The sequence below is a fragment of the Eretmochelys imbricata genome, chromosome 2 (genome assembly GCF_965152235.1).
Source record: "Eretmochelys imbricata isolate rEreImb1 chromosome 2, rEreImb1.hap1, whole genome shotgun sequence".
Classification (NCBI taxonomy): Eukaryota; Metazoa; Chordata; order Testudines; family Cheloniidae; genus Eretmochelys; species Eretmochelys imbricata.
The window spans coordinates 242,038,313-242,158,805 of record NC_135573.1 but is presented as its reverse complement, the minus strand read 5'-3'; the positions used below and the strand labels follow the sequence as shown (position 1 = coordinate 242,158,805).

Genomic DNA, 120,493 nt, shown 5'->3' with positions numbered 1-120,493 from the left:
ACTTTGTGGGGCACGGATGGGGAGTGCGTAGATAAACAGGTAAGGGAAAAGTGCAACCAAACACGTAATAGGATATCCAAGAGGAGCCAGAATAGGGGCTGCAACCTGTGCACTCCAGGTACACATGCGCCACGGTCTCCCTCATGCCGCAAAAGGGGCAGGTGTCTGAGAGGGGAGAGAACCGTGCCAAGTTCACACCCGTGCTCACAGCTCCATGAAGGATCCACCAGCTGACATCCCTGGTGGGCCTCGGGACCAGGGTGGAATATAGGCTGGCCCACCGGAGCTTCTCACCCTCCAGAGTTGGCAAGAGGTCCCAGGCCACTTCATGTCAGGGCGGGACGCGAGGGTGAGGATGTGAAGAGTGTGGAGCATGAGCATGTACAGGTGTTTTCTTGGCGCGGTCTGGAACTGAAGTTGTGCAGCCAGCTTGCGGTAAAGGGGTGGGATGGCCTGGCAGGTCCACAGGGCAGGGGCCCGATGAAAAGTTCCAGAGGGGCTGGGGTGGAGGGTGGGTGGGGCATGCCCTCTCGCAGGACCCAGTCGAGGAAGACCCAAGCAGTGGGTGGTAAAGTGGCCCTCACCTCCTGAAGTACGCGCCGGGAAGTGTGAGGCCTGGAAAGCCCCATGCGCTGAGCGAGTGTCAGGCGATCCAGCCAGTCTCCCCGGTCGTAGTCCAGGAGGTCTCCGACTCTGGTGACTTCTTCCAGGACCAACCTCTGGCGCACTGAGGGGGACTCTGCCACCTGCAGATGGAGCTGAGGGTTGTGTAGCAGGGGCTCCGTGAGGAGGTCCACCCCCTCAGCAGCTGCCACGGACCTGGTGGCCGAAACCAGTTGCCAGGTCTGGAGGAGGTCCTAGTAGAAGACCGGCAGCCTGGAGAGGTCTCGCAGAAGAACCCTCAGATGGAGATAAAGGAGCTGCTGGTTGTATCGGAGCCCTCGGAGGCAGTGCAGGAAGGCGTGCACCAGTAAGCTCCACGCCGGACTACCTGCACCCTAAAGGAGCCTCTGCAGGGCCTGGAGGCAGAAGACGTGGACCTGAGTGCGCAGGCACTTCAGGCTCTGTCCTCCCTCCTCCAGGGGCAGGTGGAAGACCCCTGCAGAGACCCAGTGCTGTCCTGGCCAGAAGAACTCCAGAACCGACTTCCGGAGGTTGGCCAGGAAATGCGGGGCTGGGACCAGGGTGTTGAGCTGGTACCAGAGCATGGACAGGACTAGCTGATTGAACACCAATGCCCTCCCTCAAAGGGTGAGGCACCGGAGTAGTCCTGCCCATCTCCGGTGCCACTCTACCACCCTGCCCTCTAAACCTTGCCAGTTCTCCGGTTGAATCCAGTCCCTAGGCTAGTGCCCTAACCACTGGACTGTCCTTCATCAATATAGCTTGAGAGAGGAACTGAGAGGGGCAGGATGAATGCCCTGGGATATGGATCCAGGGCTGCAACATGTATTTTCCTAAAGTTTGGGTTCAGATTCTTATAAAAAACATCTATAGGAAGCCCAGATTATCTTGTGTGGATAATTGCAGGGGACTTTGTCCTTGCACCAAGAATACCAAGTCCTCTACACACCTTAGTAAGATCAGTTAGTGAAATCTTTAATGAATTTCATGAGGAAATCATCCAGCTTTTGAGAGTAGCTATGATCTAGGAGCTACGGCTACTAAGGTTTTATCGTGTGAGCCTCAGACGGGTAGGTCTAGGAGGCCAAGCGAAGGAAGTCCCAAGAGACTGGCATTATTTGTGGCAGACAAACATATACAGCAATTTAAAAACCAAGAGTATCTTCATTAAGTTACGACAGGTGCTGAGCACATTATAAGAACCAGGGGCGGCTCTACAAATTTTGCCGCCCCAAGCAGCCGGCACCGTGTTGCAGCAGAGCTGCAGCCGAATTGCTACCATGCCCGGAAAAGCAGCAGAGCTGCCACCGACTTGCCACCGCGGGACACGGCCGGCCGCCCCATTCTGAATGCCACCCCAAGCACCTGCTTGGAAAGCTGGTGCCTGGAGCCGGCCCTGATAAGAACCTATATAGAACAGAATAAACTAGTAAGGGATGATCAGGATTAATTAAACTTGAACTTGGTTGATCTTTCTGGCTGCCCAACATATGATGGGAAAAGGTAGAAAAAAGTAACCTTGGAAATCCAACCAGGGGACTGATGAGAGCATCTGGTCTCCAGGCCTGTGAGTGCAAATGCTGGGGACAGAATTTATCTTTTTGGGACTGGGTTGCACTGGTTTGCAAACAGGTCTGTTTGTAAAAAGAACCACCTTGACGCAATATGATCAAAACTTTCTGGACTAGCCCTCATTCTACTTAATCCAGCTCAGGACAGCTGAGACAGTGGGCCAAGGATTTATGTGACACTAAGGGACAGACCCAAGTGTTCCAAGTACAGAAGAACTTGTCTGACCTCTCTGTTTAGACCAGGGATCGGCACCACCAGACTTCCCACCAGACTGGCCTAAGCCCTCAATATGGGTTGCTGGAAGATCTGCCAACAGTTTGTCTTGCAGATATATGTTGAGGTGATCACTGCACCCCACAGGGGAAGGCAAGCTTGAGCCAGTAGAGCTTCACTTTCTTGTAGAGAATCCCCCTTTGTTGCAGCCTCTATGGCTGGTGTTGCGGAAGAATTTCCTGGCTCTTGTGAATCACAAAGGGTAACAGGATTGGCAGTCTGGGTAGGACTAAAGTTGCAGTTGCAACTGACACAAAGCTTCCTTGAGCATCTCTTAATAATGGATGATTTGATGAGTCCAAAAGGCCTTTTTCCCAAGGCTTACCAAAGAGCTCCATACCATCAAATGGCAACTGAACTACATTGCTCTCAAAGTGGGGTCTGTATCTAGAGCCTGGAGCCACAATTTTCTTTGATGTTTCAAGGAAGCGATCTGGTGAGGTAACAGACGGTATCACATAGAAGAACTCATGTCAGGTTGAATCTAGTTTCTTTCTAGTCCCCTCTTTAGGTCCCCAGAGATCTCTTTTTCTGAGAGTAGAAGAGGAAGTGGTGGCAAAACAATGGAGGTTGGTTTTAAGGGGTTTAATCTTTTGGTCAAGAAGTCCTTTGGTGAAAGTCCACCTCATTGACTATGATCAAAACCTTTTCTGTGTGAACCTGACCCTAAGATGAAGGAAGGCCAAGTCAATCTTTGGGACAGGAGAGAACTTGGTGGCTTTATTCCACTGGATTTGGTAGTAGAGACTTCACTGATCACTCTCTTTTTGTCAGAGTTGGGTTACTTCAAGTCATCAATGCTCTCAACATGATCTGCTTTTCCTTTGCTGCATTCTGAATGAGCCCTAGGGAACTGGATTGCTGATTGAGCTATCTTGAGAAAGGAATGGATTAATTCAACCAAGAGATGGCAAACAGAAGACCCGATTTCTCTCTTTCAAGGTGCTCAGAGTGGGATGAATGTTCCTCTTCTCTGATGAGCACAGGGCAAATCCTTGTAATCAGATATGCCAAACCCATGAAAAAATGCAGAAATTGGGCTTGTTTTTGGCTTAATTGGCTTGTGAGTTGCTTATTGGCTAGTTTTTGGCTTCTTGCTTAATTGCCTGATAGCTTCTTCTTCTTCTTTTTTTTTTTTTTGGATCGGCTCCTGGCAGGCAGGTGCAAGGGGAGGCAAGCAGGGGCTGTCACGGGTGCATAGTGGGCCCACCACAGTCCCAGTATGCACACACACTAGTCACATAGTGTATTGGGGTTCTTAGAGATTGACTTATTTTGGCTTTGTTTTGAAATGGGATTAGCTTGGGATTAGCTTACTGTGAAAGTCGGGGGTGCTTATTTACCCCATGAAAGTTGGGAACTATGCTTGTAATTTGTAGGGGAATATGCAGAAAAGAGGCCACTTTGGGAAACTGGGAAAGGGAAATGGTATTTACAGTCCTTTCATTGAGAGGATACGAACAGACAGTTTGATCAGATCTCACAACACATCATCATCAGTGAGCCCAACTCTAAAGGCATTTGATACTTAATTTTCAGAGCAGAAGAAAAACTAAGGTGGGTTTTTTCAAGTCAATGGATCGTGCACTCATAACTCCCTAATGGACTTCTGAAAATCCAAGCCTTACTTATTACAGAAGATGCTTGTATAGCCCAAGAAGCAGACCTTCATTCCGCAGATCTCTGCACTGTGCACATCAGGAAGTGCAATGCTGCTGCACTCCCACAGCAAGAGTGAGCAGAAGCTATTCATCAGTGGAAATGAGGTTAAGCATTAAGCTTGTGCAATGACCAGAAGCAAACTTCAAGCCCCTTGTATGCTCTCTCCATTACACTCACAAAGGCAGAGTAAAAAAATGAAACAGAGGTAGGTGAAGAATGGTCTTAACTGAATCCTCTTTGGCTGTATTCCGGTGACAAGAGAGGAATAACTTTGTAGCTGCACAATAATGCTCTTAAGTGTATTCTTGCAATCCCCTCTATTCCTTGTCCTCATCATCATTTTATACATTGTGCTACACTCAATATTTGTCCTGTGCAAGATCAAGACTGGAATAAAAAAATGTTTGAACAGTATGTCTCACAGACAGTGAGAATTCTTTTCAGGCTACTGCATAGCCCCAAGCAAAAAACCAAGTTCAATGTCTCACTTTGGAGACTTAAGTTAAAAGTGTCCTCTTACACCTTTATATTTACTTCTTATCTATATGTGTGGGCACCGTGCATTTCCCATGCCTCTGGAGGCTGCTAGACTGCAACACTCCTCATGGGAAAGCACCCTTTCATCCATGCCCTTTTGCCTGAGAATCCCCAGCAAGGAATTCTTCAGACATACCTCATTCCATCCTTTTTCTTAGAGATTGAAAGGATGTTACTTACCTTACAGCAACTGTGGTTCTTGGAGATGTTGTACTCAGTGTGGATCCCACTGAAGATGCACATGAGCCTCATCAGTGTGAGACTGGACATTTTTGCATAGTGGTGTCCATTGGGGCTGTGCACGTGCTCTTTGCCTCCTCATACTCCTGTGCGAGGGCATAAAGCATGGGGGGTTGCTCTGAGCCTTCCTCTGTTCCTTTGCAGTTCGAAGCCTCTGATAGTTGAGGACTCCAAAAAACAAGGATGGAGGGAGTGTCGTGGGAGCCACTCTGACTACTGCATCTAAAAAAAACAGTGACTGTAAGTTCTTTCTTTGAGCTTCTGTCCATGTGGGTGTCTGGCAAGCAGCTTCTCCTCAGGATGGTGGGAGTTGGGAGCATCATTTGAATGAGCCAAACAATGAGCCAAACAATTATAAAGTGGACTTTGAGATAACTGAATGACAGTCTCACCTGTTTCAGGAGCAGCGTACACCAGAATTTTTGGTATCAGTTCCCTAACTGGATTCAAACATTTGGAACTGCTCATATGAAAGATCTTTTCCACTTCGAGAAGTAAATCTTCCTGGTGGAGGATTTTCTAATTTGCATGAAAATCTTTTGAACCTGTATGGAGCAGTTTCTCTCTGTACTGCTCAAGCAGCCAATATCCAAGCCATCAGTCATAACGACTATGGGTATAGGTGCAAGATCTAATTGTGGTTCTGGGATATTGTATCTGGCAGGCCAGGTCTGACATCCAAAACTGGCTTGCTCAGTAAAGGGCTATCAGGATGACCGTAGCCTTGTTCCGATGTTAGATAGCATCCTGGGGATCAGGGGAATTGGTGATGGAATATGAGGTCTATGGTAGACTCCTTCAGTGACTGCTTGTGGTTGGTCACTGCATGCCTGCTTACAAAGTCTTCCAGGCTGTTGTTGACCCCTAGAAAGCAGGCTAATCTGTGTTGATGAAACCACATCCATAGTCTAATGGCCTCCTGGCAAAGAGGGGATGATCGGGTGCTCTCCTGTTTGTTTATATAGTGCATCACTGTGCTGTCTGTCAGGATTTCATATGTAATCTTAGGTCATCCTGAGGTCATGTTCCTTATGCATCTGCAGGAGGTTCAGGTAGGCACCCCAAATGCACCCCTGAAACATCTACGATAGGTGTCATAGTTGGGGAGGAAACAAAAGGACGCCTTTTGGTATATTCAATGGGTCTATCCAACAAGTTAGCTCTCATAAGACTTGGGACGGGACTGTGACCTTTTTGTCTAAGTGATGTCTTGACAGGGTGTGCATGGACCTCCGCCATAGCTGTAAGGGCCGATGATGAAGTCTGGCAAGCGGCACCATATACGTGCATGGTAACATGTGACCTAACAGCCCCAGACACAGATACACCATAATTGAATTTGACTTCAGGTCATTGACTAGTAATGGAAGAGAATCTGTCTTCTGGCTGATATGGAGTCAGTCATAGCTCCTATGAACTCTATCATCTGTGATGGGGCAATGGCAATTTCTGTAGGTCATAAGGAGTCCTAATTGGGACAACAGGAAAAGTATGTTGTCATAAAAATAAAGGGAAGGGTAAACACTGTTAAATCCCTCCTGGCCAGAGGAAAAACCCTTTCACCTGTAAAGGGTTAAGAAACTAAAATAACCTCACTGGCACCTGACCAAAATGACCAATGAGGAGACAAGATACTTTCAAAGCTGAAGCGGGGGGGAAACAAAGGGTTCTCTCTGTCTGTGGGTTGCTTTTGCCGGGACCACAGCAGGAATGCATGTCAGAACTGTAAAAAGTCAGTAAGCAATCTAGTTAGATATGTGTTAGATTCTGTTTTGTTTAAATGGCTGATAAAATAAGTTGTGCTGAATGGAATGTATATTCCTGTTTTTGTGTCTTTTTGTAACTTAAGGTTTTGCTGAGAGGGATTCTCTATGTTTTGAATCTGATTACCCTGTAAGGTATTTACCATCCTGATTTTACAGAGGTGATTCTTTTACTTTTTCTTGAATTAAAATTCTTCTTTTAAGAACCTGGTTGCTTTTTATTGTTCTTAAGATCCAAGGGTTTGGGTTTGTGTTCACCTATGCAAATTGGTGAGGATTTTTAGCAAGCCTTCCCCAAGAAGGGGGGTGCAGGGCTTGGGGGGATTTTGGGGGGAAAGACGTTTCCAAGTGGGCTCTTTCCCTGTTATTTTTGTTAGACGCTTGGTGATGGCAGCAATAAGGTCCAGGGACAAAAGGTAAAATAGTTTGTACCTTGGGGAAGTTTTAACCTAAGCTGGTAAAAAAAAGCTTAGGGAGTTTTTCATGCAGGTCCCCACATCTGTACCCTAGAGTTCAGAGTGGGGAAGGAACCTTGACATGGTGGCAGAGCGGTGGGATTAACTTGAAATAATTTTTGAGATCAATTTGAGATTTTTTGAATGAGAAGCACAGATTTTAAAGAAGGACTTTTTTTTCCTTTGGGCTGTTGGAAAGCAGGTTTTAAGCTGAAAGCAGTTAGACTTTTTTTTGTCTCTGCCTGGGGGCCAGAGCAGAGACAAAGGGAATTGTCTTTTGTGAGCTGGAGTTTTCTCTACCTAAAGACAGGGTAGTTAACCTCCTGCAGGGAAATTCACAAGTCCTCACAGACGTGAAGAGGTGGGTTGTGTTTTCTTTACCTAAGAGCAACTAGAGGGTTTTTCTGTCTATTTGCCTGGAAACAAAGGTGATAGGTTTTTTTTTTAAATGATTTTTCAGTAGGCTGACATTCACTATCAGAGAACATAGGTATCCGGTTACAGCACAAACTGGTTTTTTTTTTGGTTTGTTTGTTTTATTTCTAACTCTCGGGTGTAAAGTTAGTTAAAAACAGAGAGGCAAACATGACAGAGCCCAAGGCAGAAACAGCCAAAGAGGCTGCCCACAGGAGAGAACTGGAGGCAGTGAGCGAGACAGAAAAAAAACAAGAGGCTGCCCACAGGAGAGCTATGGAGGCAAGGGGAAAAGAAATGGAGGAGAAGGAAAAAGAGAGGAAGCATGAACTGGAGTTGGAGAAGGTAAGGACTGAGCGGAATCTACTGGATAACCCTACCCGTCCTTCCCCAACAATCCACAAATGGGAGTGACTATGTCCACAGTATGATGAATCCAGTGATATTGCTGAATATTTTCTCACCTTTGAGAGACTGTGCACTCTCCATAAAATTCCTGAAGCTCACAAGATGACCACACTGGTTGCAAAATTAACTGGAAAACCACTAGACATATTCAATAAGATGCCTATTGATGAGGCTTCTGACTATAATAAGTTCAAGGATTTGGTTTTAAAGCAATTTCAAATTACATCTGAAATGTACAGAGTAAAATTTTGAACCCTTAAAAGAGGGCCTGGACTAAGTAATGTGGCTTATCTAAACCAGATGAAGGATCTGTTAGATAAATGGGTCCAAGGAAGGGGTGTCACTAGCTTTGACAGAATGTGTGATTTGATAGCTCAGGAGCAATTCCTGAATATGTCCACGGAAGAAATAAAACAGTGTTTATGGGATAAGGAAATGGATTCAACAGAAAGTCTTGCTTCTTATGCTGATCGATACGAGCAGTCCCAGACCACCAGAGAGGCGGGGCAAGCCGGAACAAAATGGGTGGAGAGAGGATAGAGGAACGACCCTGGTTGCAGTTGGAGTGGATACCAGAAGGGACACCCTCAGACCACACCCTACTACCGGGGGCAGTCCAAGGCCCCAACTACACACCAAGGAATATTCCAGTCACCTTATCGTCCTGCCACACTGTTCTCCAGCAACCCACCTTGCCCCAGTGACCCGTCAGCTGGAAGATGTTTTAAATGTAACGAGCCGGGGCATGTGAAGGCCAACTGCCCCAAGAACCCCAACAGATTACACCAGAATCACACCAAAAGGTCCTCAGGCCCAGATACCTCCCACATACCCTCAGAGCGGAGGGAAACTGTAAGTGTGGACGGGAAGAAGGTCACCGCGTGGAGTGACACCAGAGCACAAGTGTCAGCTATCCATGCTTCCTTAGTGGACCCAAATTTAATCGACCCAGAGATCCAAGTCACAATTCAACCCTTCAAGTCCAACTCTTTCAATTTGACTACAGCCAAGTTGCCTGTCCAGTAAAAGGGCTGGTCAGGAACGTGAACTTTTGCAGTATAAGATGATTATCCCATCCCCATGCTGTTGGGGGAAGACTTGGCCAATCATGTGAAGCTAGCCAAGAGGGTGGGAATGGTCACCCGCAGCCAGGCTAAGCAAGCCATCACACCTAGCTCTGTTCCGGAAACTTCTACCAGGACCTGGTCAGAGGCGATGGACCTGGACCCCATGCCAACGTCTGCAACAGCAGTAGTGGATCCAGGCCCAGAGACCTAGACAGAGCCAGTCCCAGAACCGGAACAGGCAGCAGCCGATAACCCTACACAAAAGGCTTAGCCAGAGCCTGAAACCCAACATAGTGCACCAGCGGAGAGCGGTTCACAGTCAACAGAAACAGCCCCATCCCCTACATCGCTTCCAGAGGGACTAAGCCTAGGTCCACAATCCAATGAGGAACTGATGTCTGCACCATCAAGGGAACAGTTCCAGACCGAACAGGAAGCAGATGAAAGCCTCCAGAGAACTTGGACGGCAGCACGGAGCAACCCGCTGCCTCTCAGCTCTTCTAATCGATCCAGGTTTGTTGTAGAAAGAGGACTTTTATACGAGGAAACTCTTTCTGGTGGACACCAGGAAGACTGGCGGACACCAGGAAGACTGGCATCCTCAGAGACAGTTGGTAGTTCAAACTAAGTACCGGGTCAAGCTCTTGAGCTTAGCCCACGATCATCCTAGTGGCCGTGCTGGGGTGAACAGGACCAAAGACCGTTTGGGGAGGTCATTCCAATGGGAGGAAATGGGCAAGGATGTTTCTACCTATGTCCGGTCTTGTGAGGTATGCCAAAGAGTGGGAAAACCCCAAGACCAGGTCAAAGCCCCTCTCCAGCCACTCCCCATCATTAAGATTCCATTTCAGTGAATAGCTGTGGATATTCTGGGTCCTTTTCCGAAAAAGACACCCAGAGGAAAGCAGTACATACTGATTTTCATGGATTTTGCCACCCGATGGCCGGAAGCAGTAGCTCTAAGCAACACCAGGGCTAAAAGTGTGTGCCAGGCACTAGCAGACATTTTTGCCAGGGTAGGTTGGCCCTCCAACATCCTCACCAATGCAGAAACTAATTTCCTGGAAGGAACTATGGAAAGCTTTTGGGAAGCTCATGGGGTGAATCACTTGGTTGCCACCCCTTACCATCATCAAACAAATGGCCTGGTGAAAAAATTTAATGGGACTTTAGGGACCACAATACGTAAATTCGTAAATGAGCACTCCAATGATTGGAACCCTGTGTTGCAGCACTTGCTGTTTGCCTACAGAGCTGTACCACATCCCAGTTTAGGGTTTTCACCATTTGAACTTGTATATGGCAGCAAGGTTAAGGGGCCTGTAGGGAGGCAGGGTGGCTTCCCTCCGAACCAGAGGGTAAAGAGCCACCCTCTCAGCCTGAGTGGGCGGGGCCAGACTAAGCTTACTCCAATACGCAGAAGGGGAGGGGTGGAACAGGAAATACAAAGGGCGGAGCCCTTTGCCCAGTGAGAGCAGCACCAGGGAGGGAGACAGACACAGGTGGCTGGCTGTTCCCTCCAGACCCTGCTGCTGACCCAGGGGAGGCCCTGGGCCAGGAGAAACCTGACCTGGAGGAAGGACTGAGGCGACCAGGACTGCCAGCTGCCGAGTACCTAGAGGACCTGGAGGGCCAGGCTGTAACCCGGGCCAGTGTGAGCCTGACACAGAGGGGGAGCTGGAGCTGCCAGCAGCTGAATACCCGGACCAGCTGGAGGGACCAGAGAGGCCCGCTTGAGAGACTAGGTAGAAAGTAGCCCAGGGACAGAACTGCACAGTGTGGTTGGTGTATTTGGTCAGCGGGGTGCAGACGATTCCCCACTGACCCAGCAGTGGGACCCACTCCTCCCGCCACTGTCAGGGCCCTGGGCTGGAATGCAGTGGAGTTGGGTGGGCCTGCGTTCCCCTACCCAAGCCAACCTGCCTTGGGTAGCAGATTCCCGAACGCTGCAGACTCGGGCCGGCGCTCCCCGGTGTGAGGGGCGTGCCGCAGGCTCTGGCCAGCACACCTTCTCTGCTAATTCCCCAGTGACCGAAAGGTGTTACTAAGGCCTGCCAGTGGGACAGTAGCTCTCTATCGCCCCCTAGAGGCTCGGTGGACTGATTGAAACCTGTCACAGGGCCATTACAGTTGGTGAAGCAGCAATGGGAGGGGTTTACACCTTCTCCAGGAATTAACATTCTCGACTTTGTAACCAACCTACAAAACACCCTCCGAACCTCTTTAGCCCTTGCTAAAGAAAACCTAAAGGATGCTCAAAAAGAGCCAAAAGCCTGGTATGATAAACATGCCAGAGAGAATTCCTTCGAAGTAGGGGACCAGGTCATAGTCTTAAAGGTGCTCCAGGCCCATAAAATGGAAGCGTCGTGGGAAGGGCCATTCACGGTCCAGGAGCACCTGGGAGCTGTTAGTTGTCTCATAGCATTCCCCACCTCCAACCGAAAGCCTAAGGTGTATCATATTAATTCTCTAAAGCCCTTTATTCCAGAGAATTAAAGGTTTGTCAGTTTACAACCCAGGGAGGAGATAACTCTGAGTGGCCTGAAGGTGTCTACTACGAAGGGAAAAGTGCTGGTGGCGTGGAAGAGATGAACCTCTCCATGACCCTTGGGCGTATGCAGCGATAGCAGGTCAAGGAGCTGTGCACTAGCTACGCACAGACATTCTCAGCCAACCCAGGACTGACTGAACGGGCATACCACTCCATTGACACAGGTAATGCTCACCCAATTAAAGTCCAACCTTACCGGGTGTCTCCTCAAGCGAAAACTGCTATAAAATGGAAAATCCAGGATATGCTACAGATGGGTATAATCCGCCCCTCTGGCAGTGCATGGGCATCTCCAGTGATTCTAGTTCCCAAACCAGATGGGGAGATACATTTCTGCGTGGACTACCATAAGCTAAATGCTGTAACTTGCCCAGACAACTATCCAATGCCACGCACAGATGAACTATTAAAGGAACTGGGACGGGCCCAGTTCATCTCTACCTTGGACTTAACCAAGGGGTACTGGCAGGTACTGCTAAATGAATCTGCCAAGGAAAGGTCAGCCTTCACCACATGTCGGGCTGTATGAATTTAATGTACTCCCTTTCGGGCTGCGGAATGCACCCGCCACCTTCCAAAAACTTGTCGATGGTCTCCTAGCAGGATTAGGAGAATATGCAGTCGCCTACCTTGATGATGTGGCCATATTTTCGGATTCCTGGGCAGAACACCTGGAACATTTACAAAAAGTCTTCGAGCGCATAAGGGAGGCAGGACTAACTGTTAAGGCTAAAAAGTGTCAAATAGGCCTCAACAGAGTTACTTACCTTGGACACCAGGTGGTTCAAGGAACTATCAACCCCCTACAGGCCAAAGTGGATGCTATCCAAAAGTGGCCTGTCCCAAAGTCAAAGAAACAGGTCCAATCCTTCTTAGGCTAGGCTGGATGTTACAGGTGATTTGTACTGCAATACAGCCAAATCACTGCCCCACTGACAGACCTAACCAAAAAGAAACAGCCAAATGATGTTCAGTGGACCGAAGAGTGTCAGAAGGCCTTTAACCAGCTTAAAGTGACACTCATGTCTGACCCTGTACTAAGGGCCCCAGACTTTAACAAACCGTTCCTAGTAACCACAGATGTGTCCGAGCGTGGTGTGGGAGCAGTTTTAATGCAGGAAGGACTGAATTCTTGATGGTCAGTCAGTAAAAAAGAATGTTACGCCATTGTCTACACTCTGGAAAAGCTACGCCCATATGTTTGGAGACGGCGTTTCCACCTGCAAACCGACCATCCTGCGCTACAGTGGCTTCATACCGCCATGGAAAATAACAAAAAACTTATTCGGTGGAGTTTAGCTCCCCAAGATTTTGATTTTGACATCCAACACATCTCAGGAGCTTCTAACAAAGTGGCTGATGCACTCTCCCATGAAAGTTTCCCAAAATCAACTGGTTAAAATCGTCCTTGAAATGTAAAAAATATTGTTAGTCTTTATATACTTGGTAGTATATTTAAAGGTGCATGTGTCTTATTAACTATGTTTTCTCCTAAAGCTCCAGGAAGAAATCACAGCCAGCATTTCACCCTATCTGTGATTTGGGGGGCGTGTCATAAATATAAAGGGAAGGGTAAACACCTTTAAATCTCTCCTGACCAGAGGAAAAACCCTTTCACCTGTAAAGGGTTAAGAAGATAAGATAACCTCACTGGCACCTGACCAAAATGACCAATGAGGAGACAAGATACTTTCAAAGCTGGAGAGGGGGGGAAACAAAGGGTTCTCTCTGTCTGTGGGTTGCTTTTGCTGGGACCAGAGCAGGCATGCAGGTCAGAACTCCTGTAAAGAGTTAATAAGCAATCTAGTTAGATATGCGTTAAATTCTGTTTTGTTTAAATGGCTAATAAAATAAGTTGTGCTGAATGGAAAGTATATTCCTGTTTTTGTATCTTTTTGTAACTTAAGGTTTTGTCTAGAGGAATTCTCTCTGTTTTGAATCTGATTACTCTGTAAGGTATTTACCATCCTGATTTTACAGAGGTGATTCTTTTACTTTTTCTTTAATTAAAATTCTTCTTTTAAGAACCTGATTGCTTTTTCATTGTTCTTAAGATCCAAGGGTTTGGGTCTGTGTTCACCTATGCAAATTGGTGAGGATTTTTAGCAAGCCTTCCCCAAGAAAGGGGGTGTAGGGCTTGGGGGGATTTTGGGGGGAAAGACGTTTCCAAGTGGGCTCTTTCCCTGTTATTTTTGTTAGACGGTTGGTGGTGGCAGCAATAAGGTCCAGGGACAAAAGGTAAAATAGTTTGCACCTTGGGGAAGTTTTAACCTAAGCTGGTAAAAAAAAGCTTAGGGGGTTTTTCATGCAGGTCCCCACATCTGTATCATAAAGTTCAGAGTGGGGAAGGAACCTTAACATATGTAATCCAAGGATCTCACTTGCCTGCTGGGACCTGTCTCTGATCAGCCAATCATTCAGGTACAAGCAGATACAGATGCTCTGTCTCCTTAAGTACACTGCAATTAGTGCCAAGCATTCTGTGAATACTCTTGGTGCACTGGAGAATCCAAAAGGCAGAAGTCTGTATTGGTAATGGTTTGGCCCCACTGTCAATCTTAGGTACTTCCTGTGGGCCAGGTGGATTTGGATATGGAAATACATCTCCTGCAAGTTGAGAGCCATCAACCAATTTTTAACTTGGAGAGAGAGGATGATAGAGGCAAGATTTACCATCCTGAACATGAGACAGAGTATTTGTTGAGTCTTCTCAGGTCTAGAATAGGACAAAGACACCCTTTCTTCAAAATCAGGGTACTAGATTGGGACTAGAAGCCTCTCCTCCTGAACTTTTCTGTTACCTCCTCTACAGCTCCCAGATGAAGCAAGGAGGCCACTTCTAATTACAGTAGGCTCTCATGAAAAGAGTCCCTGAAGGAGGACGGGCAGGGGGGATAGGTGGAGAGTAAAGAGTGAAAATGGATGGGTTAGCCACAGGTGATGATCCCTAACACCCATCTGTTTGATGTAAGGGCAGATCATGCCCAGAAAAATTGGGTGAGGCAGATTCCAAAGGTAAAGCTCATTTGATTGGATCTGATGTGGCTCCCAACTGCGCTGTCAAATTTTCTGTTGTGTGCCAGGGGTAGGTGTGTTGCCAAGGAGGAAGGTCAGTGTCCCCTAATGTACCTTAGTTTCTTCTTGGCCTGATATTCAGGATACTTGTGCTGGTCGGCTGGTGTCTGTGGCCTCGACTGGGCCTATGGGTGCTACAGCTTGTGGTCCAGTGTTGGGATGCAAATCCCTGGGGGTCGTAAAGTGACCTTTGAGTCTTCTAATGAGTGCAGAGCACTATCTGCTTGCTCTCTAAAGAGCTCCATGCCCTCAAAAAGGGCAGTTCCTCAGTTGTGTTCTGTACCTCCTGTGACACTGTGCCACATTCTCTTCATAGAGATATTATGATTATGACATACTTATGATATATTTTGTGCAAGATAAGGCATGTGAGATGTCATTGGAAAGATTATGATTTACTGAATATTATTATCCTATTTGTATGCATGTATCTTTTTTGTATCTGAAGTTATGAATATTGATTTGTATTTGAAATGTGTTTACACTTGGGGAACCCACTACGCAAAAGGCTCTCAGCCTAGATGGCTGGATGGGAAGGGCCCATTCAAGTTAAGGACCATTAGAGAAAACAATAGATCTTAGAAGAAGCTTATCTCTCACCTGGGAAGTTTTCCTGAGAACGCTACACACAGCCTCCAAGGCTGCTGTGACACTACAAGGACATTTGACCAGGTCACATGGTGCTGGACTCCATCTTGGGATGTCAGTATTTTTCCACTGATTGGCATGGGAACCAAACTTTGAAACTGAGGCCTGGTCTATAGTACACGGTTATTTCGGAATTAGCCGAGTTACTTCGAAATAAAACTGATTCCGTCCACACGACCAAACCAGTTTTTTCGATTTAAAGGGCTCTTTAATCCGATTTCTGTACTCCATCTTGGCAAGTGGAGTAGCGCTAAAATTGAGATCGCAGTTCTGGGTTACAGGTACTGTGGACGGAATTCGACAATATTGACCTCTGGGAGCTATCCCAGAATGTCCAGGTCACAAGGGATCAACACTCTGAACTCCGATGCACTAGCCAGGTAGGCAGTAAAAGCCCCGGGAACTTTTGAATTTCCTGTTTGGTCATCATCAGCACAGGTGACCCATCAGCACAGTCCACCATCACAAGAGATCCACGCAGTCCTGGATTCGCAGACAAGCTCCAGCATGGTCCGAATGGGAGGTACTGGGTCTCATTCCATGTTGGGGAGATGCATCTTTTATGGCAGAACTATGTTCCAAAAAAAGAAACGTAAATACGTACACTAAAGTCTCCAGGGCCATGATGGAAAGAGGCTATTCCAGGGACACAGAGCAGCGTGTACAAAAATCAAGGAGCTCAAGCATACCAAAAAGCCACAGCCCCATGCTTCTACTGTGAGCTGCATGCAATTATAGGGGGTGACGCCAACACTACCCCATCATTGTCCGTGGACCGTAGCACGGAGCAAGGAGGATGAGTTTTTGGAGGACAAAGAGGAGGATGAGGAGAGTGCACAGGCGGCAAGTGGGGAATCTGTTTCCCCCCCTAGCCAGGAACTATTCTTAACGCTAGAGCCAATAGCCTCCCCCCACTCCCAACGCGGGCTCCCAGACCATGACTCTGGAGAAGTCACTTCTGGTGAGTGAGAGCTTGATTGGAGCCATGAGGTGGGGGGAAACCCAGCCACGCTGGGCTGTTCATGTTTAGTTTAAAGGGCTCATCCCTGCTCAGGGCCTCATCAGAGTCACGTGGTGGGTGTGGCAGGGGGGAGGGTGTTGTGTGAAGCGATCATCCCAGAGAGCCCGCAGGCCCTCCTTTTATATGGAAAACCCACCAGGCATTGCTTGCTATGGGAAAGAGGGCCCGGCTGTTTGAAAGCATTGAAAAGAACGTGGAAGAAGCAGAACCCCGCATGCCCCTAGGGCTTACCATGGCTGCCTGTAAGCTGTATTCTGTTGCCCGGCTGCATGTCGTGGCTTACTCACACCAAAGTAGCAGGCACTTCAGTATAAGAGGCAAAATGAGATCTTGTACAGAAAGAACATGTGCTGTGTACTATGAATTGCCTGTTTCACTGAGAAAGAGTGTCCCCTCTGTTCTCTAAAATGTATCTTTTAAAATACTACCCTCCCTTTTTCTCCTCCCGCAGCAGGTGCAAATGTTTCAAAGCGGCCCCTATCTACTCCGTCCCAGAGGCTGGTCCAGATTAGAAGGCGGTGTGATAGACCCAAGCCAGTTGGGTAGAGCAGAGTAGCCCTATTGGGATCTGGGAAGTGAGCGGGCAAGCCCACCCACTCCTAAAGGATTCCCCCCCAGCCTAAGAGGGGGATCCACAGGACCTGGACACCAAATGATTATGGAGGACAACTAATGAAATAACAGGGACAGGAGTGTGGTCAAAGGGTCAAGCGAAGGGAACCGGACGGGGACACCGAGCAGAGAACCCTGGACAGCGCCCACTGCTCCACAAAGGTGTCAAGGAAGTCAGTGGACGCCACCCAGAGGAACTCTGCCCTGAGGCATGAACGGACAGAGGATCGGAAATAGGCCCCACAGTCACAGGAGACTCCATCGGCCAATCTCCTCACTTACAGCAGAGTAGCCCTATTGGGATCCAGGAAGTGGGTGGGCGAAGCCCGCCCACTGCTAAAGGATTCCCCCCAGCCTAAGGGGGGGATCCACAGGACCTGGGAAACCAAATAATTACAGGGGACAACTAATGAACAACAGGGACGGGAGTGCGGTCAAAGCGTCAAACGAAGGGAACCGGACGGGAACACCGAGCAGAGAACCCCGGACAGTACCCACTGCTCCTCAAAGGAGTCAAGGGAGTCAGCGGACGCCGCCCAGAGGAACTTTGCCCGGAGGCGTGAACGGACAGAGGATCAGAAATAGACCCCGCAGTCGCAGGAGACGCCATCGGCCAACCTCCTCACCCTGGTTTTATAGATGGCCACTTTAGCCAGGGCCAGGAGGAGGTTGACCAGGAGGTCCCACGACCTAGTGGGGCCATGGACAGGGAGTGCGTAGATAAGGAGGTGAGGAGAAAAGTGCAACCAAAACCTTAACAAAATATTCGTGAGGAGCCGAAATAGGGGCTGCAACCTGGCACACTCCAGGTAGACGTACACCAGGGTTTCCCTCACACCGCAAAAGGGGCAGGTGTTCGGGATTGGGGTGAACCACGCCAAGTACACGCCCCTGCTCACGGCCCCGTGAAGGAGCCGCCAACTGATATCCCTGGCGGGCCTCGGAACTAAGATGGAATAGAGGCTGGCCCACCGGGGCTCCTCACCCTCTAGAGGTGTCAGGAGGTCCCGCCACTTTGTGTCAGGGCGGGACGCGAGGATGAGGACATGAAGGGTGTGGAGCACGAGCATGTAGAGATGTTGTTTTGGCGTGGTCTGGAACCGGACTGGCTGCAGCTCGCGTAGCCGGCTCACGGTGAACGGGCGGGGGGCTCGGTCGGGTCCACGGGGCAGGGGCCTGATGAAAAGGTCCGGAGGGCCTGGGGTAGAGGGTGGGCGGGACGCGCCCTCTCACAGGACCCGGTTGAGGTAAACCCGAGCAGCGGGCGGCAAAGCGGCCCTCACCTCCTGAAGTACACGCAGGGGAGTGCGAGGTCTGGATAGCCCCATGCGCTCAGTGAGCATCAGGGGATCCAGCCAGTCTCCCCGGTCGTAGTCCAGGAGATCTCCGACTCTGGTGACTTCTGCCAGGACCAACCTCTGGTGCACCGAGGGGGACTCCGCCACCTGCACACGGAGCTGGGGGTTGTGTAGCAGGGGCTCTGCGAGGAGATCTTCCCCCACGGAGGCCGCCATGGACCTGGTTGCTGTGAACAGTTTCCAGGTCCGGAGAAGGTCCTGGTAGAAGACCGGCAGCCCGGAGAGGTCTCGCGGAAGACCCCTCGGATGGAGATAAAGGAGCTGCCGGTCATATCAGAGCCCTCAGAGGCGGCACAGGAAGGCGTGCGCCAATATGCTCCATGCCGGACTACCTGCACCATAAAGGAGCCTCTGCAGGGCCTGGAGGTGGAAGACATGGACCTGAGTACAGAGACACTTCAGGCCCCGCCTTCCCTCCTCCAGGGGTAGATGGAGAACCCCTGCAGAGACCCAGTGCAGTCCTGACCAGAAGAACTCCAGAATCGACTTCTGGAGGTTGGCCAGGAAATCCAAGGCCGGAACCAGGGTGTTGAGCCGGTACCAGAGCATGGACAGGACTAGTTGATTGAGCATAGACACTGGAGTAGTCCTGTCCATCTCCGGAGCCGCTCTACCACCCTGCCCTCTAAACCGTGCCAGTTCTCCGGCGGAGACAGATGTGTGGCAGAAAAGTAAACGCCGAGATAGAGCAGCGGACCCGCGCTCCACCGGATGGCTTGAAGCGCGGGTGGGAGGAAGCTCGCCTGCCGCCAGTCCCCTACCACCAAGCCAGAGCTCTTGACCCAGTTGACCCCGGGCGGAAGAGGCTGCCGAGTACACAGCCTGGCAAGCCTCCACCCGCGCCAAGTCGCCCGGGTCCTGGACCACGAGGAGTACATTGTCGGCGTATGCCGACAGGACCAGCTGCAGCTCCGGCTCCTGTAGCGCCAACCCTGTCAACCTCCTGCGGAGGAGACAGAGGAAGAGCTCGATCACTAGAGCATACAGCTGGCCCAAGAGGGGGCACCCCTGCCGTACTCCTCACCCGAAGCTGAAGGGTTCGGTCAGGGTCCAGTTGAGCCTGAGCAGACACTGTGCGGAGGGGTACAGCACCTGGAGAAAATCCACAAACTGGGGTCCCAAGCCAAACGCTCACAGAGTGCCCAGGAGATACCCGTGATCCACCCTGTCGAACGCCTTCTCCTGATCCAGGGACAGGAGGGCGAACGACAGACCGTCCCTACACCCGATTTCCAAATGGTCCCGGACCAGATATAGGTTGTCAAAGATGGTGCAGCCCGGGACAGTGTAGGTCTGGTCTGGGTGGATCACGTCCGCCAGCACGGACCCTAGCCGCAGCGAGATGGCTTTCGCTACGACCTTGTAGTCAGTGCTGAGGAGCGAGACGGGACGCCAATTTCATAAATCACGGAGGTCCCCCTTCTTTGGCAATAAGGTGAGCACGGCTCGCCTGCACGAAAGAGGGAGGACCCCGCTCTGCAAAGACTCGGCCCAGACAGTAACTAAGTGTGGGCCGAGGACGTCCCAGAATGCGCAGTAGAACTCCATGGTCAGCCCGTCCATGCCCGGAGATTTATTGGTGGGCATGCGGCGGAGGGCTTCCGAGAACTCGGCCAAAGTGAGAGCAGCTCTAGCCGGTCTCGGTCGCCCGCGCTGACCGTCGGGAGTTCGTCCCAGAGTACTCTGCAAGCATTAGGATCGGTTGGATCCGGGGAGAAAAGGCCGGCATAGAAGGCCCTGGGCCTCCCGCACATCTCCACCGGATCCGTGAGGGGGGTGCCGTCCTCTGCGAGGAGGTAGGTGACGTGCTTCTTGGCCCCCCTCTTTTTCTCCAGGGCGTAGAAGAAGCGGGAGCCGCGATCCATCTCCCGAAGGAGGCGGATGCGGGATCAAACAAAAGCACCCCGGGCCCGATGGTCCTCGAGGGCACGGAGCTCCTCCCGCTTCTCCCGGCACGCCCTGCAGAGGGATGGATCCTCGGGGCTGGCGGCCAGATGCCTCTCCAGCTCTAAGACCTCCCGTTCCAACTGCCCTATCGCCGCATCCCTCCGTCGGCTGGCACCCCGGGTGTAGTCACGGCAGAAGAGCCGGGTGCGCACCTTCCCTAGGTCCCACCATCGCCGCGCTGAGGGAAAGGCACGCTGCTGCCCTCGCCAGGCCAACCAGAACTCCCAGAAGGACGCCATGAAGCCCACGTCCTACAATAAGCTGTTATTAAAATGCCAGTAGGCCGGCCCCGGCCTCTAGATACCGTCATGGTGGCCAGGTGATGATCGGAGAATGGGGCTGGCCGGATGCTGGAGGAGTGGGCCTGTGAAAGATGTAAACGTGATAAATAGATGCGGTCCAACCAGGAGTAGCACGACCGACGGGCCTCCACCCGGACAAAGGTGAACGTTGAGACGTCGTCCAGGTGGTGGTCGCGCCAGACGTCCACCAGGGAGTGATGGTCGACTATCTCCCGGAGGACGTCCGCGGCGGGCGGACACTGCTCAGTCCCCGAGCGGTCCCACTCCTCGAGGGTCGTATTAAAGTCCCCGCCCAGGACCAGGCACTCGTGAGGATCCAAAGTGCCGAGGAAGGCGGACGCCTGCTGAAAGAAACGTAGCCGCTCCGGGCCCAATGTCGGGGCATAGACGTTGACAAGATTGACCACGAGCCCCTCCAAACGGACCCGGAGGTGCAGCATGCGGCCCGGCACAGCCTCGGCGACCCCCAGCACCTCGGGCCGTAGGTCGGGGGAGAACAGGGTCGCCACTCCAGCCGTACGAACTGTGAGATGGCTAAAGTAGACCCTGTCCCCCCATTCCAGCCGCCAACTAGCTTCGGCGGCCGGATCCGTATGGGTCTCCTGCAGGAAAATCACAGAGTACCCCCCCTCCCGAAGGAAGGAGAGCACCTGGCACCTGCGGAGACCCATCCTACAGCCCCGGCTGTTTAACGTGATGATGGTAAGAGGTGCCATGAGGAGGGCTGGGGGGATCCTCACCGGCAGGGACGTTCGCGGTTCCCAACGGGCCGCACAACAATCCGTGACCTACCCCTTAGGTGAGTAACAAGTCACGGAAGCCGTGGACCCGCTGGTAGGCTGTGGCGGCCTGCTTCCCGGTCCTGTTACCCTCCCCCATAAGGGCCCTCGCGGCCCGGAGGATGAGATGGAAATCCCCCCATCGCTGCAGGGTGAGCTGCACCTTATTACGGGAGCCCCGGACGTCCTCAAGGAACTCCCCCAGCTCCTCCCGCAGTGTATGGGGGTCCGGGGCCACTAGCCCCGAGCTGTCCTCCAGAGGGACTACTGACACAGCCCCGTGGCCCACCGAAATGGGCAGGCAAGGGGCAGACCCCCGACGTGACGCGCGATGGGCTCGCGCCACTCAGCCCCCCTCAAACCCTGGCTCGATTGGGGGCGGCGGAAGGAAGGTAGGAGCCCCTAGTGAATCGGGACTGGGGAATACAGAAGCCGCTCCCTAGGGGCTATCCTCTAGGAGCGAGGAGATGACGGCCCCAGGGGCGGCAATGATAGCACGGGAGGTGGGGGGGGCAGGAGCGGGGTTGACATCAGGGGCAGGGCAGGGATCCAGAGTAAGGGCAAGGCAGGGGTTGGGTGCAGAGCCAGGGAGAGAGGCAAAGGTAGGATCCTGGGCCCCAGGAGCCAAGCCGTTGGAAAATGGCCCCTCTCGATCAAGCTCTGGGAGGTGGGGGTGGGGCAGGGGGCCCTCCATGATGCTGGGCTCTGGCACCATGGCCAGCATAGTAGTCACAGCACCGTCGGTGGGGTCCCCACCTGGGAAGGAGGTCAGTCGCCCCATGCCCTCGAGTGACAACCCGTGGGGCTTGGGTCCCAGTCGCAGCGCACCAGCAGTCGCCTCGGTGGGCTCAGCAGCCAACAGCAGGGTGCCACCCACGGCCGGGTAGATGGAGGGGCCCGGGGAACCCTCGGAGGTGGGAGCAGAAACAGCTGTTAGGGGAAGGGGACATGGGGAAGGCGGGGACGGGGTGAGGTCGCTCAGATCAAGGCCCGCTAGCAGAGGGTCGTCCTCCCCCTGGGTGACTGGGGTCAGACCCAGGGCCTCGATCTCCTCGTATATGGAGGGGAGCTCTCCTTCCGCCACCCCGGAGGTCTCCCCACTAGTGCCCGGAGTGACACTCGCCCCGAGGCTCACGGGGGTTGTGGATGGTAATGGGGCAGATGGGGCTCCATCGGGGTCCTTGGAGGGAAGGGACTCTAAGGGAGGGACGGTACTGCCCTCCCGTGCTGCCACGTTTTCCCCAGCCGGCACCAGGGGATGGTATGCGTCTGCGGGCAAGGCAGAGGGCTCGGCATCGGCGTCCCCCTTCTGGTCTTCTGGGGGGCTTCCGCATGAGTGGAAAGGAGTGGAGCTCGAGCCTTCCGCTTGCCCCGCTTCCCCTGGACTAGGGCCCAGCCCTCCATGGCATCATCGGGGGGCCGGCTAACAGGGGTCGGGTCAGGGGGCAAGGACGATGGCTCAGGGACCGTAGGAGGCAGCGGTGGGGCGGAATAAGGGAGGGAAGATTCCCCCTGGGGCGGGCCCTCTCCCACGCTTGGCGGTATCCCTGCCGCAGCCTCCTCTAGGGGCCCCGCCAAATTGTAGTCTAGCGGCTCAAGGGGGACGAACAAGGTGGGAAAGTGGCCCCGGCCGCTATAGCTGGTAGCGGAGGCGGCGGGCAAGAGAGATGACGTAACGGTAGGCGGGGGGGCTGCCGCCACCTGGGCGTACGTCCTGGGGGCCGGGGGAGGGACACCCGCAGAGCTGGTGAAAGGAGCAGCGGGGTGGGAGGCCGCGGCCGGTGGCGGGGCCACAGCAGTGAGGGCAGTCCCTGCCGTGGAGGGCCTGGAGTTTTTGGCAGGGCCCTTTCCCTTCTTCCTACCCTGGCCTTTCCCGCCAGCTGGGGGGGCTGCCCCAGAATCTAAGGTGGGGAGGGACGTGGCAGCAACGGAGGTCACCCCGGTGACATTTCTCAAAGTCACTACCCTTGATAGCAGCTGGTCAATGATTGCGTTGGCTACTTGCAGCACGGCAGCCCCCACAGTAGATTTGCCAACTCCAAACTGATTCCTGACTGACTGGTAGCTGTCGGGCGTTGCAAGCTTCCACAGGGCTATGGCCGCTCGCTTCTCAACTGTGAGGGCTGCTCTCATTTTGGTGTCTTTGTGCTTCATGGCAGGGGACAACAAGTCACAAAGTTCCATGAAAGTGGCTGTACGCATACAAAACTTTTGCAGCCACTGGAAATCATCCCATACCTGCAACACTATGCAGTCCCACCAGTCTGTGCTTGTTTGCTGGGCCCAGAATCGGTGTTCCATGGCATGAACCTGGCCCACACCACCATGCTCTCCCAATTGCCGCATGCCGTGCTTCTCAGAATGTCTGTGTCCACGTCCTCATCACTGTCATAATCTCGCTGTCGTCACTTCCTTGCCTGGTTTTGCAGGTACTGCATATACTGCTGAATAATGCGCAAGGTATTTACAATGGTCAAAACTGCAGTGGAGATCTGAGCGGGCTCCATGGCTATGTTGCCTGCATGGGTAATCCTGGAAAAAGGGCATGAAACGTAGGAGAGCAGAGTGGCAGCAGAAGAGGTGCTGTTCGGTTCACGGTAGCTGAAAAAAGGCGGTAAATGGTTGTTTTCTGTAGCTTTCATGGAGGTGGGAGCCCAGGACAGACAACATGGAGAAGCTCGGAAGCGCTGCAATAGCGGGAGAGCAGAGTTGGTGGTGGAAGCTGTGCTGCTCGGTTCACGATGGCCGAGCAGAGTTGGCAGTGGAAGCGTTCGATGAGGAAGAGTAGATAGTAGAGATTACATGGGAAGATGAGAGGAAATGAGAGGTGGATTCGTAGTAGCAGGAGAGCAGCGGTGCACCGTCTGCTGAAAGCAGTATGGCGTCTGCACACCAAAAAGGCACGAAACGATTGTCTGCCATAGCTTTCGCGAAGGGAGGAGCGACTCATGACACACACCCAGAAACACCCGCGAGAATGTTTTTGCCCCATCATGCACTGGGAGCTTAACCCAGAATTCCAATGGGCAGCTGCAGGAACTGTGGGATAGCTACCCACAGTGCACCACTCCGACATTCGATGATAGCCTTAGTACTGTGGACGCACTCTGCCAAATTCACGTGCTTTAGGGGGGACACAGAGACTGAATGCATAAAATAGCTTCTGAAAATCTGAATAATTTCAAAATAATTTCATACTGTAGACATACCCAAAGAGTTCTCACCACATGCAAAAGCTATATAAGACAGGTGAGTGACATCATCTGGGTTCTTCACTGACTCCCCACCCAAGAAGGCTCCTGGAAACACCTGAGGAACACAGAGTGAACTGGGGGAAGTGCTGGACTGAGACTAAAGGGATTTTTAGCCTGTGAATGAAACACCTGGGCATTCCAAGCTGTAAGCAAATGCAACTTGCCCCTTAAGAATCTGCAGCCTGCTTGTATCATCACTTAGGGTGAGACTTTGCTATTCATTTCCAAACTATATAGTATATTAAGCTCAGTTTGCAATTTTTTTATTTGCTACGTAATCTGCTTTGATCTGTTTGCTATCCCTTATAATCACTTAAAATTTATCTTTTATAGTTAGTACATTTATTTTTACTTTGTCTAAAACCAGTGTGTGGGAATCAGAACTCAGGTTGGAAAGTTGTCACATATTCCTCTCCACATTGAGGAAGGAGGTGAATTTCATGATCTTACACTGTACAGTTCCCTGTGCAGGAAAAGCTGGTATAATTTGGGTTTACACTCCAGAGAAGGTGTATGCCTGAGTAGCTGTGAAGTTCCCTAGCTGGAGCCTTCCTAGGCAGGGGCTGGTCATAGTGTTTGCATGTAACTGCAGCTGGGTGTGTCCCTAGTTGTATGTGTGCTGGTGAAAGCGCAGGCTGGAGCCTGGTGTGGGCTGGGCAGCTTGTCACAGCAGTACTGTATAAAGGGAGCCCAGACTGGTGGGTCAGGAGGCTCAGTGGTACCCCAGTTCCAGGTGTCACCCTGGGGGGGAACCTGTCACACCTCCTTTGGGATACCTGATGCTTGGAGACACGGTGCTTTGCACATCATCACTGTGGTGACCACAGACCTCACCACTATGTCAGAGGTATCCATTACAGCTTGCAGTGCCATCTTGGCTACTAGTTGACCTTCCTTTATTGTGTCTCTTAGCTCCTTTCTGCTATCTTGCAGGAGCTTTGCAAGGAGGGGTTTCACCCTTGGATAATAAGGCCTGTCAGTTGGCCACATGCAGCTGCTGGGAGGCACAGGAGTATGACTTTCTCCCAGACACATCAAGTACTTTTAGGTCTTTGTCTTTTGGGATACGTTTGCTCAAATTTGATTTCCTGTACCACCAATGTGGCTAAGGAGCCTGGAGTGCAGTGGGAACAGAAGTTCTCAAAACCCAATGGAGGTAATTGGTATCTGTTCTCAACCCATTTCACAGTAGGTGTTTCCATGGGAGATGTCAGCCACAGATCCTTGGCTGGGTCCAGTAATCCCCTTATAAGGAGAGTGATCCTGGCTGGACCAAAAGCTGACAGGATGTTGAATAGCTTATGGGATTTTTCTGATATCTGCCATCTCTATCTCCAGAGTTTTGGCAATCTGCTCAAGGAATTCCTAGAATGACTGCAAAAATGGACAAGGCTTGAAGCCTGTAGGTTTCAAGTCTGCCATATTAAGGAGACCTGTGCAGGGCGAGGATCAATATAAGGAGTGTGTCAATACAGGAGAGTCTGTATAGGGAGGTCTAGCTGTTGGTACTCAGACTCAAGATGGGTCAATATGATCACAGGCATCAAAGATGAAGGTAATCAAAGATGTCTTCAAGAACTTCAGAAGGTTTGCATAAGATTTAGTCAAAGATAAGAACTAGCAGGTCTGAAATTGTCCAGGTTCTGTCTCACTGCTGGGGGGTGTAGGGGGGAAGAGGGAACTGAGGGAGGGTCATAGTTGTTCTTGCCCTTTATACATTCACACAGGAGCACAGTGCACATGCATGGCCTACTCAAAAATTTCCAGACACATGCATACCTATAATTGACACCTATTTGAAGACTTTTTTTTTCATGTCACCAAAACAGGCTGCATGAAACTCCCAGACAGTAATCTAAAGCTACATGGGCTGCAGTAATATAAAATGTATTAAGAATAGGAAGAGAGAGTCAGATTAAAACAAAATGGCATTCATAACATAAATTAATAGTCTTACCCTCTTCAAAAACTATTTCAAATAGGTCCATTCCATGTCATTACAGAGAATAACAAATCTTTTCCTTTCCTCAGGAATGTCCATCTTGTCCCTTGACTCTCTTTCTATTCTATTCACTCTACTCTTTGGCCAGGGAGCATGTTAGAGAATCTGCCTTTTATCTTAGGTGTCTCATATCATTCCTTCCTTTTTGCTTTGTCCTTCTGGGATGCCTCAGTTGTACCTTGATCAGTCCCCCTGTAACCTCCTCCACAAATATATTTACATAAATGTAATCATGGAGAAGTATATGACAGTCTCTTATGAAATGTTCATTATATGTGTCCTGAATCCATTCAGGATTCGATTTGCTGTTTTGAATAGTCAGTTTGTGGTTCCTGTTTTTTCTTTATCACCTCGACAACCCAGATTCCTTCTGTGGGAGCATATACATATAGTTCTCTCCAGTCCCATCCTTGCATCTTATTTCCAAATAAGCATTTCCCTTCTCCAACAGTCATAGGATCTTTGTTCTCTCTTAGCAACCATATATTTGCATGTGAATTGTCCTAGTCAGAGGTGTTAATCTGAAACTGGCTCATTCTGTCTTTAAAAATACAGGGCTAATATTTTTGTAATTCTCAATTAACATTAATTCTGTGTTATACCAATCCAAATTACAGGACGTTTCTCCATTTTTCTAATCTCTTTCAGTTAGAAGAACCAGTCTTTTTGCCAAGTGGATTTTTCCTGAAGGTATAAAAATATGATACCTTTCATTGCTGCAGATAAGTAAATAAATAATCTCTAAACGAGAGTTTTTCAGAAGGATAACTACCTATCAGAAAATCCTTTAGGTTTAGCTTCCATTGTTTACCGAAAAATTTTCCCTGTGGAAGAATGAATTTTTAATTACAGAACATATAATAAATGCGTCTTCTAGAACCTTGAACAAAGGAGGGCCCATAGTACAAGCTGTACCGACTTGGAACAGACATGGAATCCATTTGTTCCAGTTTCCAACAGTAGCCAACACCAGATGCTTCAAAGACTGGCATAACCACACAATGCAATTAATTTTGCAATACTATACAGTGAAGGGAGGGAGCTCTTCCAGACCCAGCAGGTGATCAGTTTATGCTTTGTGCACAACCTTTATAATTTTATGCTAACCATCTTAATTGCAGATGTTATGAAAGCACAATAAAATATATTGTCATAGAAAAAGAAAGTGAACTTAAAGTTATTCTTCAGGAATCCTACTACTTTAGTCATTGCCTACATAGTCTGTTATGAGCTCAAAGGCTTGCCCCAGGTCAGCAGGGAGGACTGTACACATTAAGACTGAAGCATGTTGTTGAGTATGGCTCTTCTGAGAACAAGGTCCACTGGAAAGGACATGGAATCAAGAGCTAATTGACCTGTAGCTCATGACTACACTAGAACACAGAATTTGTTTAAGACGGGGGGATGGAATTTAGGAATATAAAAATTTCAGTCCTTCTACTGAGAAGAAACTAGGTATTTGCATTTCAGGGACTTTGAAGTATCAGTTTTGCAGATCCCATTCATGATTTATGTTTTCCATTATAGTAGTGTACACTGGGAAGATACAGTGGAATGGAAATTTCTTCTCCCAAAAACACAACCTTGTAGTTACTCAATACTGGCTTCTAAACCCAAAGAAATCAGGGCCCTGAGAATTAAGGCCTCTGATGTATCTGCCTGGGATATCCCATTCTCTGAAGTCTAGCTGATCAGGTTGCATAAATACTTAATCCAAAGTTTTGGAGCAGAGGGAAACAAACCCATAGTTGGGACCCTCCTTCCAGAGGGTGTTGTGGTATCCTCTCGCACTGAGGATATCTCTCCGGGGAGGAAACTCCAGTTATTAGGAAGAGACAGATAATAGTTATGGGGGATTCAATCATTAGAAACATAGATAGCTGGGTTTGTGATGACCAGGAGACCTGCATGGTGACTTGCCTGTCTGGTGCAAAGGTTGCGGATCTCTTGAGACATCTAGATAGACTTATATGTAGTGCTTGGGAGGAATCGGTGGTTGTGGTACGAATAGGTATCAATGACATAGGGAAGGATAGGAACTCTTTGCCAGAGGATGTTGTGAAGGCCAAGACTATAACAGGGTTCAAAAAAGAACTAGATACATTCATGGAGGATAGGTCCATCAATGGCTATTAGCCAGGATGGGCAGGGATGGTGTCCCTACCTCTGTTTGCCAGAAGCTGGGAATGGGCAACAGGGGATGGATCACTTGATGATTACCTATTCTGTTCATTCCCTCTTGAACACCTGCATTGGCTACTGTCAGAAGACAGGACACTGGGCTAGATGGACCTTTGGTCTGACCCAGTATGGCCATTCTTATGTTCTCCCTACTTTCAGTCCTTGCATGAAATCCTGAGCCCCCTGAAGTCAATGGGAGTTTTGTCATTTACTTGAATGGGGGGGGTGGGGCAGTTTTACTCACAACTTGGATCTGACACTGAACAATTAGATCACTCCCACAACAGTCTCCATTTTATAAAATAGTCATGTAAACATGTAATAATTTAAGCATTATTTTCCACCAAGGCACAATGGAAAGTTGAGTTTACCAGAAATTTCAACCAATTTGGAGTGGATTTATTTTAAAAAACATTCAGCTCTCACTTAAAGGCCATTGTGGAACACCATAAGCCAGCAGAGAGCTAGTGTTGGTTTGAGAGCCTCCCTGACCAAGAAAAAAAAAAAGAATCTTCAGTCCCTTTTGCCATCTCATAGAAAAACCAAAAAGGATTCCACATCTCAGCCCCCATTATAATGAACAGCTTGGTCCTGTTCAGAACACTGATCTGTTAGCATTCAGGATGCAAAGTCAATTCTGATACATAATACACTAATACATCAGATATTTTGTATAATGCCTGAAGTATAAGTAACAAGGAGCCATCTAACAGATATTTGGAACTTCATCCAGGTGTTTAAAATATTTGTATTATAATATTGAAGAGCTTGCTCAAGTTATATAAAGTTTATACTAAAACCTTCTCCAAGGTATTTTTCATATCTCACCATCAGATTAAAAACAGTTTAAACGTGCCAGATGTTTAAATGAACAACAAATGCTACAAAGGGTAAACAACATGGTTCTATTAAAAACTGTCTTCAACCATGGCACTCAGTGACAGCAATACAATATTTTCTTGGCAAAGCAACTAAGAAAAATAGGCCATAAATTAATTTATAGTCTAGTATTCTAATACATTTGTGTTATCATAACATACTTTATATAAACTCTTTCCTGAGATACTTTGGGTAGTTTAATTTTGTTGTATTACTGGATGCATTATCTTTGATGATTCGCTTTAAAACACCTGTACAATATTTTTGTGTGTAGGACACTATCAATAACACATAAAAAGTAGTAAATGCAAATATAGGGCAATGGAACAGCTCTTATAAATGTTGCACTTTTAACCATCTTACACACACCTGAACATTTGTCTCCTTTGAAAAAAAAAATGAAGTTACATCTAAGAATCTACAAAATGCAAAAAAGTATTTCAGGAATGTTAGGGGTTAGAGAATAAGATAAATGACACAAAGAAAAAGTCGTAATTCTTATTGGCTAGGTGTTGTCTTCAAAAGCAACTGGACATGTTGTAATCAGTTCACAGCATAATAAATATTTCTACTAATCTGTTTTGGAAGAACAAATGTCTTTTAGGGTTTCAAGCTCCTCTATAAGTTTCTTGTTCTGAACTTCTAGCACTGCAACACGACTCTCCAGACATTTTATATATTCTTTCTTCCGACGTCGACATTCTTTAGCAGCTTCCCTGCAAAAAGCAGAAGTAAAGAGTGCAAACAAAAACGCCATTTGCAGCTATTAGAAAATGCAGATTGAAGAAAGCTCAGTATAGTATGGAGACCATGACAGCATTCCAAATTTTGGAACAATTTCCCAAATCAGTCTGAAAACACTAAGCAAAACTGGGTTCACAAGGGTCACAAGTGTCCCTTCCTCAAATTCACATGGCAATCTGTAGAATTGCTTCATCTCATGACTTGATTAAAGTTCATAGTAAACAAGGTCCAAGTCAAAGACAGTTATTCTGCTTTATGGCAATAAAGATCTTTGAGGGCCTTGAGTTCCTCAATCAGTGTCTTGTTTTGGTTTTCAAGCACAGCCACACGATTTTCAAGACATTTGACATACTCCTTCTTCTTTCTGCGACATTCTCGAGCAGCTTCCCTAGAACCAACACAAGGCAAATAACTACAGGAACAGCCACAACACGGCAAAGACTGGATAAGTGAAATTACCTGAAATCCCTACAATTCCACAATAGATCAATCATACGTCAGACACAAAGAAAGCTAAGCAATAACTGTAGACCATTGCACGATTAAACAGCAACTTAAGACAACAGGAACAGCTTGTTAATTAATATAGTTTGCTCAGCTTTTACAGTACAATGAATGAACTTTTACTCACATGAACCCAGACACACACAGTGGGGACAATAATCAGATGTTAATGAACCTCCTTCAACTGCACTATTATGATTTAATTACTGCCTTCATTTCTGAAAACAGCATTTTTTTGTTCCCATTACATCCCATTTTGATGTGCTTATGCAGGTATTCGGGGCATCATATTCTGCAATCAAAAAGTTTAACTCCAAAAATGTTACAGAATTACCTTTCAAAACACTTAATGTAGAAGCACCAGATTACATGCCAAGTTTCAATTTAATGTAACCTTGACCTTACTTTTGCAAAACTATGGGTTAGAGTTAGTTATAATTCAACATGGGCATAACTGTTTTCTTTAAAAACATTCACTTGTACTCATAGAGTTCTGATTCTTCTTTTTATGCAAAGACAACCACCCTTTTCATAAATCTGTTCAAAATTCTGTTACATAAAAGTTAAGCAGTTTGGGAAGGATTTTCAAAAGCACTTGAGTGAGTTACCACCCAACTTCGTTGGATATTTAAGCACATCTGAGAATCCCACCCCTTAATATTTACAGGGATGATGTTATAAATTGTCATCATATATTAAGAAAAATGCTTTCCTGCATTCTCTGAAGAAGAGGGTGTGAAACTAGTTCAGAAACTGAAGAGAAAAGAATTAAAAAGAACAGGAAGCAGTACGAAAACACGACAATCGTCATAGAGTGATTTAAAATGAAGATAGGCAAGAGAGCAACACAATATCATGAATGCAATAAGAAAGGATGCAGCAATTCAGTAATGTAGAGATTTACATAGGGGTCTATTTCTTCCTGCTAAGTGCATGCATCTAAATTCCACTGAGGTTAGCAGCAGGTATGCACATCCATAGATGAGAAAACAACACCATTATAGAAGTCAGAGTAATGAATGAAGAAAGCAAGATAGTTTAGCTTATTCTGCACACCAAAGTACATCCCAAAAAATTAAAAAAACATATCCAAAGTGACCCAGTGCACCAACTGTCACACCTAAAGCAACCAAAACTGAAGTTATCCTATGGCAGTTTTATTTATTTTGAAAAACATCTTCCTCACAGCATGCCATGTAACAGTCTGCAACAATAATTTCAGAGTACAATAAAAGTTTCTTTTACAGTACACACTGGATAGATACTTCATTACACACCCACCAAATTTAAATGTAGTTTATATTTAAAAAAATACAAAGAAGATAATGTAATTTGTGTTACAGAGAAAATAACTGATTTTAATCACAGAAATATTTTTCATCCTGCAGGATTTATATTTTTGATGTACATTTGGGTAGAGGTTTTGAAAATAATGCAGATATTCGAGTTTCAGACAGCAATAATTTTATGCTTCCTTCCAAAAGAAGCAAGCAGACAGCAACTGTAACCCACATGCTTTATACTTATGTTTGCCAACCCTCCAAGATTGTCCTGGAGACTCTAGGAATTCACATTAATCTTTAACTAAAGACTATGTCATGTGACGAAACCTTCAGGAATACATCCAGCCTAAACTAGCAACCCTATTTATACTGCATCATCTGACCTTGTTTGTCCCAAGAAGGAGAGAGAAGCAGTGGAGGGGAGACATGGATTTTAGTTAGCATACTGTGTCTCTGCATATGCGGGGAAACTTAGTTAAAAGGACCCAGAAACATTCAGAAATAGGGTGTGGCAGTTACTTAGACATACTCACTAGCTTTTTCTGAAGTTGTATAGGAAGTTTTCATTGTGGGCAATCTGCCTGGCCTGACAGGTCACCACTCTCTGAGAGCTGAACCAATGAAAGCATACTGGGGAGGAACAGAACTGAGAGATGCATCTCCTAAAGGGCTGGGTCCCAATACCTGTACCACTCTGGATCCACAGGCTACAGATTTCTTTTTCACTAACAATTTAGGAGACCTATTCCAAGGGCTGAATGCTTCTAGCCATGGAGATTTCCAGACTGCCTGTCTGCTGACAGGGTTCTGAAGTATTTGAAAGGACTGAGATGCACCCATTCTTCCCCGGCTCTGAAGAGTCCAGGTGACACATATTACGTATTATGACTACACTATAAAAAAAAACAAACAGTTACTCACCTTCTTGTAACTGTTCTTCGAGATGTGTTGTTCACATCCATTCCAATCAGGTGTGCGCGCACTGCATTCACAGTTGCCGGAATTTTTTCTCCCAGCAGCTCCCGTTGGGTCGGTTGTGGAGCCCCCTGGAGTGGCACCTTCATGGCACTCAATATATGACCCTACCAACCCGGCCCCTCCTCAGTTCCTTCTTGCTGGCTACTCCAACAGAGGGATAGGAGGGTGGGTATAGGAATGGACATGAACAACACATTTTGAAGAACAACAGTTACAAGAAGGTGAGTAACTGTTTTTCCTCTTCAAGTGCTTGTTCATATCTATTCCACTCAGGTGACTCCCAAGCTCTACCCTGGAGGTGGGGTTGGAGTCAAGGAATCGCTGATTGGAGCACCGCTCTGCCGAAAGCTGCATCATCTCTGGCGTTCTGTGTGATGGCATAGTAAGAGGTCAACGTATGCACCGAGGACCAAGTAGCTGCCCTGCAGATTTCCTGTATCAGGACCTGGGCCAGAAATGCAGCTGATGAGGCCTGTGCCCTTGTGGAATGAGCCTTAAGAAGCAGGTCTGGGACCTTGGCCAGCTCATAACATGTGCGGATACAGGCCTTGATCCAGGAAGATAATCTTTGAGATGAGATCAAGAGTCCCTTGATGCAGTCCGCCACTGCCACAAACAGTTGGTTCAACCTCCTGAACAGCTTTGTGTATTCAATGTAGAATGCTAATGCCTGCCAAACATCCAATGAGTGGAGCCTTTGCTCTTGGGTACTGTTGTGTGGCTTGGAATAGAAGACAGGTAGAAAAATGTCTTGGCTAGTACGGAATTGTGACACTACTTTAGGGAGAAAGGCCAGTGAGGTCTGAGTTGTACCTTGTCCTTGTGGAAGACCGTGTAGGGTGGGTCAGAGGCAAGGGCCTTGAACTCTGACACCCTCCTGGCTGACATGATGGCGACCAGGAAAGCTACCTTCCATGACAGGTAGAGAAGGGAGAAAGTTGCCAGTGGTTTGAATGGGGGTCCCATTAATCTGGAGAGGACCAGGTTAAGGTCCCAAACTGGAATAGGCTGTCTAACCCAAGGATATAGCCAATCCAGGCCCTTAAGGAAACATCCTACCATAGGGTTAGTGAATATGGAGCATCCAGACGTGCCCGGATGGAAGGCCGAGATAGCAACAAGGTGTACCTTGATGGATGATGCTGCCAGGCCTTGTTGGTTGAGGTGCAGATGCTACTCCAGGATGAGTGGAATAGACAGCTGGAGTGCGGGAATGTGATGTTCGGCTCACCAGCAAGTGAATCTTTTCCACTTGGCCAGATAAGTGGCCCTGGTGGATGGTTTTCTGCTGCCGAGCAGGACCTTTCTTACTGGTTCCGAACACAGGAGCTCCATTGGGTTTAGCCATGAAGCTTCCAAGCTGTGAGATGGAGGAACTGGAGGTCCGGGTCATGAAAGTGACCGTGGTCCTGCGTGATCAGATCGGGGAAGAGTGGTAACATGATGGGAGTGTCCACTGACAGCTCCAGAAGCATCGTATACCAATGCTGGCAGGGCCATGCTGGGGCCAGCAGAATTACTACAGCTCTGTCTCTGCGGATTTTCAGCAGTACTCTGTGCACGAGTGGGAATGGTGGAAAGCATATTGAGACGGTCTCCCCAGGGGAGCAGGAACACATCCAAGATCGAACCTGGGCTGTGTTTCTGAAAGGAGAAGAACATGGGGCACCACCTGTTGCTCCGGATGGCAAACAGATAGATCTGGGGAAAACCCCATTTTTGGAAGATGGAATATATGTCATCGGGATCGATGGCCCACTCATGATTGTGAAACGATCCTCTGAGGTGGTCTGCTAGTTCATTCTGCACACCTGGGAGACAGAACTCCTTCAGGTGAATGGAGTGGGCTATACAGAACTCCCATAGCTGAAGGGCCTCCTGACATAGGGGGGGAAGAGTGGGCTCCACCTTGCTTGTTGATGTAAAACATGGCCGTGGTGTTGTCCATCATTAACAACACACAGTGGCTTTGGAGCCAGAATAGAAAGGTTTGGCATGCTAGCCATGCTGCTCTGAGCTCTCTGATATTGATATGCAGGGAGAGCTCATCCTGCAACCATAATTCTTGTGTCTGGAGCTCTCCCAGATGCACCCCTGCAACCCAGAGCTGATGCGTCCCTTACTAGGGACAAGGAGGGCTGGGGGCTGTTGAAGGGGACTCCCTTGCAGACTGTGCAAGAGTTGAGCCACCACTGGAGGGACTCGAGTACTTGGTCTGGCACCGTGACCACAGATTCCAGGCTATTGTGCCCCAGGCAGTATACAGATGTGAGCCACGCTTGAAGTGGTCTGAGCCTCAGTCTGGCATGCCGAACCATATAAGTGCAGGCTGCTATGTGGCTGAGGAGACTCAGGCATCCACTTGCGGTAGTGGTTGGGTACCATCTGAGGCTTTGGATAATATCTGTCATGGTCTGAAATGGGGTCTCTGGCAGGAGCGCCCTTGCCTGCACCAAGTCCAACACTGCACCGATTAATTCTATTCTTTGAGTTGGTGACAAGGTTGACTTGTTCATGTTGAGCAGGAGACCCAGCCTCTTGAAAATTGCTCTGACTAGTCGGACTTGAGACTCCACCTGCTGGCTGGTGTGCTCCCTGATTAGCCAGTCGTCGAGGTAGGGAGATACCTGCACCTGCCTCATGCGGAGAAAGGCTGCTACAACCAACAGACACTTGCTGAACACTTGAGATGCTGTCGACAGACCGAAGGGGAAGACCATGAACTGATAGTGTTTGTGTCTGGCTACAAACCACAGAAATTGTCTGTACGCGGGCCGAACAGCTATGTGAAAGTATGCATCTTTCATGTCTAGGGCAACATACAAGTCTCCCGGATCCAGGGAAGGAATAATAGTGCTCAGGAAGACCATGCATAACTTCCACTTCACCATGAACCTGTTGAGGCCACACAGGTCTAGAATGGGTCTGACACCCCCCCTTTGCCTTGGGGATTAGGAAATAGCGGGAGTAGAACCCCTTGCCCCTTAGCTCCTGAGGAACCTCTTCCACTGCTTCTATGGCGAGGAGTGATTGCACCTCCTGGATAAGAAGCTGCTCGTGAGAAGGGTCCCTGAAGGAGAAGGGGGGTGGAAGGGAGGGGAGGAGCACAATTGGAGAGAATATCCCACTTCTACCATGTGGACAACCCAGTGGTCCAATGTTATTTGGGATCATGCACAGTAGAAGTGGGATAGATGATTCCGAAAGCAGAGTTGAGGATCCGATATACAGTCTGGCACGTCGTCCCCGGGTGCACCTTCAAAAGGCCTGCTTGGAGATGCGGGCTGGGGTGGCTTATGCCTGCTGTTCCTACCTCGCCTTATAGAAAAGTCTTGCCTAGGGCAAGGTTGGTAAGGACGTTGAAGGGGCTGAGGTTTAAAAGTGTTTTCGCTGAGTAGCTGGGGTATGCAACCCCAGCGACTTCATCATTGCCCTCGAATCCTCTAGGTTGTGTAGCCTAGAGTCTGTTTGCTCCGTGAATAATCTTGTCCCATTAAAGGGCAGGTCTTGCAGAGTCTGTTGGACCTCGAGGTGTAGGCCTGAAACTTGAAGCCATGAGGTCCTCCTCATGGCTATGCCAGAGGACAAGGTACGCGCTGCTGAGTCAGCAGCGTCCAGTCAGGCCTGTAAAGAGGTCTGTGCCATTGTCTTGCCCTCCTCCACAATGGCCCCAAACTCGTCTCTGGACTCCAATGGTATTAGCTCCTTAAATTTGAGCATGGAGTTCCATGAGTTAAAATTATATCTGCTCAGGACTGCCAGCTGATTAGTGATCCTGAGCTGTAGGCCCCCCGTGGTGTAGACCTTTCTACCAAAAAAGTCTAGTTTTTTTAGAGTCCTTGGACTTAGGCATGGGTCCCCGCTGCCCCTGCCTTTCACGTTCATTGACCGCAGACATCACCAAGTAGCAGGGCTGTGGGTGGAAGTATAGATACTCGTAATCCTGGGAGGGAACAAAGTACTTGCATTCTACTCCCTTGGCCCCTGGAGGGATGGAGGCTGTGATCTGCCACACAGTTCTGATGTTGTTTTGAATGGTCCTAATGAGTGGCAGTGCTACTCGGGATGGACCTTCTGGGGCCAAAATGCCCACCATTGGGTCCTCCTGTTCCACCACCTCCTTGGCTTGCAAGCCCATGTTGAGCGCCACCCTGCGGAGTAGATCCTGGTGGGCGCGATTATCTATGGGTGGTGGTCCTGAGACAAAAGTTCCCACTACCGCCTCATCTGGGGAAGAGGGGGATGCAGGTGGGGGAACCAGGTCACCTAGGGCCTGCTGGTCCATGGGGACCTGCTGATTGACCTGCTGTTCTGGGTCGATAATCCCCTGTTTCACCGTAGGGGCAGGGGTCTGTGTTGGTGAAGATGTTGTAACCGGAATCCCTTCAGCACCTCTGGGCACGGGAGCCTGGGCTCAGATGCCACCGACTGGGAGCCCTTGGACAAGGTACCCTGGGGACTGGTGATATGCCCAGGGGGTCCAAAAAGGCCACTGTGCCGATCCTTGCAATTGGGGCGGCCATGGTATTGTACCCACATCAGGCCGTCGATATGTTGAGCGGTGCTGGCTCCGGTGTGAGTAGCCAGACCCCATGTCTGATACTGAGGATGGGGACCGGTATCTAGAGGGCCATGCAGTGCCATTCGGAGCTGGCCAGGTGAGTGGAGCCACATGGAAGGGGAGCTGTGCTGAGACCTCGATCTGTATCGAGCAGATCGGTGATGCAATGATGACTGGTGCTGGGAGTGGGACTCTGACGATCCAGGGACCAGCACCGGGACACCGAGCGGCACCCCCTTCCAGTGCTAGGGATTGCTGACCTGGTGATGCGGCCAAACACATCATTGTTGGTTTGCCACAGGATGGTAGCACCATCGGTGGTGCCGGGGGCTTGTTACAGAGAGTCGGAAACTGCGCAGCCTCGAAGGTGTCCTGAGTGGACAGCAGCCCCACCTTCTCCACCATGTGGACTGGGGAGTCCAACGGTCCCGGGCTCAACAGTACTCCTTGCGTGTCTGAAGTTCCCAAAGCTGACTCCAAGGGTCTCAGGGCCGGGTGTTCCTCTCTGGGACACGTCCCATTGGCAAAGACCACAGGGGAGGGTCTCACAGGAGATCCGTCTCTACCCTGCTTGGCATGCTTTTTCTGCAGTGCTGGAGAGTGGGACCGGTGCTGGGCAGTTCCCACAGTCTTAGGCACGGGGGATCAGCGTGGTGCCACAAGTCTCTGTTTGCTCGGAGATCTTCTGCAGTGCCAATTCTGTCGCCGATGCTGGTGTGCTCTGCACTGAGGAGCTCGGTGTTGGCTCCTGCCGTGCCAAGGCGGGCTGCATTTAAGAGCCGCCTCCATGAGGAGTGTTTCAACCTGAAATCCCACTCTTTTTTGGCCCTGGGTTGAAAACCCTTGCAAATCCTGCACCTATCGGCTTGGTGAGCCTCCCCCAGACACTTTAAAGAAGCATCATGGGGGTCGCCTGTTGGCATGGGCTTATTGCAGGACTTGCATGGCTTGAACCCCAGGGATCAAGGCATGCCCCGAGGTCCCCAAGGGGAAAGGTTGGGATGGAGGGGAAACTCCCCATTCCTAACAGAACTACTAGCAACTAATAAAACTAGAACAACTATAAACTACTAAGGTAGACTACACTATAAAGCTAGGGGAAGCGAGGAGAACTTGTAAGCAAGCCACTTGCAGTTCCGACAACCATCACAGGTGGTGAGAAGGAACTGAGGAGGGGCTGGGTTGGCAGGTTCATATATTGAGTACCATGAAGGCGCCACTCCAGAGGGCTCCACGGCCGACCCGACGGGGAAAAATTTCCGGCAATGTGCATGTGGTGCATGCACACCTGGTTGGAATGGACAAGCACTCAAAGAAAAAGCTAGGAAATCATCTCTGAGAGAAGATCAGAGGGAAATGTGTTTATACATGTATACTAAAGAACAGAACTGTAAATGTAATGTTGAAATCTTATATTTAGATATCATAGAATCATAGAATCATAGAATATCAGGGTTGGAAGGGACCCCTGAAGGTCATCTAGTCCAACCCCCTGCTTGAAGCAGGACCAATTCCCAGTTAAATCATCCCAGCCAGGGCTTTGTCAAGCCTGACCTTAAAAACTTCCAAGGAAGGAGATTCCACCACCTCCCTAGGTAACCCATTCCAGTGCTTCACCACCCGCCTAGTGAAAAAGTTTTTCCTAATATCCAATCTAAACCTCCCCCACTGCAACTTGAGACCATTACTCCTCGTTCTGTCATCTGCTACCATTGAGAACAGTCTAGAGCCATCCTCTTTGGAACCCCCTTTCAGGTAGTTGAAAGCAGCTATCAAATCCCCCCTCATTCTTCTCTTCTGCAGGCTAAACAATCCCAGCTCCCTCAGCCTCTCCTCATAAGTCATGTGTTCTAGACCCCTAATCATTTTTGTTGCCCTTCGCTGGACTCTCTCCAATTTATCCACATCCTTCTTGTAGTGTGGGGCCCAAAACTGGACACAGTACTCCAGATGAGGCCTCACCAATGTCGAATAGTCGAATGTCGAATATATTTAACAGCAACAAAGGGGTGGATGATTGCTGGGGCTTTTTGGCTCCTGAAGAAGTGTAGCTTACATAACTATGTGATAAGTACACTAGCTGGATACCTCTACAAAATATGACTGGCAATGAAAAAGTTAACACTAATATTTAAATTGTCATAATTATATTTCAGTGTTAAAAGTCCATGGGGATGAGTCGGACAGCTCATGCCTTTGATTTGAGAATTATTGTTTCAGGCTCTCTGTAGACTCGGGAAGACAACACTGCATTGCTTTCTGATCAGTTAAGGTTGAAACTGATTTTCACAGTCATGAAGGCTAGAAATATATTTTTCAATGAAAGCTTAGATTTAGTAACACAGTTTTGCAGGAAAGGGTGTTCCTCACGACTCAGTGGAAGCAAAGCAACTTATGGTTTAGGTAATTATTGGCCATTATACATCAGTTCTATGTAGGTACACACTTGGTGGTTTAACAGCTAAGAATGTTCTGCTCTCCCTCCATCAAATCATGGGCCACAATACCTTAAGAATAAGAATTTATTATAATACTTTCCTTTGAAGAAGATTAATCGTAGCTGACATTTGCACTTTGCCGCCGTAACTAATAATTATATTACAGTTACACACTCTTACCTATTTTTCATAAGTCTCAGTTCCCTTTTGCGTGTTGCCTCTTCTGCTAGCTGCTGAGGGCTATGCAAAGTTCCTGGTGAAGCTGCCATTACCACTCCCTGAGGCAAGGCTGTGGTGGGAGTTCGTATCTGGTAAGATGGCATATCTCCAGTGGCAGCTGTATTAAAGAAGAACGTTTTTTACTTTATATAAACTTAAGCTGTCAAAATCTAACTGAAATAACAAATGTCTGATACGTTAATCAGGATCTCTATTATATCAAACATTTCATAGGCTTGTGATGTGATGACACAAAAGCTAACAAATACAACTAAGACATTCTTCTATCTACTTTGTAACACATTTAGTTACACAACACATTTTAAAAGTAGTTTTATGTTTTTAACTTGGAACCAGTCCCTTTCTGAGCTCTCTCTTTGTTTTCTTAGTTTCTCTAATTTTTCATTCATTTCTAAGATGTTCTTTTGCTACTTTTATGACAGAGGCAACCTTTAAAATGTCATTAAAGCTGGGTAAGTCTTAATGTATGTGGCATGTCTAACATTTAAAATTAATATACATTTAAATGTTGAGTGTCTCACACTTAAAAATAAGAGCAAGTTCTTGCCTATTAATTTTGATATGTTTTCTATATCATTGCAGACCAAAGAGCATAACTTTCCCTCATCACAGCAGATGAATACAGAAGATCAAATTTCAGGTGTTATTACATCTCATTAAATTTTGTACTGCGTTTCCTTAAAAAAAGTAATTCCAGTACCCAAATAATGGAACAGTCAGTGAAATTCAGAAATGGGTTAAACACAAAACAAAAGGTAAAACTCCCTCCCAACACTCCACTCTTTTGGGAGAGAGAGAGAGAGAGAGAGACAGGTTGGGAAGACAGAGAAGTCAGTTATATGGAGGAAAATATAGAAAAAACTAAATGAATAAATAATTACCCTTCTTACAGGCTTCTTCCACATCTTTTCACACCAGTGGATCTTCTAAAGCAGTACTCAGAAATTGTGAAATGGGAGAAAAATAGATTTAAAATAATAGACTCCTAGGAAGACCACACCAAAATTCACTGGACATAGGTCACATTCAAGCAAGAGAGGATGGCCTTGTATGTAAGGCACTGGACAGATTGGCATTCAAGAGATCTAGGCTCAGTATTGGTCTCCCTGTGTGACCAATGACAAGTCACTTAGCTCCTGATTTGGCGAGGTACTTAAGCACATGGATTTTGTTTCAGTTCACCATTTCTAAAATGGAGTAATACTTCTGTGGTCCTACACTATATTTGTCATGTTTATTTAGATTGTAACTCTTTAGGGCAGGGATTGACTTTCACTGGATGCATCTTCATTAGGAAAAAGGTGTCATCTTAGTTAACTAGCATGAGTCAAAATCCTAGTGAAGACAAGAATGTTTGTAATTTTTACTTGAATTTGCAGATAATCCTAGGCTTCCCCATAGTCTTTAAGATCACCTGTTAATGCCTGTAAACTATAAACTGCCTGTTATTTCACCAGGATTTTAACTCATATCAGCTAAAGCAAGACAAAAACACCCTTTTCTCCTCCATGGAACACACTGCCCCTATGTATATATACACAAGGCTCTAGCACAATTGAGCCCTTATCTCAGTTGGGGCCTCTAGAGGATGCTAGTGTAATTCAAATAAATAATGATAATAATGCCTTGACCAGGTCAGCATAATGTCTTTCCCTACCTAACAAATAGATGCCAGTGAGTTCTAAAAGCATGATGTTAGAGGAAAACAATTCTTTTGATCCAGCAAAGCTAGCAATCGGATCATTACACCAAAACTCAGACAAAGCCTCAACATTTTTTAGTTCACATCACTCTATAACAGAATAATGTGATGTGCAGGAGAGTAAATGTCTTCAAAGTACTTTACTGAGTGAAATTACATTTGAGCTGTGATTATTTCTATCTGCAAACCATTTTATATAATGTCTCAAAAAATTAGAATTGACCAGAAAGGAAATTGCCATTTTCCTTAAAGACAAGCTGCAAAAAGTGACATAAAGAGATGTACATGTAAAGTATATCCACCTGTTTTTCTATTCTTTATTATTATTTGTTTCACATCAAGAGCCTTTGGTGCTATACGCTGCACAATAATAAATATAGTTCCTGTCCCCAAAGATATCATAATCTAAAATGGAGACCCAGGGGATGGGACACACTGGGAAATTCAGAGGATGGGATGGCTTTATTTGGTTTGGAGTGGGGTGGTGGTTGTGTTTTAATTATAAATAAAAAACATGCTTCTTGTGAGACTCACAAAAAAATGGGTTTTTAAGAGGAACTTGAGCAAAGACAGGATTACACTTGGAAAGCTGGTATGAGCAGCATTACCTACTACTCCTGAGATGATATAGAAAAATGCACAGAGCCACGAAGGGAGAAATGAAATTGTGTATTGAGACTGGAATCACTGTCAGAGTGAAATGGTTAAGAGGGGACACAAGGCAAGGTTTAAAATTTAGGTAGGGATGGATTATGAAAAGCTTTAATAGGAAGACTGAGATGTTTTAGAAATGCTGATGTTTGGTACCATTCAAACCTATGTGAAATGTGCTCAGATTCCATAGTGATGGATGTGTTACAGATACCTGCAATAACTAATAAAATAATAATGATGATCCATTAAACACTGGAAGAGTGGAAGTGGAAAGCCTCAAAATAAAGAAGGTCATTCAGTTTATTATTTACTTTAAACTAATCTGTTTTCGTCTTTCTGGTCCCCCTGTGGTAGAGATTCACCAGCTCCTGCTCTATATGATACTCCACCATGTATTCTATTGGTGACTTCCATGGCAGGTATGATCACCGAGAAAGTCAAAGCATCATATTGAATATGAGTCAGTGAGACTATTTCAACAGCCTAAAGGACAAAAGAAATAATATAATCTGATCAATGCAGATGGACCCCTGCGAACATGTGAAATCCCATTGTCTTTAATGGTACTCTATGCAAGTGTAAGAGTTTTGTCTACCGTACAAATCAGACTGCAGGATTTTATTAGAGAGGGAAGAATTACAGCCACAGTGTTCTGTTTCTTCCTGAACAAAATCCCAGAAAAATGTGATTCACAATAAAAGTATGTGCTCAATTCACTTATCTTAAGGAAATACAGTAATATTCATTATGACTTTATAAAGAAACGTAATGTAGACTGTTATTGTAAATTCTTTTCACAAGACAGGCCAAACTCAAATCAAACACTAAGGTCTCTGGTACGTATTGATAACAGCCAAAGACTGGGAACCAGGATAGTCCTAATGGCTGATCCATGCTATTACTGCATTTCCCCAGGCAAGTCACTTTCTCCTTAAGATTAAGCAAAATTAGTTAAGCAAACTGGGTAAAAAGCAGTCATTGAAAGCATTGGGCTGTATCTGAGTTCAGGCACATAATTTATAAAATGACTGAATTACTAAAAAATTACTATTTTATCTTACCTTGTAAATCAACCTTACCTGGACAATTTAATAAGACCAACATACTAATAAAAATCCCTTTAAAAACAGGCTGTTGAAAAAATATTCTCTTGCTGAGCACTAGAGAGGAGGCAGAGTCAAGTTCTTATAAAGAACTATCCAGGAAAAAGAATGACAGGCTATATATCCCTCCCCCCTTGTGAGGCATAGCAGTAACTACCTTATTAGAAGCGTTTTTAACTTTTCCCCCATGAGCTTTCTAGTTAGCTCCTGAATAGTTGTCTGTGTGAGCACAGGAACCTAAAGTGTGGACCTAGAGAAGATACTTACACTTTTGGAGTAATAAAACAAAGTATATGAAATAACTTTACTCAGCTAAGTGCAGAACGTAGATACAGGCTGCAAACTAGATAACATTACAACTCCGCAGCGGTTGATGAAGCAGAAAGGAACTGACTAAATCACAGCATGACTCGGAGCTGACGTCAATGTGTATCTTGTTTGAAGTTTAACTTTTCCAGTTCCCTACTGCAACACGATTCCAGGAAATCTAATGACGTCAGCCCTTTGAACTCAATTAGCTGAGGAACAGACCATTTTAAACAGAGGAGGAAAAAAACAAGTAGGCATTACAACACTCAACACTACAGCTCTTTCAGATGCATTTGTGCTCCCTATTTTCTTTAGTAATGAATAGTAAAGGCTTATTTATATAACTGGAACAGTGCACATCTTTCACTTACAGCTGCACTTTAGTTTTGACAGGCTAAAATAATCTGACGCGATAGTTTATTTATTGCCCAACCAAAAAGCAACAGAGCAGCTGCACCTATCATTTATAAAGAAAAGAGACTGCTGCAATGCAACAACAAAGATACACTAAAGAGTGCTGTTAAAAATGGTTAATTTACACTAAAATGCTGCATTAGCTAATGGGGAATAAAAATAATTGGCACCAATTTGCGCAACTTTACACTGTAAAATTAAAGAGCTACTTCAACAAGTTCTAAAAACAAGTTCCACATACTGCTAACTATGATATCTTTTCTGGATTTCCAAATAAAGTATAGAACCTGCTATTTCAAAGACCCTGACAAGAGATTCCTCCTACCTGTTTCATCTCCTGTTACGGCCATGATCAGCTTTTGCATATGGGATTCTCTTGTTGCTCTATCACAGCCCAGCATGAAATGTTTCAAACTAGCAAGCATGTGCAGGATTACAAGCAGGAACACTGACATCACAATGACCTCACTGGCCTACCTCTGTCATTAACATGCTTTGTCCTGGAACAGCTCACTAAAACTGCAACCCAAAAAAACCTCTTTTTGATGATAAAGCATCCTTTCATATTTCTGTAGCCTAGCTTTGGTTTATTCCAATTTACATATTTTCCTAATTAACAAACCACACTCATCACAGATTTACTTGCAAATCAGTCTCAAAGACACTGACAGCAAAGTCTGATGGAAATTATTTCATAATCTTAGTATTGCCAGTTCCAAAAATCATGAGTCAGAATCCCTAAAAATAGTGAAATTAGACCAAAAATCAAGAGATTTTTAAAAGAAGTGTAAATCATATATTTTGGACTGCCTTCTAATTTTTCAGCTCTTTCTGCTCACCCCCAATGTGTGTGACGATTATAGAACTGCCAACTTCTACAAATTTATTGTGAGTATTTGTTCCCCTGGCTGGAGATTTTCCTAGAAGATCCAGTTGAGACCAGGGCCCCATTGTGCTAGGTACTGTACAAAAACATGGTAAGACACAGTCTCTGCCGTAAAGAGCTTACAATGTAGTGCAAAACATAGTGATGAGTTTGTGACATGGGAACTCAAACTGGGACTCACTAATCTCTTATCATATGGGACTACCAAACATCCATTAAATGGGAACAATCCTTGCTGAATGAGGAAGGACTAGCAATGCCCTGAGCCTCCAATACTCCATGAGTACAAATGTTATACCTTTGAGAATGAGGCTGCTTTCTGGGCCTTGTACTTGTAGAACATAGTGTAGGGCGGCTCTGAGGTAAGTGCCCTAATCTCAGAGACCCTGAAGGCAGATGTTATTGCTAAGACCTTCCATGAGAGGAGAAGGAGGGAACAGGATGCCAAAGGTTTGAAGAGGGAGCCAATGAGCCTAGACAGCATGAGATTTAAGTCCCATGGAGGGACTGGGTCCCAGATGTGAGGGGTAGAGTTGCTTCAGAACTTTTAGAAATTGGACTGTCAAGTCATGAGCTAAGACCGACCTACCCTGGAACGGGGGATGGAAGGGGGGAAATAACGGCCAACTGGACCTTAGTAGATGAAAGAGACAGACTTTGGAGCTTGAGATGCAGGAAGTAGTCCAGGATTAACTGCAGTGAGGTTTGTTCAGGCTGAATACCTTGGTCCAATGCCCAGCACGTGAACTGCTTCTGTTTGGCCAGGTAGGTCACCCTGGTGGAGAGTTTTCTGCTGCCCAACAGGACTTGCTGGACATGGGCCGATCATTCCTGCTCCTCCATATGCAGCAGCCAACCTATCGGGTGCAGCGTTGCCAGGTTGGGGAGCAGAAGACTGCCATGGCTCTGTGACATCAGGTCCGGCTGAAGCAACAACTGTAGCAGGGCATCCACCAAGAGGTCCAGCAGCGGGCTGAACTAGTGCTGGTGCGGCCAAGCCAGCACTATGAGGATCACCTTTGCCCTGTCCTGTTTGATTTTCATGAGGACTCTGTGGATTAATGGCACTGGAGGGAAGGCATACATGAGTGCCCACGACCACGGGAGCAGAAAGGCGTCTGACAGAGAGACTCTGTCGATCCCCCAAATCAAGCAGAAAACGTGGCACTTCTTCTTCTGCATGGATGCAAACAAGTCTATCTGGGGAGTCCCCCACATTTGGGAGATGACACTGACCACCTCTGGGTGGAGTGACCATTCTTGGCGAGACGAGAAGATCCTACTGAGGTGAACTGGCAATGTGTCCTGGCCCCAGGGAGATGCATGGCTACGAGATGAATGGCATGATGAAAACAAAAGTTCCACAGCTGAAGACCTTCCTGGCAAAGGGCTGACAAGTGGGCTCTGTCTTGTTTGTTAATATAGAACATTTCAGTGGTGTTGTCTGTCAGGATCTAAACCACCCTACCCCTCAGATGCGAAGGGAAAGCTTGGCAGGGCAAGTGAACTGCTCTGAGCTCTCTGATATTAATGTGGAAGTGGCAATTGTGACTCGACCAACACCCTTGTGTGCTGAGATCATCCAGGTGGGCTCCCCATCCCAGATCCGAGGAATCGGAGATCAGGGTTACTGACAGGGATGGGGCCACAAAGAGGACTCCCTCCAGCACCGATATGGGATTTAACCACCATGTGAGTGATGAAAGTATGTTGTCCAGTACCCTGACTGCACAATCTATGTTGTGTCTGTTGGGGATGTAGACTGACACCAACCACACCTTTAGGGGCCTGAGCTGGAGCCACGTGTGCCAGTCCATATAAGTACAGGATGCCATGTGGCCCAACAACCTCAGGTACATATGAGCGGTGGTGAGAGGGTGAGCCCGCAAGTACGAGATCAGGTCTATCATGGCTCCTCTTGCGGAGGAAGGCTCTGGCCCAAGTGAAGTCGAGGACTGCCCCAATGAACTTTCTCCATTGCACTGGTATCAGAGTTGATTTTTCTTTGTTTATCAACAGACCCAGATCGCGACACATGGAACGTACCAGACTGAGGTTCCTCTGCACCTGACCCCGAGATCAACCCTTGATGAGTTGCAGGGTCTTAGCCACATCCGGCACCAGGTGCAGTGTATTCGGTACCAGTAGGACCATCAGGTCTTTAGCCACCTGGGCAGCCTCGGGTGTTGCAGGCCCCAGAAGGAGCCGGGGTCCCCTACCGCTCCCAGGCGTCGGAGGCAGATCCCTAGTTGGGCTAGGGGGTCTGACCACAGCGGCACCTGGTTGCAGCTCCATGAAGGGCGCATGGCCTGAACTGGGACCTATGCCCAGAGACCCCTTCCCTTCCTTGTATGGGGCTGGGGAGCTTCTTTTCTTTTGTTGCTTTTTGGACACTCGCGAGGGGGAATGGTGCCAGAAGGAACCTGGTGCTGACGGAGTGCTCCGCACCAATGCCGAGGTGCTGGGCACAGAGTCTGATTGGGAAGGCTCCAACACCAGGCAAAGTGCAGCCTCCATGAGGAAGGCTTTCAGGCGGATGACCCGCTCTTTCTGGATTCTGTGACAAAAGTTCTTACAAATCCTGCACTTCTCCTTTATATGGGACTCTCCCAAGCACTTCAAACAGCTGCTGTGGGGGTCACTAACAGGCATAGGCCTGTTGCATGATGAACACAGTTTAAAGCCCAGGGAATGGAGCATGCCCCACTCTGGGGTGAAGTCCCTGCCAGGACTCTAACTACTAAACTAACACCTAACACTTAACATTTAATAGCTAACTAACTAACTATATACAAAGAAGAGAGTCAATGGGCTGTTAGAAAAAATGCTAACACTCTTGCGAGGCAAGACAAAGCACTTTGGTAAGAAGGAACTGAGAGGGCGCAGGACCAGTGGCGCCTAACGTACCGACGCATGAGTGCGACACTCCAGGGGGTGCCACAGCCAGCCCTAGGGATACTGCGAAGGCAAAAATCCCTGACGACTGCACATGTGGGCGCGCACACACCTAGAATGGAATCAACATGAGCAAGCGCTCGAAGTAGATTTCTTAATTTCATTGTATTTACTCCAATTACCCAGAAACTTCCAATCAAACCTCACACTGCAGCAGCTTCACTCTTGTTGTGCTACTATGAAGCACTCTCTCACAAGGCCTGGACAAAAGTGTACATATGAGCCAGCAATGTCATCATACTCTTCCCTCATTACTATATTGCCTCTAAAGTACATAAACATTTATTTTCAAATGAGAGTAGCTGCCTTTAGTGAGCAAACCAATCCATTCTTCTCCTAACACTCACTTTCTCAGTTCCTTTTATTAGTAATTCTCCCACTGATTTAACTTCACCATAATGTGCTGTGACAGTTCCTCCTCTGCCTTGGTGGGTCCTGTGCTTTTGGTGGATTTGCTTGCCTCAGAGATTCACGGCAGCCCTCAGTTTGGCCACTTTTGCTAGTGGCTCAAACCTGCCATTCACTCAGCTAACCTCATCACTGGCCAGCATGGGAAAAAGGAAGGAGAACAATCCCCGCAGTCTCTGCTGATCCACCGTGTGGGTCGGGGAACAGCCCAGAGACCTTCCCCTCTGGTGGAACCCACAGTCCATGTCAACTCCTCCTGTGTCTGACCAGGAGTTGGGAGGTTTGGGGGGACCCGGGCCCGTCCTCTACTCCGGGTTCCAGCCCAGAGCCCTGTGGAATGCAGCTGTCTAGAGTGCCTCCTGGAACAGCTGCGTGACACCTACAACTCCCGAGGCTACTTCCCCATGGCCTCTTCCCAACACCTTCTTTATCCCCACCACAGAATCTTCCTCCTGGTGTCTGATAATGCTTGTACTCCTCAGTTCTCCAGCAGTACACTTCTCCCTCTCAGCTCCTCGTGCCTCTTGCTCCCAGCTCCTTGCATGCACGCCACAAACTGAAGTGAGGTCCCTTTTTAAACTCAGGTGCCCTGATTAGCCAGCCTGCCCTAATTGATTCTAGCAGCTTCTTAATTCGCTCCAGGTGTCCTAATTAGCTTGCCTGCCTGAATTTGTTCCAGCAAGTTCCTTCTTGTTCTGGAACTGCCCCTGTTACCTTACCCAGGGAAAATGGACCTGCGTAATCTGGGACTAATATATCTTCCTTCTAACACTCTCCTGTAGCCATCTGGTCTGACCCTGTCACATATCCCCCCGCTCTGCTCAACACCACAGGGTTGGGCAACTTAGGACATCAGGCAGTGTACGTGTGACAAGCCATTTGCATTGCCATGGTGGCTTCCAGCCTGGTGTTGTATGGTGAATTGAAAAGGTCGTAGGGACAGGAACCATCTGGTCACTCTTGCACTCTTCTCTTATTTCGCTGCATCCACTGGAGGGGTGCATGGTCGGTCACAAGGGTAAACTGTCGTCCCAGAAGGTAATAACATAGTGTTTCCATCGCCCATTTCACAAGCTAAGCACTCTCAACCACGGCATACTTCTGCTCTCTTAGGAGGAGTGTCCTGCTGAGGGAGAGAATTGGGTGTTTTTCGTCGCCGACCATCTTATAGAATCATAGAATATCAGGATTGGACCTCAGAAGATCATCTAGTCCAACCCCTGGCTCAAAGCAGGACCAATCCCCAATTTTTTTTGCCCCAGATCCCCAAATGGCCCCCTCAAGGATTGAACTCACCACCCTCGGTTTAGCAGGCCAATGCTCAAACCACTGAGCTATCCCTTCCTCTGGAAAAATCGTCTGCTGAAACCCGGGATTGAGCCAGGGACCTTTAGATCTTCAGTCTAACACTCTCCCAACTGAGCTATTTCTGCGATAGGACAGCTCCCAATCCTACTTCAAATGCATCTGTTTGTAAAATGAATTCTTTGTTGAAGTGCAGGGCTATAAGCATGGGGTTACTGCAGAGGGCTGTCCGTAGATCCGTGAATGTGTTCTCCGCAGCATCAGTCCACTTCACTATGTCCGGACCCCGGGCTTTAATCAGGTCTGTCAGGGGACTCACTCTGGTAGTGAAATGGGGAATAAATTGCCGGTAGTACCCCACCACACCCAGGAATGCCCGGACTTGCTTTTTCCGATTCTGCCAGGGCCAATTTTGGATAGCCTCTAGTTTGTTTAGTTGGGGCTTGAATATGCCACGTCCCACAATGTAGCCAAGGTATTTAGCCTCAGCTAGCCCTATAGCACACTTGGCTGGGTTGGCTGTGAGGCCAGCCCATCTTAGTGTGTCCAGAACCGCTTCCACCTTTTCCAAGTGGGTCTCCCACTCAGGGATATAGATAATTACGTCATCCAGGTACGCAGCTGCAAAACTGGTATGGGGCTGCAGGAACTCGTCCACAGGACGCTGGAAGGTGGCAGGTGCCCCATGCAGTCGAAAAGGAAGAACAATATATTGAAACAGACCCTCTGCTACACAGAATGCCGTCCTTTCTTTTGCCTCTTTGACAAGGGGAATCTGCCAGTATCCCTTTGTTAAATCAAGGGTGGTCAAAAATCAGGCATTGCCCAGGTGGTCAACTAACTCATCAATATGGGGTATGGGGTATGCATCAAATTTTGATAGCTCGTTCAGCTGGCGAAAGTCATTACAAAACCTAGTGGTGCCATCGGGTTTGGGAACCAACACAATCAGTCTCAACCATTGACTGTGGGATTCTTCAATGACTCCCAGCTCCAACATCCTTTTTACCTCTGTCTTGATCTCCTTCCTTTTTGCGGTTGGGACCTGGTAGGGCCTTAAAGTTACCTTTGCCCCCAAGGTCTGTGATAATGTGGTGATATGCTTCGGTGGTCTCGCCTGGTTTGGTTGAAAACACGTCCTGGTATTGGTTGATTATCTCAGTTACCTCCTTCTTCTGGTTTGGTGTCAGATCAGTGGATATCCTGAGCTGCTCCTGCGGGTTATTTCCCTGGATTGGGGTCTCTTGAGCCATTATATATGCCTCTTGCTGGTGCCAAGGCTTTAAGAGGTTAATGTGATAAATCTGTTCTTGTTTCCGGCGTCCTGGTTGCCACACCTTGTAGGTTACTTCCCCCACGGGTTCAACCACCTCACAGGGCCCCTTCCATTGGGCCAAAAGCTTGCTTTCTGCTGTAGGTACCAACACCAACACCCAATCCCCTGGTTGGAACTGTTGGACTTTTGCCTGGTGATTGTAATAGGTTCGCTGGGCCTCCTGGGCCTTTTCCAAATGTTACCGTAAAATAGGGGTGACCCGGGCTATCCGGTCTCGCATCTGCAATAAATGTTCTATTATATTTCTCCCCTCATTGGGTTCCTCGTCCCAGATCTCTTTGGTGATATCTAGTATACCACGGGGGTGGTGCCCATATAACAACTCGAAGGGGAAAAACCCAATTGAGACCTGAGGTAGCTTCCAGATGGCGAACACAATGTAAGGTAGTAAGGTGTCCTAATCCTTCCCATCCCGACTTACCAGCTTCCTTATCATAGCCTTGAGGGCTCGGTTAAACCTTTCTACCAGCCCATCAGTCTGCGGATGATAGACTGAACTTCTCAGGGTATGTATATGAAGTAGGGTACAAAAGTCCTTCATTAGCTTTGACATAAATGGGGTTCCTTGGTCTGTTAATATTTCCTTCGGTAGCCCCACTTGGGCAAAGATCCCCACCAGCTCTTTGGCTATCGTTTTAGAGGCTGTGTTCTGCAGGGGGACAGCTTCTGGGTAGCGAGTAGCAAAGTCCAAAACAACAAGTATATATTGGTGGCCCCGAGCCGTCTTCTCCAGGGGTCCCACTAGGTCTATGGATATTCGCTCAAAGGGGACCTCTATGATGGGAAGGGGTACTAAAGGTGCCCTCAAGTGAGGACGGGGACTGTGCTGCTGACACTGTGGGCAGGACGCACAGTACCTCCGCACTTCTTCATGTACTCCGGGCCAGAAGAACCATTGTAGGACCCGTGCCAGGGTCTTCTTTACCCTCAAATGCCCCCCAAAAAGATGGCATGGGGCAAGACTTAATACAACTTTCTGGTGTTTTTGAGGTACTAGGATCTGCTGTACCTTCTGCCCCTGTCCTGGTGCAATCTGGGATAAGAGATCCTTCTTCATTATGAAGTAGGGTCCTGGTCCCTGGGTTTTCCCTTCCACAGGAACCCCATTTATTTCAGTCACCTCTTTCCTAAAGTTGTCATACCTTGGGTCTGCAGCTTGGTCCTGTCCAAAATTTCTTCTCCTGGCGCTAATCTGCCTGAGATCTAGGGGGCCAGTCTCTGTTGCCTCTACTGTTTCAGAGGCATTAGGGTGGGGATCAGACTCAAGTGCTTCTCCCTCCTGGGCGCCTCCCTGTTCAGATGCTCGGGTCCGTCTACCTACGAGAGCGACCCTCTGGCTTTGGGTCAGTATTCGGTTTCCAAGACCTTAGCTGCCCTTCTTTCCCTTTTCGTCTTTCCACCCTGTCTGGGAGTGCAGAACAAATCTGGGGATATTTCAGAGAAAACTGGGGCTTGACAGTCTACTGAAGATGCCTCACTAATTTCAGGGTTCCCCTCTTTCTCTAATCCCCCTACCGGGAGTAAGTCTCCAAACCCTGGGAAGTCCCTCCCTATGAGCACCGGGTATGGGAGTTTAGGTACTACACCTGCTGCTACCTCAGTAATGTTCCCTTAGATCTCGATTTTTACTGGGATGGTGGGGTAGTAACTGACTGTCCCATGGACAAATGTTATCCCCATATGTTTAGCCTGCAGCAGCTGACTACGCTTTATGAGCTTCCCGGAGATAAGTGTGATAGCACTCCCCGAATCAACCAGTGCTGTAGTCTCTACCCCATTTAGTTTCACTGGTCTGGTGTACATATGTGGGGTTAGTGAGACCCCCACAAGGTGGATTAGGGAGCATGGGTCTGCCTCGTTCCCCATGTTACACTGCATACGCTCCTCGGCATTGGGACACTGTGCAGCTATGTGTCCCCACTACCCGCAGGCGTAACATCTGTATGGAGCCCTAGGTGTTCCCTGGTCTCTTGGTTTGGGCAGTTTAACATCACGATCCTCTTCCCCCTCAGTGCTTTGACTCTTTGTGACCTCTGGTGGGCCTTCAGCCCCTCTCTTTTTCCACCTGGGCCCTCCTGGCAGCCCAGTCGCTCGAGCTCTGGGGCTTGGTGCTGCTAGTTTAACCCGGGGTGCCTCTTCCTTAACTGGTCAGGTCAGCTCCTTCGCCGTCCTTTGCCTCTCTACCAGTGCGACAACCTCGTCGTAGGTGGAGGGCTCGTTCTGGCTTACCCAGGCGCGAAGGTCTGGCGGTAGTCCTTTCACGTACCAGTCGATAACCAGAACCTCTAGTATCTCCTCCGGACCCCGGGACTCAGTTTGTAATCACTTTTGTGCAAGATGGATGAGGTCATATAATTGGGACCGCGGGGTTTTGTTTTCCTGGTACCTCCACTCACGATATCACTGGGCCCGCACTGCAGTCGTTACCCCAGATCTGGCCAGGATCTCTGCTTTCAGCTGGGGGTAGTCTGCCGCACCCTCTTCAGGCAAATCATAGTAGGCCTTCTGGGCCTCCCCACACAGGAATGGAGCGAGGATGCCACTGTTCTTGGGGCCAAGCCTCCCGCAGGGCTGTCCTCTCAAAGGCCAGGAGGTACGCCTCTACATCATCCTCCCGCGTCATTTTCTGCAGCCACGCTGCCTCCTATTGGGTGGCTGCCTGGACATGGGTAGTCTCCTGCTGGGCAGCCGTGGCTTGTATCAGTGCCCGCACTACGTCCTCCATTGTGGTGAGAAAAAAAATAAACCTTCTCCCCGCCCTCCCCCTTTTTTTTTAATAACACCCTCCTTCTTCCACTGCGCTGTGAACACCAAATCCCACCGCTAACACCAGTTGTGACAAAGTTCCTCCTCTGCCTTGGTGGATCCTGCACATATTGGCGGATTTGCTTGCCTCAGAGATTCACGGCAGCCCTCAATTTGGCCACTTTTGCTAGTGGCTCAAACCTGCCGTTCAATCAGCTAACCTCATCTCTGGCCAGCATGAGAAAAAGGAAGGAGAACAATCCCCACAGTCTCTGCTGATCCACCATATGGGCCAGTGAACAGCTCAGAGACCTTCCCCTCTGGTGGAACCCATAGTCCAAGTCAACTCCTCCTGTGTCTGATCAGGAGTTGGGAGGTTTGGGGGAACCTGGGCCTGCCCTCTGCTCCGGGTTCCAGCCCAGGGCCTTGTGGATTGCAGCTGTCTAGAGTGCCTCCTGGAACAGCTGCGTGACAGCTACAACTCCCTGGGCTACTTCCCCATGACCTCCTCCTAATGCTTGTACTCCTCAGTCCTTCAGCAGTACACTTCTCACTCTCAGCTCCTCATGCCTCTTGCTCCCAGCTCCTTGCATGCACGCCACAAACTGAAGTGAGGTCCTTTTTAAATTCAGGTGCCCTGATTAGCCAGCCTGCCCTAATTGATTCTAGCAGCTTCTTAATTCGCTCCAGGTGTCCTAATTAGCCTGCCTACCTGAATTTGTTCCAGCAAGTTCCTTCTTGTTCTGGAATTGCCCCTATTACCTTACCCAGGGAAAATGGACCTGCTTAATCTGGGACTAATATATCTTCCTTCTAACACTCTCCTGTAGCCATCTGGCCTGACCCTGTCACAGTGCGCACCAACAAAAATCACTTTGTGAAAAAATCATTTGTATAAATCTAAAATTTAGTAGATCAAAAAATATACCTTGGACAACAACTTGGCTTCCAGGTACAAAAAACTGCTGTGTGCCATCAGGTGTTTGTGCTGCATATTGCACAATGGTAGCACCTGGCTGAGAAGCTCCTGAATTTGTCATTGTTAACGTCTGCAGTCCCTGGACGCCATCAGACGCTGGATTAGAAATCTGGATTGCTCCACCTTGAGCTATGGCAACTAAATAGAAAAAGAAAAAAACAGATTAGGCAATAGAAACAAATATATACATAATATTATACTATATCACTTTTGGAAGAAAGGTTTTTTTCCATCAGAGAGGGACTTCCAATCATCTCTGTGCTTAAAGAAATTTGCAGAACTAATACTATGGCGTGGCATGCTGAATGAATACATTTTTAAAAAACTGTACCAGTCTCTTACGTGTCATACTCCTGTTTTATATTATTCAACTTTTGGGTCAATCACACGGAGAATGCACTACTTCACCCATTTTTTTTCAGTTTATAATCCCAGCAATTCTAATGCTTCCATAATAATTTCCATAGAAGACTGATAAAGACAAATCATCAAGCCATTGGGGAAATGGAGTAAGAAGTTGAGGGTAATTATAACAGATGCAACGGGAAAAATAAAGAGACATTCAAATTTATCCTGACCCTTCCATAAGATGCAAAATACTGGGGGATCAGGAGGAAGGGAAATGGGTACCCTTCCCAGGAACTCAAAATTCTCAAGCCCTCCTTTTCTCAAGTTAAGATGTCTAGGTTTAGGCACATTGCACTTTAAGGTTATCTATTTGAGAAAAGACTGGGAAATTTTGTTTTGAGATACCAAAAATGTGAAAATCCGAATCTATTATCATCCAGTCAAAAATACAAAAGAAAATGTATGTATACATTTTGCCCATATCAGCTTGATTAAACTCTTCCATGTGACTCACAGAATACTCAGCATAGTAAGTGTTTTGTAAAAATCAAATTCATTAAAGGGGTAAATGCTAATTTCAGCAGAAGTTCACAAATACTCATTTAAAAACAGGAACATATTCACTAACTTCTATAATACCCACTTAGAAACATCATTTAAGGAGTACCCATTCCCCGGGAAGAAGTAAATGCTCTTTCTATGCAGGTATTTAAACTGCACACATCACCAAAGTATTTAAATGTTGCTGTGTGATAGTACATAAAAATCTATTATAAGCATAGCAGTGTTGCCAACTCATGATTTTACTGTGAGGCTCATGTTACTTGGTGTGTTTCTTAAAGTCTCAGCTTCTGGAGTCATAAGAGTTCAGGAGAATCTCAGCTTTCATTATTTTTAAAAAGTAAGTTTTTGCCCCTCATGGTTGTGGAAAAAGGCTGTAAAATGTGAAACCTAAAGTATCAAAAAGTATAAGATAAATAAAAATATATTTATTATTTTTTAATCTTATGATTTTTAAACATATTAGATGATTTGGGGGGGTCCTGACTTCCGATTTTTGAATACCTGAGGTCAGCAATACAGGATGTTTTTCTTTAAAATGCAACACAGTGCATTAAGCTTAGCCCATATCAGAGGGCCTTCAATTACTGACAGTTGATCTAGACACAAGATACACATACTGGTACTTCAAGTGGTTAAAACTTTTGAAAGGTAGGGGTGTTCGTGTTCCAGTTTCTTTGCACAAAGGGCCAGATAACATGGTGCAGGTGCCCTCCAGCTAGCTTGTAGAGTATTGGAAAATTCCCCCTGTATAGAACGTTGGGTGAACCAGCTGGCCTTGCATGAATCACTGAGGCATGGTTCAATCCCACATCCAACCTGAGTCTAGCACAGCAAGTCCACACAGGATATTCTATATGTCACAAGCCATAGACAGACTCCAGAAGGCACCAGAAAAAAGAAAGGAGGTGGAGTAGCAGTCCTGCTCCCGCCACTGTTGCCAACTTTCACACGGTAAATACGTACCCCGACTTTCACAATAAGCCAAAAATCAAGCCAATCCCTAAGAACCCCAACACTCTGTGTGACTAGATCCCCCTGTTGTGCAGTTTGGGACTGTGGTAGGCTCGCTGTGCACCTCTGACTCTCTCCCCCCTTTGCCCCTGCTTGCCAGGAGCTGATCAAAAACAGAATCAACAAGCTACAAGCCCAACAAGCTACAAGACAAAAACTAGCCAACAAACAACTCACAAGCCAATTAAGCCGAAAACAAGCCCAAATTCTGCATTTTTTTCATGGGTTTGGTATTTCTGCTCCCCACAAGCCTGGGATGCACAAGATGTTCCATCCTAGAAACAACACATTTGAGCGCATCCATATGACCAGTGAGATGAAGGACCAGAGGTACCTAGGACTCCTGGTGTTGTACAATCCCTCCTATGGAAACCCTGTCAACTTCCTGCAGGATCATATAGAGATGCTGCCCAGCATGGTATTGGAATACCCCAGATTTCTTGTCCTTCACAACTTCAACATTCACAGACAATGTCAATTATACAGCAGCATATGCTCTAATGGCTTACATGGAAACCATTGGATTCTCCCAGGCAATCTCTGGACCTATGCATGCAGCCAGAGATAAGTTGGATCCTATCTTCAGTCCTGGACTGGCAACTGGAAACTTCACCAGCATACCAATCTCCTGATCCAATCATCACCTCATCCAGGCAGAGATCAGACCCTTCTCTCCTTCCCATCAGGTAGTGACCAACCAAAGCTGGTCCTCCCCTGAAGACTCCTGAACACCCTACATTTTCCATTCATCCCAGGAGAACAAGCCACCCAAATACAAGGCCAAGGTGCAAATGAGTTTGTACAACAGTACAGTACCGTGTTGTCCACTACTATCAACAGCTTGGCCCAAGCCATCCATTCACACAGACAACAATGATCACTATGGGTCTCAGATGAGCTATGGCAGATGAAGTGCACATCTAGAAAGGTAGAATTCCAGCGATTCAAAAAACATTTTAAATCCCTCTACCATAGCACAAAATAACACTTACAAGACTATGCCACTGCAGTAAAGATGGCAAAATGAGCCTTCTACTCCTTCAGAATCAACATGGCAGAATCAAGGCCTACAGAGATATCTTGCATAGTGAATTGCCTAATCAACCCAGACTGCATAGGCTGAACATCCAAATAATAAAGCTTTGAAGAAATGTCAACAATCTTTAATTATAAGATTAACTAAATACATACATACAGCTAACTGAGAAAGAAAATTCTACCCCTAACTAGACTGCATTACCCTCCCCATGACCCATGACCGAGTTTGGTCCCATCACACATGCCAAAACTCAAGAAACCCTAAAAAAATATTAGAATCACAATCAGTGAAACAGATCTATTTCCCTCCCGACCAGTAAAAGCCAATGAAGAACTATTAAGCAAAGTTCTAATGGAAACAGTTAATGCCTCTTTCAGAGAAGCACATCTACCAAACTCCTAGAAAAATACAATAGTTTGCCCAACTCTCAAGAAGCCAACACTCAACCCTGAAAATCTTTCCAACTACTGTCCCATCTCCAATCTCCTGTTTCTGGGCAAAATAATTTAGAAAATAGTAACCACTAAGCTCAGGCAACATGTGACAGCAGCCAATCTCCTGGATACCTCACAATCAGGACTCACCACAGTGAGGGCTCCAGTGGCACTAAAAGATTATCTCTTCATGGCCATGGACACAAGTAAAATCAACATGCTTATACTGTGGACCTCTCCGCACACTTTGATACAATGGACCACCAAGTATTACGAACACATCTACATGACATAGCAGGAGTAAATGGCCACCAGTATAGACTCCTATTGTTCCTCTCCAACAGAACTCAGAGAATGGAGATAAACAACTGCTCCTCCTCTCCAAAGGCCCTCACCTGTGACGTCTCACAGGGATCCATACTATCCCCACTTCTCCTCAATACATAAGATCACTGGGAGAGTTAATGAGACATCAAAGGCTTAGCTGCCAACATTATGCCGATGCCACTCAACTCTCTCTCTCATTCTCAGCTGATGTAAAAACTGCCTCTACTAACATGTCAGAATGTATACAGGAAATTAGTTTTTGGATGAAGAGAAGCTGGACTGAACTGAGCCCAGGCAAGACTGATGTGATGCTGGACAGAAAGGGGAAATATTTCCAAGAGCTAATCAAGATGTTGTCTCCACCTTCCATCGAAGACATATAGTCCTCATTCATCAAAGGGCTGCGAAGGCATACAGGCTCTCAGTGTCCTGTTTAACTCTGCGCTATGCTGGGTAGCATTAGTTGCCAAAAATGACTTTTTTTTTTAACCTCCAGTTTGCTAGGGACCTTCATCCCTTCCTCCATCCTACACACCCTGAAATTGACAAAGGGGAAGTGACCAGGGCATCCTTACACTGTGTTGATTCTTGGCTGACATAACAGCTCCTTAGGATTGTAAGTGGCTGGAATGAAGTGACAAACTTGCTGTGGCTGAGGATCTGTGCTTAGAAGCTCAAGACCCAAAGGAAGTAGTTAGGCAAAATGGTATATTTTTATAAAACAATAGTAAATTCCAAATGGTCAAACCTAAATTTCAACTGCCACTATTTAGCAGGAACTGACCATCAATACTACAACTTGGATTGACTCTCAACTCTAACTTTTCTTTCACATGACAATTCTGACAACAACGAAAAGCATCTCAAGAAACATTTTGCTATAATTCCCTTAAACAAAGATCTAATATACTGAGTTCACTGCAATAAAAGATGGACGGGATTTTGTTTTAAGGTTTTTGTCCTTTTCACATACAATGAAGAACTTTTTCAGATCTAGTTAATGAACTATTAAATTATGGAGTAAGAAAACTGCTTGCAAAAAGATACAGATTTAAAAACAGAGATCCCAAACCAGACTCATCATCACATATGAAGGTTGATATCTGCATTCTTGAACAGTGCCTAATATTGAAGCATACTGCTGCAAATGTATTTAACAAATACCGTACATGAAATCAGCCTAAAAATGCAGAACATGTTGTTCTAAGCTATCAGCATGACTTCTTATTTGAGGGAAGAAAAGCATGCAGCAGGACACTTCTAGATCAGGCTCAAGCCAAAGCCTTTTAAAAATTAGATTAAATAAAATTTAATTAAATTTCTTATGGACTCTGCTAATTCAAGCAGACATTGGTGATAAATTTCTTTTGCTTATTGCAAAGTAGATGTCTTACTGAACAAATATTCCAATTAAAATAGAGAAAAACGCCTGCACTACTAGTCAGTACAGTTTTGGTGAATTATAACAAAGGAAAGTGATATGCAATTACAATTTTAAAAATTCTTGTTACTAAAATTTGCACTTAATTTCATATTAAAACATTAAATTTCTTAAAGAAACTCACTAAACAGTCGCAAAAATAATCAGAATAAAGTTTTAAAGAGTTCTTTCAGATTAGACAAGAGCGATCCCTGAGCCAAAAGAGGGAAGATGGCCATGTGGAGAGTATTTTCTCCAAAGAATCCCAAAATAAAAGTGGAAAAGCATGGAGTAGACTCATGCAAGAATGCCCAGGATTGCTGCTGACATCCTGAAGCGCAGGAGGTGGTGGTCCTGATTAATGCAATTATGGGAGTTCTTCAGGCTTTACTGAACAACACCTCAGATCTTAGCCACCAGGAGGAAGACAATGATGTGACTAGTGAAAACACAGGTCCCCAGATTGCCTGGCTGTTGAGTTAAGATGTTTTAACTCCCAGTTCATCTCAAACCTGTAGGACTGAAGATTCATTGTATGTCTGTTACAATACACCTCCACAGACCCTACGGAGTTCCCCTTGTACGACAAAGATGATAAATGTCTCATTGCAACTAGAACCAACCCAACCCAAAACTAACAGACCGGTGATATTTAAGAAGAAAAAATAATTTTGGCATTAATGGTGGCTTCATGATTTCAGACTTGGGGAACATAGTTAAGAAAAGTAAAAGTTTGAAAACATGACCAAAGGAATTTTTACACAGAAAGAAGATTTATTCTTTGTAGTACTCAGTAATAGTATTTGATACTAATGGAAATGTTTAACCCTTTACACATAAGGCCCAATTCTGTTTCCATTCAGATCAGCATCCAAATTCATACTGACTACAACAAAGCAAAATTTAACTATAATTCATATAGAGCTTCTTTTATATGTACTGAAAGTTGCTGCGTAGCATAAGTAATCATTGAATTTGTGTTTAATTTCCAAATGCAGATAGTTTTTTCTGGCACTTATTTTCTTTTCAGTTTTGGATACATTCAACAACTCTATTACTTTGTGTTTTGCTACTTCCATTCCTTCAAGCCTATCCAGGTTTTCCTGAAAAGGCTACGTTTTGGAATGAATTCTTCACATTTTTTAATATAACTTCAATGCTGAGACTCTTGACAAAACTGTAGTTTGGTCAGGACGACCCAAAATGAAAAGCTGAACACAACTAATAAATAGTGGTACAAGTTGTGAGCAGCTCCCAAGAGGTCCTGAGCACTCCTATTGCAGTCACTGGGAATTCAGGAATCAGCATCTAGCAGGAGTGACTATCAATGCCCTTACTTTTCAGACCCAACAAATTTAAGGACTTTTATATTCTACAGCAGGGTTCTCAACGTTTTTCTTTCTGAGCCCTCCCCCCTCTCCCCGCCCATGCTAGAAAAATTCCACTGCCCACCTGTGCCACAACAACTGGTTTTCTGCATATAAAAGCCTGGTCCGGCATTAGGGGATAGCAAGAGGGGCAATTGCCTGGGGCCCCACGCCACAGAGGCCCCCACGAAGCTAAGTTGCTCAGGCTTCAGCCGCAGTCCCGGGTGGCAGGGCTCAGGGACCTGGGCTTCAGTCCCATGCGGTGTGGCTTCAGCTTTCTGCCCTGAGCCCCAGCAAGTCTAACACTGGCTCTGCTAGGCAGACCACCTGAAACCTGCTTGCAGCCCTCCACGGGGCCCCGGACCCCTGGTTTTGAAACACTGTTCTACAGAACCTTAATTTGGTCATCACCATTAACATCTCTACAACCAGAGTAATAATGAATATTTAGAATAGTAATTAGTAATATAGTAAATAGTAAATAGTAATTCAGTGTTAAATGTAAATTTTGTTTTGTCAGTGTTGATAAAATCATTTTACTTTTACAAATTATAAAGAATAGCTAGAGGAATTCTAAGAACATTTAAAGAATTAATTTATTTAGAAAGAGCCATCTATCCTTTTCTAAGTTCCATTGTTAACATTTTAATCGGAGTCCTCTGTTCTCATTTACATGCTTCAGAAGAAGCAGACCTCCTTGCCATTTTCCTGCCATTGTGTAGGAGAAAATACACTGCTGTTTTTAATAAAAATCTTCATTATTTTGACACAAGAAGACCTGAGACATAAATGACTCACTGTAACAGTAAATTCTTTGTTTTTAATGCTATAAAAAACTCTATATAAAAAGGAAAAAGATTAAAGGAAATTCAACCTACAGAAGAGAAATGACTGCAAAATCTAACATTCATAGTGAGGTGTGAAATGTTTGACATGTAAATAAAGCAAAAAAAATCTTTGAGGAATACTGCTATGAAGCTATTTTTTCTACCACTGTTTAGAGAAAAAGGATGAGCAGTTCGAAATTGTAGCTTATGGTTAATTCCATACAGAAAAATTATTATTAATGCGACAGGAAGATTGGAAGATCAATCAATCAAAAGTCAGAAAACTGAGAGATAAGCGAGAAAGTTCCATTGTACCTTTCCCTCCTGTGCTTATCCCTAAATTATGGTCTCTATCTCATTACAAATTATATGTCAATTCATACCATAAACAATGTTATGTTTATATCATGGAGGTCATGGTCATTCTCTGCTTCAGCCCCAGGGGCTGTGGGACTCAAGTTGGCAGCCAGCGGGGCCCTGGCAGGGTTCCAGTGACAGGCGACAGCAGCGACAGGGGGCCCCCTGCAAGGTTCCAGCAACAGGTGACAGACTCCTGAGGGGGCCCTCCTCAGGGTTCCGTCAACGGGGCAACAGCCTCGTGCAGGGGCGGAGGACGCCTCGGCAAGTGGCTGGGGTGTGCCATTTTCTCTTTGGGAAATACAGTCACTCTACAGCTCCCAGCTACCACTGGCAGAGGGGGAACCCCAGAGCTCCCAGCCACCATGGAGGCGGGGGAAACCACAGAGATACATTTCAGAGTAGCAGCCGTGTTAGTCTGTATTCGCAAAAAGAAAAGGAGTACTTGTGGCACCTTAGAGACTAACCAATTTATTTGAGCATAAGCTTTCGTGAGCTACAGCTCACTTCATCGGATGCTGTGTCTCATCGGAGACACAGCAGCAAAAGTCACAGACAGGTCACAGCTTCTGTGCATTTTTGTTTATTGCCGATGATGTGTCCATGACTTTTATTAAAAATAACCATGACAAAATCTTAGCCTTAACCATAAATAGGATGAAAACTATAATTTGTACAATGTGACATGCAATAAGTTACCATACAGTACACACATTCTTCAGATGACTTGATTACTGACACAAGTAGAGATTAAAATATAATGAATACTCTATTTCACACCACATAATTTGATAGTATTGATATTTTGCATTAGATTAGCAAAATGGTATTACATTTTTAAGACAAAAAGTGAGCCATAGTCACATACAACTTTGTATTGCACTGTATTGATGTTTTAATCAACATTTTCCAATCAACATGCGCATTTAATACAACTTTAAAACAATACAGTTATAAAAAATTCTAATAATATACAAATACAAATACCTGTCTATGGAAAAGACAAGAGAAACACCTACATTTTGCTCTTTCAGCCAATACCTGGTTCTTCCATTCTTTAAAGCACAGTACAATTTCAAAATGACCCCAAGTTTGGGAAATTAACAGAGGCTTTGAGGTTGGGGGGAAACAGACAAGAAAAAGTTTTATTTTTGCTAATATGATGTGGCAGAAGATGCAATCTGCAATCCTCTTGGACAAATATGAAGATAAATCTCATTCACTTTTTCCTGGTCCAAATAGTTCTCTCTATTTTTCACTCTGCTATTTTTAAATTCAGCAAAAGATAGTATCAGATTTTTTTTAATTAAAATGCTATACTGTATCTTAGCATACATACTGTATTGCCCTGTGCTAGTCTGATATAGGCTGGTTGGTACTGCCATTGCAGGGATGCCAGAAGGTGTTCCTTCTTCCTCTGACTTTTCCTCTTCAATCTTAGGGACACCAGTAGGATCAGAAGATAGTTCATTCAGAATTTTTCTAAAACATAATTTAAACAATTTAATTTAAACTACAGATTTAAAATCAATGCCCGTATGAGAAACATTTTGAGGACTGTCTTTTACTGATATTTATACTATGAGTAGCATGTATGGAATGTTGTAGCCGTGTTGGTCCCAGGATATTTGCGAGACAAGGTGGGTGAGGTAATATCTTTATTGGACCAACTTCTGAATGGTGATAGAGACAAGCTTTCGAGCACACACAGAGCTCTTCTTCAGGTCATAACAGTAGTAATACGAGTAGTATGTGGCAGTTAAGCTCATTTTAAAAAAGCATAAACTTACCGGTATGAAGGCCTTCTTGAAAGAATCTCTCTACGTTTTTGAGAATCAGTTACACCCTCCGAGTCTGCAGAGTCCTCTGCATTTGCAACTGATGTTACCTATAATTCCAAAATTTCTGAAATTCATCATCTTATACAATACAGATGCTGGTAACAGGGTTGTGACACTACACCACATATTCTTCATAGAATTATTGTTATAATATGATTATAGCATATCTAAGATATATTTTATACAAGATGGGTCTTGTGAGCTATCATTGGAAAGATTATGATTTACTGAATAGGATTATCATATTTGTATGCATGTATCATTTTTGTATCTAAAGTTAGGAATATTGACTATACATCTGTACTACAAAAGTGTTTGCACCTGGGGAATGCCCACCAGACAAAATGCAATCAGTGTGGCTGGTTAGCTGGGGACCAGGCAATGAACCATTAGGGAGAACAAAAGGTCTTTGAAGATGCTAATCTCCCACATTCCTGGGATGCTACAAACAAGACCTTTGACTCATGGCTGCTTTGACAGTGCAGGGCCATGTGATCATGTCACCTGGTACTGGACTCCATGATAGAATACCAGTATTTTTCCATGGCAGGGAGAGGGGGAGGAACCACACTGGAAAACAAAGGATTCCCGGCATATGTAAGTCAGGGAAGTCCTGACCTATGTAAGTCAGGGAAGTGACATAATGAGTGGTTGTTCTTCACTGAATCCCTGCCCAGGAAGACTGCTGGAAACATCTAAGAAACAAAGACAGAGATAGAGAGAAGCACTGAGCTCTGTCTTCTGTAGTTAATAACCTTGTTTTGTTTTCTCTAAAACCAGTTTGTGGAATTCATAACTGGGGTGCAAAAAACTGTGCATATCTTCCTCCACATTGAGGGAGGGAGGGAGTGAATTTTATGAGCTTACGCTGCACAGTTCTCAGTGCAGTGCAAGACAATAACATTTTGGATTTACACTCCAGAGGAGGTGTGCACTTGAGTGCTGGGCAATTCCTTAGCTGAAGCCTTCCCATGCAGTGCTGATTTCAGTGTCTGTGTCTTTCTGCAGCTGGGTGTGTCCCTACCTATGTGTGTGCTGGAGAAGGCCTGAGGGCCTGGTTCAGCGGGACAGTGTAAGGGAGTCCAGGGTGGTGGAACAGGCAGGCTCAGTGGCACCCCAGTGTATCAGATGGCATCCCGGGGGTGGGGGCAACCCATCACAAGGGTGAATGACTTATAGGCTACGTATACACTATGAGCTAGGCTGTGATTCCCTGCTCATGCACACGTACTTGCATTAGTTCTGATTGAGCAAGTACGAGCATAAACAACAGCATAGCCACATTAACACAGGTAGGGGGAATGGAAGCACAGCTTAGCTGTGGATACATATTTGGCACATCTGGGCTGTGCCTCCGTTGCTACCACACGTGCTACCACAGCCTCACTGCCATTTATACTTGCGCTAGCTTGGCGAGAGCTAACGCAAGAGCGTGTACACGAGCAGAGGAATCACACTGCTAGCTTTTAGTTTAGACATAGCCTTACTCTGCCCAGGTCTATCAGAGCAGGGATTGCTCCAGCCGGCCGGCTAGCGACCACTGCCAGGGGCCGCCAGAGCAGTGGCTGGTGTGGCTGTCCCAGGGGCCAGCAGCTTGGGCAGCCTTGGGGTCAGCCACACAGGCCCCTGCAGAAGTTGTGGAGATCAGGGAAAATCATGGAATCTGTGACTTCTGCGACCTCCATGACAGACATGGAGCCCTACATGTAAATAATTTCCATGTTCAGTGTGATGGAACCTTGAAATTTGGTACGCTCATTCATTATAAACTATAGGACGATGCCCAAATTTGAATTCTGACATTTCCATCATAGATCACCAACTGGACACCAATTTGAAACATACATTAATTTTTTTCTGTGCGGTGATCTCCAGTTTGGAGAAATAAAGGTAATCCAAATTCTATATTTTTAATTTTAGCCAAAAAAAAGTCAGAGGTGAATGCATACATCCATGTTGTTCATCACATCCATTCAAAAATGTAGATTGCCATCAGCTAGTAAAACATAACCATTTCTTAAATTGTAATTATAGCATTAATCAATTTCAACTTAATACCAAAGTCAAACTAAATACTAAATGCAAAATGTCATACTAACATAACTTTAATTTTAACTTCAATGCTAATGCACAATATACATGACATGCAAAAGTTAAAGTTGCTGTGATAACCTCACCACAGCCACAGAAATTAAGTTACCATCCAGAAATTAAGGAATACATTTAAAAACATAAATGATCATCTAAAATACTACATACCACATGTGCACAGGGGCTAGGTTAGTATTAGTGTGCAAACTTTAACTTTAGAACTTCCTTGACTTTTGTGAGTTGACATTTTCACATTTTCTTAGAGTTGCATTAGCACCATTTTTTACATATTAATTTCAGGTAGGGAGATTTTAAATGCAAAAAACTGCACAGCTAAACCACAGTCTATACCAGCAGATATTATTTTGTGCAAAACTGAAACTGCGATTAACTGAGTAAGGCAAAACACTATTTACATGATTCATTTAACTGCTCAGTCCACAGTTGTGTAGGATATGCGCAAAAGTGGAACTGTGCAGTTACATTAGTTAAATGGAAAATAGCATATTCACATAGAGAAAAGCAAAAACTACATTTTTTGTAGATTAGGTAATTTAGATAGTCTAACTATTAACTTAATTCAACAAAAGTGAGCTAGAAGTCTAACAGAGTCAGACTTGGACACAGTAAAGGTTCCTACACCTGGAGCTAACATCAGAAAAGATAGAACTCAGACTATTGCTGTACCTGTCTCACATAACCTAGGGCCCTAAATGCTTGTGGCACAAAGCAGAACTTGCGTGGATCCGAAAGGGCATGACTTCCTGGAAGATTCTGAAAACTTGTGGCATTAGGGCACCTCATCCCAAAAGTATAAACAGTCAGAGACCATGACTTCAAAGACCTACAGGTTACTGTAAACAAAAGAAACCTAACGTCTCTTTTCCTTTACTGATTTAACTGCAATTCCATTTCTGCTCAAAACCATTTTGCTCAAAACAGTATGGCGCTTGCTAGGATAGTGTGCGACATACACAGTAAAATGAAGCATCCACATAATTCAAAAACATAATGAGAGGTACTTCTGCAACTGTGCACAAAACTAATTTTAAACTAGACTGCAAAACCCAGCTCGGATGAGCAGAATCAATTTGTGGAGGTTCTGCTCATTTCTCTCACAGAAATCACGAAGATTGGCAAAGGGGACTTAAAAAAGTTGCCTTAAGGATTCCCTTAGCCTAGGCACAGGGTCACTCCAAGGCAGGTTGGAGGCATGTCAGCAGTCCAAGGGGCAAGGCAGGAACATGATGCTATCCAGCAATAATGTCAGGCAGAGTGGTCTCCTTGAGGACCCTTATCTGATGTGCACTGCTGAGATACATTAGGACAGTGGTTCTCAACTAGAGGTCCGGGGCTCCCCTGGGGGCCGCAAGCAGGTTTCAGGTGGTCTGCCAAGCAGGGCCAGAGTTAGACTCACTGGGGCTCACGGCAGAAAACTGCAGCTACATCACATGGGTCTGAAGCCTGGGTCCTTGAGCCCTGCCCACCCAGGGCTGAAGCCGAAGCCTGAGCAACTTAGCTTTGTGGGGGCCTCTGTGGCATGGGGCCCCAGGCAATTGCCCCACTTGCTATCCCCTAGTGCCAGCCCAGGATTTTATATGCAGAAAATCAGTTGTTGTGGCACAGGTGGGCCGTGGAGTTTTTATATCATGTGTGTGTGCATGAGGGGGAGGGAGGGAGAGGAGAGGCGGGACAACTCAGAAAGAAAAAGGTTGAGAACCCCTGCACTAGGAGACCTAGCCTCAAGTATGTAGCATACATCTTCAAAATGTGGAGAAAGTGGCCAAAATCAATACATATAATTTCTTGGCTATCTGTACATATAATTGGGGGTTATACCAATGAAAGGGCTATACAATTTGGTTGCTGTAATGAGTTCTGTACCTATGGATTTTTTTTAATGATATGATAAAAATACTTAACACTTGCTGTTTCGTGAGGGATTACCAGAAGAAAAAAAGACTTCATTAGAGAGCAGCCAAAGCTGCTGGTTCTACAGGCTTTCACCATCTCCATTCCTTCCCAGCTCTACTCCAGCTCACAGCTCTAGATTGGTGTTTAACTACAAGGCCAAGTTAAAGTTCAAGGGCAGGGTGGGCAAAGACCCTTCAGTCCCTCTTTCTTCCTCCCTCCTATGAATCTGTTGTAGACACCTGGCAAAATGCAGAGCGGACTGGGTGGAAAACAGAAACGAACTTCAAAGAGTGAGCTGAAATGCAAAACATTCGCCACAATGCAGAGCAGTTAAGATCCCTAATTTTGGGCAATAGCTTTTTCACTCAAAAGGCTGCGGTATCCCAAAATACTCAGTCTTTGTCACCCTCCTTGTTCAACCTCTTGTGAAGCCACGGGGCAGAAGGGGGCAGGAGACTGTGTGCAGGTACAGGCACCATATCATCAATATGCAGATGACATTAAGCTTCTTTTAGTGAAACCCAGATTATACCATTTCCTCAGTGTCCCAGTGTCCAGTAGGGTCCTGGGTGAAAGCCAGCTGAATAAGGAGGTGCTGCTGATTGGATGGGGAGAATACTTTAAGGATCTGATTAAATCTATAATTGCTCATGTTATGGGGTATACCGGCCCTTTAGAACCCCGTCAGGACAGAAACACCCTCTCTCCCTTTAATAACCATATTCATAGAATCATAGAATATCAGGGTTGGAAAGGACCTCAGGAGGTCTTCTAGTCCAAACCCCCAATCAAAGCAGGACCAATCCCTAATTTTTTTCCCCCAGATCCCTAAATGGCCCCCTCAGGGATTGAACTCACAACCCTGAGGTTAGCAGGCCAATGGTCAAATCACTGAGCTATCCCTCCCCGCAAAGGTAAGGAAAAAAGGAAGCAACCAGCCAGGGTTAACTGGGCACAAGTGCTTCCTTCCTTCCACCCTGATTGTGGGAGAAGACAGAGCAGCTGTAATTGGCCCAATACCCGTTATGGGAGAGCAGTTGGTTCCTATTCCCCTAATAAAAGAGATGGTTGGTGAGAAACCCAGGGGAAATGCTTCTCTTGCTGGATGACTTCAAGCCATGGGGCAAATATTTTATTTTTTTATGTTTGTTCCAAACTAAACTGAGTTGAAAAATGGTGATTATAGCAAGTGAGAAGGGCTCTCAGATATTTGTTTGTTTTATTGGTAGAGCTGAGTCTGCTGTAAATTACTTTTGAAAGCAGTATTTTCTTTTGAAACTCAAACACTGGTGCGGCTGCCAAAGTGTGGTCCAGCCCAAAGCTTGGGCCTCCTACTCCTGTAGTCCACTATCTTGGGTTCTTGCCAGGCTCCATACTACATACATGTCCCAGATAGCAGCAGGGCGAGAAGTTCAGTATTTCACTTTCCACTGGTTAAGAGAATGTACTCCTCCCTCACAGACACATCCTCACCATGTTTATATGTCTCTTTGTTATCTAACTGGGGCTAAACTTGAAAGCTACTCAGAAGCTTCAGCGAATGCAGCATGTGGCTGCCTGCCTTTCAAGCAGTCCAGTGAGAACATATTGCTCTTGTGCTCTATGTGTTGCCAAATAATTTCTGGGTGAAATTTGAGGTCTCTCAAGTCCTTGATAAGAGTGGTTAGATTCCAGTTGTCTAAGAGACCACCTCTCTTTGGAAGGAACACTTTTCACTGTCAAGAGTAAAATTTGAGTGAGCTGAGGACAGGATTAGGAGGGCCGGCTCTAGGCACCAGCAAACCAAGCACATGCTTGGGGCGGCACTTTTCAAGCGTGGCATTCCGCCCCCCCGCCCCCATTTTTTTTTTTTTTTTTTGCTTCGGCGGCATTCCCCTTGGGGCAGCAAAAAGCCTCGAGCCGGCCCTGAGGATTAGGCAAGGTATTGCCACTCACAGCAAATACTCCTAAACCACTTCAGTAGTAGTTGTAAGATATTTTTATTCAGTCTTTTCACTTATGAGAAGCTCTGAAAACTCCTGGTGCTTAGTACACTGGTCCCCGTCCTCTAACTTAAACAAGATCAGGCTTGTGAAGGTTTGCCAAATATATGCTACTTGTTTTGTAGCCATTTTTAATTTTTATCGACCAGTATATCATGTAAAGCAAACCCAGATGCAATAATGGATGCTGCTAATTATAAACAATAAGAAGAGAAGCTGTATTTTTAATACTTTTATTTGTATTGCTCCCAGATACTCTCAATGGGGCCCCATTATTCTAGACTTTCTACTAATACATTGAAGAGATAATCTATGCACTGAAAAGTTAATAATCCCATTTGAGACAAGGAGGAGCAGAATAACCAAATGAGAAAACAAAGTGGAAGAGTCATTAAAATAGGACCATGGGATTATACAAGTTTGCTATTGCACAAATTGAGGGTTCCAAGGCATCATTTCTTTAAAAGATAAACAAGAAATATTAATGAATCTCTACACACCACCTGCCTAGCTATTGTCAGTCGGCCATTACCCATGGGCATCATGGTAGAAGTGGGTCTTCTATCCACTGGTGAGAAAGAAGATGGAAAGTTGAAGATCCAAGGTGGAGGTTTCAAAACGGGGGTGGGGGAGGAGGAGAAACCACAAGCTTAAAATAATCAATATCTACAGCAAAAAATATAAAGGACAGCTAACCTGAACAGCCTGCATTGGTGTTGACTGAATCACTGATGGCTGTGTGGCTTGAATCACTCCCTGGACGTGTACAGTTTGACCAGAAGGCAACTGTACTAGAGTTACAGCTGGAGATCCTCTTCCAGCACTGGATCCAGCTACAGAAACCTGCAAAAATTATGATAATCATGTTTAAACAAAGTGCATTGTGGATTTCAATTTAATACTTCAAAAAGCAATAACACAGATAAGTTAAATGATAAAATTTTGAGCCAAACTGCAAGAAAAAAAATACACACTATACTACTTATTACTAGGACAAAATTATTACTATTTGTGCTAATTACATACCTTTAAGCTGTCTCAAATTGGTGACCAAAAAAACCACTTGTCACTTTTTAAAATTTTGACCTTTAGTCTTAATTTTTCAAGGACCCGTCTGTTTTTTATTAAAGATCTCCAAGCTTTCAAAGACTAAATCTTCTACCCATGGCTTGTACTATAGGACAGAATCACAGAGCTCTCAGCTAGAAGTATCAGTATGGGGTGAACAAATCCAATCATGATAGGGTACTCTCAATCAGTGGTATGAAATCCTTTGGTCCCCTGTTATCCAATCTTTGGCTTTCTACTTGTATTCTTCAGGAAGATGTTCTAATGTAGAGGACAATTTTTTCCCATAATAAAACAGTTGTATCACGAAAGCGATACTTGGATTGTAAACTCTTCAAAGCAAGGACTGTATCTGTATTATGTTCATAAAACACCTAGCACAATGGGGCAAGTGCCTCTCAACACTACTGCAATATAAACAACAATACACCACAACTGATGATTTTCAATCCTCAAGGCTGACATGGTGGAGGAATATGGTTTCTCACCCAGATTAGCAATCATGCTGGCCTCTTTTTCTTACAGTATTCTACAACAAAATCTTCCTCCTTTAATCTCTGGTGCAGTAGTAAAGCCTATCAGAGATCCAGGTATTGGTTGGGAGAAGAAATATTCTAATCCCTATGGTGGAACATGTTAAATTGTATCAGTTTGTTTGCCAAAAGGTAGTCATAACCCCTTTAAAAGGCTCCAGTAAACCTTAAATAATTGACAGCACAATTTTCTCTTTTCTGGGTCTCTAAAACCAAATTTTGTGAGACATCTTGTTGAATTATGATACCTCTAAATTTACAGCATACGCCATTCTAGATTAAAAGAACACTTAGAAATGCCTACAGCCATCCAGCTGCCAGAGATGTTGAAATGATGGAAATATTGTCCTATGGAGAGGTAAACAAGACTGAAAACAGTCATGAAGCAAAAGGAAGATTTTAAAGATCACTGTAATGGATCTGAATCTGTCTCTGGCAAATCATCCCTAATCCTGGACACAAGAAGAAAAGGTGATATAGAAGAAAAGAACAAAGACAAATTCATAGGATTTGTAGAAGATATGATGGGATAGCCTAATTTTGGCAATTAATTGATCTTTGACTATTAGCGGTAGATATGCCCAATGGCCTACGATGGGATGTCAGATGGGGTGGGATCTGAGTTACTTCAGAGAATTCTTTCCTGGGTCTCTGGCTGGTGAGTCTTGCCCACATGCTCAGGGTTTAGCTGATCGCCATATTTAGGGTTGGGAAGGAATTTTCCTCCACGGCAGATTGGCAGAGGCCCTGGGGATTTTTCGCCTTCCTCTGCAGCGTGGGGCACGGGTCACTTGCTGGAGGATTCTCTGCACCTCAAAGTCTTTAAACCACGATTTGAGGACTTCAATAGCTCAAACATAGGTTAGAGGTTTGTTACAGGAGTGGGAGGGTGAGATTCTGTGGCCTCTGTTGTGCAGCCGGTCAGACTAGACGATCATAATGGTCCCTTCTGACCTTAAAGTCTATGATTCTAATATGAACTCAGAATATGATCCAGATTTTAACTCCATGTAATTGGCGTCACACAAGAGCCATTACAAGGAATGAACAAGGGTTGATTCTAAATATTTTCAAAGTATTCTAAATTGTCAATACAAACTACAGAATTATTAAACAATAAATTTGTAAGCACCTGTAAGATAATAGGGTCATCAGGAATAGCCAGCATGGATTTGTCAAGGACAAATCATACCAAACCAACCTAATTTAATTCTTTGATAGTGTCAGTGCCTAGTGCATAGGGGAAAAACAGTAGATATATGTCTTCATTTTACTAAGGCTTTTGACATAGTCCCATGTCACATTCTCATAAGCGAACTAGGGAAATGGGGTCTAGATTAAATTACTAAAAGGTGGGTGCACATCTGGTTGAAAGAGCATACTCAAAGAGTGGTTATCAATGCTTTGCTGTTAAACTGGGAAAGCGTATCTAGTGGGATCCCACAGTGGTCAGTCCTGGGTCCAGTACTATTCAGTATTGTCATTTAATGTCTTTGAAAATGGAGTGGAAAGTATGCTTATAATATTTGAAAATGACATCAAGCTGGGAAGGACTGCAAGCACTTTGGAGGACAGGATTAGAATTCAAAATGACCGTGACAAATTGGAGAACTGATCTGAATTCAACAAGATGAAATTCAATAAAGACAAGTGAAAAGTACGTCACTTAGGAAGGAAAAATCAAATGCACAACTACAAAATAGGGAATACTGGTTAGGTGGTAGTGCTGCTGAAAACGATCTGGGGGTTCTAGTGGATAACAGATTGAATATAAATCAAAATGTGATGCACCGGCAAAAAAGACTAATATCATTCTGGGTTATATTAACAGGAGTGTCATATGTAAGACACGGGAGGTAACTGTCTCACTCTACAAGGCACTGGTGAGGCCTCAGCTAAAGTGCTATGTCCAATTCTGGGTGCCACAGGTTAGGAAAAATGTGAACAAACTGGAGAAAGTCGAGAGGAGAGAAAATGATAAAAGATTTAGAAAACCTGGGGTATAAGGAAAGGTTAAAACACTAGCCATGTTTAGTTTTGAGAAAAGATGACCTGGGGGACCTGATAATAGTCTTCAAATATATTAAGGGCTGTTATAAAGAGGACTGGATCAACTGTTCTCCATGTCCACTGAAGATTGGACAAAAAGCCATTGGCTTAATCTGCAGCAAGGGAGATTTTAGTTTAGATATTAGGAAAATCTTTCTAACTATAAGGGAAATTAAGCTCTGGAATTGGCTTCCAATGGATGTTGTGGAATCATTGGAGGGTTGTAAAAACAGGTTGGACAAACGCCTTTCAGGGATGGTCTTAGGTTTACTTGGTTCTACAACAGTGCAGAAGTCTGGACTCGATGACTTCTCAAGGTTCCCTCCAATTCTATGTTTCTATGATTCTAAAAAGAGCCAGGCAAACATAATCACAACAAACCTTTCAATTTTTAGCTAGAGCACAGACACCAGTAATACAAAACAATACTATAACTGATATGAACAAATTCTATCACACAACTGATAGTTATTACAGCCTGTTTCCAGTACATTAGTAGGATGCATGGAATTTTCATAACAACAGGGGCTTGAATAATCAGGAGTAACCCAGCTCTGATTAACTGAAATACCTGGATAACCAAGGTGTAAGTTATGTTCCCTAGAGATGCATTAAATGAAGTTCCTGTCCTGTGGATCTCTTAAATTTTACTGAACTAAATTCTCCAGGAACGGAGAGACAGAGGAATTTCTGTAAGATCCCTTTGGAATTTAAGAAAGCCTCATGAGTGGAGCTTCAGTCAACGCAACTTTTGGCTACATATATTATTTAACCAGTTACTCCAAGTTAACTAGAGTTGTCAAAATTGGGATTGCACTGCACCGCCACAAAAAGTAGCCTTCTAACCTAGGCCCAAGTTTTACCTAAGCCACTTGTCCTAACATAGACATAATGTCTATTTGTGCAAATTACTGGTGTTTCTTAGGTTAAATACACTCTGGACAGCCCTAAATCTTTACCTGGCCATGTAACACTTAATACATATTCTAATACTTTCCTAATAAATAAGCACAAAACATTAAATCAAAATTCAACATTTCTGGAAGTCAGTTTTTCTTATAACGGTTTGATTTAAAATTTGGTTGAATTGCCTGCTCTCCTATAAGGCTGCACCTTAACTAGAATATTGAACTATAAAAGCTTCTAGAGCAGGCTTTCCTTGTAAACTTAAAGGCTAATTATATATAATAGCAATTACAAGTACAGTTAAGAGTCCATTTTATGCCAGATTATAACCACACAAGAAAATTTATCCAAAACTCTACCAGAGTAAAGCTTATTTAAAATTTCACAGGGAAAAATGATTTTGCCCTAATGAGTTCATATATGAGATTATGTTCCGGGTGAAAACAAGCACATTTAAAATTGGATCAAACCAAAAGTAATCTGTTCTTATTTACAGAAAGAACTACATAAATAGAAAGAACATAATCCACACATCAAACTAGTATTACATGAAAATTATTACATTTGAGTGACTTTTTCTTTTAAGATTTGCAGAACCTTAACAAAAAGTGATTTCAACACATCAGATTTACTTCTGTGATTTTTTAATTGAGTTTTGTTTCTGTAACTTTGAGATTAACAATCATGTTTCCATTCTGATACTGTGTATCTTTTAAAAACAAAGTATAAATAATCCTGTACAAGTAACACTGGATTTATATTCTTTCATTCTAAATTGTTGACTGTGTTCCAAAATTGCAGCCTTCTGCATTAACTAAAATACTAGAACATTTTGACTTGTTTTTTAGGTTACTTGTGTACTGATACTGATGGAAGTAGTCTTGGCAAGCCATGCAATCCTTACGTCAATGATGAGCAATGCTGCCTACGACATCTGAATTTCAAGGCTTGCCTAGACTGCCGATTACTGAAGGCTGATGATCAGCAGTGGCAATTCAGCAACCTGAAAAACACAGTTTTAAAAACACTGAATAGTGCAATGTTACAATGCATTTCACACTGTCCCAGGCAAGCAGAGGAAAGGAAATGTTGCATGATGTAATATCATGAGATCTGATCCACTGAGGTGCTCAGCTCTCTCAAATGCCAATGACTGTCAACAGGCATCAAGGTCACTCAGCGCTACACAGACACTCATTTTCTGTATATTTAGAGCCAGATTGTGTCCTACTTCTGGATCAACATGAAAGAGAGGAGAAGGTGTAGGAAGGACTACACACAATCTCTATTCTGATGTTTGAACCTGCATCCATTCAAAAGGAATACTTCCCAAGGGTAGTGGCACTGCTATGGGGAAAAGGAGTTTTGAAGGTCTCCTGCTTCCCAGTTCTGTACTGATTATGAAAGATGGAACTCCTCCTGAACAAGGATTTTTTAAAAAGGCACAGAAATGCTCTCCTAAATCCCTCACCTATGACTCAAAAACTTTAGGTGTTGAAAGGACTTGGGCCTTCAGCAGAAAGAAGATTTTTATGACTGTTTTCTTTTTTATATTGTACCCCACCAACTGGTATCTGGAAATCTAATACAAAAATTAAAACAACCAACTGTCAACAACTGGCGTAAATCAAACCCATTCCTACCTCAACAAGTTCCACCCTTCATGAGATAAATATCCTGGGTACAGGCCCAAATTTTTAAAATATATCTTACATAGTATCCGCCCTCCAACCAATTAAAAATAAATCACACCTCCCCCCCCCCGCCAAAAAAGGGGCTCTGACTATTGGAGAGAAATCAAGACAAAGGGCATTCCACCAAAACTGCTCTGTGCCCATACCCAGGAATTAAACCACGAGACAGAAAGCAAAGGTATTTTGATAAGACACAATTTCTGCAACAGTGCAAGGGCGAAGAGGTTCTCTCTAAAACAGTCAGCTCCCAAGCCACTCATGGCTTTATAATGGTATCCCTTGCTTGAACTGCACTCCAGAAAGAATTCTGAACCACTGCTCATGATGACTTGCCCCAATCAGGCTGAATGCTGACTGACTTGCCTCAATTAACCTGCATGCTGGCTAGCTGAATGTTATCTATATTCTTCAAAGTCAGTCTTAAGACTATATGCCAATATAGTGACAAAAGAACAGATAACTGTGTTGAGATCTGCATCGGAAGGAACAAGTTGGTCTAGTCTGGACTCAAGAAACAAATGATCAATTTAATGAAATCCCAAGATCACAAACAACTGAGAAAAATTGTGAAAGTACCTTTTCAATCAAGGGAGTAGGTAGAGTTCCCTTTCTTTTCAAATGTATTTTCCTCTACCTAGCAACACCAGCTTCATTTTTTCGTTATTGAATTTAAACCAAGCACTGAGAAAGTAGAAAAACTGAATATTCCAGGTTTGATGTGGAAACACAGAGTTCATTTTCATCAACTTAATGATAATACTGCAGTTCAAAAGGCCTTTCTTCAACAGCCTTACATACATGAAAGTGACAGGATGGAATGCTATGGGACCTTCACTAGGAGAGGACATGCAATTGCCCATCACAATACTCTGAGTCTTCCCTATATGAGTAAACAGATCCTCTGTAAAACAATCCCATTCACCTCTATCAGCTCCTACAGACAAGTTAACAGTAACTCAGGATAGCCTTATCAAAACTTATACAATTTAATAAAATTGTATGTACTGTGACCTCTGATCACTGCCAGAAGATGACCAAACAAAGCAAAACGTGTTCTTTCAATTTTTTCCCCAGGTCTAAAGCCAGACAAATCCAGGAATCTAAAAGAACATAGGTGCCAATTAAGGTATCTTTAAAGTGGACAGATTGTTCCTGTCAAACAGATGGTTTCTTGCGTAAGAGCCTAACCACTACCTGCTGTAGGTCACCAGCCAGCATTCTTTCACAAAAGATGACATAATCAATTCTGATCAATAATGGGTGTGATGTTTCACTCCATATTCTTCATGAAAATATGCTTATAATATGAATACGACATAACTGAGATGTACTTTATGTAAGATGGGTGTTGTACGGTATCACTGGAAAGGTTATCATAGAATCATAGAATATCAGGGTTGGAAGAGAACTCAAGAGGTCATCTAGTCCAACCCCCTGCTCAAAGCAGGACCAATCCCCAACTAAATCATCCCAGCCAGGGCTTTGTCAAGCCAGGCCTTAAAAAACACGAAGGAAGGAGATTCTACCACCTCCTTAGCTAACCCATTCCAGTGCTTCACCATCCTCCTAGTGAAAAAGTTTTTCCTAATATCCAACCTAAGCCTCCCCCACTGCAACTTGAGACCATTACTCCTTGTTCTGTCATCTGTTACCACTGAGAACAGTTTAGATCCATCCTCTTTGGAATCCCCTTACAGGTAGTTGAAATCAGCTATCAAATCCCACCTCATTCTTCTCTTCCGCAGACTAAACAATCCCAGTTCCCTCAGCTGCTCCTCATAAGTCATGTGTTCCAGTCCCCTAATAATTTTTGTTGCCCTCCATTGGACTCTTTCCAATTTTTCCACATCCTTCTTGTAGAGTGGGGCCCAAAACTGGACACAGTACTCCAGATGAGGCCTTACCAATGCCTAATAGAGGGGAATAATCACGTCCCTCAGTCTGGGAGCAGTGCTCCTACCTATGCAGCCCAAAATGCCGTTAGCCTTCTTGGCAACAAGGGCACACTGTTGACTCATATCCACTCGTCCACTGTAACCCCTAGATCCTTTTCTGCAGAACTGCTGCCTAGCCACTCAGTCCCTAGTCTGTAGCAGTGCATGGGATTCTTCCATCCTAAGTGCAAGACTCTGCACTTGTTCTTGTTGAACCTCATCAGATTTCTTTTGGCCCAATCTTCTAATTTGTCTAGGTCGCTCTGTATCCTATCCCTACCCTCCAGCGTATCTACCTCATCTGCAAACTTGCTGAGGGTGCAATCCACGCCACCCTCCAGAACATTAATGAAGATATTGAACAAAACCAGCCCCAGGACTGACCCTTGGGGCACTCTGCTTGATACTGGCTGCCAACTAGACATGGAACCATTGATCACTGCCCATTGAGCCTGATGATCTAGCCAGCTTTCTATCCACTATATAGTCCATTCATCCAGTCCATACTTCTTTAACTTCTTGGCAAGAATACTGTGGGAAACTGTATCAAAAGCTTTGCTAAAGTCAAGGAATAACAATCCACTGCTTTCCCCTCATCCACAGAGCCAGTTATCTCATCATAGAAGGCAATTAGATTAGTCAGGAATGACTTGCCCTTGGTGAATCCATGCTGACTGTTCCTGATCACTTTCCTCTCCTCTAAGTGCTTCAGATTTGATTCCTTGAGGACCTGCTCCATGATTTTTCCAGGGACTGAGGTGAGTCTGACTGGCCTGTACTTCCCAGGATCCTCCTTCTTCCCTTTTTTAAAGATGGGCACTACATTAGCCTTTTTCCAGTCATCTGGGACCTCCCCCGATTGCCATGAGTTTTCAAAGATAATGGCCAATGGCTCTACAATCACATCCGCCAACTCCTTTAGCACCCTTGAATGCAGTGCATCCAGCACCATGGACTTGTGCTTGTCCAGCTTTTCTAAATAGTCCCAAACCACTTCTTTCTCCACAGAGGGCTGGTCACCTCCTCCCCATGCTGTGCTGCCCAGTGCAGTAGTCTGGGAGCTGACCTTGTTAGTTAAGATAGAGGCAAAAAAAAGCATTGAGTACATTAGCTTTTTCCACATCCTCTGTCACTCGGTTGCTTCCCTCATTCAGCAAGGGACCCACACTTTCCTTGACTTTCTTCTTGTTGCTAACATACCTGAAGAAACTCTTCTTGTTATTCTTAACATCCCTTGCTAGCTGCAACTCCAAGTGTGATTTGGCCTTCCTGATTTCACTCCTGCATGCCCAAGCAATATTTTTATACTCCTCCCTGGTCATTTGTCCAATCTTCCACTTCTTGTAAGCTTCTTTTTTGTGTTTAAAATCAGCAAGGATTTCACTGTTAAGCCAAGCTGGTCGCCTGCCATATTTGCTATTCTTTCTACACATCGGGATGGTTTGTTCCTGCAACCTCAATAAGGATTCTTTAAAATACAGCCAGCTCTCCTGGACTCCTTTCCCCCTCATGTTATTCTCCCAGGGGATCCTGCCCATCAGTTTCCTGAGGGAGTCAAAGTCTGCTTTTCTGAAGTCCAGGGTCCGTATTCTGCTGTTCTCCTTTCTTCCTTGTGTCAGGATCCTGAACTCGACCATCTCAGGGTCACTGTCTCCCAGGTTCGTCTCCACTTTTGCTTCCCCTACTAATTCTTCCTGGTTTGTGAGCAGCAGGTCAAGAGGAGCTCTGCCCCTAGTTGGTTCCTCCAGCACTTGCACCAGGAAATTGTCCCCTACTCTTTCAAAAACTTCCTGGATTGTCTGTACACCGCTGTATTGCTCTCCCAGCAGATATCTGGGTGATCGAAGTCTCCCATGAGAACCAGGGCCTGCGATCTAGTGACTTCTGTTAGTTGCCAGAAGAAAGCCTTATCCACCTCATCCCCCTGGTCTGGTGGTCTATAGTAGACTCCCACCATGACACCACCCTTGTTGCTCACACTTCTAAACTTAATCCAGAGACTCTCAGGTTTTTCTGCAGTTTCATACTGGTGCTTGAGCAGTCATACTGCTCTCTTACACAGTGCAACTCCCCCACCTTTTCTGCCCTGCCAGTCCTTCCTGAATAATTTACTGAATATGATTATCCAATTTGTATGCCTGTATCATTTCTGTATCTGAAGTTAGGAATATTAACTATGTATCTGTATTTCAACTATGTTACTTTGAGTGACGCCCACTGCTAATACTTCAGGTACAACAATGGAAAAGCCAGACAGGGCAGATGGCCCATTAGCGAGGACAATGGACTGGGAAAAGGCTTGGCCTTCCTGCAGACATTACATACTGCACCTGACTCATGGATGCTGTGATACTACATAGTCAGGTGATCTTGTCACCTGATACTAAATATTACCTAGGACTTCCTGTAACTTTCCACTAGAAGGGAGGGGGGTCAGATTTGGGAAACAAAGGATTCCTGCCTTATGTAAATCCAATTTAATGGTGGCGAGGAAAGCAAACGAGGCTCCTCCTCTCCATGGCCTGTCTGCCCAAGAAGAAAGTCTGCTAAAGCCACCTGAAGGGAAACCAGTGGGGAGTCCAGGCTGAAAAGAATTATAACTGGAACTCTGAACCACAGAAACTTTGCAACCTGCCTAAAATAACACTTAGGGTAAGAAATTACATTTTGTAACCTGTTCCTTAAGTGTATTGAGCTTAGCATGTGTACTTCTGTTTATTTGCTCAGTAATCTGCTTTGTTCTGTCTGTTATCTCTTATATTCACTTAAAAATCACTTTTTGTAGTTAATAAACTTATTGCTTGTTTATAATATAACCCAGTTTATGTAATTTCTAACTGGGGGGGCAAGAAGTTGTGCATATCCCCCTCCACATTGAGAGAGGGGGCGAATGTCAGAAAACCTTTGGGTTTGTACCCCTTAAAGGGAGTGGGCACTAGAGTGTTGGGGAGAGCCCCAAAGGCTTTTGAATCTTTCCAGAGTGGATCTCTGTCTCTCTGTGCAGCTGGGTGTGGCCCTGCCTATGTGCTTGGCTGGAAGAGGCTTCTGAGCCTAGCCCAGCAAGGCCAGGAAAAGGGGACCCAGGCTGGCAGAATAGGCTGATTGAGCAGAGGAGGCTCAGTTAAACCCCAGCACATAAGCTGACACCCCAAAGGGCCCAAACCCGTCAGAATGGGCCTGTGCTCTCCCCACTTGTTACTAGCCATAACATGTGAAGGCCCATTTCACAGGTGGCTGAAAAAGTTTATTCCAAACATCTTGAAGTTCCATCAACAGAGCTGTATGAAACATAGCCACTGCAGAAATCCAACTGATTTTAACAGCAATTAGATAAACTCTCCAAGAGACAGAAATGCTTGATTCTGGTTCTAAGTGGCATTAAGATGGATCCAACAGGCTGCTTACTGTTTACTGGTCTAGACTTTGTAGATCCTGTGGTTTAGGAAAAGAAAAACTTTTTTACTTTCACCACAGAAAAGGCATAAGATGTATATATAACAAATCTATGTTACAATCAACTGGGAAAAAAACCAAATACTAGCTCATAAGCCTCCTTTCTTATTGATGTATTTGTCACAGGTCATCTCTGTGAAGATGCAGAGGAAGGGGGATACCTAAATGGCAATGCTTCAATAGTCAAAGTAAAAAGAGTATCATGGTCCAGTATGCTTTTAATACACTGGCCCAGTGGCTGATCACCATTATTCTTTATATTCCTACAGTCCAACAGGATTCATTAGTCTCCCAGGGCAGACATTTGAGAAACACAATGATTGGAGAAAAGATAAGTAGTTATCTTTGTCACAGTTTCAGGGTAACTACACCTGTATTCCCCACTCCGTAGTTCACTCCAAGAGTTCCCAGTCAAGTCTCAGGTCTCCAGCTATCACCTGTCTTTGGGCAGGGATCCTTGTGCGACTTCCTTCTGACCAGGGGGTTGTAAGGCTGAACAACTCCCTGACTTACACTGCGATATCCCCAGGGCCAGCAAGCCAATTTGCCTAAAGGCCAGCATCTGTGCTTTGCTTTGTCTCCAAGGTCTGTGAACAGCGTATTGTCAGCAGTTACAAGTTACCACACAGCTCTTTCTAAGCAAGCACATTTATTCTTAAGGTAAAAGCATTAGAGAGAAAACATAACAACAAACAGATTTAAATACACAATAAACATCCCGGGGTCATCCATGCTACTAGGCCAAAGTCTTTCGGACCCTTATGCAAGGGTTGGAGTTGCCCTTGGACGGAAGGCCCTGTCTGTTTTCTGGATCAGAAAGAAGGCCTGAGTCAGTGTTAACCCAGACTTTTATCCAAAACTCCTTTCTTTGTCTTATGGCTGCGGTGGGCAACCTGAAGCTGGTCAGGGTAATCCACTGGCAGGCTGCGAGACAGTTTGTTTACATTGACTGTCCGCAGGCACGAACACCCGCAGCTCCCGGTGGCTGCGGTTCGCCATTCCCGGCCAATGGGAGCTGTGGGAAGTGGTGCGTTCCACAGGGACGTTCTGGCTGCTGCTTTCCGCAGCTCCCCTTGGCCAGGAACGGCGAACCGCGGCCACTGGGAGCTGCGGGCAGCCGTGCCTGCAGACAATCAATGTAAACAAACTGTCTCTTGGTCTGCCAGCGCATTACCCTGATGGGCCACAGGTTTCCCACCACTGTCTTAAGGTCTCTGGACAATCCAGTTTAAACCAGTATATGGGAGCCTCCCCAGATGGTGGAAACTCTCGTGTGGGGGTTACAATCTGAGTAATTTGCCTTCACCACCTCCCACTGCTTTTGGTTCCTGGAGAAGTTGTGGGAACCCTCCCCACTGGAGTGGCATACAATCCCTAGCCCCAGTGATACACAAATTTAATAGAATATGGTCCTTAAAGATATTGCATGGGATTGCAATATCTGTCACACTCTTACCACTGTTGAAAGCAGCGTTGCTGTAGCTGTGTTGGTCCCAGGATATTAGAGAGACAAGGTGGGTAAGATAGTATCTTTTATAGGACCAAATTCTGCTGGTGAGAGACAAGCTTTCAACTTTACACAGAGCTCTTCTTCAGGTCTTGAAGATGACCTGAAGAAGAACTCTGTGTAAGCTCGAAAGCTTGTCTCTCTCACCAGTAGAATTTGGTCCAATAAAAGACACTACCTCACCCATCCTGACACTCTTACCACCTTATTTAACATCTTGTCCCCCTTTTTAAAGCAAAGCTGTATTTAACTGTAAAGTCTGGATTCCAGCCAAATGCCAGATGTTGCATCTCCTCACAGTAGTCAGACCATCTGACCATGTTGCTAGGCATACTCAATCCAAAGAGAGAGCACAGAGAAAGCTACAAAGTAATTAATATTGCGTAACTCATTAAAAATCTCATGCTCCTGATTTAGTTCATCAGAAGCAAGGTCAATAAACATCTGGTTGGACAGAACAGAAAAAAAGGAATGGATGAGTAGCAATCTTAAATGCCATTCAAGAAATGTCTCATGCCTTGAGAAGAGCTAAATAATAGACTCATAGACTTCAAGGCCAGAAGGGACCTAATCTGGCCTTCTGCACATCACAAGCCACAGAACCTCACCCACTCACTCCTGTAACACACCCAGAACCTCTTGTTGAATTATTAAAGTACTCAGATCATGATTTAAAGACTTCACGTTACAGAGAATCCGCCATTTACTCTGATTTAAACCAGCAAGTGACGTGTGCCCCATGATGCAGAGGAAGGTGAAAACCCTCCAGTGATCCTTCTTGTCAGTAATTTTGGGTAGCAGCCAGAGAGTGGTGTAGAGAGATGATTTTGAAGTCCGGGAAAGCAACATTCCATTCAGTTGCTTTTTCTTTATTTAATTCCTCCAGAGACAGAATATCTAAGAGAAGCAACCTGAGTGAGAGCCACAGATCCATTAGTATGTTAACATACTGAAATATGATGTCTATGAATTCCTTATAGAATGAGAATGCCAACATTTTCCATTCAATATACCTACAAAAATATCCATTTGATACTCCAGCCTAGGGAACTTACCTTCCAAGGAACTGAATGTACTAGCAATGTCTTTAAACTTTCAGTGTAAGACAGTGGCTCACCTTCAGACTCTGGCGCATAGAAGTCTCCCAGATGGGAAAATTTGTTAACCAAGTCCTCCTCATCTTAAGTCAGGAGACATTTAAAAAGGGGACCACTGGAATGCTAATACTCCTTCCCAGAAGTAGGCCATGCTACAGAACCAGGCTGTGGATTTGCAGAAGGAAGAGCTGGGAGAAGTTGATCTGAAAATGTAAAGCTGGATAGAAGCAGTTGGGGAAACCAGGTCCTGAAGATGGCAGCCAACTCTTGTTCTAACTGGCTGCGGTGGAAAAGAGCCCAGTCAAGAGACAAAGAGCAGAGTCTACTATAATGCTTTGCTTCAGAGGAACAACACACTAGAACAACTTCACAGTCAAGAAAAAATGTCCGGCTGAGCAAAAACAGTATGCAGCTACAACAGTGTGCCCCTGGTGGCCAAACAGCTAAAATGCATGTTGATCTGCAAGAGTTGCTAGGGCAGCACTCTGGCTGCTCACAGCTCTCAGTAACCCTCCTCCTGCTACTGATTATTTGATGCCCAAACAAATTTTTGCAGAATTTAAAACTTTTTTTTAATTGTAAAATGCCTATTTTTTTCAGAAGGGCTGAGCACCTACAGCTCTCACTGACTTCAACAGGAGTTGTGAGTACTCAACACTTCTGAAGATCAGATCATATGTTTTAGCCCTTATTGCTGAAAAGAAAACTTTCCAAATGTGAACTGATTCTGTACTCTCTTCCTGAGTCTGCAGAAAACAACAAGATGTAAACTGCTTTAACAATAAATTTCCATGTCAAATTATATACCAAAATTTCTCACTATTTCACAGGTAATCATTTTAATTGAAACATCTAACTAAGGTATATAACTAGTGTGACTTCAATCATCTGGTGCTGATTGTGACAAATCTGACAATTTCCTGCAACATCCTTCAAAAATCTTAATGAATGAAGTTTAAGTATCTTTGCAATCCATTGTATCAAATGCAAAGGTTATGTATTATTGTGGGCCAAGATTGTATGTAATGTCTCCAGCACGGAGATGTGAGGGGAATCCTGGGAAGAGTTATGAATTTCAAAGGAGGCACTGAATAACGTGCAAGACAGGAATGGACTTTTGGGACAAACAGTAACAAGTTTGCCTGAGGAGCCTCTACAGGGAGGTGAATGAAAATTCCCCAGCTCTGTTTATGCAAAAAACCTAGCCTTTTGAAGATATGCCCTGGGGAGAGGACCGTTATCTGCTGATTACCTGTTCCTGGAGTCTCAACATCAAAGGCCCAAGCTATATAAAGAAAAAACTAATTTATCCTTGGGTGTGCTAGTTCTAAGCTAAGCTGTTATGAACTTGTGACCTTGTTTAAAGGGCAGACTCCTATCAGAGACCTTGGTGAAGTAGGAGGATGATTTCTGGTAAGCTTATTGGCATGTTTGTAAGTACTTTTGTAGTTTTTAATATGTTTTCTCTGTAATGCTTTCACTTAAGAATAAATGTGATTGCTTATTAAGAGCTGTGGGGTAACTTGTAATTGCTGGCAATTAGTTATTCATAGCCTTCAGAGAGAAAGCAAAGCACAGACACTGGTCTATATAGGCAGTCTGACATGCTGGAAATATCACAGTGTGGGCAGGGAACTGTGCAGCCTCAAAATTCAATGGTCAGGAGGGAGAGAAATGTGGGTCTCTGCCCAAGAGAGGTGACAGCTGAGGAGCCGGGAGCCTAGAGTGCATGCCCTTGGTGGACCATGGCGGAGAAATACAGATGCAGTTGCCCTGAACTGTGACATAAATAATTACAAAAAATCTTTACCAAGGAAAGTGCTTTGTTTAGTTCATCCATCAGAAGTCCCAAGTGACAGACTTTCCAGCACTTCTCTTGAGATACTATTCCACAGGCTAATAGAGCTCAATGCTACGAAGTTTATCCTGATATTCATCCTAGATTTTATACTTCTTAATTTCTTGCCATTACTCCTAGTTAGAACTTGAACTGAGCCACCTGAGAGAGGAAAAGGAATTGGGGGGCAAGTAAGTGGTGCTTATTTATTTTCCAGTTCAATCTTTGGAAGACTGAAATTACTGCCTGAAGGAACACAGGAGTCTGAGCACCCCTACACCAAATACATGCACTTTCCTGAGAAGATTCTTTTTCTACAGGGGATATAAAAGTACCAGAAGAGAGAAGAATTAATAAACAGAGCAAATGCTGTCTGGCAAAGGAGAAGCAGCAACACATACCCCGAAGAGACAACTGTAGTGATGACTAGCTGGCCGGGGTCTAAATATATGGGGCTCAAAATGAGAGAAATCAAAAAGTACAGATCACTTGTCTTCATTGGGCAGGAATCCTGTCTAGGAAAGTTTAAGTGGTAAAAAGATCACCTTGCAGGATTTCTTCTTCAGTGGACTAGTTCTTCTGCAGAGGCCTCAGGTATAGCCCTAGTAAGTGGGGTCACATGGGCGCATGAAGCTATTACGCCTAACATCTGCAGGAAGAACAGTACACTTCTCGGGTGCTGGGATCCCAGAGGATACTATCTCTCAAATGGTATGGAAAACTCAGTGCTCGGAATAACCCCTTTTTTATGCCAAGATAAAAATAGGTGCTTCATTACTTAGGCAAAACCTCAAGGGTTGGAACTATCTGTATGTTTTCCCTAGAAACAAGAACACTCCCTGAGCTCATGATACTCTGATCAGTCAACAGTCTAAATACAGGGAAACAATGATACTTGTGTTGTCTGAGGAATGAAGACTCAGCAGTGAAAACATTCAGTGATCTAGAAAGACCAAAGGGTAGGATATCATAATGATAGTGGCCTTTTCCTACACAAAACCAGAGATACTTCTCATAAAATGGATGGATTATCAGGTATAAGAGATGCTGTCAACACAACCTCTTTTCTTTCCATAACAAGAAATAATAGGAATAAAACATGTTCTCCTTTTTATTACTAAAAGACCATCTCCATACCCTCTTTTTAGAGAAGGAAGGTAACTTCTTCCCTTAATATCTTCTCATGAGAGGGATCTCTGAAAATAGAGAGGAAGAGGAAAGAGTACAAATCTAAAACTGAATAGTTAAAGCTGTTGACTATCACATCAAACTGTCTGCCTGGTGCTCAATGCAACAGGCAATCTTACCACTGAGATAAGGCAGACCACTGACAAAAATGTTTGAACTTCTGCCTGAAAGAGGAGTGTCTATGGGCAGACTTCCAATCTGTTGGAGGTCAAGGAAGACCTGTGCCTCTAGAATCCAAGGGAGTAGTACCCTCTTAACTGAAGGCATTTAAAGTAGCTAAAGATGTCTGGAAAGTTGTCCAAAAGTCTTCAACCTTTTTAAGCTATCATCTCTTTCTTCACTAACAGATCTTTTCACACAGAAAGTGAACTATTGTGGTCTGAGCTTCATACAGCAATGTGGTGCTCTTCAGCCAAAAGAACTAGTGAATGGTAATAGCTGCATTAGAATGGGCATTGTATGCTAACTCGTAGGGCATGTTTGGCCATCATCTCATCTTCAGACACAAAGAATTTAAGATCTTGCATGAACTGAGAAAGGATTTAATAAAAAATGAGCAACAGCTTGTAACCTGAGAAAGTTGCACTTCTCAAACATGGCTTGCTAACTGTCAATTTACACCTGCAAGATTACATCTTTTCCAGCACCAGTGAGATCTTTTTAAAAATTATATATTTTCAAGAGTGTTTTTTCCTTAAGAGTTCAGTTATTTTACAATATAGCTTTTTCGTTCTGTTGACCTACTAACAAGATCAGTCTCCCTTTGATAAAGGTACACTGGTAAAGTGGGAATGAAAAAAGAAAAACATACTTGAAATACTCGCTAGAATATAGTTTTTCAATCACTGTAAATGTAACTATCCTCTTTGCACTGGCAACTTACTTGTGTCTAGATAGTGAAGTGGAAATGTAGAGAAAAGACCATAAGAGCTGCTTCAGCCTCATGGAAACCTATGAGATGCAACCTGCTGTTTTTGATATCTTCTGTTACTCTTTTCCATTCCTGGAAGGATATTAAATGAAAAAGAGAAAATACCAGTAGCTGCAGTTCTTTAATCTGGCTCCCTCTGGCTATTTACACTTGTAGTATCTAGGTGTTTACACTGCACATTCCAGGATCACATAGAAAGTAGTGTTTACTGGAGATACTCGCTCTTGCTATTCACACTGCTTCACACAGGGTTTCAAAAGTATAAAAGGGGAAATGGTCTCAGCCACCCTTTAGTTCTTTTCACTAACGCAGGAATTCTTAACCCAAAATCTAAAGAAGTTAAGAAAGCAAGAGAGGAATGTGAATATGCAGAGGTAACACTATCTAAGAGCAGATCTACACTTAAAATGCTGCAGCAGCTTCTCCCATCGGTGTAGTTAATCGCGAGAGGCTGTAGCTACATGGAAAGGAGACGCCCTCTTGTTGACATACCGCTGTCCGCATAGTGGCTTAGGTCAGTATAACTGCATTGTTCAGAGGTGTGGATTTTTCACAACCCTGAGAGACACAGTTATACTGATGTAAGTTTATAGTGTAGACCTGGCCTAATAATTATAGTTGTGGAAATATAACTTCTGTCACGTTGAGGTAGTCCACATATTTTCATTTGTAGAAGTTTGGAAACAGTACCACCCCAAAAAAGGGCACAGATGTTCTAGGTGAACAAGAACTTCAGAACTGCTAAAATGAACAACAGCTCTGGATACCAGGTCCAGAGAGTATTAGAAGGGACTTGTGACAGGTTAGTCTGCCCTTTAAGGGCAGTGGTGCCAAAGGGTCAGCCCACCACCCAATTATATGGCATGGTCCTTTAATGTTTTGAGAGGTTTTGGGGTATGCAAGGATCTAGGAAATAAGAGGTATTGCTGGAGAGGAAGAAGTCCTGGCAATAAACAAAATGTGGGAGAAAGTCAGTAACTGTTTCTTTAAGGGTCCAGGACTAGTGAACTTGCAGAGTGGGTGAGGCACCCTACTGGGGATGAGCTGGAAGAAGGAGACTGGCATATATGCTACCTCCACCCCTCAGCAGGGTAGACGCCAGCAATAGAAGGCTGCCTACTGAGCCCTCCAAGTCCGAGGACTAATTGGGAGAAAGGGGCCAGCTGGAGGAGAAACTGGCTAAGGTTCTATAGAAGGCCTAAATTACAACCCAGCTCCAGGGAGGAGAACTGGAGACGCCTACCTTAAGGAGAAACAGAGAGACTGCCTAAGTTTCAATCCAATTTTGGGGAGGAGATATAGGGACTTCTGTCTTAAAAGAGGGTTACCATTTAGGCTACCTCTACACTATGAGCTAGAGGTGTGATTCCCCTTTTCGTGTACACCTACTTGTGCTAGCTCTCATCAAGCTAGCATGAGTATACACAGCAGCATAGCCATGGTAGTAGAGGCTTAGCTACTTCTGCTTGCTGAGCAGAAACCCACCTGAAACTGATAGGTAGGACTCTGCTGCTGTGATACCCTGGCTACACTGCTATTGATACTCATACTAGCTCAGTGAGAGTGTACCTAAGCAGGGCAATCACACCCCTGGATTGTACTGTAGACCCAACCTTAGGCCCTGCCTACACAGGCAAGTTTCTGCACAGTAAAGCAGCTTTCTGCACTGTAACTCCCAAGGTGTACACAGTGCCAAGCCACTTAGTGCGTAGAAACTGCGCAGCAGCAGCGCTTTTTTAAAAAAAAACCCCGACAAGAGGCGTACAGCTTTCTGCGCTGGGGGTACAGGGCTGCGGTGCCAGTGTAGACACCCTGGTCGATTACAGCGCTGCAAATGGCCTCCGAGAGATGTCCCAAAATGCCTGTTCTCGCCTCTCTGGTCATCAGTTTGAACACTACTTCTCTGCCCTCAGGTGACCAACGGTCATCCTCACCCCATAGATTACTTTGGAATTTTGAAAGTCCCCTTCCTGTTTGCTCGGTGATGCATGCAGTGGTCTCAGCACATCTTTCCAGGTGGCTATGCCTGCTCCATGCACTAGGCGATCCCCCGCTTGGAGCAATGCCGAGCTGCTGGAGAGGAGAGGAGGCTGTCCAGTCCCAGCTGTGTTCCAGCCATAGGAATTATGATACCTACGGACAGATTTCACAATGCATGACAGAAAGGGACACTGACCAGGACACACTGCAGTGCAGGGTCAAAGTGAAGGAGCTGCAGAACGCCTACCACAAGGCGCAGGAGGCAAACTGACGCTCTGGTGGTGCGTCCACGAGTTGCCGATTCTACAAAGAGCTGGACGCGATACTCGGCAGCAATCCCACGTCCACTGCAAAGACCACTGTGGATACTTCGTTGGCTCGCATGCCAGTTGAGATTGGACCGAGCCAGGAGGAGGAAATCTTGGACAAAGATGTGGAGGGGGAGGGGGACCCAGAGGCAGAGAATGACTTGGAGGTCAGAGATGCAGCCAGGAGCTCTTTTCTACCCCGAAGGAGGCCAGCCAGTCACAGCTGTCAGATGTTGGTGAAGTGCAAACAGGAAAGGAGGCCCCTGGTAAGTGGATTTGATATGGGAAATCGCTGAAGCGAGTTGTTGGGGGCAGAAGGGTTGCAGAAATCAGGCTTGTCTCCCCCCGCATGCCTATTTTGAGCAGCGGAACACGCTGTTGATAGACTCCCTCACTTCATAGGAATCTCCCTCAGAGATCTCCAGGAAACTGTCGTGGAGATACTGAGCAACCCGCTGCCACAAGTTCCTCGGCAGAGCTGCTTTGTTTCTTGCCCCATTAATCGTAACTTTTCCGCACCACTGTGCCATTATAGGTGGTGAGGGGGAGGAACCATTGCTTCACACAGGCAAGCCACTTAGGGGCCAGGGCAGAAGCCACAGTCTTGGAGAAGACTCTCCCTTGATTCCCTGCTCACCCTCAGCAGCGAGATATCTTCCATAATGATCACATCCTATGGAAAGTGTGGGGACAGGAATGATTATCAGGCCTCACCTACAGTGCTGGCTCTCCCCAAGAGCCATGTGCCCAGTGTACAGCAGGGTCTGGGAAGAGTGATTTACCTTGCCCCTGCAGCTACTTAACATTTTGGGGGTCTTGTGGCTCATGTGTGCTTGCCTAGGGTCAGCCAGTTAGTGACAGGTGTGAGAGTACTGGCTGTATTTTAAATTACTGATTCAGTGTTCTCCGTGTTGCAAACAATACGGTTTCTGTACAATGTTGCATTTAAACTTCACAGAGATGACCTTGGGAGCCCAGCCTCCTTCTTTATTATCAACGACTGAACTGCTGCACAGAATTAGAAAGCGGCCAAGAAGAACTAAAGAGGACTTTCTGCATGATGTTATGATGCACTCCGCCGCCGAGAAACAGGAATTGAAGGAGTGGCGGGACAGCAAGAAGAGGAACCGAAAGGAGAACACGGCATGCCAGAATGAAGCCATGGAGCGGCTCTTAAAGGTTATGGAGTGCCAAGCAGAGACGCTCCAGGCAATACTAGCTCTGCAAACCGAGCAGAGCTCTCCGCGCCCGTCCTCCCCTGCAGCTGCTGTCGCAAAACTCTTTCCCATGTGTCCTCCAGATACCGCCAACACACTCTTATCAACGTTCTGGCTCCAGTCTCTATCCACAGCATTCCATTCCTTCCTCCTCACAGGCCAGAACTGTGGATTCCCAGTACACACTGCACTCAACACCCTTAACTCTTCAGTTTGGCCCTGCTGAAGTACTGTACCTGCTGCACTGTACTCCAAAGGAGAAGGCTGGATCTGATCCCTGGACATACACAAATCTTTAGCCATCCCAGGACCCCACCTCCTCCTGGGACCTTCCCTTCCCGCATCCCTCTCACTGCTGACTTTTTTGTTTGTTTGACTCTCTCCTCCAGTTGTTGCTTTTTAATAAAAAATTGTGTTGGTTTGAAAGCAATCTTTATTCTATTAATTGAAAGCAAAAAGAGCCCTGCAAAGCAACATACAATTATATTAAGCCCACATATTGCATTGTCTGCACCAATTATCTCCAAGCATTACAGGCACTGCACTCCCAAGCATAGCAACAAATATTAGTGGCTTTCAGTGTCAAATTGCTGCCTCAAGGTATCCTTGATCCTTATGACCCCATGCTGCACCCCTCTAATAGCCGTGGTCTCTCGCTGCTCAAACTCAGCCTCCAGGCACTGAGCCTCTGCGCTCCTGCCCTGAGTGAAATTTTCACCCTTCCCTTCACAAATATTATGGAGCATACAGCATGTGGCTATAAGCATAGGAATATTGTCATCGGCCAGGTCCAGCTTCCCATAGAGGCAGCGCCAGTGGGCCTTTAAACAGCCAAAAGGACACCCAACAGTAATTCTGCACTTGCTCAGCCTGTTGTTGAACTGCTCCTTGCTGCTGTCAAGTTGCCCCATGTATGGCTTCATAAGCCACGGCATTAAGGCTTAGAAGGAATCTCTCAGGATCACAATGGGCATTTCGACTTCACTTACGGTGATCTTCTGGTCCGGGAAGAAAGTCCCTGCTTGCAGCTTCCTGAACATGCCAGTGTTCCAAACGATGCGTGCATCATGCACCTTTTTGGACCAGCCTGCGTTAATGTCTGTGAAACGCCCATGGTGATCCACAAGCACCTGGAGAACCATTGAGAAATACCCCTTGCAATTAATGAACTCTGTGGATAGGTGGTCTGGTGCCAGAATTGAAATATGTGTGCCATCTATCGCCCCTACACAGTTGGGGAAGCCCATTTGTGCAAAGCCATCTACAATGTCAAGCGCGTTGCCCAGAGTCACGGTCTTTCAGAGCAGGATGCAATTAATGGCCCTGCAGACTTCCGTCAGCACAGGTCCAATGGTAGACTTTCCCACTCTGAACTGGTTAGTGACTGATTGGTAGCAGTCTGGAGTAGCCAGCTTCCACAGTGCAATCGCCATGCGCTTCTCCAACGGAAAGGCAGCTCTCATTCTCATATCCTTGCACTGCAGGGCTGGGGCGAGCTCATCACACTGTCCCATGAATGTGGCTTTCCTCATCCAAAAGTTCTGCAGCCACTGCTCGTCATCCCAGACATGCATCATTATGTGATCCCACCACTCAGTGCTTGTTTCCCGAGCCCAAAAGCGGCATTCCACTGTGGTCAGCACCTCCGTGAAAGCTACAAGCAATCTCATGTTGTAGCTAGGAAGCGTGGCGAGATCAATGTCACACTCCTCTTGCCTTTGTAGTTTAAGGAATAACTCCACTGCCATGCGTGACGTGTTGGTCAGAGTGAGCAGCATACTGGTCAACAGTTTGGGATCCATTCCTGCAGCCTGAAAAGGCAGGGAGCGCAGTACACAAACCGTTGAAAGATGGCGCCAAATGCAGACAGAAGCACAGGGATTGCTGGGATGCAAAGCAATGCATCACGGGGCACTGGGACAGGACTCAGGATGCCCCATGACCCTCTCCGCCTTCCCACAACTATTAGCAGCTGAAGAGGAAGAGGTGTTCTGTGGGATAGCTGCCCAGAGTGCACCACTCCGAATACCGCTGCAAGTGCCGCAAATGCGAACACACTATTGCGCAGGAACCTGACAGTGTGAACACACAACAGCGGTTTCCCGTCAGCGCTCTCTGAGCGGTGCTGTAACTGCCGGCGCTATAACTCTGCCAGTGTAGACATACCCTTAGAGTACTACCCCAGCTCCCAGAAGGAGCAAGAATGATTACAAGGATTTTTAAAGAGACCAAAAGTGAGTGTGAACTGGGATGACTGAGTGAGTTACACTGTAGACTTAATAAACACTCAATAAAGCAGACCCCAGAAAGGGGCTACATGTTTTGAACAAATCTAGTTGGGTAATTGATTGAAAGAACCCAGGAAGCGCTGAGTGAGATACACCAGCAGAGAGGTGAGGAGCCACAAGGGTGTGTGCTGGAGGACAGTCCCCATGACAGGATTGCAACCTCATTCTCCCAAATCAGGCTTCATTTGAATGGGGAAAAAACAGTTTAAATCCCACATAGAGCCTCAAGTAGCAGCTTTACAAAATGTTAAGATGAAGACCATCAGAAGGCATATTATATCTCCTGGTGGACGAAAATCTGCCAGGCCACAGCAATTCTGAAACACAGTCACACTGGAGTCAAATTCTGAACTGTGATGGACAGATCCCTGATCTCATATGCATATGCCCCCAAAGAAGAAAGAAACTGTGAACAGATTTGGTGATATATAGATAACTTAAGACCCAGTGGACACTTAAAGTATGGGGCATAACTTCCCTGGATGTAAATAAGGCTCAGGGAAAATACAGACAAGCTAGTACCCAGAAAGAGCTGGAAGTAGGAGAGAGACTAGGTTAGCCATCTAGTTTCCATAACCAGGACTTCACCCAAATTCATGTCTAGGGATCTGGTGACTTTCACTGGCTGGTAATGTATCAATTGAAGTAATTACCAATTGAAGCCTATGTGGTGCCTGTCACAGGACTGATCCTTTAAGAGGGAATCAGGGACCCACCTACCTGTGACAAACTCCTGTAACAAAAAATGAGCCAACTTATACCCACCGGGATCCAATTAAATCCTTAAGTGACTTATTGCCAGTTGTTTAGCTAATGTGCCTCATTAAGGGTTACTAGCACTCAGTTGGGCTCTAGAAAACAGGAAGTGCCTGAGAAGAGTAGTTCTCAGGAGAGCACACCAGAGCAAGGAATCTGGATGGGGTGTTCTCAGAAAGAATAGCTCCTCAGCAGCAGCAGCAGGAGGAGGAGGAGGAGAAGGGATGATAACAATGGAAAGGGAATAATGCCAGGAGTCTGAGGGGCTGCAGCTGGCTGGACAAAAGTGGCTGCAGGTGAGTGCTGCAGCAGATTAAGGTAGAGACGGGATCAGACCCAGAGAACCACAAGCCCCACAGAGGAGGGCTGTGTAAACCCCAAACTCAATAGGAGAGACTTTCTATTTCAAATATATTTCGATTTAATAAAGTAGAACCATAACAGGGGAACTTTGTTTTTCATTCTTTTGGACTGTGTGGCATTCTTACGGGAAATTGAGGTCGGAAGAACCTATAGTGCCACGCTCAGCCAGCAGGAGGCATATGGGTGCAGCCACCACCCCAAAACAATGCCCTATATTTAGTGGGTAGTCTCAATTCAGTTTTTAATTCATAGGTGTTGTGACAAAGTTCCTGCTCTACCTTGGTGGGTCTTGCACTTACTGGCAGATTTGTTCGCCTGGGAGCTTCATGGCAGCCCTCAGCTTGGCCATTTTTCTGAATTCACAGTCCAGATCGACTCCTCCTGTGTCTGACCAGCAGTTGGGAGGATTTGCGGGGAAACTGGGCCTGCCCTCTACTCCGGGTTCCAGCCCAGAGCCCTGTGGAATGCAGCTGTCTAGAGTGCCTCCTGGAACAGCTGTGCGAAAGCTACAACTCCCTGGCCTCCTCCCAACACCTTCTTTATCCTCACCATAGGACCTTCCTCCTGGTGTCTGATAATGCTTGTACACCTCAGTCCTCCAACAGTCCACGTTTTCACCCTCAGCTCCTAGTGCCTCTTGCTCCCAGCTCCTCACACGCACACCAAAAACTGAAGTGAGCTCCTTTTTAAAATCCAGGTGCCCTGATTAGCCTGCCTTAATTGATTCTAGCAGCTTCTTGATTGGCTGCAGGTGTTCTAATCAGCCTGTCTTAATTAATGACAGGTTTCAGAGTAACAGCCGTGTTAGTCTGTATTTGCAAAAAGAAAAGGAGGACTTGTGGCACCTTAGAGACTAACCAATTTATTTGAGCATGAGCTTTCGTGAGCTACAGCTCACTTCATCAGATGCATACCGTGGAAACTGCAGCAGACTTTATATATACACAGAGTCTGGATTTGAAGTTTTTTTGTTGTAATATCGCAACTTTCATGTCTGTAATCGCGTGACCAGAGAGATTGAAGTGTTCTCCGACTGGTTTATGAATGTTATAATTCTTGACATCTGATTTGTGTCCATTTATTCTTTTACATACAGACTGTCCAGTTTGACCAATGTACACGGCAGAGGGGCATTGCTGGCACATGATGGCATATATCACATTGGTAGATGTGCAGGTGAACGAGCCTCTGATAGAATTATAACATTCATAAACCAGTCGGAGAACACTTCAATCTCTCTGGTCAGTCCAGACTCCAGCGAGAGACTGTTGAATTGGAATTCATTTGCAAATTGGATACAATTAACGTAGGCTTGAATAGAGACTGGGAGTGGCTAAGTCATTATGCAAGGTAACCTATTTCCCCTTGTTTTTTCCTAAACCCCCCCCCCCCCAGACGTTCTTGTTAAACCCTGGATTTGTGCTGGAAATGGCCCACCTTGATTATCATACACATTGTAAGGAGAGTGGTCACTTTAGATAAGCTATTACCAGCAGGAGAGTGGGCTGGGGGGAGGTATTTTTTCATGCTTTGTGTGTATAAAAAGATCTTCTACACTTTCCACAGTATGCATCCGATGAAGTGAGCTGTAGCTCACGAAAGCTCATGCTCAAATAAATTGGTTAGTCTCTAACGTGCCACAAGTACTCCTTTTCTCTTTGCAAATACAGACTAACACGGCTGTTACTCTGAAACCTGTAATAATGTGCTGTACTATCTGTGGCCCTTATTCTGCCATGTCCATAACACAGCAGTCATCGTTTGGGACTATATCTTTATTGTTTTTAATATGAAATCACTACTCCAAGAACAAAAGACTGATACAGGATAGGGGGATTTAATGATGAACTGTAGAAAAGTATCATGTTCACCCAAAAGCAAGTAACAATTATAAATGATCATTTTTATTTGTTTTTCTTAGCTTCCTGTATGTCAAATTACCTGAGCTATGGGGGGAATCTGACTTTGGCCTGGCTGATTTTGTATGCAAACAGCATCGCTCTCTGCCACAGAATCTGTTGCACTTCCATCCTGTTGCGATTCAACCATTTCCATGGTCATTTGTCTAAAAATAAATAATATAGTGCAAGGAAATGAATTCAGACCTGAAGACGGGATATTTATTTCAACTCTATTAAATTATTTTTCTCCTCAACTCCCAATTTCAGCTCTTTAAAATATCTGACAAAAGAGCAACCCAACAGTATCCTAGCATCACAGTGTGTTGCCATGCATGACCTGTAAATTAGGAATCAAGCTCACTCTCTTGGCTAGCAAGGACTAGATGCAGCGTGTAAGCAATACTCCCAGCACTGAGTAAGGAAATCAAAGCCTCATTCTCTAGCAACCCATTATGTCCAGATACTAGCTTGCGCTGCTGATTCCAGGAAGAGACCTATCCAGCCCTTCCATATGGGGAAGGGGAGTGGAAGGAACATTAAAACAAGGGGAAACTGAAGATGAGAAGAGAAACTGGGAAAAATAAGAGGACCATTCTGAGGAACCCTGAGGGAAAAATATCTTGCAACTATTTATTCAGTCAGGTCTATAAAAGAAGCAGTAGTGCATAGATTCAGTATAGTATAAGTGGAAGTGACAATTAGATATCCAGGAAGAATTGGTTAGAAATTTTTATCTTTTCTTTATTCAATTAGGTTACATAGTCATAATACTGTGTATCCTGCAATGGACACAATCAGATCCACAAGATTATACCTAACAAGTGAATATTTATTCTGGATTACCATGTCTGGATTGTGTTTTATTTTGTTTTGTGATGAAAGCAAAACCTCATTCAATTCCTATTTGTATAAATTAGCCACTGGAGAGATATACCAGAGTAGGAAATTATTAAAATATTGAGACATCTGAAAAGTGTTGACAGAAATATTGTACATAAATCCTACTGTTCTGTCCCACTAAATAGAAATATCATCCTCCTTTAGACAAAAAATAATTGTATTATGTACTTTTGTCTCTTTTGCTAACAGTAATTCCAAACATGAAGATCTCATATTCAGGACACTGAATTGATTTTGTTTTGAACCAAATGACAGATGTTTAACACTTAATTTTTAAATTGGTATCAGCAACTCTCTTGTGATTTTTTATCCTGTAAATCTTAAACCTACACTTGGGTATATTACATCAATTGAAACACATAAACCGAAAGACTCTGTTAGTGGAGAAAACTTTCAAATATATCGGCTACACAAAAACACAATTACCTTACAGTTGTTTTTCCATGATATTTCTTGACACACTTGCTCATAATGGATGGTGGGAGTGTTTAAAACAAGAGCTTGGTTTTCCTCAGCTCACTTTCTCACCTACTGAACACTGCAGTGAAGTTATGATGTTGAAGTTGTGATGTCACAATCATCACCATAGCAACAAACCAATGTCACAAACAGTATACAGCTTTCACTGCAGGCTCAAGGAGAAGTGTGACATTAAAAGAGAGATCTTGTTCAAACATACCAAATATTATAGGAAATGCAGGAAAAGACCAGACAAGGAAAGGGAAATCACCTATTTGTTGTTCTAATTTTTCTGAAGATATAATATGACAGGGTTCCTATTCTTGGGTCTTCTGCTATCATGTGAGACAAGCAGGAACTCCCTGTTTCAATGGTTTGAGGCCCCTGAAGAACCCATACATATTTTTAATGCACAAGCCAACTCCTAGTATCTCAATACTCTCTGGAATGTTATTTCTTGGAGTGAGAAACAAATAGCTCCTTAAACACTACACATAATTTATGTCCAAAATAAGTCATCAAAATGTTTGTCTTCCACTATGGTTGAGAAGGAATCAAGTTAAAAGATATCATCAGAGAAGCAGAATTACAGGTAATTTTCGTATCTCTAAGAATACCATCTTGACCGAATACACAAAAATGCCTGCCTCCTTCCATCTCAAGCCCCCCCCCGTGCTGATCTCAGGTTTCAGTAAGTCTCTTAGTAAGTAGGTCTTGAGTTATTTATGGCTTTAATGGTTAAAACTGCCAGCTTGAATTCTATCAGAAAATTCTCAGGAAGCTACTGCAGCTCACAGAGTGCTAGCATTCATACACTGTTAAAGTAAAGTTCCTCTTAAACGAGCTTGTTTCCAAATGGTGTCAGTGTATACAATGAGGAATGTATTACAGTAGTCTATCTTTTGTGTAGTTTGTTAGAAAAATTATTTAATACATCAACAGCGGTTCTAATTCAATCCATAATAATACAGTATTCAATATTTATCCAGATGGTACCTCCTGCATTCCTGTTTCTTCTTGTGAATTCCTTTCCCCTGGAAATAAAGCTAAAATAATAGTACAGTCAAAATCTTTGGCTGTTGAGAGCACTGGTGCTCAGTTTGCACCAAGGACTTAATCAGAGGAGAGTGTATAACTTTAAATGGGGCAATTCTGGATTGACTCATAGGCTACTCTGAAGATCTCCTACTGTATCCAGCCACTTCTTCCTACAGCACATGTAAGTGAGAAGAGTATCTTGCTGAATTACTGTACTTCTTATACACATACCCAGTACAGTAATAGGCAACGATCTGGGAAGAAATAGTCTTTCTCCCAGAAATTTCACTATGGCCCGAGACTCAGCCTTGAGGACACTAGTTGTTTAATATGTACATCCAAAAGGATGTCCCCGTAGATCAAAACAGCTTAAATACCAGGATCAATAATGTAGTTAGTATGCATTACCAACATAGTCACTAAAACTTTCTTCTGGAATTAAGAGTAGGATCCTGATTATTTTACCCGATGCAGCTCCAAAATCATACCTTCATATTTCATATCCAAGATTGTCTGTCGCTCAGAGATAAGGTTTAGTTCAAAATTACTAATTTTACCCCCGTCCCACGGAAAATGTTCCATTGGCTTCCCTTGGCAAGGATCATCTATCATGCTGTAGAAAGTGACATGTTTCCAATTTTACTACTTTATTGCTTTGGGCTTGATTTATATTAAGTCTGGACCCATACATCCATTAGTTAGAAATGTAGCACTTTTCTCGCTTTGGTGAAAAGACAGTCTCCATTAGCTGTTGAATGTCATTGCTTGTTGCTCTAAGTATCATTGAAACAAAAGCAATAAAGTGTTTGAGGAAAATGCCTATCTAGTTCTGTAATCTTGACAGTATCTTTTATTTCCCAGATAGGGACTTAATCCCTTATGGATTGCTGAAGGTGCTCCTCCTACAGAAAAGTTGTATTATTCCATTTGTTTTTGACACCTCCATGATCCTTCCTGATCTTTCTAAGGGCAAGTCTTTCATGTAGTATAGACAGCTAAACACTTAACTAATTTCAGTTCACGTGTCTGTTATTAGATGTATGTACAGTTAAACTGTACTGCTGTAAATAGTGAAGACAACTAAAAAATTAAAAAAAGTATCTCTCTGATATCTGCAGCCTTACAAAATATGACAAGAAAGAAGACTGTATTTTTATTATGCTCTAGATTTTAGTTAAAACTCATGGGAAATTAGAACGCAAATCTCAGATGCAGAACACAATTAAAATACACTTTAGCCACACCTAAGCATGGGAATCTATTCAAATGTATTCTCCAGAGATACAGCTGAATATACTCTGGATTTTAGGTGGACAGATGATTTACTATTTTTAATCTTCAGCACAGCTAAATAGCACTAGAATTGTTTATACTGTCTTTTTTCTGGTATTCCTGAGATTTGTTAATACCACTGCTCTCCTAAAACATCACTTCTGGCCAAGCCATTATTGTTATTATTTTCAAGAGGAAATTAATTTAAATGTCAACAGCGTGTGAACGCATGCACTTGTTGAACAAAATGTTAAACTGAGCACAGAAATTGCCTTCTCCAAGTATGAAGGTCAAATGAAACCTGAAACTTTGGGCCTGTAAAAGACAAAGCTTCAAAAAGGTAAATAGCCATTTAAGTCCCCTTGACATAAACTTGTATAAAAGGCCTGACTAAAAACAAAGTTGCAGTATAACAGCTGCATAATATAAAGACATAGTGCAAGACAAAAGACCTATTTTGGTTGGCATATCTGAAAATAGCAAGGCAGGTGATATGTTTTTCCAAAAGACTATTAAAACTGTTCTCAATATCAAGCACCCATGAAGCAGACAGTTATTAATTTAGTACAGACACTACCAAAATGGAAGACTTTTTCTTCCTATAATGTAAGCAGAGTTTTGATTAGAAGCAAACCACCGATGACAAAGGAAATGTATTGGCAGATCCACTGCTCCTAAATTTAAAACAAGGCTCTACATCGGGGTGGGCAAATTACAGCCCGTGGGCCAGATCCGGCCCGTCAGGGCTTTGTATCTGTCCCCCAGGATTGATGCCCCCAGGGCGCCACGGGCCCTGCGTCAGTCCAGGAAGCAGCTGGCACCACGTCCCTGCAGCCCCTGGGAGTGTGGGAGCAGAGGGCTCTGTGCGCTGCCCTCGCCTGCAGCCACCGCCCCCCACAGCTCCCATTGGCCGGGAATGGGGAGCTTTGGGAGTGGTACCTGATGACAGAGGTCTGGAAAATCAGGAACAATAAACAGTTTCTATTTGTTTTTTGAGGAAGACTGATCTTTCAAACCATTATAACTTTATAGGCCTTGCATATGGACTTAACCCTAAATTCAAAAATTGATTTTATATAAACATGGTTTAATTACAAATCAGCTACATATCATGAGATTTATTTCAATATTAAATATTAATAGGATTGTTACATTTTTCATCTGGGTTGCTTATTACCTTTCAAAAGTTACGAGGCAATACATTGATATTAATTAGGCAGGATTTTTATATTAACACACACAAGTTACATGACTGCACTTCCATGAATTATGGTTGAAAATATATTCTGTAATTTAATGTAAGGCAAACGTATGTGGTTTTTTGCCTGGAGATGGTGAGGAAAAATCACAGGGCTGGAAACATATATGCCTATTTTCTCTGTCTCACTAATGACACTGTAATAACTTATTGTGACATTGTTTATTGTGTACCTAGTATTGAGATTTTGCAGTTTGAGTAACAGGTACACTCTGCATTTGGAAATGTGTTTATCTGTGTCTTTACTGTTAAATTTGCAGTACTTAACTTTCTCAGAGTGTCAGGAAATCTGAACTCCTCTACGGAAATGCTTTTACTGTTTGAAAACATATTAAATTATATTGCATTGTGATTTGTTTCGTTTATGTATCAGTTTCTTTAATCTAGTGTTTTTGAAGTTTATTTCAGCTTGTGGGATGGATGTTTGGCACTGGCCTCATATCAGAACTATGTTGACATACTGCTCAATTAATGAGAAAATGCCAGTACATTAAGAGTGTTACTGACAAGAGATTTTATATGTGGAAATAGCTTGAAAACAGTGTCAATAAAGATGTCAGACATGTAAAAGAGAAAAACGAGAGGCAGAAGTAACCCTCTTCTACCCTTCCTCCCAAAATAAATTTCACAGCCAGAAAATTCATTCCCCCAGAAACCTCAGCCTTATGAGCCACAGAAGCAGCATTACTGGATAAAAGCCAAGTAGAAGTAGCATTGCTAGAAGGGAAAGCTGATCATGTGTAGAGCCATGCAAATCTGCAGATATCCACGGATATCTACATCTATGGATGCGGATAACCGCAGATCATATTTGTGGATAGATGCTGTCATAAATATAGGGGGAAGGGTAGCAACCTTTATGTATCCTTGGCAACTGTACTGGGGGGGAAGGATTTGTTTGTTGTTCCCTCTCCGGATGGAGGGAGAAGCCAAGCAGGTACAATATCTCCTGAAAATATACCTGGAATAATCCATCTAAAACCACAGAAACTGTGAGTAGGGCAAGGAAACGTGTTATCTTTTGTTTTGGCCCGTGAATTTTCCTATGCTACAGGGGTAGTTTCATTCCTGTTTTTGTAACTGTGAAGTTGAGCCCAGAGGGATCCTCTGTTTTAAATCTTTTTAGTACCCTGTAAAGTTAACTTGCATCCTGATTTTGCAGGTGTGATTCTTTTACTTTTTACTTTATAAATGAAGTTCTTCTTTTAAAAACCTGATTGATTTCAGTGTCCTGAAGACAAAAGGTCTGGACTGTGCTCACATTGTTAAGACAACTGGTTGGTAGTTTATTCTCAAGCCTCCCCAGGAAAGGGGGTGAAGGGGCTCGTGGAGATATTTTAGGGGGATAGGGATTCCAAGTGACCATTCCCTGAATATTTTGTGTAAATCACTTGGTGGTAGCAGCAATATCAGTCTAAGGAATTAGTGCCTTAGAGAAGTTTTAACCTAAGATGGTAAAATATAATCTTAGGGGGTCTTTCATGCGGGTCTCCACATCCGTACCCCAGAGTTCAGAGTGTGAGGGGAAACCCTGACAGATGTAGATCCAAATTTTATATCTAGAACCCTGCAAAGCTGTAGATATCCACTTTGTATCCACAGACCATATTTGTGGATCGTGGATTGGATGCAGATACAAATTTTGTACCTTTTGCGCAGGGCTCCAATCATGGGACGCAAGATAGGCAGATGCCACTCAAATTTGGAGACACGAACCTTTATTTTGAAACTTTTTCTTTCCCACTGAAGGGAGACTGATTAAAAAAAAAAAAAGCTTAGCCCTATAAAGATTAACAAAATACTTTTGAGGAAAATAATTGCATGCTGTTTTTAATTTTGAAATCCTTATAACAAAAAATTAATCTTTAATATTTGTTGATGAGATTTAGCTGCATAACCAGTAATCAAACTGCTCCAGAATTCAGTATGACCTGAAGCATCAGATACCTTAATTAAATACACAGAGCCACTGTAAAATAATTTAGTTTATTCCAGTACACTTTTATGATATAAAATATCAGAATGTATAAATTCTCAACAAAGGTTGCTTAGTAGTAAAGAAACTGCTACTAAATAAAAAGCAGATAAGCTATGTGATTCAGCACTTCCACTGATGTCTCACTGGGTGCATCATTTTTCTGCCTTTGCAAATTTTTCAAATGTCAGATGAACTTAACACATTTTAAGGGTTTTCTTCTTCTGGCTACCAACCCTGTAAACTTCATCCATAGAGTGCAAGGCCTTGTGTTTGAGGGAAAGCTGCAGATAGGAAACTCAGAATCCATTTTTTTATGGATTTCAAGGCCATTATTTTTTCTTCAGGCCAACAAGCAGGGACCAGACAGAAATAGTGTTCAGGAACATGTATCTGTCATGCAAACTGAGCACCACCTGCAGCTCTCTCTATTTAATAGCATCATTCTATTCATTTCATATCAAGACAGTAGTTCTCAGATTACTTTCCATTATTAGTAGCACTCCCCACTTTTCATCTTCTCCCATATTCCAACATTTTTCCATTCTATTCCTTTTCTCTGAGGACTGTAACAATCTTAGCAAAAAGGGGGAGGGGGGGAAGTCACTGGTATTAGGGCAGGTAAGATGATACATGTCACTCAGGACACACCTGCTCACCTAATACTACAGGTGAGAAAAATTCAATATTAGGCCTGCTGTGATTTTTAGACATGCAACAGCTGTGTCAAAGAACAAAGTGGAGTTCAATCTACAGTTACAGTGTAGATGAGATTACCGTTTAATGTGAAGATCTGGTTGGAACAGCTGTTCAGCTGCATGAGATACAACTGGACTCAGGCCTGCATAAAAGCTTGACAACAGCAGAGTTGGAGCCAAGACACTGACTCAAAGTTTCGGAAAGAGACCTGTTTCTTATCAATCCCACAGGGACCTTCTCTGACCTTGCCCGCAAGGCTATAACCTAGTTAAAAGGAATCAGGCCCATCCAGATCCCTTCCCAGAGAATTGCCAAGAAAGGCTACCAAGAAAAACGGTGACTCATTGCCATTCACCCGAAATATTATACAAAACAGGAGCATCCCCAGTAATACACAGACACACATATTGCTTGAGAGTCTGCAATTTACCTTAGCCACTTCCACAAAGTGCTTCCCCCATAACCTGCCACACATAATACCATCCTTTGTGCCCCCCATCCCCTCTTGATGCATATATGCAGTGTTACTCCTACCCTAATCACAGAGGACCTTGCTGAGCCCCTCCCGCAGGCAGTGTGCCCTCACTCCCTCTATACCAGTGGTTCACAACCTCTCTAGACTACTGTATCCCTTTCAGGAGTCTGATTTGTCTTGTGTCCCCCCAAGTTTCATCTCACTTAAAAACTACTTGCTTACAAAATCAGACATAAAAATACAAAAGTGTCATAACACACTAATACTGGAAAATTGCTTACTTTCTCATTTTACCATATAATTATAAAATAAATTAATTGGAATACTTTGTACTTACATTTCAGTGTACAGTACATAGATCAGTATAAACAAATCATTGTACGAAATTTTAGTTTGTAGTGACTTTCTGTCATAAATATAAAGGGAAGGGTAACCACCTTTCTGTATACAGTGCGATAAAATCGCTCCTGGCCAGAGGCAACATCCTGTTACCTGCAAAGGGTTAAGAAGCTCAGCTAACCTGGCTGGCACCTGACCCAAAGGACCAATAAGGGGAAAAGATACTTTCAAATCTTGGGGAGGGGAAGGCTTTTGTTTGTGCTCTTTGTTTATGTGGTTGTTCTCTCTTGGGTCTGAGAAAGGCCAGACAGAAATCCATCTTCTCCAACCCATCCTAATCCAAGTCTCCAATATTGCAACCAGTATAGGTAAGCTAGGCAAGGCGGATTAGTTTATCTTTTGTTTTATGTGAATTTTCCCTGTGTTAAGAGGGAGGTTTATTCCTGTTTTCTGTAACTTTAAGATTTTGCCCAGAGGGGGATCCTCTGTGTTTTGAATCTGAATACCCTGTAAAGTATTTTCCATCCTGATTTTACAGAGGTGTTTCTTTTACCTTTTCTTTAATTAAAATTCTTCTTTTAAGAACCTGATTGATTTTTCATTGTTCTTAAGATCCAAGGGTTTGGGTCTGTGTTCACCTGTACAAATTGGTGAGGATTATTATCAAGCCTTCCTGCAGGAAAGGGGGTGTAGGGTTTGAGGGGATATTTTGGGGAAAGACGTCTCCAAGTGGTCTCTTTCCCTGTTCTCTTTGTTTAAAACGCTTGGTGGTGGCAGCATACTGTTCAAGGACAAGGCAAAGTCTGTACCTTGGGGAAGTTTTTAACCTAAGCTGGTAAGAATAAGCTTTGGGGGTCTTTCATGCAGGTCCCCACATCTGTACCCTAGAGTTCAGAGTGGGGAAGGAACCCTGACACTTCATTAGTGTTTATGTAGCCTGTTGTAAAACTAGGCAAATATCTAAATGAATTAATGTACCCCCAGAAGACCTAGGTATACCCCCCCAGGCCTCTGTACCCCTGGTTGAGAACCACTGCCCTATACAAACACTGTGCTCCCTCCCACACACATCACACCAAGTACTCGCGGCCTGCTGCCAGTTGTACACATGTCGTGTGCCAGGGCATACAAGGCTAACCCTTTACATCAGCATGGACTCTGTTATTGCTCCATGCTACAACGTGGGAATAACTCTCTTCTCTCTCTCAATAACAAACCAAAGAGAGAATGACACTGAAATGCCGTGATTAGGGCGTCCACCTGAGAGGGGGAGATTTCAGCCCAGTCCCCTGGCTCCAATCACTCTTACATTATTTATCCATAGGGGAACAGCTTCAACAGGAGACACTAAGGGAGCCCCACATCAGAAAATTCCCACAGTTCAGTGGTTAGAACACTCTCCTGAGCAGAGAGGGCTGGTATTGAACCTCAATCTCCCACATCCCAGGCAAGTGCTCTAACACTGGGATCAGAATAGCAGCCGTGTTAGTCTGTATCCGCAAGAAAAAAAAGGAGTACTTGTGGCATCTTAGAGACTAACAAATTTATTTGAGCATAAGCTTTCGTGAGCTACAGCTCACTTCATCGGATGCATTAATGCATCCGATGAAGTGAGGTTAATGCAACCGATGAAGTGAGCTGTAGCTCACGAAAGCTTATGCTCAAATAAATTTGTTAGTCTCTAAGGTGCCACAAGTATTCCTTTTCTTTTAACACTGGGATGAAAGTTATACGGTTGGGGACACCACTTCCTCTGGCCATTTGTGTGGAGTGAAGCAGGCACCTAACTTATTTCTTCAAGCAACAGGTTAGGCAGTGAGCCCTGACAGTTGGTTTCCCTTCATGGGCTGATAAACAGAGATTGATCTGCAGGGAGGAGTCTGACTTACGCCTGGTCTACACACATTGCTTAGGGCTGTAAGAAATTTCATGCTGTGCGAAATAGTAGGTTGACCTAACACCTCCTCTCCCCCAACGCACATGCTGCTAGGTCAGTGGAAAAATTCTTCCATTGACATAACTACCACCTCTCGAAGGGGTGCATTTACTACAGTGACGGGAAAACCTCTTTCGTCACGGTAATCAGTGTCTCCGCTACTGTCGCTACTCCAGGGGAGCTGCAGCTGTGCCCCTGTAAGATTTCTAGATACGGCCTTAGGAGGTGCCTCGCTCGCTGAGCAGGGATGGGGTTAGCACATGCCCCTCTGGCCGGGCTCGCTTAGGCGGCTCTTGCTCTAGCTGGCTGGCGTTTGTGGGTCGCATCCTAGGGCGCCTCTCTCCCCTCGTGTATCCTAGTGGGAGTCCAGGCGCGGGACTCCGCTTTGGGGCTGGCGTTGTTGTTCCTGTAATTTTCTAGGTACCTAAATGTTAGGTGCTGTGATGCTCAGCGGTGTCTAAATCCCTTTGGGGAACCCACCCTCAGTCTCTCCGCGCCCCCGATCCTCAGGAGTAAGAGCAGCACTTTCCCATTCCCGGCCTCCCCGGGTGATGTGAAGATGAACCTCCCCCCACCAGACTGAAGCGCCTGCACCCTATCGCCGTGAAACTGACCTGCTGACAGAGGGTGTTTAAAGGGGAGGGAGCGAAGCCCAGAGATTCGGAGAAAGGCACCTGTGGGCCCGGGAGTGCGGCGGTGGGGAGCCGAGCTGCTCGGCTGAATCGCACCCTCTACGGAGGGGCAGGCGGCTGGGTAAACAAACCCCTCCGGACGGAGCCCCCCGGGGACTGGGGGGAGGGGGGCACACACAGCGCGTCTCGCTCTCTCTCTCACACACACACAGAGCCAGGGCGGCCGCTCCCGCCCTCTCCTCTCGCGGCCATGCCTGCCCTCATGCCTCCCTCCTCTCCGCACCCCACAGCTTGTCTCCCTCGCCAGGCCTCTCCCCCCACCCCCGGCCGGCAAGGGGTCGGGCTGCGCGCACACACAGACACACGTGTCCCCGCCCCCTCCCGCACTCACCCGCCGCCCTGTACGTGATGCCCCCGTCACAGGGGGGTGGGGGGGGATTGGGCCGGGCGGAGCCGCACGTCGCCTCCACGTCAGCACTGATGCAGCCGCGCCGCCGCGGGGGCGCTGAGGAAATGGCGCCCGCGGCGGCTCCCCGGCCCCGCGGTCACAGGAGGAGGAGCCCAGGCCGAGGCAGCCGGAGCCGCCCGCGCCGATTGGTTACAAACGAGAGTCAACGGCCGGCGCCGCGCCAACCGCCGCCACGGGACCGCCAGCCAGGCACCTGATTGGTTGCGGGAGGGAGGCGTCTGTTCTCTCAGGATTCCCCTCTCTCTGTTTGGGGAGGGTGGGTGTCTCTGGGCATCGCACCCCGCTAGCTTGGGGCCTGACCCCATCCCCTCCTCAGAGGCACGGGTAACTTGAGGGGTGTAGGCGGGGTGCCCGCACAGCCTCCATGGGCATTGGCGGGGGTGTGATCTCCCCTGTGAGCCAGGCCGGGGAGGGTGTAACTCCCCTAACACACAGGCATTGGGGAGGGTGTAACTGTGCCCCAGCCCCACAGTCACCCCACGCCCTGGACCCCAGTGGGAAGGGCACAGGGTTTAGCATCGAGGCTGCTGGGTTTTATACCGAGCTCTGCTGCTGGTTTCTGTGACTTTGGCTCATCGCTTCTCTGCCGCAGTTTACCTTTCTGTAAAATGGGTATAAACGCTTACCTAAGATGTCTAAGCACGTTAAAATACTTGTGGGGGGCACCAGGAAGCCACTTCCTTTCTATATCATGGAACCTGCTTGTTGTATTAGGAAACCAACTTGTCTGAGAAGTTCTTATATATTTCTTTTCATCTGAAGATATCAAAGTACTGAGGACAGTTCAGCAAGATGTTAAGTGACCTGCTCAAGGATACACTTGTGGAATATCTTTGTATACCAAAAAAATTATCCTTTAATTCACACTGCATTACTAAGAAATGTTTTTGTTTAGGGGTCTTAATCACACATAATACAGTATTTATTTTATATTTTTTAAAAATCCCAAAATGTTAGTATAGTATATCAGAAAGTTGCCAATAGATAAAAGAGAGACTGGTGGCTAAGTTTATGTTCTCTCCCCCTAGAACCAAATAGATACATTTAGTGACTATAAATAATGTTTGGTACTTACTGTGCATTTGACATCTTTGCTGTATTCTGGAAGGTATAATATTGGTAGCCTTAATTTTGATTATGCCTAAATTCTATGTAAATATTTGGGCCATGGAGATTATTGCTGCTGTTCTAGTTTGTCTTCTCGTACAAATGTTTGTTGTTTCACAGTATACAAAAAGAGAAGAAGAATGATCCTGTGTTAGGGCACTAACTTAGGGACTTGTGAGACCTGGGGTTGATTTACCTGCTTCATCACAACTTCTGTGTGACTTTGGACAAGTCACTTAAGCCCAGATCCTCAAAGATATTTAGGCACATAACTCTTATGAAATCAATGGGAGTTATTCCCCCAAATACCTCCCAGGATTTCCAATAAGGCCTCTGTAAAATGGGGATAATACTTCCCTACTTCACAGTGGCATTGGGAGGATAAACACAGTACAGATTTTGAAGAGCTCAGATAAGACACTAATGGGGGCCGATAAGTACAAATATCCCAATGTACAAAATTTTAAGGATATAAACTCTGCAAGTAGTATGCCAATTGTAATATTTGAGACTCAAGTGTTTATACCATATGTTTTACATAGCATGTTTATACGATACACAACTTTTATTCTGAAGAGTCACCTCTTAATGCACTGTCCACCAATATGGTGTGTAATAATAATGAATTTCTTCTATGTGCTTGCTTAAGTATTTGAAAACCTATTCAGTAGTGGTTTGTTTTTTTTAAAAAAGCAAAGGTCTGAATTAATTTTCAGATAAATTACTATGATTAATGAGTTGGAAATTGTCAGGACTGGTTATGTTTTGTCCATTCCCATCCTCCCAAGAAAGTAAGTCAGGTTTTCAGTCTCATTCACTGAGTGTGGGAGAAGAAATCTGGGCATCTATCCTGTTTACAGATCATGATTGGCTGGCTCCACCACTGGTTGCACTGTTGAGGCACAAACAAAGTGACATTTATCAAATGTTCAGCTTTAGGTTTGTTAATTTTCCTTTGTGTAATCAGTTCCTAGTAGATGTTTTTCTATTAAAATGTTGTTGAGTAAAATTGTCAAAAGTACAACACAATGCAAATAAAGTAATTGTAGTAACCTAAATATTATCACTTTTGAAATGCTTTTGTTCTCCTCCTACATTTCCTTTGTTGAAATATTGAACAACATCCCCTTCCTGTTTTCAGTTCTTTCCACCTTCTCTTATTCATTGTGACTTCCTGTGTGCTTCGCTTTTGGGGGTTTTGTGTTAGTGTTTCCTTGCTTTCTTACCCTAACCTTTTCCTGTTAGTATGGTAGTCATTTAACCCACTAGGCCAGGGGTGGGCAAACTTTTTGGCCTGAGGGCCACATCTGGGTGGGGAAATTGTGTACAGGGCCATGAATGTAGGGCTGGGGCAGCAGGTTGGGGTGCGGGAGGGATTGCAAGGTGTGGGAGGGGTGCGGTGTGCAGGAAGGGGTTCAGGGCAAGGGGTGCAGGAGGTGTGTGGGGTGCAGGAGGGGGTTCAGGAGAGGGTGTTTGGGTGCAGGAGGTGTGTGGAGTGCGAGAGGGGGCTCAGGGCAGGGGGTTGGGGTGTGGCAGGGGACTCAAGGCAGGAGTTTAGGGGGGTCAGAGCAGGGGGTTGGGGTGCAGGAGGCGTTCGGGGTGCAGGCTTTGGCCCGGCACCACTTACCTTGAGTGGCTCTGGGGTGGCAGTGCTGTGCAGCAGGGCTAAGGCAGGCTCCCTGTCTGTCCTGGCCTTGCGCTGCTCGTGGAAGTGGCCAGCATGTCCGGCAGTGGCTCCTGGGGCTGGAGTGAAGCAGGCGGCTCCGCTGTGCGCTGCCTTCGCCTACAGGTACCACTCCCAAAGCTCCCCATTCCCGGCCAATGGGAGCTGCGGGGAGCAGTGCCTGCAGGTGAGGGCAGCACATAAAGCCCCCTGCCTCCCTATCCCATTCCCTCAGAGGCTGCAGGGACGTGGTGCCAACTGCTTCTGGGAGTGGTGCAGGGCCAGGGCAGGCAGGGAGCCTGCCTTAGCCCCGCTGCACCACGGGGCTGGCAATCCCATGGGCCAGATTGAAAGCCCTGTTGGGCCAGATCCGGTGCACAGGCCATAGTTTTCCTTCCCCTGCACTAGGCCCTATGGCAACTAATTGAAAGGCCAAGCTCTGGATCAAACAATTTGATTTAAAATGTTATGTCAATTAGAAAATATTTAACTGAATATGCAGCTAAGACTCTAAGGAACTAGCAAGCCTGAAAAGTTTGAAGTCAGCTATTTAAATGGCATCATTATACATTACGTCTAAAGCTTAATATTGTTTTAAAGAGCAGAATCTTTAATGCGATATTAAGCTTGACCTAAAATTTTACATGGGTGTGATTGAGATGTCATCAAAAGCTTTTTCTTGGAAATGCAGTTAGGAATTTAAGTGACAATGTTAAATAAAAGAATGAGTTTGAGTGGGTTTCATGTTCACTTGAACCAGGCTTAGGTTTTCTGCCCTTCAGTATGAAGTTAAAAAAGAGAAAAACACCTATCTTCTGTAAAATACGCTAGGTAAGTAATGGATATAAATCATCTCTCATCTTCCCAATGAGTTGCTAGCACCTTGCAACTTTCAAAACTAGGCTCTTAAAAGTTAATTTAAAGTTAAGTTACAGCTTTATTTATACCACTTTGTTTGACATTCCAGTATGATCTTGCCTCATGTTTTTAATTGAATGTAGATTTTGAATGGTAACCTGGAAACTGAGACCCCAGCCTCTGAAACTCCAATGAAAGCCAAGAGACAAGAAACCAAAGAGATTGCATTCTAGAGCAGCAGAGAGGATGGACCAAATTCAGCTCTGGTATAAATGGGCATGGCTCCATTGAAGCCAGTGGAGCTGTGCCCATCAGAGCCAGAGCTTAAGTTTAGCTAAGAGGATCAGAGCTATGAACAGGGGGGAAAGGTGGTGAGGAATAAAATTGCTGTATTCTTGCACTGATAAGTTTGGGGCAGTATCTGTATTTTCTTAGTTGAGACCCAGACCTTGCATGTACTAGAGCAGAGGTTCTCAACCTTTTTCTTTCTGAGGCCCCCCTCAACATGCTATGAAAACTCCTGGACCCAGCAGGGGATGGGGGGGAACTCAGGACTCCAGGCCAGCGGTGGGCCCTTGGGCATAAGCATAGTTTGACTTCTATTTTTAAGGGCAGGGGCCGGTGGGGCTTGGGCCAGCTCTGCACAGCAGGGTCCAAAAACACAGTGCCGCCTTCACCCCCTGACTCACTTCAGCAGGCCACCCAGCCTGTCTGGGTTGTGTGTGGTGATGGTTCAGCTCAAAAAGTTTGAAAACTGCTCAGCGTACAGGGAGAGGTTAGCTAGGGGCTGTGTGCAGGCAGGGAGGTCGCTCATGGTACAGGGAGTGGGTAGCTAGGGGCTGTGTGGGATGGGGGGGCAGCTCAAGCCGCAAGGAGAGCGTAGCTAGGGGCTGTGTGCAGGCAGGGGGGTAGTGAGGGGCTGTGTGTGGGTAGGGGGGTAGCTCAGGGTGCAGGGAGAGGGTAGGTAGGAGCTGTGTGCAGGCAGGAGGGTAGCTCAGGGTGCAGGGACGGGGGTAGCTAGGAGCTGTGTACTGGGAGGGTTCCCGTGTGGGCAATACTCCCCAAGGGCTCTGCCAGCCACAGACTGGGGTCCCCCTGCCTAGGCAGCTCTTACCGGCTGCATGAGCTAAGGAGCAGCCGCAACCCCGGGCACCAGCAGCAGATGACTCCCTGCTTCATGACACCAGTCAGAGCAGCAGCTGCCTGCACTGCCCGACTGCAGCTTCCCGCCTCCGACCTAGCCAGAGGGTTGGGCCTCGGGGGTGGAGAGAGGAGGAAGTGGGGTGTGGAGCTGCCCCCAGGACTGCTCCACTCTGGCACTGCAGTGGTGGGGGGTGGTGCCGGGGCTCGGAGTTTCAGCCTCTTGGCAGGGGATGTCAGGGCTCGGGGTTTCAGCCCCATGGTGGGGGGCGCCGGGGCTCAGGCTCTGGGTTTCAGCTGCGGGGGTCCTGCGGCCTCCTTGAAAGGGCTTGTGGCCCCCCAGGAGGCCACGGACCCCCGGTAGAGAACCGCTGTATTAGAGAAGTGTACCAGTTTAACTAAAATCACTTTTAAAATTATCCTGTTTACAAATAAGTGCAAATTCCTAATATAGCGACACTCAAACCAGTTTCAGAGTAACAGCCGTGTTAGTCTGTATTCGCAAAAAGAAAAGGAGTACTTGTGGCACCTTAGAGACTAACCAATTTATTTGAGCATAAGCTTTCGTGAGCTACAGCTCACTTCAGTGTAACCATATGTCCAGGATTGAGGGAAACTTAGTACCACCACAACACAGAACCCGCTATTGCTCTGTCCTCAGTCGCACACCATGGGCCTGCACACAGCCTGGAGTAGCAAGGGGCTGCCCTCCTCCACCCAGGAGTGTCAGAACAGGTCCCTTATTGTTCTCACAGAGAGACAAGGGGCTCTCAGTAATGAACAGGGTGCCTCTGCAGACTCAGGCAAGCATCAGTGCTTTGATAACACCCAGTCCATGTTTTCAAGTTTCTGAGCAATCATGAGGGCTAAAAACTTTTGTTATTAAATAAAAGCTAAGCGTCCAATGTAATCATATAAATGTAGGTTGTACGGCCCTTAGCATGGCCTATAGCAGGGGTGGTCAAACTTTTTGGCCTGCGGGCCACATCGTGGTGTGGAACTGTATGAAGTGCCAGGTAGGGAAGACTGTGCCTCCCCAAACAGCCTGGCCCCTGCTCCCTATCTGCCCCCTCCCACTTCTCGCCTCCTGCCTGCCCCCATCAAAGCACCCAACCCATCCAACCTCCTCCCCCAACTCCTTGTTCCCTGACCACACCCCAGGACCCCACCCTCATCTAACCCCCACCTGCTCCCCATTCCCTGACTGCCCCCCCCAAACCTCCGCCCCATCCAACCGCCCCCTGTCCCTTGACTGTCCCCTGGAAAGCCCTGCCCCTTATACAACCCCCCAGCCCCCTTACCATGCTGCTCAGAGCAGCATATCTGGCCGCCACACCGCCCGGCCAGAGCCAGACACGCTGCTGCGCTGCCCTGCATGAGCAGACAGCCCCGCTGCCCAGAGTGCTGCACACGCGGCGGTGTGGCTGTGTGGGAGGGAGGACAGCGGGGGAGGGGCCTGAGGCTAGCCTAGCCTAGCCTAGCCTCCCGGACCATGAGCTCAGGGGCCAGGCAGGATGGTTCTGCGGGCCGGATGTGGCCCGCGGGCCGTAGTTTGCCCACCTCTGGCCTTTCGTGTCTGTGCCTTCATTTGGCTCTGTATTGCTTTAGTGCTAATTGGTAATTTACCAAAGAAAGCTAAATCAGTGTAAGCAAAGGGTTAAACTGGTTTAAGAGTTTCTACATTTTGGCAGGTTTCAGAGTAACAGCCGTGTTAGTCTGTATTCACAAAAAGAAAAGGAGTACTTGTGACACCTTAGAGACCAGCCAATTTATTTGAGCATAAGCTTTCATGAGCTACAGCTCACTTCATCGGAGGAGAGATTAAAGAGGCTAGGACTTTTCAGCTTGGAAAAGAAGAGACTAAGGGGAGATATGATAGAGGTATATAAAATCATGAGTGGTGTGGAGAAAGTGAATAAGGAAAAGTTATTTACTTGTTCGCATAATATGAGAAGTAGGGGTCACCAAATGAAATTAATGAGCAGCAGGTTTACAACAAATAAAAGGAAGTTCTTCTTCACTCAGCTCACAGTCAACTTGTGGAACTCCTTGCCTGAGGGGTTGTGAAGGCTAGAGCTATAACAGGGTTTAAAAGAGAACTAGATAAACTCATGGAGGTTAAGTCCATTAATGGCTATTAGCCAGGATGGGTAAGGAATGGTGTCCCTAGCCTCTGTTCGTCAGAGGGTGGAGATGGATGGCAGGAAAGAGATCACTAGATCATTACCTGTTAGGTTCACTCCCTCTGGGGCACTTGGCATTGGCCACTGTCAGTAGATGGGATACTGGGCTGGATGGACCTTAGGTCTAACCCAGTATGGCCATTCTTATGTTGTTATGTTATGTTCTTATGACTATACAGATTTTTAAATCCATTTAATAAAACCCATGTATATTTCAATTACGTATAAGGGTCCTATTGATTGTACTCTTGTGAAATGTACCTGCTGAAATGTGGGTGCGGTAAAATATTCTAGAAAATTTGTAGTCTGTGGAGGGTTACATGGCATTAGAAAAGGGGTTACATTGTATATAAAAACACTGTTTGTAGACTTTTCTTATTAGGATTTAGGGGGTCAGTTCTTGGCCATTTTGAGATTATGCATTGTAATGCTTGACAGGAAAATAAAGATTTGGTGCTTATTATTGCAACAGTACTGTGTTAAAGAATTTTGTTTTGTTATGCATTGTAGTACAGTAACTCCTCACTTAAAGTCGTCCCGGTTAACATTGTTTTGTTGTTACATTGCTGATCAATTAGAGATTGTGCAACACTGATCAATTAGAGATTGCGCAATGCTCCCTTATAACGTCGTTTGGCAGCCGCCTGCTTTGTCCACTGCTTGCAGGAAGAGCAGCCCGTTGCAGCTAGCTGGTGAGGGCTTGGAACCAGGGTGGACCCGCAGCTCCCCATCAGCTCCCTGTTCCCCTAAGTTTCCTGTGTGGCAGCCGCCCAGCAAGCTATCAATTGCCGGCAGTTCAGCTGTCCCTTCCCCCACCGCCATGTGCTGCTCCTGCCCTCTGTCTAGGAGCTGCTCCCGGGAGCCTCCTGCTTGCTGTGGGGGGGGGAAAGGAGTCAGGGGGGCAGGGAGAAGAGGGGGGCTAATGTCAGGGTGTCCCCCTCCCCCCTGCTCCTGCACCTGCTTACCCCATCTTCCACAGAGCAGGGGGACACACAACAGGGCTCAGGACGGAGGAAGCTTCCTGGCAGCAGCTGCCATCTCAGCTTGCTGATGTACTTAAAAAGGCAATGTATTTAGAGCGCGGTCAGCATACTTTAAGGAGCAATACACATCTCTCTCTCATACACAGGGTGTGTGTCTCTTTCTGCCATGCTGTCTCCCCTCCCTCCATTCATGCTGCCTTGTAGAGTGTGAGGCTACACATAACAACGAGTTAACCCTTGAGGGCTCAGCCAATTGCTAGTTCACCATTTAGCAGAAAGGCATTCACTGGGAAATATCCACTCTCTGACTTCACCACCTCAACCACGCTTCACAATCATCATTGCTGTGTACCAATATTAAATTGTTTGTTTAAAACTTTTACTCTGTGTGTGTATATATATATATATATATAATATAGTCTTTTGTGTGGTGAAAAAAATTTCCCTGGAACCTAACCCTGCCATTTACATTAATTCTTACGGGGAAATTGGATTCGCTTAACATCATTTCACTTAAAGTCGCATTTTTCAGGAACATAACTACAACGTTAAGCAAGGAGTTACTGTAATTGCTTCCTGGCTGCTTGTTTCAATGACTGCAAACTTTATTTACGTATTTAAGTTTTATATACTTTTGTAAATTTATACTGGCTAGATGTATTACAGAACCGCTGTTCCAACTAGTTTCAGATGTTGTACACATTAAGACATTGTGAAATGTGCTTTTGCTCGGATAAAAAGACAGCTGTAATTCAGATGTTGAAGTCTGATATATCATGCATCCTGAGTATCTTGTAATGTTTTGTTTTTCTGTAGTTTCTTCTATGTTATTTATTATGCCAGAAACCTCTGTTATATTTTTTGGGGTAAGTGCTCGCCAAAAAATGCCCAGTATTTTATCTTCACTTAACTCAGGGGTGGCCAACCTGTGAATCCGGAGCTACATGTGGCTCTTCAGAAGTTAATATGCGGCTCCTTGTATAGGCACTGACTCCGGGGCTGGAGCTACAGGTGCTAACTTTCCAATGTGCCGGGGGGTGCTCACTGCTCAACCCCTGGCTCTGCCACAGGCCCTGCCTCCACTCCACCCCTTCCTACACCCTCCCCTGAGCCTGCTGTGCCCTCACTCCTCTCCCTCCCCTCCAGAGCCTCCTGCATGCCACAAAACAGCTGATTGAGAGGAAGGGGGAGGCGCTGATCAGCAGGGCTGTCGGTGCGGGGGACGCCTGGGAGCTGATGGGGGGCTGCTGACATATTACTGTGGCTCCTTGGCAATGTACATTGGTAAATTCTGGCTCCTTCTCAGGCTCAGGTTAGCCACCCCTGACTTAACTGTTTCTACGGAGCTCATTGTTTTGGATTTTTCTAGCAGAGCTTTTTATCCTGGTTTTGACTTACATGATTTGTTGTTCAGTGCCAAAATTTTCTCCTTTGAAAGAGTGCATACCTGTAAATATTTCAAAAGATTAATAAAAATAAATGGCAGGGGAGGGTGGGAGAGAGAGCTTTGAATTTTGTAATGTCATGTTCAACAGATCATATGTAGATGGGTAGTGTTTACAGCAGACATACCATGCTTTGAAAGGAATCAGGATTTTGGGGGGAGTTTTCCAACATCTAATGGGCTTCATGTAAATAAGTGTGAGAATTCTCAATGAGAACATTAAACTAGAAGAGATTGTCTAGATTATATATGTAACCCTTCTGCCAGGTGGAGCCAGCAGCAACCAGGGCCAGGTTCAATATCTAGGGGTTCCTTTCCATTCATACAACCTAGAACTGGCTCGAGCTCCCACACCGTAATCTGGAAAATTAACACACCAACCCTGGGCGCAGCTGAGAGACAATACTTCCCTACTCGCGAGCACAGAGTCTGAGTGTAGAAAAGAATTAAAGGAGGGAACTAATTTGGCATTAATTTTGGAAAACACCGCAAACAGAGTTCATAAACATAAAGCATTAGTAAAAGACCCACCCTCCAAGTAGGTCGGACAGTGTCCTTTTCCCTTCAAGTTCTTAAGTCCAGCAACCCAAAAGTCCCTATCGTGTGCCTGCCCCTTCTCTGCATCCCACTCACAGTTGCTGTCCTTGGTTAGTGCAGACCCAAACTTCAGAGGTGCATCTGCAGAGTTCACCTCCCGCCCTAGGTGGGGTAAAGAGATACCTTACTCACACTGCTGCTCGGGCACTCACTTGCCACCCCTTTCTGCCGGCGATCCTGCTTGCCGCATATCACACCTCTCTGCCACACCAGCCCCTTGTTCACCAGCTGCCTCTCAGTCACCTTCTGCTGCCACCTGCCTCTCTGTTGTGACCTCTGCACATCAGTCTCTAAGTAATTTTCAGCTCTTTGCAGACTGGGCAGAAACACTGCCCCAGATGACCTTCTGAGGTCTCTTCCAACCCTAATCTTCTATGATCTCAAGTGATTTCAGCTCTCAGTGATTTTTAGCTCTTAGCAGGTAGGGCAGAAACACAGTCCTACAACAACTGATTTCAGCTCTGATTGGGCATTTAACCTAACAAAGAGGCTCCTAATGAAACCTATTTAGCTCTATTCTTTGAACAGTGGGGAAGAACAGGTTAAACCACTCTAGAGAGGACCCTTGAGACTATGCAGCCTCCTGGTTGGGGATACCTGTCCCACCCCCTCTTACTTTCACAGGGCTCTGACATTAAGACCCTGGCTTAATGAGGTTCTTTCAACTGAAGGTGACCCCCACATTTGGGACAGGTTAAGCACAGTCCTGCTTTCCTATATTCTTACAAAAAAACGAGGAGTCCTTGTGGCACCTTAGAGACTAACAAATTTATTTGGGCATAAGCTTTCATGGGTTAGAACCCACTTCATCAGATGCATGGAGTGAAAATACAGAAGCAGGTATAAATACATGAAAGGATGGGAGTTGCTTTACCAAATGTGAAGTCAGTCTAACGAGATAAATCAATTAACAGCAGGATACCAAGGGAGGAAAAATAACTTTTTGAAGTGGTAAGAGAATGGCCCATTACAGACAGTTGACAAGAAGGTGTGAGTAACAGTAGAGAGAAATTAGCATTGGGGAAATTAAGTTTAGGTTTTGTGATGACCCAACCACTCCCAGTCTCTGTTCAGGCCTAATCTGATGGTATCCAGTTTGCAAATTAATTCCAGTTCTGCAGCTTCACATTTGAGTCTGTTTTTGAAGTTTTTTTGTTGAAGAATTGCCACTTTCAGGTCTGTTATTGAGTGACCAGAGAGATTGAAGTGTTCTCCTACTGGTTTTTGAATGTTATGATTCCTGATGTCAGATTTGTGTCCATTTATTCTTTCGCGTAGAGACTGTCCGGTTTGGCCAATGTACATGGCAGAGGGGCATTGCTGGCACATGATGGCATATATCACATTGGTAGATGTGCAGGTGAAT

At 45.5% G+C, this 120,493-nt stretch overlaps 1 protein-coding gene and 1 non-coding gene across 8 annotated transcripts; both read right to left on the bottom strand.

The window, feature by feature from the left end:
* Nucleotides 1–29,636: 29,636 nt before the first annotated feature.
* CREM (cAMP responsive element modulator) lies at nucleotides 29,637–109,223 on the bottom strand. Of its 7 annotated transcripts, none has more exons than XM_077808310.1 (6): nucleotides 71,387–71,531; nucleotides 64,653–64,750; nucleotides 64,202–64,344; nucleotides 55,118–55,306; nucleotides 40,313–40,469; nucleotides 29,637–30,340 (listed from the first exon to the last, which is right to left on the bottom strand). In XM_077808310.1, exons 1-6 carry the CDS (start codon nucleotides 71,399–71,401, stop codon nucleotides 30,196–30,198), a joined length of 747 nt encoding a protein of 248 aa, XP_077664436.1. In that variant the 5' UTR covers nucleotides 71,402–71,531; the 3' UTR covers nucleotides 29,637–30,195. The 7 variants fall into 7 exon arrangements, with proteins under 7 accessions (XP_077664436.1, XP_077664440.1, XP_077664435.1 ...); XM_077808314.1 differs by lacking the exons at nucleotides 64,202–64,344; nucleotides 64,653–64,750 and adding exons at nucleotides 100,046–100,105; nucleotides 109,075–109,214 and having other exon boundaries at nucleotides 30,199–30,756; nucleotides 71,387–71,534; XM_077808309.1 differs by having other exon boundaries at nucleotides 30,199–30,756.
* Nucleotides 50,164–50,236, bottom strand: TRNAF-GAA (transfer RNA phenylalanine (anticodon GAA)). Its single transcript has one exon. It is a non-coding gene; the product is annotated as a tRNA-Phe (tRNA).
* Nucleotides 109,224–120,493: the final 11,270 nt, after the last annotated feature.

Excerpts from the sequence above, each read along its gene's own strand:
- CREM (XM_077808310.1), bottom strand. Across the intron at positions 64,345-64,652 it reads TCAAGAAGGCCTTCATACCG|AAAAATTCTGAATGAACTAT; the intron begins GTAAGTTTATGC and ends ATTATGTTTTAG. Across the intron at positions 55,307-64,201 it reads GACTAGCACAGGGCAATACA|TTGCCATAGCTCAAGGTGGA; the intron begins GTATGTATGCTA and ends TTTTCTATTTAG.